The following is a 144,179-nucleotide window of genomic DNA, read 5'->3' on the forward strand; positions in this document are numbered from 1 at the left end:
TACTACCACGTTCCACGTTTGACCCGCAATCATTTAATGCCAGCATTAAGACATTTATGCGACTCATGGAAGCAGATGTACAGGCAACGGTTAATACCCTGCCACCCATGAGACATAACTTGAGTAAACAAGAACATGTAGCACTGAAAAAGTTATCCCAAAATCAACAATTGGTCTTCCGTCCTGCGGATAAGGGCGGCGCCCTGGTAATACAGGATGTACACAATTACAAGGCTGATATCCAAGCACAGCTTGAAGATTACCATACATATCAACCATTATCTGGTGATCCTACAATTAAAGTTAAAAGAGAATTACAAATGATTCTGAAAACTGCTGTGGATAAGGAACTGATAACACAAGATATAGCCACAGCACTTGTTCCTGAATTCCCCATGGTGCCTCTTTTATATACAACTCCGAAAATACATAAATCCATGACAAAGCCCCCCGGGCGCCCTATTATATCTGCAAGAGGATCATTGCTGCAGAACACATCAATATATCTGGATTCTTTGTTCCAACCGGCAATACGAGCCCATCCGCGATATCTGTTGGATACCCCATCCCTTCTCCTTAAATTAAAGGATCTACCTGCGCTGCAAGGAGAAATATGGCTATGCAGTATTGACGTAAAGAGCTTATACACTAATACCGCACGATATGGGGTTGCAATTCACATATAGATTTTTGAAAGATAATGTGGATTACACGGGCCCGGACTTGGGACTAGTGATGGATTTACTTCAACTCATACTTACATCAATTTTTTTTATCTATGATAAAAGATTTTATTTGCAGCGTATTGGCTGTGCGATGGGGTCGAACGTGGCCCCATCGTACGCCAATATGTTCATGTTTAGCATTGAGCAGGATGCATTTTTTTCGTGTACACAGATTGCTAGTCAGATTGTCTTCTATACACGCTTTATAGATGACTTGTTGATAATCTGGAGGGGGAAAAAGCAGGAGTTGATCAATTTGTTAGATAACTATAACTCAGGCGATGGTCCGGTCAAATTTACTTATAACATCTCAGAAGAGTGTGTAAATTTCTTGGATGTAGCCATCAGAATCAGTGAGGGCAATATTTATACTAGTTTATATGCCAAGGAAACCGATAGAAACAACTTACTGCATTACAATAGTGCCCACCCCAGAGCGTTGGTGAGAGGTTTACCCTACTCACAGATGTTGAGAATTAAACGCATCACAACAGATAGCAAATTAGCAGAACAACAGATCAATGCGTTGATCGATAAATTTCTTGCAAGGGGATACCATATTGGTGAACTATTAGAAGCAAAGCAGAAAGTGTCACAATATTCGGAACAGAACACAGTAAAAAAATCGGGAAGCAGACAAGATACTTCCCTGGGTAAACCGATATAACCAAGCTAGTCCCATCATCACTAAAAAAGTGAAAAAATTATGGCCAATCATACAGTCAGACCCTGAGTTACCCTTGGCTAATACTAGAATTATGCCTTGTCACACTAGGGGTAGAAACCTCCGTGATATACTAGTTAAAGCGGACATATCAACCACACAGGGAGCTGGTGTGCCCAGTGGGGCCCGATTAAAACTAGGATGTATACGTTGTACGTGTACCACCTGCCAATTTATGTTGGCAGGTGAGACATTTAACCACCCATTATCTGGTAAAAAATACTACATTCGCCACCAGCTCACATGCAATACTAAATACACTGTCTATCAGATCATTTGCCCGTGTGGGAAATCCTACAATCGGCAAAACTGAACGCAGTTTTAAGGAGAGGATGACAGCACATAGATCTGCCATCAGGAAGGCACTTGCTACGGGTGGTAGTGAACAACCCGTGGCAAGACACTTCTTGGAAGCAAGGCACAATTTAACATCCATCCGATATAGGATGATCGACCATGTACCCCTTAATATACGTGGAGGTAATAGAGGCCTTAAACTGCTGCAGATGGAATCCCGATGGATCCATCGAATGGGAACTCTAACACCCAGAGGTCTTAATGAGCACTTGGGCCTCAACAATTTTTTGTAGCAGTGGATATGTAGCATAATATAAATTGAAACTAAACCAAGGGGCATCAGTGGTCTGGTCTAATTAGTATAATTAGCACATGTAAACCCACAATGGGTAGATCTTATTGGTAAAAGACTAAGGGCCAGGGAATTTAGCTATATAACAGATACATATGTATTTTTTATACCTTTACTCATATTAATTGCACTGATCAATCCTAAGGAATATCTTAAGGTTAATACTCACACGTTGAGCAACCACTATATTTAGGTGCTTTTTATTTATGATGAATAATGTATTAATACTATTTGCTCCTATGTGGTATTATATCTCTAACACTGATATAGGTCAGATTTTAATGTCTAGATACAATATTTGGTCTAATCTAACACGTAGTTATAGTATGGTATTTATCTGTATATGTTTTCACAGTTACTATGGGAACAGAGTGGTGAGTCACCGGCTGCGCCCTAGAGCGTGAGACGTGATGATATCATCATTGGGAGCCGCCGGGTCGGGTGCGTGGTCCCGTTACCCGAATGGCGCCATTCACTGACGGGTGGGGATATAAGGTAAGAGTCTATGTTTATATTTGTAATAAGCCTGATGAAAATGCCGCAATAAAGGCATTGAAACGTTGCAATTTATTTTGCTTACATGAGTAATTTTTCTGACTGGAGTGCCGCACCATCCGACAATATATATAAATATATAAATATATATATATATATATATATAATATATATATATATAAATTATATATATATATATATAAATTATATATATATATATAAAAAGCAGCTATAGGGAAAACACTCATTGATAGTGGGATCCCAGTGTTATATAGCGCTCTGGTGTGTGCTGGCATACTCTCTCTCTCTGTCTCCCCAAAGGGCTTTGTGGGGTCCTGTCCTCTGTCAGAGCATTCCCTGTGTGTTTGCAGTGTGTCGGTACGGCTGTGTCGACATGTTTGATGAGGAGGCTTATGTGGAGGCGGAGCAGATGCCTGTAAATGTGATGTCACCCCCTGCGGGGTCGACACCTGAGTGGATGGTGCTGTGGAAGGAATTACGTGATAGTGTCGACTCCTTACATAAAAGGTTTGACGACATACCTAATGTGGGACAGCCGGCTTCTCAGCCTGTGCCTGCCCAGGCGTCTCAGAAACCATCAGGGGCTCTAAAACGCCCGCTACCTCAGATGGTTGACACAGATGTCGACACGGATACTGACTCCAGTGTCGACGACGAGGAGACTAATGTAACTTCCAGTAGGGCCACACGTTACATGATTGAGGCAATGAAAAATGATGTTACCCCCGGTACCACAAAAAAGGGTATAATGTTTGGAGAGAAAAAACTACCAGTAACTTTTCCTCCATCTGAAGAGTTAAATGAAGTGTGTGAAGAAGCGTGGGCTTCCCCTGATAAAAAAAGATGGTCATTTCTAAGAGGTTACTAATGGCGTACCCTTTCCCGCCAGAGGATAGGTCACGCTGGGAAACATCCCCTAGGGTGGATAAAGCGCTCACACGCTTGTCAAAGAAGGTGGCACTACCGTCTCCGGCTACGGCCGCCCTGAAGGAATCTGCTGATAGAAAGCAGGAGGCTATCCTGAAATCTATATATACACACACACAGGTGTGATACTGAGACCGGCTATAGCTTCAGCCTGGATGTGCAGCGCTGCTGCTGCGTGGTCAGATTCCCTGTCAGAGAATGTAGATACCCTAGACAGGGACACTATTTTGCTGAACGTAGAGCATATAAAAGACGCACTTTTATACATGAGGGATGCACAGAGGGATATTTGCCGGCTGGCATCCAAAATTAGTGCAATGTCCATTTCTGCCAGGAGAGGGTTATGGACTCGGCAGTGGACAGGTGATGCAGATTCCAAACGACACATGGAAGTTCTGCCTTATAAGGGTGAGGAATTGTTCGGGGATGGTCTCTCGGACCTCGTTTCCACAGCAACAGCTGGGAAGTCTACATTTTTGCCCCATGTTCCTTCACAACCAAAGAAAGCACCGTATTATCAGGTACAGTCCTTTCGGCCCAATAGGGGCAAGCGGGTTAAAGGCGCGTCCTTTCTGCCCAGAGGCAGAGGTAGAGGGAAAAAGCTGCAACATACAGCCAGTTCCCAGGAGCAAAAGTCCTCCCCGCTTCCTCAAAGTCCACAGCATGACGCTGGGGCTCCACAGGCAGAGCCAGGTACGGTGGGGGCCCATCAAGCATTTCAGCAAGCAGTGGGCTCGCTCACGGGTGGATCCCTGGATCCTTCAAATAGTATCTCAGGGGTACAAACTGGAATTCGAGACGTCTCCCCCCCGCCGTTTCCTCAAATCTGCCTTGCCAACCACTCCGTCGGGCAGGGAGGCAGTGTTACAGGCAATTCAAAAGCTGTATTCACAACAAGTGATAGTAAAGGTGCCCCTACTTCAACAAGGAAGGGGTTACTATTCCACAATGTTTGTGGTACCGAAACCGGACAGTTCGGTGAGACCCATTTGAAATTTGAAATCCTTGAACACATATCAAAAAATTCAAGTTCAAGATGGAATCGCTCAGGGCGGTTATTGCGAGCCTGGACGAGGGAGATTACATGGTATCGCTGGACATCTGGGATGCTTACCTACATGTCCCCATTTACCATCCTCACCAGGAGTACCTCCGGTTTGTGGTACAAGATTGTCATTACCAATTCCAGACGTTGCCGTTCGGTCTCTCCACGGCTCCGAGGGTCTTTACCAAGGTAATGGCGGAAATGATGATACTCCTTCGAAGGAAGGGAGTTTTAATTATCCCGTACTTGGACGATCTCCTGATAAAGGCGAGGTCCATAGAACAGTTATTGGTAGGGGTAGCACTATCTCGGGAAGTGCTGCAACAGCACGGCTGGATTCTAAACATTCCAAAGTCACAGCTGGTCCCTACGACACGCCTGCTGTTCCTAGGGATGGTTCTGGACACAGAACAGAGAAAAAAGTGTTTCTCCCGGAGGAGAAGGCCAAGGAGATGCCATCTCTAATCAGAGGCCTCCTGAAACCAAAACAGGTGTCGGTGCATCACTGCACGCGGATCCTGGGGAAAATGGTAGCTTCCTACGAAGATATTCCATTCGGCAGGTTTCATGCAAGAACCTTTCAGTGGGACCTGTTGGACAAGTGGTCCGGATCGCATCTTCAGATGCATCGTCTGATAACCCTGTCTCCAAGGACAAGGGTGTCTCTGCTGTGGTGGCTGCAGAGTGCTCATCTTCAAGAGGGCCGCAGATTCGGCATACATGACTGGGTCCTGGTGACCACGGATGCCAGCCTTCGAGGCTGGGGAGCAGTCACACAGGGAAAAAACTTCCAAGGACTATGGTCAAGTCAGGAGACTTCCCTGCACATAAATATTCTGGAATTAAGGGCCATTTACAATGCCCTAAGTCAGGCAAAACCCCTGCTTCAAAACCAGCCGGTACTGATCCAGTCAGACAACATCACGGCAGTCGCCCATGTGAATCGACAGGGCGGCACGAGAAGCAGGACGGCGATGGCAGAAGCCACAAGGATTCTCCGATGGGCGGAAAATCACGTGTTAGCACTGTCAGCAGTGTTCATTCCGGGAGTGGACAACTGGGAAGCAGACTTCCTCAGCAGGCACGACCTCCACCCGGGAGAGTGGGGACTTCATCCAGAAGTCTTTCAAATGATTGTAAACCAGTGGGAAAAACCACAGGTGGACATGATGGCGTCCCGCCTAAACAAAAAGCTAGAAAAATATTGCGCCAGGTCAAGAGACCCGCAGGCGATAGCTGTGGACGCTCTGGTAACACCGTGGGTGTACCGATCAGTTTATGTGTTCCCTCCTCTTCCTCTCATACCAAAGGTACTGAGGATAATAAGGAGAAGAGGAGTAAGAACTATACTCATTGTTCCGGATTGGCCAAGAAGAGCGTGATATCCGGAACTTCAAGAAATGATGCCAGAGGACCCATGGCCTCTACCGCTCAGACAGGACCTGCTGCAGCAGGGGCCCTGTCTGTTCCAAGACTTACCGCGGCTGCGTTTGACGGCATGGCGGTTGAACACCGGATCCTGAAGGAAAAGGGCATTCCGGAGGAAGTCATTCCTACGCTGATAAAAGCTAGGCAAGAAGTAACCGCGAACCATTATCACCGCATATGGCGAAAATATGTTGCTTGGTGTGAGGCCAGGAAGGCCCCAACGGAAGAATTTCAGCTGGGCCGGTTCCTGCACTTCCTACAGTCAGGGGTGACTATGGGCCTTAAATTGGGTTCCATTAAGGTCCAGATTTCGGCTGTCGATTTTCTTCCAGAGAGAATTGGCTTCACTACCTGAAGTTCAGACTTTTGTTAAGGGAGTGCTGCATATTCAGCCCCCTTTTGTGCCTCCAGTGGCACCTTGGGATCTCAACGTGGTGTTGGCTTTCCTAAAGTCACATTGGTTTGAGCCACTGAAAACCGTGGATTTAAAATATCTCACGTGGAAAGTGGTCATGTTGTTGGCCTTGGCTTCGGCCAGGCGTGTTTCAGAATTGGCGGCTTTGTCTTGTAAAAGCCCTTATCTGATTTTCCATATGGATAGGGCAGAATTGAGGACTCGTCCCAGTTTCTCCCCAAAGTGGTATCAGCTTTTCATCTGAACCAACCTATCGTGGTGCCTGCGGCTACAAATGACTTGGAGGCTTCCAAGTTGTTGGATGTAGTCAGGGCCCTAAAAATTTATGTTTCCAGGACAGCTGGAGTCAGAAAGACTGACTCGCTCTTTATCCTGTATGCGCCCAACAAGTTGGGTGCACCTGCTTCTAAGCAGACTATTGCTCGCTGGATCTGTAGTACGATTCAGCTTGCACATTCTGCGGCTGGACTGCCGCATCCTAAATCAGTAAAAGCCCATTCCACGAGGAAAGTGGGCTCTTCTTGGGCGGCTGCCTGAGGGGTCTCGGCTCTTCAACTTTGCCGAGCTGCTACTTGGTCAGGGGCAAACACGTTTGCTAAATTATACAAATTTGATACCCTGGCTGAGGAGGACCTTGAGTTCTCTCATTCGGTGCTGCAGAGTCATCCGCACTCTCCCGCCCGTTTGGGAGCTTTGGTATAATCCCCATGGTCCTTACGGAGTCCCCAGCATCCACTTAGGACGTTAGAGAAAATAAGAATTTACTCACCGGTAATTCTATTTCTCATAGTCCGTAGTGGATGCTGGGCGCCCATCCCAAGTGCGGATTGTCTGCAATACTTGTATATAGTTATTGCTTAACTAAAGGGTTATTGTTGAGCTATCTGTTGAGAGGCTCAGTTGTTATCATGCTGTTAACTGGGTATTGTATCACGAGTTACACGGTGTGATTGGTGTGGCTGGTATGAGTCTTACCCGGGATTCAAAATCCTTCCTAATTGTGTCAGCTCTTCCGGGCACAGTATCCTGAGGTCTGGAGGAGGGTCTTAGTGGGAGGAGCCAGTGCACACCAGTAGTCTAAAGCTTTCTTTGTAGTTGTGCCCAGTCTCCTGCGGAGCCGTTAATCCCCATGGTCCTTACGGAGTCCCCAGCATCCACTTAGGACGTTAGAGAAATTGTATTTTTTTGTCAATACTTCCGTATGCTTTCTTCAAAACTGGTCACCCAAGGTCACTAACAAAGAAATGTAACAGCATCTATAACTAACGCCCAGTAGCAAGCGGGACTAACTACTGGCAACGGAGCCTAGTCCTGGCAATGATAACTCTTACAACTAGTGGGCAGTGTGTGTCTTGTGGCTAAAATAACACCAGTAAGTATTGGCAGGGTAAAAGGAAACCTTAAGTCAGTGCTGGCCAATAGAATTACCGGTGAGTAAATTCTTATTATTTATTTACTTACAAAGTCTGCACATCCAGAAATACTGCTTCAAAAAACTTTTATAAAAATCTCAGCTAAAAGAAATTCACATAACTCCACATGAAGTGCATAAATCCAGAATCGGGACAATCATTTCAATATACAAGCCTGCCAGGGTGGTCAGAAATCAAGTCGGGTCCCGCAAATTCCAGTAAACTTCAGCATGGTGTCAACAGCTGTTTTGGTGCCCTATGAGCACCTTCATGCAGGACTACTGATGCTAGTGCGAGAGCTCCCTATATAGGACCCAAACGAGTGTGAATGAACTCACCTGTGTAGCACCATTCCCACCACGTCTGTCACTCCAGGAACTCTCCGTCCGGAAGGAACGTCGCATAACCAAGGGAACCGCTTTGCCGTTACCAGCGCAACCACTACTCCCGCATGTAAACAAACAGAAGTGACGTGGCGCAACCTAGGCAACAGGTGGTTGCGCTGGTAACGGCAAAGCGGTTCCCTTGGTTACGCGACGTCACTTCTGGACAGAGACTTCCTGGAGTGACAGACGCGGCGGGAATGGTGCTACACAGGTGAGTTCATTCCACTTGTTTGGGACCTATATAGGGGGCTCTCACGCTGGCATCAGTAGTCTTGGATGAAAAAGCTCATAGGGCACCAAAACAGCTGTTGACACCATGCTGATGTTTACTGGAATTTGCGGGACTTGGCTTGATTTCTGACCACGCTGGCAGGCTTGTATATTGAAATGATTGTCCCGATTCCAGATTGATGCACTTTATGTGGAGTTATGTGAACTTCTTATTGAAGCAGGATTTCTGGATGCGCGGGCTCCTTGTTATCTACAACATTTACCTTATTATGTGCTGGCACTCCGATCTCTATCTGATGTGTGTGCGACCAGTTCATATACACAAACTTTTTTTTAGGGCGAATGGGGTTTCGCCCTATTCAATAGCAAAAAACATGGCTCGCCAAACCCACGTGTTTTTGAACCTTCGGCTGTGAAAACAAGACGTTTTCACAGATTGAGCCATTTTTCACCAATGCCTTTTCACCAAAAAAAAAAAAAAAAGTGAAAAAGGTATTAGCAAAAACAGCCCACAATTGAATATGCAGATGAAGTGAATTAGATAGTTCCTAAATTATTGGAGCTAATTGAATACGCCACTTTGCCAGCCATTTCAGACTACCTTAGACTGTCAAAGTACAAGGCAATTATGAGCTTATGCATCTCAATTTTCCCCTGATCAATCATAACCGCAGATCTTGCAGGATGCATCCAACCATTGGGCGGGCTTGCTGCCCCATGGGGTCGAGTATGCCATCAGTCGCAGAAGCCAGGAAATCTCTGTCCAACGGCAGATATTCTGGTCTCTTACCTCCCCCAAATGGCATCACACGGTCAGTCAATGACTGTGATGCTGAACTGCATCCTGCATCACTCAACTGATCCTGTGCATACTACCGCACAGCCTTAATTTGCGTGCCAGGGCCCTATGATAATGGGACCTGAATGAGATCCCGTATGCTGCCTCTAATCAAAACAATATAATTTATAAACGCACACTGCAAATAGAATAAGTTGAAAAAAGTTATTGCTTTACTTTTTCCAAGTGAGCAGGTGAATCCAGCCCAATGGGGATCGTGGGTGCAGAGCTCACATTTGATTTTAGCAGATTGTCTCATGTTATACAAATACAATATGCAAGAAGGTTTCTTGTTGTGTTGACCAGCAACAACTCAAATAAAAGTATGACACTTAAGGACTGTATAAAAGGGAGGTAAGGACCCAGTGGTAAGGTCAGGAAAGTGTTTCCCATATAAGGTTTGCAACCTCATCTGCACACGACTATGGTACTTTGCAAATCAAAAGTTTATGCCGTGTCCCAAAGACTTTAATACACGTAACTTCTTGGTTCCAGTTTTACATTAGGACTTTATTCTAACTTAGGCCATAAAATCAGATTTTAAACTGGAAGGCTTCATTCACTAACACAAACCGCAAAGCTTCTGGAAGTAGCTCCACTCAAGCTGTGTGCAGAATCAGCATGTGATGCCGGCAGTCATGAGACGGACGCCAGGAACCCGCTAGCCCGAATCCCGGCAGCGAGCGGAGCATGTCCCTTCGCAGGTTCGCTGCGCTTGCCACGCTTCGGGCTCAGTGGCAAGCTTTGCTCGCCACAAGGTTATATTCCCCCTCCAGGGGTGACGTGGACCACCACCTGAGGGGGAATACACTGGGTGTCTGGATCCTGATTGCAAAGATCCCAATAGCCGGGATGGTGATTGCATCCCCTGTGTACATACCAAAAACCGGCCAGGACTTTTACAGTAAACTTGAGCCAAAAAAAAAAAAAAAAGTTTAAATTTAAAGATGCTATGTGAAATACATGGTCCATTACTAGTTAGAACAAGGCAGTTTTTCGGTTAATCAAAAATAAAGTTTTTCAACCTAGGATGTTCTGCTTTATAGGAATAGCGGCTTCAGGTTACTGAAGTATAAACCATTAAAACTTATTTTCATCCCAACACAGAAACAGAAGATGGTGAAAGTAAGAACTATTTATTTTCTTGCAGTTTTTTTGGGATGCAAGCAACATTATACATGTAATAAACACCCAATTTGTCAGTGCAGAAATACTTAATACTTTATATGCAAAAAAAAAAAAAAAAAAATGTAAAGAAAAAAAAAATTCTACATTGGGACAATACTTCCCAATTCTTTACAGCAGGAAAAACAAAAACCACTGAGACAGCACATTATGATTCCCATGTTTGCAGCATTCTTTGACTATTAAAAGTAAAAATAAGATTTTACTTACCAATAAATCTATTTCTCGTAGTCCGTAGTGTATGCTGGGACTCCGTCAGGACCATGGGGAATAGCGGCTTCGCAGGAGACAGGGCACAAAATTTAAAAAAGTTTGACCACTAGGTGGTGTGTACTGGCTCCTCCCCCTATGACCCTCCTCCAAGCCTCAGTTAGGATACTGTGCCTGGACGAGCGTACACAATAAGGAAGGATTTTGAATCCCGGTTAAGACTCATACCAGCCACACCAATCACACCGTACAACTTGTGATCTGAACCCAGTTAACAGTATGACAAACGTAGGAGCCTCTGAACAGACGGCTCACAACAATAACAACCCGATTTTTTTGTAACAATAACTATGTACAAGTATTGCAGACAATCCGCACTTGGGATGGGCGCCCAGCATCCACTACGGACTACGAGAAATAGATTTATCGGTAAGTAAAATCTTATTTTCTCTGACGTCCTAGTGGATGCTGGGACTCCGTCAGGACCATGGGGATTATACCAAAGCTCCCAAACGGGCGGGAGAGTGCGGATGACTCTGCAGCACCGAATGAGAGAACTCCAGGTCCTCCTTAGCCAGGGTATCAAATTTGTAGAATTTTACAAACGTGTTCTCCCCTGACCACGTAGCTGCTCGGCAGAGTTGTAATGCCGAGACACCTCGGGCAGCCGCCCAAGATGAGCCCACCTTCCTTGTGGAATGGGCCTTGACAGATTTAGGCTGTGGCAGGCCTGCCACAGAATGTGCAAGTTGAATTGTGCTACAAATCCAACGAGCAATCGTCTGCTTAGAAGCAGGAGCACCCAGCTTGTTGGGTGCATACAGTATAAACAGCGAGTCAGATTTTCTGACTCCAGCCGTCCTTGAAATATATATTTTCAATGCTCTGACAACGTCCAACAACTTGGAATCCTCCAAACCGCTAGTAGCCGCAGGCACCACAATAGGCTGGTTCAGGTGAAACGCTGAAACCACCTTAGGCAGAAAGTGAGGACGCGTCCGCAGTTCTGCCCTGTCCAAATGGAAAATCAGATATGGGCTTTTATACGATAAAGCCGCCAATTCTGACACTCTCCTGGCTGAAGCCAGGGCCAGTAGCATGGTTACTTTCCATGTAAGATATTTCAAATCCACCGATTTGAGTGGCTCAAACCAATGGGATTTGAGAAAATCCCAAACTACATTAAGATCCCACGGTGCCACTGGGGGCACAACCGGGGGCTGTATATGTAGTACTCCTTTTACAAAAGTCTGGACTTCAGGAACTGAAGCCAATTCTTTCTGGAAGAAAATCGACAGGGCCGAAATTTGAACCTTAATGGACCCTAATTTGAGGCCCATAGACAATCCTGTTTGCAGGAAATGTAGGAATCGACCCAGTTGAAATTCCTCCGTCGGGGCCTTCCTGGCCTCACACCACGCAACATATTTTCTCCAAATGCGGTGATAATGTTGTGCAGTCACCTCCTTCCTGGCTTTTACCAGGGTAGGGATGACCTCTTCCGGAATGCCTTTTTCCCTTAGGATTCGGCGTTCAACCGCCATGCCGTCAAACGCAGCCGCGGTAAGTCTTGGAATAGACACGGTCCCTGCTGAAGCAGGTCCCGTCTTAGAGGTAGAGGCCACGGATCTTCCGTGAGCATCTCCTGAAGTTCCGGGTACCAAGTTCTTCTTGGCCAATCCGGAGCCACGAGTATCGTTCTTACTCCCCTTTGCCGTATAATTCTCAGTACTTTTGGTATGAGAGGCAGAGGAGGAAACACATACACTGACTGGTACACCCATGGTGTTACCAGAGAGTCTACAGCTATTGCCTGAGGGTCTCTTGACCTAGCGCAATACCTGTCCAGTTTTTTGTTGAGGCGGGACGCCATCATGTCCACCATTGGTCTTTCCCAATGGACCACAATCATGTGGAAGACCTCTGGATGAAGTCCCCACTCTCCCGGGTGCAGATCGTGTCTGCTGAGCAAGTCTGCTTCCCAGTTGTCCACTCCCGGGATGAACACAGCTGACAGTGCTAACACATGATTTTCTGCCCAGCGGAGAATCCTTGCAGCTTCTGCCATTGCCCTCCTGCTTCTTGTGCCGCCCTGTCTGTTTACGTGGGCGACTGCCGTGATGTTGTCCGACTGAATCAACACCGGCTGACCCTGAAGCAGAGGTTTTGCCAGGCTTAGAGCATTGTAGATTGCTCTTAGCTCCAGTATATTTATGTGAAGAGACGTCTCCAGGCTTGACCACACGCCCTGGAAGTTTCTTCCCTGTGTGACCGCTCGCCAGCCTCTCAGGCTGGCATCCGTGGTCACTAGGACCCAGTTCTGTATGCCGAATCTGCGGCCCTCTAACAGATGAGCACTCTGCAACCACCATAGCAGAGACACTCTTGTCCTTGTGGACAATTTTATCCGCTGATGCATCTGCAGATGCGATCCGGACCATTTGTCCAGCAGATCCCACTGAAAAGTTCGTGCATGGAATCTGCCGAATGGAATCGCTTCGTAAGAAGCTACCATTTTTCCCAGGACTCTTGTGCATTGATGCACAGATACTTTTCCTGGTTTTAGGAGGTTCCTGACTAGATCGGATAACTCCCTGGCTTTCTCCTCCGGAAGAAATACCTTTTTCTGAACAGTGTCCAGAATCATCCCTAGGAACAACAGACGTGTCGTCGGGATCAGTTGGGATTTTGGAAAATTCAGAATCCACCCGTGTTGTTGGAGCACTACTTGGGTTACTGCTACTCCGACCTCCAGCTGTTCTCTGGATCTTGCCCTTATCAGGAGATCGTCCAAGTAAGGGATAATTAAGACGCCTTCTCTTCGAAGAAGGATCATCATTTCGGCCATTACCTTGGTAAAGACCCGGGGTGCCGTGGACAATTCAAACGGCAGCGTCTGAAACTGATAATGACAGTTTTGGACCACGAACCTGAGGTACCCTTGGTGTGAAGGACAAATTGGAACATGAAGGTAAGCATCCTTGATGTCCAAGGACACCATAAAATCCCCTTCTTCCAGATTCGCTATCACTGCTCTGAGTGACTCCATCTTGAACTTGAATTTTTGTATGTACAGGTTCAGAGATTTTAGATTTAGAATCGGTCTTACCGAGCCGTCCGGCTTCGGTACCACAAATAGCGTGGAGTAATACCCCTGTCCCTGTTGTAGGAGGGGTACCTTGACTATCACCTGCTGAGAATACAGCTTGAGAATGGCCTCCAATACCGTCGCCCTGTCGGAGGGAGACGTTGGCAAAGCAGACTTTAGGAAACGGCGAGGAGGGGACTTCTCGAATTCCAACCTGTAACCCTGAGATACTACCTGCAGGATCCAGGGGTCCACCTGCGAGTGAGCCCACTGTGCGCTGAAATGTTTGAGGCGACCCCCCACCGCCCCCGAGTCTGCTTGTAAGGTCCCAGCGTCATGCTGACGCCTTTGTAGAAGCCAGGGAGGGCTTCTGCTCCTGGGAAGGAGCTGCTTGTTGCAGTCTCTTACCCTTTCCATTGCCTCGGGGCAAATAGGAATGTCCTTTTGCTCGTTTGTTCTTATAGGAACGAAAGGACTGCGGCTGAAAAGCCTGCGGCTTTTTCTGCTGGGAGGTGACCTGGGGTAAAAAGGTGGATTTTCCGGCCGTTGCCGTGGCCACCAGATCCGATAGACCGACCCCAAATAATTCCTCCCCCTTATACGGCAATACTTCCATATGTCGTTTGGAATCCGCATCACCTGACCACTGGCGCGTCCATAAACTTCTTCTGGCAGATATGGACATCGCACTTACTCTTGATGCCAGAGTGCAAATATCTCTCTGTGCATCTCGCATATAAAGAAATGCATCCTTTAACTGCTCTATAGTCAGTAAAATACTGTCCCTATCAAGGGTATCAATATTTTCAGACAGTGACTCCGACCAAGCCACGCCAGCACTGCACATCCAGGCTGAGGCGATTGCTGGTCTCAGTACAACACCCGTATGTGTGTATATACTTTTTAATGTATTCTCCAGCCTCCTATCAGCTGGATCCTTGAGGGCGGCCGTATCAGGAGACGGTAACGCCACTTGCTTTGATAAGCGTGTGAGCGCCTTATCCACCCTAGGAGGTGTTTCCCAGCGCGCCCTAACCTCTGGCGGGAAAGGGTATAATGCCAATAACTTCTTTGAAATTAGCAGTTTTCTATCTGGGGTAACCCACGCTTCATCACACACTTCATTCAGTTCCTCTGATTCAGGAAAAACTATCGGTAGTTTTTTCACACCCCACATAATACCCCTTTTTGTGGTACTTGCAGTATCAGAGATATGCAAAGCCTCCTTCATTGCCGTGATCATATAACGTGTGGCCCTACTGGAAAATACGTTTGTTTCTTCACCGTCGACACTGGATTCAGTGTCAGTGTCTGGGTCTGTGTCGACCGACTGAGGTAAAGGGCGTTTTACAGCCCCTGACTGTCTGAGACGCCTGGACAGGTACTAACTGGTTTGCCGGCTGTCTCATGTCGTCAACCGACTTCTGTAGCGTGCTGACACTATCCCGTAATTCCATAAACAAAGCCATCCATTCTGGTGTCGACTCCCTAGGGGGTGACATCACCATTACAGGCAATTGCTCCACCTCCACGCCAACATCGTCCTCATACATGTCGACACACACGTACCGACACACAGCAGACACACAGGGAATGCTCTGATAGAAGACAGGACCCCACTAGCCCTTTGGGGAGACAGAGGGAGAGTTTGCCAGCACACACCCAAGCGCTATAAATATATATATAGGGACAACCTTAATAAGTGTGTTCCCTTTATAGCAGCTCAAATATTATAAATATCGCCAATAAGTGCCCCCCCTCTCTGTTTTTACCCTGTTTCTGTAGTGCAGTGCAGGGGAGAGTCCTGGGAGCCTTCCTCGCAGCGGAGCTGGGCAGGAAAATGGCGCTGTGTGCTGAGGAGAATAGGCCCCGCCCCCTTTTCGGCGGGCTTCTTCTCCCGGTTTTTTTTGGAACCTGGCAGGGGTTAAATACATCCATATAGCCCCAGGGGCTATATGTGATATATTTTAGCCAGAATAGGTATATTACATTGCTGCCCAGGGCGCCCCCCCCAGCGCCCTGTACCCTCAGTGACCGCTGGTGTGAAGTGTGCGGAGAGCAATGGCGCACAACTGCAGTGCTGTGCGCTACCTCATGAAGACTGAGACGTCTTTTGCCGCCGGTTTCTGGACCTCTTCTCTATTCGGCATCTGCAAGGGGGTCGGCGGCGCGGCTCCGGTGACCCATCCAGGCTGTACCTGTGATCGTCCCTCTGGAGCTAGTGTCCAGTAGCCTAAGAAGCAAATCCATCCTGCACGCAGGTGAGTTCACTTCTTCTCCCCTAAGTCCCTCGTTGCAGTGAGCCTGTTGCCAGCAGGACTCACTGAAAATAAAAAACCTAACAAACTTTTTCTAAGCAGCTCTTTAGGAGAGCCACCTAGATTGCACCCTGCTCGGACGGGCACAAAAACCTAACTGAGGCTTGGAGGAGGGTCATAGGGGGAGGAGCCAGTACACACCACCTAGTGGTCAAACTTTTAAATTTTGTGCCCTGTCTCCTGCGGAGCCGCTATTCCCCATGGTCCTGACGGAGTCCCAGCATCCACTAGGACGTCAGAGAAACATACTATACAGAGGTTACATTGATGCAAGGGAAGGTAGTCCCATATTACCAATATAACAATGTAGCTAGATTACTGTGGCCCATTTTTCTAATTAAACATATGGTTTTCCTAAAAGCTCTGGTAACCTATAGGGACCCAAACTATACTTTTAACCAAGGTTGGTGTAAAATATTACTAATGTATCGGAGTTACCAAGATTCAAAGGATGATAAAAAGGGACAAGTAAAAAATATAGGTTACACTGGTTTAATGAATAAGAAATATGTGGTAGGGCTAGCGTACAGCACCATTGTGACAGCATGCCTCAGGGACCATGGGCCCGATTCGGATTTGGAAGTAAAGCAAAAAAAAAAAAAAAAGGCAAGTAACTTTGTATCTGAAATAGACCATGTTGCCATGCAAGGGGAGCAAATACATGCTGAGCCCAGTAAATATTGGCTGCTTTTGCATGTAGTCCACAAATGTTAGACCACTTTTTATTTTTGCAATGCAATTTTGATTTCAGTTTGGAAACACCCAACCAAATCTCTCGTTTTGCCCTAGTAGACCGTTATACCCCCTTACAGACCGCCAGCTTGTAACCCAGGTTGCTGTGCGGTCTGAAAGGGTCCAGGGAAATTATACCGGGTCAAGCGACCCAGTATTGCAACCCTGGTAGAGACCAGGGTTGAACACTGTTTCAACCCTGACCGCTGTGCAGTGTGAACGGGTTGCCAGGTCAATGCGACCAGTTACCCGTTCACAATGAATGGATGGGCGGTGCTTACCTTTTTTATTTTTTATTTTTAAATCGCTTGCTCTTGTATTGGACATGGCTACCCAGCTGAAAAGCCAATATGGCTGAATGCTTTCACCCAATCTACCAACAGAACATTGTTCAAACAGGAAGAAAAAAATCATTTTGGTATAAAAAGCACTTGGCCAGTAGCTTTAGGGATGATTTTCACTTCAATATTAAGATGAATGAGTGCATCCTCTCTAGGACGCAGCGGTTCACAGATAAGGAACCCTTAACATCCCAAACCACCCATGTTACCCCGGAATCTATGGAAAAGGTGGATTGTTCATCAGGTAAAGAATGAAAGGTTAAGTTCCAAAACAGGAAAGACCACAGACAAGATTTGTTCTAGCTTTCCAAGTAAATTATGTTCCGCAATGCCCAAAGTACCCGTGATCCGCTATTAAGACCTTATAAGCCCCACATGAGGTGCAATTGTCTGCTACACGCAGTGTTCAGAAAGTCAGAGCACAGACATGGGTACTGTCCAGGAGCATGCACTTTTATGGTTAAAAGATCCAGTTAGTGAACCATTTGCTCATTCAAACTAAAAGATTCTCCTATTTAATACAATAAACTGAACATGCACAAGAGGCTCAGTTCAAATAGTCCTGAATAACTTGCATCTCACATTAAAAATACAGCCACTTGCAACCGGGCAGTTTAATGAAACACTAAAAAGTAATTGAATTATTGACGAGTATAAAGTACATTGAACTTTAAAAATAGGATTAGCTCACAGCAAGAGGCTTTCAGAACATGCCTGCCAATATATAATCACAGAACAGTGTCATAGACTTAACTACATCAATAGGTAAAGTGTAATTAACATCACAAAATGCATCAGTTGCCAACTAGAACATAAACGGAGATAAGATTGTCACTGTTGCTGGAAAATGAAGGTAGGTTATCACAATGTGCACAACACAGTCAGTAAGTGCATTGGTAGAACATTACTGCACATGCACAGATCACTGAGCAATTGTGCACACGACTGGAACATTTACATAAACTGGTGAACTGTGGAAGCGTCAGAACGTAGGGAGGTTTGGGGAGTGTAGTGGGCATAACCATAGCACCTAGTCATTGGCTTTCATCTTGCAAACTATAGAAAAATACACGTACGGTGTGCTATGAGTTTTAGCCCTTTTCTTATGCACCAGTTTGCATAACCCATTACCTCTACCTTTGAACAAATTTGTGTGCCGTCTGAGGTCACACAGCCGCAGTGACTGCATCATGTCACCAATGCACCAGCACACTGCAATGCGCCATAAAGAACCTTTGCAGATTTGCTGCCCACTAAAAAACAAAAGTAGATACAGATTAGCCCTTTATTTACTGCATTAAGTTTTTTTGTTTTGCTTTTTTTTATTTTATTTTTTTAAATCCAAAAAACAGAATATATAGCCCTTTACAACATGTAAAGTGTCGAGATATAAACAAAACAAAAAAACAACAAAAAGAAGTCATGTAATAAATATCTAGGCAAATAGCATAATTTGACTACAAAGCCATGCTCATTTGAGGCATGGCAATTTAACAGCAGCCCAAAAGTAGTATGTAGCAGTTTGATTCCATCTTAAAAGTATGAGGTGTGGCAACAGTTCCAGAGTCACATTATAATGTATTCATTACTGCATTTGAGAATATCTAGGTTTAGCCTTTGAAATCCATCTCTGGATGAGAACTGAAGTTATTAAGGGATAAATTGACTAAACTCTGGTTTCTTAAAGTAGATTTGGTGGCATTGACAAATAGATTTAAAACACTAGAAATAAGTGCTAAACCACCCTGGTTTAGGATTTATTATAGTTGCCACTTTAAGAGATGTGCGTGACATCTTATTGGCTCTCAGATGTCACGTGTTTTGGTTAGCCAATAAGAAAAATCTGGATCCGAACTCACGTTAATTCTGGTGTTAAGAACCAAATAAATCCGAACCTGCACATCTCTACTTTAAATCCATCAATCAGCTTTGATAAACTATGGTTTAGCAAATCTACCAAAGGATCTATTACAAACTGCTTTAACCATATTCATGCACCAAACATATTTAACCCGAGTCTTCACAGACTAGGAGTCTGAACTACAAATCCCAGCATGTTCTACAATAATGCACCATGCAGAGACTTCATTCCACTTCTGGAAATCCACAGGAATCCTACCTTTGGTACACGTGTCTCGTTATATACTTGTTCACTGCACAGCCTTGAAATATATCTGGCAACGTTAATTAAATCCTGGTAACAGTGCATAGAAATATTCCTTTAACCCTTTATAGGCTGTGCGAAGTGCCAGGCAGTGTACAGATTGCAAGTGCAATTCCAGAAGAAATTATTCTAAAACCATTAGCATGGGAACCAATGTACATACTTGTGAGCCACAGAAGTGTATTAAGAACACATCTAGTGCACAAGTGCTATAGCTAAAGGTCCTTTTTAATACTGCCAATTTACCATATAATTTCTGCTTAGAAAATCCACTTTACAGACATCTGCGGGATATGCAGAAATGTAACATCTAGTCTGAAATAGGGACGGTCAGCCTTTTAAAGGTTTTTAATTTCCAAGTTAGTTTTAGTTTACACATATAGTAACCACCAGCTAAAGTTAGCAACTCGGAAGTTTGTTGTCCAATACATTTATTTAGACAAAGCTATGCTGAAATCTGGTTCGCCTGTGGACCACAGTTGTTGGATGTGCTGTCATCAACCAGACCTTAACATAATCATGTTTAAAGAGCAGACATCAGATAGACAGGAACGGGGGAAAGTATCAAAATACAGTATTGTAATGGGATAGATAAAATATATTTACCATTTAAATGTGTATTCACAAAGGAACCCTATATATACACACACAGCAGAGGTAGGGGAGCCCCCGCTTTAGGAGGCTCTACGTTTTCAAAAGGTAAATCGCTCTGGGTGCAGAAACAAAACATGAACTTAGGAGCTTTTCCTATACAGGAAACGATTTATGGACAGCTTTTATAATTCGTACAAACCATCTGCACTGTTAATTCATTCTTACTTTAGGCTATTTTATAACCCACAGATGGCAGTGTTGTCAATTGTAATCAGGAAGAGCTTCAACCTGGGAGTCGTTACTTAAAGATTTCCTCTAACATGAGAAACCATCTGAACAGTAAATCAAAATAGTCCAGACGTTACAAGCTCCTGTTCTAAAAGACATTATGATGGTTTAAAAACATAATAAATTGAGTACAGTGACCCTTTAAAAGCTTCAGTACAGCTGCTGTTGAATTCCTACAAACCCCATGAGTCGCACTCAGCACGTGGAAGACAGCACCCCAGTCAGAAGAATTAACTCAGTTAGCAATTAATGCGGTTACATTTTTTTTTTTTTTTAGAAAAATCAATTTCTCAGAGAATAAAGGTCAAGAAACAAAACTGTTAGTGTGACATAATGGATAATATGAATTTCACATCTTCCATACCGAAACACCTTTATAAAGGGGTTTTAATTTTGACGGTTTAGGATAATCAATTCAATTATGAAATGGTGACACATGGGAACAGTGTACACAACTGCCACACAGAAATAACGTTGTTTTTTTTTTTTTTTTTTTTAAGGGGCTGGTTGTCTACGGGGGAAATGTAATGAACAATAATCTGCTAATAAATCTGATTTTCAGCTATATATTTTAGGTGCCAATATAAAAAAAATGTTTTTTTTAAAAATGGCTTGCTTTGCCTTAAAAAATGCTTTATATCATGTGGCAAAATTTGCAGAAAATAGCAGATCTTTACAAACTTGCTGTTCCTTACATTTTCTTCTGTGCATCTCAGTAGGAATCAATGTTCCAAAGAATACTCCAGCAACAGATGACCTTATTAGTTAATGGGGAGCAGATATTAGGAACACAATAGGCCTGGAAGAAGAAGAATAAAATACATGTCCCAAGATATACAAATAGCTCTGCAATCAAATTCCTATTTGATTCAGTGACATTATGGGCACAGGTCACGTTCGGTTGCTGTGCAGCATATGAAGTTTCTATCTGTCCAGATGAACTGCACAGTAATAGTCTGAAAGGCGTGACGCGGCCACAGAGAGAATGTAAGCATCTCTGAAAATGACACTATTAGGAAACATTTTATAATTTATTTCCTCACTGTACATGCAATATGACAAGTCTATCTGCTAGGTAGATAAGATGGACATTAAAAAAAAAGATTGTTAAAAAATATGTATGATACGTATCTATTTTTTTTTTATGTTTGCCAAGGAAGAATCATTTCTCTGGAAGAAACCGTTTACATACAAAACAGTTTACATATAACCTGCTCAATGTTCCCTTTGCTGATACATGAGGAGTGATCCTGATTGGCCCGCTTTAGTGTAAACTGCTTCAGCACTGCTTAGTAGGAAGTAGCTGCCCCAAATACACGATACGGCTGTACAAGAGTGTGGGACGATTGTGGGTCATGTGTAGTGTCGAAGTAGGGATAGTACAATGGGATTTACAGAATGTGTCAGTGTAACCCTTCTGTAACGCCAACTGCTGTACAAAAGGCTATATTGTAGAGAAGAGGAAGGGGTAGGAGAAAAATAAGATGGACCCAGTCAGCTAAAGTTCCTGTTTTATACCCAATTCACATTAATGAATCACTGAAGCATCCACCAAATATGCATCTTTTTGAAAAGGGTCAATAATGTACTCCAAAAGCAGTCGTCTTGTGGTGGCTTTCACGTGGAAATTCTCCGCTTGGAATAAAATCTAATTAAAAAGAAAAAATAATCTTTAAAAAAAAAAAACACAACTTCACATTCGGGAGCCTCTCTCCTGCAAGATCTGAAAAACATAAGAAAATGAGTTAGCAAGGTGGGATCTGCGTATGAGAAGGGGGGGGGGGGGGGGGGTTGAAACACCACAATAGTCTACCACAAGAAAAAAAAAAAACTGAGCCAGAGAGGCAGTTTACATAATCAGAGCTGCTAAGCTTCTTATAATGTATTGTTCTCTGTAATCCGTATTTGCGACATTCATCTTGGAACAATAAAGTAAATGGGTATACTTTCACAGTGCATCCACTTGTGCTTTTAAAATACACATCCATCCCCCCCTCCACACGCACGGATACAGGCATAAGCTCACTAATAGCGATAGGTATTACTACTTCCGCACCTTGCTGCATTATTTTGCCTTTTTAGAAAGCAATTTAAGCTAAAGGTAGTAGTGCAAAAGCTTTCCTTCTGAAACACACCTGGGCCAGAGGAGATATTTGTGGGCTAGCATTTTGTTGTACTGTAATGTGTGTTGCAAACTAACACCAAAAAAGATCTGAGGAATCCGCTGCTTCCTTATTAAAAGGGTGTAGAGCTCTCCAAATACTGATCAGGAGCAGTGTGTAAACACAGAAGCCCCAGACAGCTTGGGAGATTACAGGGATAACCTTTTGCAGGTGTCAGCAGAAAGGATCATCTGGTTCTGCAAGAGGCATAAAGATAACAATCAATGCACAAACAGGAGGTAGATCCTATGGAGGCGCGAGAAGAACCTGCCTACTGTAACTGTCAGACTTGTGGGTCATTATGTGATGCTTCACCCGATTTCTCAAAGGGTACATAAATACATCTAATTTGCCAGCAGACGGGCTGCAGACTGTCACCATACAGACAGCAGCAAACAGTCTGTCGGAATCCCGCAGCGAGTCTGCTCGCCATGCTTCGGGACTGGTGGCTCATGTCACTCACCACAGGTTATATTCCCACTTGGTTGGTTGCATGGAACCACCAACGGAGTGGGAATATCCCACATTTGTGGGGATTCTGGCTGGTGGCATTTGACCGGCTGTCCCGATTCCAGTGTCTGTCTCCTGACAGCCGGTATATTAACTGCATCCCCATTATACAACAAGAATTATATCTCCACTGACCAACAGGAGAAGCATCTGCCAAGCAACCTGTTGTAGATAAAAGGTCTCTGGCCATTCTTCAGGAGAAGCAAACTGTAAGCGCAGTAAGTGTTTCTTGCTGTATAGAGTAATGGCTTCATATAAAAAGGAGGTCTCTGGCCACTTAGAACTTTTCACCATGCCAAACACAGAGCCAAATGGTTTAATCGCATGCCCCCCATACAAAATGACAGGGCTCTGCCCGTACTTGTATAAAGCAGGTTCCTTGTCCTGATGGATGCAATGAGCATTTAGGGCTAGCTGCAGACCTCATGCAAGGACAGCGCTATACAGAAGCACCTATCCCACTTACATTAAGAAAAAGAAAAAAACACTTGCTGAAAAAACAAACCACACATACTTGGATACTAATCCGCACTATTCTAGAAGCAAAACACAAATATTGAAGCGCTTTATTCTCTAGACATTTTTCTATGAGTGGAAGAATGCATATTTTCATAACTACATAATTCATTAGCGTTTGCGGTTATTACACTACAACTCCCAGCAAACACTATTTGCTCATATGTATTTTCTACAGTCAGTGCTTTACACAGGAATAATGAGCAGATTTGTTTAAGAACCAAAACCTGTTACTCTTAACAAATCTGTGCGAATACTGTAGAGGAAAAACATGGGGGCTCATTTATCAAGCCTTGGAGAGTGAGGAATAGCATGGTGATAAGGTACCAGCCAACCAGCTCCCAACTGCCATGTTATAGCCCGATTTGAAAATGACAGGAGCTGATTGGTTGGTACTTTATCACTGTGCTATTTATCGCTCTCCAAGTCTTGATAAATCTGGGCAACAGTACTGTACTTCTTCGCTTTCATGCAGCATTTCCTTCTAAATGAAAGGCTTTGGGCCAAAAGCTACATTTAGATGGTGAATAATTCAGAGAGATTGTATACTTTTATAGATTTATATAAAATGGAGGTTAAAAGTTTGAGATGTGCGCTGAATCCTTGGGACAAAGGTTGAAAAACCAGTTGTGAAATTCTGGCTTACTAATACCCCTTTCACACAGCCCAAAATTTCCCGGGTTATTGCACATGAACGCGCACCAACCCGGGAAATTTCTGGGTGTGAAAGGGTACAGGGTCAAAATCCCAGGATTCCTGCCCCGGCATTTCAACCCTGCAATCGACCATGGTTGGTCCCGGGATCCTCCCGGGAACCTGGTCTGTGTGAACGGGAGCCGGGTCAATGCGCCCCGGCTCCCGTTCACTTTCTATGTAGCAGGCGGCGCTTTGAGATCATGTGATCTCTTGCGCCGCCCCCGCCGCGTCACCACTGACGTCAGCAACCCGGCAATATGCCGGGCTACTGACTGCGGTATGCAAGGGGTCTTACCCGGGAATGTCCCTGCATGATCCAGGGACCGTATTCCCGGGTAAGACCCCTGCATATCTGGTGTGAAAGGGGTATAAGTGACAGGGACTACAGCAGCCCAGCTGTCCTGAAGGGCTGGATGGCTAAGAATCTGCAATTTAGGGCACAAGACCTTGTCCTGTGGGATTAAGGCTTTGGGAGAATCACAGATTTGTATGATGTAGCGTGTATCCAGACTCCATACAAGTCACTAACGAGAACAGGTAGAATAATTGGAAAGTTGGGGAAGGGTCAGGAGCAGATTTGGGGGTCAGTGGGAGTTTCAGGAAAGCTAGCGCTCACCAGTGTATTACAACTTAATCTGAGTCATTCATATCGTAATCCGTCTCTTCGTCCTCACTCTGTACCAGCATGCAGCATGCATGTGTAAGGAAAGGGAGCGGAAACAAAAGAACTAGTGAGTGAAAAAAAAAAGAAAGACATGCAAGCAAGAATACACAGGAGCAGAAAACGTAGCATGTAAAAAAGAAAAAGGAAAGAAAGAGCGAGAGAGAAAAATGCAAAACACAAAATCAGCCAGTCTCCCATTATTCATGGAAACGCATCAGAACTCACAATCCAGAGACTTCACTCCGCAGCAGATACTGTGCTATACAGTGCCCAGTTTTCAATTCTAATTATTGGGCTCTACTTTACAAATTTGCAAACTGCAGGTCAAACGCTGATATTGATACTCAACCACCATTATAGTATTAAGGACACTTACAGCAATGAGCAAAAAACAAAACCACCAAGCAGAGAGCAGGAGATAACACTATGGCGGTGACAAATTCACACGTTTCTAGTGTAAGCTACACTCCCCCCTACTTGTGGTTTATATAATCTCTGGAAATAGTTTTGGAGGTATTTTGTTGCTTAGATCAATCCCATTTATAGGTTACTGTAGGTTACAGTGACTAGCATCAATAATATTATAGATATGCCCTGCAACATCTACCAAAAAGAACCAAAAGCCATTGTTAAATAAAAAAAAAAAAAAGATATTAAACTAAGACATGCACTATAGCAAATCTATTACTATTGTGTATTGTTCATGCTTTGACATTTTCATTTCTTGAAGCACGAGACTGAATCTTGCGACTCCAAACGGCAGCACAGTGGTAAGTTGTGTAGAGACAGAGCGGCCAGTTTAATACACACCTCACTAACTTCCTATGTAAATCAAAATGTCCATTGGTATCGCACTACTTAGAAGGTACCAATAGTATATGTGCAAAACTCTAAAAGGAGAGATATTCAAACTTAAAGATTAGTGTAATATAAAAGCAATGTATAATAAATGACTATTAAAAGTTCTTGGAAGAGCTGTAACAAAAAGGTAACTAAAATATTGTTCTAGGACTCCATTATAATGGTGGCAAGCATGTGATCATGCATTTTCAAGTGTCTCCGTTTTGCGACTTCTTCCCCAGAAACAATTTTCTCAAACTCGCTCAGGTTTGCATCTTTTTCATTCACGATCCCAGGAGTGTAGTGTGAAGACATGGAATGCCCATCATCAGTGGGGCATTAAATCAGTGTGACATGGCTAGGTCCAGACAGTATTGGAGACAGCAGATGTAGCAGAGGATTGCCAGCTAGTCAAGTCCTGCAAGGTTTTCCAGTAGCAAGATGTCACCCAACTGCACACATAAGGCATGATCCTGTACAATTACGGGATGTAGTTATGTGACCGGCGGTCACATTACAGGCACCTACATCCGGCACCCTTCCCTAATCCCGACAGTCTGCGTGTCAACTAGCAGGGACTATTCCCACACGTGATCGTCCGACACACAGAGTGGGAATAGGACCTGTGGCAAGCCCGCAGTGTGGCGAGCCTGCAAGGGGACTCGTTGTGCTCGCTCGCCCCCCTCCCTCGTCCGGGATCCCGACTGCTGGTAACCCATACCCAACCCCAATTTACAGTACAGACTAATCAGCAGTGCAACTATGGCAAGTGTGGGACACACTTGTCTAAATAGGTTAGCATCCCTCACTGTTCCCATGCCTTCATTCAGGCTATTGTGAGGGTAAATAGCGAGCTACCCTCTATGACACTATTTTATACATGAATTCAGAATGTCTTCAGTCTAGTTTTGCAGTTATTATTACTGCCCTTTTAAATCGAAGTCAGAACAGCTGAAGAGCGGGGGCTTCGTAAAGAAACAGAATGTCCGAAAATAAATACTGTAAAGCTTCTTAACACAATAAAAAAAAAATACCTATGGAAAAAGTGTTACAATATCCTACTTAAAGGAAAAAAAAAAAAACCTCAAACACGCAAATGTAGGTGGAGTCATTAAAACACAGGTCATTTGTAGATTATAGTAGATTGCCAACATAGATCTTTTAAAGGGAAAAAAAAAAAAGCTACTTTTCACCATCTTCTAGATTTAAAAATAAGAATTTACTTACCGATAATTCTATTTCTCGGAGTCCGTAGTGGATGCTGGGGTTCCTGAAAGGACCATGGGGAATAGCGGCTCCGCAGGAGACAGGGCACAAAAAGTAAAGCTTTAGGATCAGGTGGTGTGCACTGGCTCCTCCCCCTATGACCCTCCTCCAAGCCAGTTAGGTACTGTGCCCGGACGAGCGTACACAATAAGGGAGGAATTTTGAATCCCGGGTAAGACTCATACCAGCCACACCAATCACACCGTACAACTTGTGATCTAAACCCAGTTAACAGTATGATAACAGCGGAGCCTCTGAAAAGATGGCTCACAACAATAATAACCCGATTTTTGTAACTATGTACAAGTATTGCAGATAATCCGCACTTGGGATGGGCGCCCAGCATCCACTACGGACTCCGAGAAATAGAATTATCGGTAAGTAAATTCTTATTTTCTCTATCGTCCTAGTGGATGCTGGGGTTCCTGAAAGGACCATGGGGATTATACCAAAGCTCCCAAACGGGCGGGAGAGTGCGGATGACTCTGCAGCACCGAATGAGAGAACTCCAGGTCCTCTTTTGCCAGGATATCAAATTTGTAGAATTTTACAAACGTGTTCTCCCCTGACCACGTAGCTGCTCGGCAGAGTTGTAATGCCGAGACCTCTCGGGCAGCCGCCCAAGATGAGCCCACCTTCCTTGTGGAATGGGCCTTAACCGATTTAGACTGTGGCAGGCCTGCCTCAGAATGTGCAAGTTGAATTGTGTTACAAATCCAACGAGCAATCGCCTGCTTAGAAGCAGGCGCACCCAACTTGTTGGGTGCATACAGTATAAACAGCGAGTCAGATTTTCTGACTCCAGCTGTCCTGGACCATATTTTCAGGGCCCTGACAACTCCTAGCAACTTGGAGTCCTCCAAGTCCCTAGTAGGTGCAAGGCACCACAATAAGCTGGTTCAGGTGAAACACTGACACCACCTTAGGGAGAGAACTGGGGACGAGTCCGCAGCTCTGCCCTGTCCGAATGGACAAACAGATATGGGCTTTTTTGAGAAAAAAACACCAATTTGACACTCGCCTGGTCCAGGCCAGGGCCAAGAGCATGGTCACTTTTTATGTGAGATGCTTCAAATCCACATATTTGACTGGTTTTAAACCAATGTGATTTGAGGAATCCCAGAACTACGTTGAGATCCCACAGTGCCACTGGAGGCACAAAAAAGGGGTTTGTATATGCAATACTCCCTTGACAAACTTCTGGACTTCAGGAACTGAAGCCAATTCTTTCTGGAAGAAAATTTACAGGGCCGAATTTGAACCTTAATGGACCCCAATTTGAGGCCCATAGACACTCCCTGTTTGCAGGAAATGCAGGAAACGACCGAGTTGAAATTTCTTTGTGGGGCCTTCCTGGCCTCACACCACGCAACATATTTTCGCCACACGTGGTGATAATGTTGTGCGGTCACCTCCTTTCTGGCTTTGACCAGGGTAGGAATGACCTCTTCCGGAATGCCTTTTTTCCCTTAGGATCCGGCTTTCCATCGCCATGCCGACAAACACAGCTGCGGTAAGTCTTGGAACAGACATGGTACTTGCTGAAGCAAGTCCCTTCTTAGCGGCAGAGGCCATAAGACCTCTGTAAGCATCTCTTGAAGTTCCGGGTACCAAGTCCTTCTTGGCCAATCCGGAGCCATGAGTATAGTTCTTACTCCTCTACGTCTTATAATTCTCAGCACCTTAGGTATGAGAAGCAGAGGAGGGAACACATACACCGACTGGTACACCCACGGTGTTACCAGAACGTCCACATCTATTGCCTGAGGGTCTCTTGACCTGGCGCAATACCTGTCCCGTTTTTTGTTCAGACGGGACGCCATCATGTCCACCTTTGGTATTTCCCAACGGTTTACAATCATGTGGAAAAAACTTCTCAATGAAGTTTCCACTCTCCCGGGTGGAGGTCGTGCTGAGGAAGTCTGCTTCCCAGTTTCCATTCCCGGGATGAAAAACTGCTGACAGTGTTATCACATGATTTTCCGCCCAGCGAAAAGTCCTTGCAGTTTCTGCCATTGCCCTCCTGCTTCTTGTGTCGCCCTGTCTGTTTACGTGGGCGACTGCCGTGATGTTTTTCCCACTGGATCAATACCGGCTGACCTTGAAGCAGAGGTCTTGCTAAGCTTAGAGCATTATAAATTTACCCTTAGCTCCAGTATATTTATGTGGAGAAAAGTCTCCATACTTGATCACACTCCCTGGAAATTTTTTCCTTGTGTGACTGCTCCCCAGCCTCTCAGGCTGGGCTCCGTGGTTACCAGCATCCAATCCTGAATGCCGAATCTGCTGCCCTCTAGAAGATGAGCACTCTATAACCACCACAGGAGAGACACCCTTGTCCTTGGATATTGGGTTATCCGCTGATGCATCTGAAGATGCGATCCGGACCATTTGTCCAGCAGATCCCACTGAAAAGTTCTTACGTGAAATCTGCCGAATGGAATTGCTTCGTAGGAAGCCACCATTTTTACCAGGACCCTTGTGCAATGATGCACTGTTTTTAGGAGGTTCCTGACTTGCTCGGATAACTCCCTGGCTTTCTCTTCCGGGAGAAACACCTTTTTCTGGACTGTGTCCAGAATCATCCCTAGGCACAGCAGACGTGTCGTCGGGATCAGCTGCGATTTTGGAATATTTAGAATCCACCCGTGCTGATTGTAGCAGTATCCGAGATAGTGCTACTCCGACCTCCAACTGTTCCCTGGACTATGCCCCTATCAGGAGATCGTCCAAGTAAGGGATAATTAAGACGCCTTTTCTTCGAAGAAGAATCATCAATTCGGCCATTACCTTGGTAAAGACCCCAGGGTGCCGTGGACAATCCAAACGGCAGCGTCTGAAACTGATAGTGACAGTTCTGCACCACGAACCTGAGGTACCCTTAGTGAGAAGGGCAAATTTGGGACATAGAGGTAAGCATCCCTGATGTCCCGGGACACTATATAGTCCCCTTATTCCTGGTTCGTTATCACTGCTCTGAGTGACTTCATCTTAATTTGAACCTTTGTAAGTTGTTCAAAAAAAAAAAAATTTTTAGAATAAGTCTCACCTAGCCTTCTGGCTTCAGTACCACAATATAGTGTGGAATAATACCCCTTTTCTGTAGTAGGAGGGGTAATTTAATTATCACCTGCTGGGAATACAGCTTGTGAATTTTTTCCCATACTACCTCCTTGTCGGAGGGAGACTTGGTAAAGCAGACTTCAGGAGCCTGCGAAGGGGAAACGTCTCGACATTCCCATCTGTACCCCCGGGATACTACTTGTAGGATCCAGGGGTCCTGTACGGTCTCAGCGCCATGCTGAGAACTTGTCAGACGCGGTGGAACGCTTCTGTTCCTGGGAATGGGCTGCCTGCTGCAGTCTTCTTCCCTTTCCTCTATCCCTGGGCAGATATGATCTTATAGGGACGAGAGGACTGAGGCTGAAAAGACGGTGTCTTTTTCTGCAGAGATGTGACTTAGGGTAAAAAACGGTGGATTTTCCAGCAGTTGCCGTGACCACCAGGTCCGATGGACCGACCCCAAACAAGTCCTCTTCCTGTATACGGCCATACTGTGCCGTTTGGAATCTGCATCACCTGACCACTGTCGTGTCCATAACATCTTCTGGCAGTTATGGACATCGCGTTTATTCATGATGGCAGAGTGCAAATATCCCTCTGTGCATCTCGCATATATAGAAATGCTCTATAGTCAATAAAATACTGTCCCTGTCAAGGGTATCAATATTTTTAGTCAGGGAATCCGACCAAGCCACCCTAGCTCTGCACATCCAGGCTGAGGCGATCGCTGGCCGCAGTATAACACCAGTATGTGTGTATATACTTTTTATTATATTTTCCAGCCTTGTCAGCTGGTCCTTGAGGACGGCCCTATCTATAGACGGTACCGCCACTTGTTTTGATAAGCGTGTGAGCGCCTTATCCACCTTAAAGGGTGTTTCCCAACGCGCCCTAACTGCTGGCGGGAAAGGGTATACCGCCCATAATTTTCTATCGGGGGGAACCCACGCATCATCACACACTTTATTTAATTTATCTGATTCAGGAAAAACTATGGTAGTTTTTTCACATCCCACATAATACCCTCTTTTGTGGTACTTGTAGTATCAGAAATACGTAACACCTCCTTCATTGCCTTTAACGTGTGGCCCTAATAAGGAATACGTTTGTTTATTCACCGTCGACACTGGATTCAGTGTCCCTGTCTGTGTCTGTGTCGACCGACTAAAGTAAACGGGCGTTTTAAAACCCTTGACGGTGTTTTTGAGACGTCTGGACCGTACTAATTGTTTGTCGGCCGTCTCATGTCGTCAACCGACCTTGCAGCGTGTTGACATTATCACGTAATTTCCTAAATAAGCCATCCATTCCGGTGTCGACTCCCTAGAGAGTGACATCACCATTACAGGCAATTGCTCCGCCTCCTCACCAACATCGTCCTCCTACCTGTCGACACACACGTACCGACACACAGCACACACACAGGGAATGCTCTGATAGAGGACAGGACCCACTAGCCCTTTGGAGAGACAGAGGGAGAGTTTGCCAGCACACACCAAAAACGCTATAATTATATAGGGACAACCTTATATCAGTGTTTTCCCTTATAGCATCTTAATATATATATAAGCATATCGCCAAATTAGTGCCCCCCCTCTCTGTTTTAACCCTGTTTCTGTAGTGCAGTGCAGGGGAGAGCCTGGGAGCCTTCCCTCCAGCCTTTCTGTGAGGGAAAATGGCGCTGTGTGCTGAGGAGATAGGCCCCGCCCCTTTTTCGGCGGCCTCGTCTCCCGCTCTTAACGGATTCTGGCAGGGGTTAAATATCTCCATATAGCCTCCGGAGGCTATATGTGAGGTATTTTTAGCCAAAATAGGTATTCATTTGCCTCCCAGGGCGCCCCCCTCCCAGCGCCCTGCACCCTCAGTGACTGCCGTGTGAAGTGTGCTGAGAGGAAAATGGCGCACAGCTGCAGTGCTGTGCGCTACCTTTAGAAGACTGAGGAGTCTTCTGCCGCCGATTCTGGACCTCTTCTTACTTCAGCATCTGCAAGGGGGCCGGCGGCAAGGCTCCGGTGACCATCCAGGCTGTACCTGTGATCGTCCCTCTGGAGCTGATGTCCAGTAGCCAAGAAGCCAATCCATCCTGCATGCAGGTGAGTTCACTTCTTCTCCCCTAAGTCCCTCGTTGCAGTGATCCTGTTGCCAGCAGGACTCACTGTAAAATAAAAAACCTAAGCTAAACTTTCCTAAGCAGCTCTTTAGGAGAGCCACCTAGATTGCACCCTTCTCGGCCGGGCACAAAAATCTAACTGGCTTGGAGGAGGGTCATAGGGGGAGGAGCCAGTGCACACCACCTGATCCTAAAGCTTTACTTTTTGTGCCCTGTCTCCTGCGGAGCCGCTATTCCCCATGGTCCTTTCAGGAACCCCAGCATCCACTAGGACGATAGAGAAATCGTCTTTACAAGCTGCTCCCAATAAAGTCTAAACATGTAACCTTTTCTAAAACTAGGGGTACCCTGCACAGGGGCTCACGTGCGCAGTAAGCGAAGAAACTGTACCCTTACTGTGTGCATGAGCCGGCCACAGCAGCAGGCTATGTTGACGTGTTTGGTATGGTATCCCGGCGGTCAGCATACTGACGCCGGGATCCTGGACACCAGAATACCGGCAGGGGGGTGAGCGCAACTACGCTCTCCACAGGTTCTATTCCAACTCTGTGTATGTCGTGGACTCCCACGAGTTGGAATAGCCCGTTAGCCGGGATTTCGGCAGTCGGCATCGTCAGTGGTCGGGATTCCGGCGTCTGTATCCTAATGTAACTGCATCCCACGTTGACTGTGCTTTTGTCATGGAGCTACATCCGACTGCAGCAACAGTAGCTCAGACGTCCTGTCAACAGGCGCTGGAAAGGGATCACTGGGCTGACCGTGATCTGCTGCAGCAGCTTACTCCAAATTAAGCCTTACGTTGCAGCAGCGCAGAGTAAGGGGGGGTCCCAGTGGTGGAACTTTTCACAAAACCCACAACTGAAAATGATGATCTTTTATTAGAAATATGGTCACCAAGAATTTGCTCTGAGCAACAAATCTTACTGGAAAGAAAAGAAAACAAACCACTCACCTTTGCCTTTTCACTTGGTTCACTAGTTGTGCCATATGGGGTATTGTGCAACTCTTTAGATACCACACACAAGAACTCTGCCTGATCTTCATTTCCATAGTTGTAGGAAGAACCAATGCTGACCAGCTTAAAAAAAAATTAAAAAATTAAAATGTAATGGAGGACAACACTCAGCAACGCTGTATGAAGTTTAACAGGGAGGGGGGAGGGCTTCCATAAGCATTACATACGCAGAGAGGTAAAGAGCACACCAACAAAATATTCAAACAAAAGTGAAACCACAATACAGCATTACACATTTAACTTGATTATTGTTTAAATTCCTAATTTCAGAACTAGCAGAAGAAGTAGCTTTTCAGAGAGCTTTACATATAATTTTACATATACTAAGTCGCCAGTACCCCAGAACACTTGCGAAAAAAACACAGACACTGTCGTCAATATGCAGTATCTTTGGATTCACGCAGGAAGGTTTCTTTAAATGTTAGAGCTATGGTATAGTACGAGCACTCCTTTTTACAGTCATTCGCTAATGCAGAACCTTTATTAGTATATAGGACATGAAAGAGGGGGCAAGCAGGATACGGCCAGTGGCGCACATAAGTATAAATATCTTTATTTTCTAAAGCAAAGCCACAAAGTACATTAAACAGATTTAGAATCTCCAGCAATTTCCCAGCTAAATAACGGCACCTATGGACTATGGCTTCCAAGGCAAAAATATTGGCCAGCTCTGGACATCCGCATTAACATGATCAGCAGGGATGAAAACTTGCAGTTTTAAAGTGATGTGGCTTTAAAACTTGGAAACGTACCGTTGGGGTTAGGCTTGTCTAGACTTTCAGGAGGTCTTATGGGTGATTAAGAAGATCTGTAGTTGTATTGTCCACACTGCCATTTTGCGTTGTGTCATGTGTAATTTAGAACTCTGCCCCTAGAGTTAGTAAAAGGCACTACAAGCAGGACCTGATGGCACTACAATTATCCATAATTACAACTGAAACTATAATATATATATATATATATATATATATATATATATATATATATATATATATATATATATATATATATTCCACCCCAAATCATGGGCAGAAAAAAGGTCTGAAGACTCCACATCACAAAATCTTCTGTTGTAAACCATCCTTCAGCTTATACAATATATAAAAAATAAAAATAGCGCCATGTACGCAAGGTACTAGCCTCCAGAACACAAGGATATGATAGGGCGTTCTTACCTTCATTACATATCAAACGTCCTTTAAGGGGTAAGAGCATTCTAAAAAGCCTGTCTTTTACATGGAGACAGAAAAATACATGATCGTGCACACAGATCATAGAGTAGGCTCCTCAGGTTTTGCTGCATCTGATCATAAACACAAGCAGGTGCTAGCAATTCCCCTGAGGTAAGGAAGGACAGAAGATCTCTGTTTATGGCTCGATTATCTGCCTGTCACCAGATAGGACTCAGCTTTCTATATCCATCACCGGAATGGGAAGGCTACATCTATTGACTAGACTGGTCAGCAGGAAAGTGTCCGCTTGGCTTAACAGTCACTGGGAATGGCTATTTGTAAACTTGCCTTCGGAATAGTCTTTGCCTTGTTTGTATTGCCATACAGACCCTCCAGCTATAGTTTCCAAAGATCATGGACAATGAAAATATAATTTGAGCTTTGTTTAGAGATATAAGATGGCAATTTATGGACATATGACATTAACGTATCCAATCCTAAACACTGTACAAACTCATGTTAAGAGCACTTAGCAAGAGCCAATGTCTAAAGCATGACCCCCCTCCAACATTACACCATTCAGATTACATGCACCACAGGGGGTTAACAGGAACATAAGGAACTTCTGAGAAGCAGAAATGGAGCAAATGGAAAACAGAAAAACATTGCTATGGGACCACTTCAAGCCAATCAAAACACTGCCTATAGTTTAGCCAGTTTCACAAGCATTAGGTGGTGTTCTCTACAGTAGTTCATCCAAGAGATTAAACATTATATTATTTACAGACTTGCGTTTTGCCCCCAACCTAAAAGTTTGCTAACAGGAACCCACCTCAGTTAATTTACTGGTGCAGGTAACACTACAAGCTACACTTTCAGGCTGCACCACTCTCCCTCTGGCAGGACAATCACGGCATAGAACCATTGATGGTCAAGAATAGCTGGTTGAGACTTCGAGTTACAGGTATTGATAGCTAGGAGTGTTTATTGGTGAGAAATGGGAAATAAAAAGCCTGGTAAATCATGGAGGTAGAAATGATTGAGAATATAACCTAAATTTCAGAGAAAAGGATTCACTATCAAAAACTACAAATTCATGGGGATCTAGAGTTTAATGTCACTCATGGGGTTTGGAGAAGTCCTGGCTTAAACAAAATAACCAAGTAAAAAGGAATGCATGTCAGAATGTGATTTTCATAAACATAAAAAGACAAAAACGAAACAGGCAAAACACTGAATGAGAAGGAAGAGCCATAACCAAGCTGAATGAGACCATTGTCAGTGGGCGTAGCAACACACAAAGGAAGGATGGCCCCATTGGCAGCCTGCCCTCAGGTAAGAGCACTTTATGTAAGGCCATGCAATGTGTACACACATGAAGGAGCAGAAAGGAAGAGTGGGAAGAGCAGGGTGAGAATGGGACACACCTCGCCGCTGCGTTTCTGTAGGTTGGTCTCCTCCCCTTTCACTTCCCTTGAAACAATGAGCAGAAACTCTGTCTGATGATCCCGCCCGCATCCATACATGGAACCTATGCTGACAAACTGCAACCAGAGTAAATACATAGTGACCACACTGGACAATGCATACCTGACATGTGCAACCAAAGCAAAACACGCCCCTGCACTTCTATGCTGCGGCAATTTGGGGGGACTGGGCTGGGGGAAGACATAGCTTATTATATTGCTACCATGGCCATTACAATAAGCCAAGTGAACAGCAGTTGTGGATGATATGCCCAATATATGCAGATATTCCTCCTAACCAAACGTATGTAGGTTAAATCGGCCATTTACAGAGGTTGGCAAAGGTGTAGTACAGCAAGGGAGGACATCTGGTTGGTCAAAGTTGCCCATTCTGTTCTGATATTAGTGTTTGGGCCCAAGCCATTCTGCCAGATCACTTTAATCTGAACCTTTTGGCCTTTGACCTGTCGAGACAGAAAAGTAAGTCTCAAATAGCCCTCAGATATAGCTGTTCAGCTTACTGCCTGAGGGAAATTGTGCACCAATAAGAGTAATTTATGCATCACTTGGCCACTAATGTTTGTTATTTTGGCAATCAGGCCCTAGCACAAACGTCAGTCAGTTCGTTGTTTGCAGCTCTACCCCACAAAACGCCATCTACTGTATAAATACACACCGAAACAGACTTGTTAGCAGATCAATGGAATTGTGTAATCAGTGAGGCTCCAACAAATGTCAGAGCAGCAGGCTGGGTGTGTCACAGGAGCATATGACTAATGAATGCATACTCTTCATCAACATGGATATGCAGGCTACAGCACATAAATAAGCTCAACATTTCATGTATTCCCACAGGTGAGAAACTGGGATTTCTGAGCAATGGAAAAAATGTTACCATGTAAAATTGGGTCATTTTAAGTGTTTTCATTCAACAAAATGTTTCCCCCGATTTATCTGTAGGTCAAGTTAAGAGTCACAGTGCATCCACACTAAATGACGTCACTGAGCGACATCATCTAGTGTTTCCCCTCCCGGGTCTGGCGGTCGGCTGTCCACACTAAGCGATAGGACCGTCCATATCGCTCAGTGATATAACGGAACGGCCGTGCAGGCAGCTCCTGGACGTCAGTCCAGATCGCGCATGCATGAACCACCGACACTGAGGATCGTTAACGATCCAGGTGCCGCGCATCGGTAATCGTTGCCGGCATACACAATTGCCGAGAAAGTGTACGTCGTCACTCAAGAAGGGTGAAAATGAGCGACGTCGTTCATTTTATCGCAAGTGTGTATGCACCTTAAGAATGCTAAAGACAACTCCACAAAACAATAAACAGCTAATGTTAAAAAAATAAAAATAAAATAAGGTTGTGTTTTAGCATGAATGTGATCTGAGAGCAAGATGAGATGACGTGGTGTTGTGTGCCAATGTTACAGCACTTCATCAATTCCTGTTTGCCACGCAAGAGCCTAACTGCTAAAGGACCAGAGATTGCATACCACCACCAATCTGATAGAAAGCTATTGCCAGAGAACTTCGCAGCAGACGACTGATGCCAGTCTGTGAAATAGAGTCTGTCGACCACTGAGAGGTCCAAATTCTGACTTCATAACCAATGTGGCCAGTGGCAACGTATGCGGTCAATATGGGCCAATAATGGGCAAATGAATCCAAAAACACTTGTCCAGCAAAAAATAATATTTTTTTTTTCTTTATCGCCACTTTAAATGGCAATAAAAATCTCTGCTAGATATGCACATCGGTAGTGAACCTATTAAATAGTACGCTTTATAAAAATAAAAATTTAAAAACCTTTAGGACATTTAAAATCATAATTTGTTCAAAGAAAAAACAAGTCTTTCCACCATCATGAGAGAATAGGTATTGCTAGGACACAAGAACCGCCTCTGAAATTGGCTTCGCGAGCAGCCGCCATCACATCATTCTGTCGGCAAGGGTTACCTCCAGCCATAATCACTAACTTTTGCAAAAGGAGAAAGTGCCCAATTGCCGTTGAAAAACACCCATATGTTGCCAGCAACAGGAATTTTCACACTTTAGTAGATCAAATCTTTTGTTACATTTCTTACCTGTTCGAATTTCCAGCCATCAGACATTGTGGAGACCATTTGGGTGAGTTCCTCTTCTTGACACTGAAGCACTCTGTAAACATGTTTGACGGGCACCTTGTAACAGAAAGAAAAACGCATTCTGAAAATAAACCAAAATGATAAAGTACTAGAACTCCCTTATATAGACCAAGTCACACCAGTAAGCGTTCTCCCCAGGTTTTACCTCTATAGTTTAGTAAATTAAATACTTTCTCAGAGCTTTTCACTTAAGAGGGAATGCTATCCCTAGCAATGAATTCAGTATTGCAGACTCACAGAATTTTGTCATCTGCCTCATGGGGGCTGCAAAAAATGTGCAACTCAAACACTAGAAGGGGCCACGAGCGGTGCGAGCTCGGGCACCATTGCTGGCGTTAACATGCGACTGCAATGGCCACATGCACCCTTAGCGAGGAATAGATTTAACAACGGAGCAAGTGTATCAAGTGAAAAAGATAAAGCCCTTTTTTGGCATTTTTATTGGGGGGGGCTTATTACAGCTTCTCCAGCCTTTGGTTTCGGTTAGCGCAGACGTCATAGCTGGAGTCAGACGTCACTTACTAAATGGTGAAAAGCTGAGCTTTTTGTCACTGGCCTAATAACACATAGCGCCCACTGCCGTCTTATTGCACATGCACTGTTCATCCCGGTTGTGTTAAATCTCACACATATGCAACAGAGCCGTCCAGGGGCAGCTGCGGTACAGGAGGTGCTGGGATCACCAGGAAGTGTGGATTATTATTTTTTTTATCCCCTACTCTGTCAGATTTGTAAATTCTGACACTAAAACCACCTGCTCCACAGCAATAAGTAGTAAAGCAGGATCTGTGACAGATCCAAGATAAGAATTCTTCATACATTTGCCAGTAAGCAAGATTAAATAAATCAAGTTAACATTACCATTTAAATAGGACATTAAAAAAACAACATTTGGAGGTTTTATACTCTGGAACCTGCGTGTGTATTAATGTATTACAGAATAAAAATTGTATTTTTGTTATTGTATTGGTTAACAAATCACTTTGTCAATGGAAGCAATGCATGAATACTGGGACTATTTGTCCAGTTTTAATGCAACTGCCATGTGAAGAGGATCCCTACTTCCACCCATCTATGTACCCAACACGATGGCCAGAACAGTCATTCTGAGCAGCAACTCATCTGGGAATCAAATGTTGATCAGAATTGCCGAAAAGTGTGTTTGGCAAATGGTCGCCATCTGCCAGTGTGAGTCCCAATCATCTCACTTCCCCACACAATCCAGCTGCTGTTTCAGTAAACTGAATGCAGAAGCGCATCAGTAAATGGGAACAACCCAACCCAACCCAACCCCCCCCCTCCCCCCCACCACCATATCACCAAGAATCACTTGCATTTAGTGATGTTCAGCAGCCCTCTAGCTTGGTTAGCAATCACAGATCCTCTACAGGAGACAAATATATTGCATAATAAAATGTATGCTGGCCTTACTGAAATGTGTGATGTCGCCCTCCCCAACCTCTACCCCTGGATTATGGTCTCGTAGCGCTAATTAGTTTATGAGATTCTCTGACTAGGAATTCCCCAGCTTACTTTCCAGATGACACTTATCTGTTGCTGCTAATATCCCCCTGTATAACTCCTTCCACTAAAATGAAGCTAGAGAGAGTCCCCCCTGTGTAATGATGTTCTGCATTGTGTGTGTCCGGGGAGGCACAGATGCTGTCAGTGTAACGGCCACAGCTCAAGTTGAGAATCATTATCTGGGTGACGTCAATCTCAGTTCATCGAGTGTTTTGTCTGTTCTTGTCAAGATAAAATATATACGGAGGGCACTTTGTTAACGTTGTCCAGTATCTGCTAGAGGGGACTTCCTTTTAAGGAACATTTTGTGCATTTTAACTCCCTCCGTTTACTAGAATGCCAGCAGTCAGAACAAATTGTTGATGCTAGAAATCAGAGCAGTAAAACAGTGACTCTCCGAGGCACACACTGAAAAGTCAGAGAAGAAGGGAACACATTGCAGTTTCACTTTCCAACTGAATCTTTTTGTTTTTCCATCTTTCTAAAAGACCATCTATACAAGATTTTCTTACGGAAAAGCATGTTCCTGTAGAGATTACAATAAAACTGCATTTGCCAATGTTTTATACCTTTGCTTCTGAAGAAAGAAATGACAGGGGTGGCAGGCAATAAAGAACTAATACGAGAAAAAGGACGGTCAAGCAACGAGCACTAGTACAAGGAGCGCTCAGAAACCGCCACGTCTTTAATAGGCCACGCACAAAAGTGGCCACTTGCAGAGTTTGACGTTAAACACTCAGCAGTCACCACTGAATTGCTCTGCTGACCACTTATTTGTTCCTGCATCTACTAGCCAAAAGGGTGTCAAAACAAAGATCTACAGCCAGACAAAACATGCTGTGGCCATACTGTATATACAGATGTAGCCACGCTCACCAATCCATGCGCGCTGATCCTAGTCGCGGGTGCGACTTCGTACACCGCCCATGTATCCCTATGGGCATGCGTACTTAAGACGCATGAACACTTGCCGGGCCTGGATTGCTGTGAATACACCAAGCTGCAGGCTGGATGAGCATGGCTATCTCTGTATATGCCAAGGAGCCTCTATGGAGGGTCACATAATAAAGAGGATGGAGTAATGGATAGGGTGCAGCAATATTCTGAAAGCTACTTCAAGGTTAAGAAAATAGAAGGAAATGTATTTCATTTTGGAGGTCTAAGCACTCCAGTGTGAGGGAAGGAAAGAAAAAAAAAAGACCTGGTACTTGATAATAGGGAATTAAAGAAAAACAAATCACTGTGAAACTAAATTCTGATTACCTATGCTTCCAGCAGCAGTATACTGTATTTCTACATAATGCACGTTCTGCCACCATTTTCAATAAAGCTGGTTGCGGCCCTCACATGCAAGCCTACTGATCTGCTGGGTTCAAGCTGTGTGCCGCTGCTGTAAGTAGTAACACTCTTGCTTCAGGCTCTGACACATATCCCAATCTGACCTTACACGTAGACACCAACGACACTGGTACAGCTAAAAATAAACACCAATGCAATGTACTTATTGCAGGCTGATCCTAAGTCCCAAAGTAACAATTAGTCAAGGGTAAAGAATTTGTCATTACTGTCCAAGACTGGAATACAGTCTGATTTACAGACACCCTGAAACAGAGGCTCCCCTGCTCATGGGACTCAAACATTGGAATGTGAATTCTCTTGAGCGTCAGAAGCAGAATGAAGTCATAGAATGCCTCACCTGTGACGTTTTACTGTCCCTCTCTCTTATTCTGTCTTTTACAAGTTTAATTAATGATGTGATATTGTAGAACTCTGCTTCCTCCAGAACACCTGTTGGAAAGATGGAGACAAAACGTTATAACAAACCATCAAACAGGTTCATTTTAAACCACTCTCATACACATACTTAGGAGAAAATAGAAGAAAGTGCTTCCCAATCTCCGGCCTTTAGACACATGTACATTTACAGATTTTTAAGGCTTTCCATGATTAACATAGAAACATAGAATTTGGTGGCAGATCAGAACTTTTTGGCCCATCTAGTCTGCACTTAACAAATCGTTACATCAAAAATTAACTAAGTTGCTTGTGCTCAGACATGGATATCCCTATAAACCGGACTGTTAGTGGGTCTTGAAGAACAAGCTTGAGAAGTACTGCTCTAAGATCAAGCAGAACAAATCAAGTGAAATACATCTTCTAACACCTTCGTCGTTCCCATTCTTAACCTCCAATAAAGGGGCTGTGAATATCCAGAGATGATTGGTTTGTACATGTCCAGCCACAACATTGAATAATTGCTTTGTCTATTATTGTGTCTATTATTGCGAGCAAGGCCTTCCTACCTCTATGTCTGTCCTGTTTCCAATTGCAAAGCGCAAAAGAATATGCTGCACTATATAAGAAACTGTAAATGAATATTGCGGATTTTAGATGCATGCAGGTATCGGAGCTACTCTTTTCAGGACCAGGCCTTGGCAAAAACTATGCTGCAATACCCAAGGGTGGCACTAACCCTGCATAAGGGGAGCTCCTTACTATATACACTGCTCAAAAAAATAAAGGGAACACTAAAATAACACATCCTAGATCTGAATGAATGAAATATTCTTATTAAATACTTTGTTCTTTACATAGTTGAATGTGCAGACAACAAAATCACACAAAAATTATCAATGGAAATCAAATTTATTAACCCATGGAGGTCTGGATTTGGAGTCACCCTCAAAATTAAAGTGGAAAAATAAGAATTTACTTACCGATAATTCTATTTCTCGTAGTCCGTAGTGGATGCTGGGAACTCCGTAAGGACCATGGGGAATAGACTGGGCACAAAAAGAAAGCTTTAGGACTACCTGGTGTGCACTGGTTCCTCCCCCTATGACCCTCCTCCAAGCCTCAGTTAGGATACTGTGCCCGGACGAGCGTACACAATAAGGAAGGATTTTGAATCCCGGGTAAGACTCATACCAGCCACACCGTACAACTTGTGATATGAAACCCAGTTAACAGCATGATAACAGAGGAGCCTCTGAATAGATGGCTCACAACAAGAACCCGATTAGTTAACAATAACTATGTACAAGTATTGCAGACAATCCGCACTTGGGATGGGCGCCCAGCATCCACTACGGACTACGAGAAACAGAATTATCGGTAAGTAAATTCTTATTTTCTGACGTCCTAGTGGATGCTGGGAACTCCGTAAGGACCATGGGGATTATACCAAAGCTCCCAAACGGGCGGGAGAGTGCGGATGACTCTGCAGCACCGAATGAGAGAACTCCAGGTCCTCCTCAGCCAGGGTATCAAATTCATAGAATTTTGCAAACGTGTTTGCCCCTGACCAAGTAGCTGCTCGGCAAGATTGTAAAGCCGAGACCCCTCGGGCAGCCGCCCAAGATGAGCCCACCTTCCTTGTGGAATGGGCTTTTATTGATTTAGGCTGCGGTCATCCTACCGCAGAATGCGCCAGCTGAATAGTGCTACAAATCCAGCGCGCAATAGACTGCTTAGAAGCAGGAGCACCCAGCTTGTTGGGTGCCATCAGGATAAACAGCGAGTCAGTTTTCCCGACTCCAGCCGTCCTGAAAAAATAAAATCCTCCAAGTCCCTAGTAGCCGCAGGCACCACAATAGGTTGGTTCAAGTGAAAACCTGAGACCACCTTTGGGAGAAACTGAGGACGAGTCCTCAACTCTGCCCTATCCATATAGAAAATCAGATAAGGCTTTTACATGACAAAGCCGCCAATTCTGACACACGCCTGGCCAAGGCCAAGGCCAACAGCATGACCACTTTCCACGCGAGATACTTTAGCTCCATGGTTTTAAGTGGCTCAACCAATGCGACTTTAGGAAATCCAACACCACGTTGAGATCCAAAAAGTGCCACAGGAGGCACAAAAGGAGGCTGAATATGTAGTACTCCTATAACCAAAGTCTGAACTTCAGGCAGTGAAGCCAGTTCTTTCTGGAAGAAAATCGACAGAGCCGAAATCTGGACCTTGATGGACCCCAATTTGAGGCCCAAACGTCACCCCTGCTTGCAGGAATCGACATAGTTGAAATTCCTCCGTCGGGGCCTTCATGGCCTCCCACCAAGCAATAAATTTTCGCCAAACGTGGCGATAATGTCTTGCGGTGACATCCTTCCTGGCTATGATCAGGGTAGGGATGACTTCCTTCGGAATACCCTTTTCCTTTAGGATCCGGTGTTCTACCGCCATGCCGTCAAACGCAGCCGCGGTAGGTCTTGGAACAGACAGGGTCCCTGCTGCAGCAGGTCTTGTCTAAGCGGCAGAGGCCAAGGGTCCTCTGCCAGCATCTCTTGAAGTTCCGGGTACCAAGCTCTTCATGGCCAATCCGGAACCCCGAGTATGGTTTTCACTCCTCGCCTTCTTATTATTCTCAGTACCTTGGGTATGAGAGGTAGAGGAGGAGACACATAAACCGACTGGTACACCCACGGTGTCACTAGAGCGTCTCCAGCGATCGCCTGAGGGTCCCTTGACCTGGCGCAATATCTTTTCAACTTCTTGTTGAGGCGGGACGCCATCATGTCCACCCGTGGTCATTCCCAACGGTTTACCCGCATTTGGAAAACTTCTGAATGAAGTCCCCATTCTCCTGGGTGTAGGTCGCCCATCGGAGAATCCTTGTGGCTTCTGCCATCGCCATCCTGCTTCTAGTGCCGCCCTGTCTGTTTACATGGGCGACCGCCGTGATGGCGTCTGATTGGATCAGTACCGGCTGGTTCTGAAGCAGGGGCCTTGCTTGGCTTAGGGCATTGTAAATGGCCCTTCGCTGCAGAATATTTATGTGAAGCGAAATCTCCTTGGAAATTTCTTCCCTGTGTGACTGCACCCCAGCCCCGAAGGCTGGCATCCGTGGTCACCAGGACCCAGTCCTGTATTCCGAATCTGCGGCCCTCTAGTAGATGAGCCCTCTGTAGCCACCACAGCAGCGACACCCTGTTTCTTGCGGACAGGGTTATCCGCTGTTGTATCTGTAGATGGGACCCGGACCATTAGTCCCACAGGTCCCACTGGAACGTCCTTGCGTGGAGTCTTCCGAATGGAAATATGCTTCGTACGAAGCTACCATTTTTCCCAGGACTCGTGTGCATTGATGTACCGACACCTGTCCTGGTTATAGGATGTCTCTGACTAGAGATGACAACTCCTCGGCTTTTTCCACTGGAAGAAACACTCTTTTCTGGTCTGCGTTCAGAAACATTTCCAGGAACAGAAGACGTGTCGTCGGGACCAGCTGTGACTTTGGAATATTGAGAATCCAGTCGTGCTGTTGTAGCACTTCCCGAGAGAGTGCTACCCCCACTACCAACTGTTCTTTGGACCTCGCCTTTATCAGGAGATCGTCCAAGTACGGGATAATAAAAACTTCCTTCTTGCGAAGGAGTATCATCACTACTGCCATTACCTAGGTAAAGACCTTCGGTGTCGTGGACAACTCCACCGGCCGCATCTGGAACTGATAGTGACAGTCCTGTACCACATATCTGAGGTACTCCTGGTGAGGAGGGTAAATGGGGACATGCAGGTACGCATCCTTGATGTCCAGGGAGACCCTGTAATCCCCCTCGTCCAGGCTCGTAATATCCGCCCTGAGCGATTCCATCTTGAACTTGAATCTTCTGATATAAAAGTTCAAGTATTTTAATTTCAAGATGGGTCTCACCGAAACGTTTCGGTACCACAACCACTGTGGAATAGTAACCCCTTCCTTGCTGAAGGAGGGGCACCTTGACAATCACTTGTTGTGATTATAGTGTTTAATATCCACCAACACAGTCTCCCTGGCAGAGGGAGGTGCCGGTAAGGCAGATTTTAGGAAACGGCGGGGGGAAGAACGTCTCGAACTCCAGCCTGTACCCCTGAGATACTACTTGAAGGACCCAGGGATCCATGTGAGAGAGCCCACTGTCCGCTGAAATTTCTGAGACGGGCCCCCACCGTACCCGGGTCCGCCTGAGCAGCCCCCGCACCATGCTGTGGATCTACCGGACGCAGGGAGGATTTCTGCTCTTGGGAACTAGCTGTGTGTTGCAGCTTTTTCCTCTACCTTTGCCTCTCGGCAGAAAGGATGAGCCTCTAGCCCTCTTGCTTTTCTGGGGCCGAAAGGACTGTACTTGATGATACGGTGCTTTCTTTTGTTGTGGGGTAGCCTGTGGCAAAAAAATCGATTTCCCAACAGTAGCTGTGGAAACGAAGTCTGAAAAACCAACCCCAAACAGTTTTACCCCCTTATAGGGCAACTTCCATGTGCCGATTCGAGTCGGCATCGCCTGACCATTGCCAAGTCCATAACCCCCGTCTGGCGGCAATGGACCTAGCGCTTATTTTTGATGCCAGCCGGCAAATATCCCTCTGTGCATCACGTATGTATAAGACCACGTCTTTTATATGCTCTATTTTCAGCAAAATATTGTCCCTATCCATAGTTATTTTCCGACAGGGAATCTGACCACGCAGCGGGAGCACTGCACATCCATGCCGAAGCAACGGCTGGTCGCAATATAATGCCCTAGTGTGTGACTATATCTTATAGGGTAACCTCCTGCTTTCTATCAGCAGGTCCCTTCAGGGCGGCCGTATCCGGAGACGGTAGTGCCACCTTTTCTGATTAGCGTGTAAGCGCTGTATCTACCCTATGGGGTGTTTCCCCGCGTGACCTATCCTCTGGCGGTAATGGGTACGCTGCCAATAACCGTTTTAGAAAATATCAATTTCTTACCGGGGGAAGACCACTCTTCCTCACACACCTCATTTAATTTCTCAGATGCAGGAAAAAATAAGAATTTACTTACCGATAATTCTATTTCTCGGAGTCCGTAGTGGATGCTGGGGTTCCTGAAAGGACCATGGGGAATAGCGGCTCCGCAGGAGACAGGGCACAAAAAAGTAAAGCTTTACTAGGTCAGGTGGTGTGCACTGGCTCCTCCCCCTATGACCCTCCTCCAGACTCCAGTTAGGTACTGTGCCCGGACGAGCATACACAATAAGGGAGGCATTTTGAATCCCGGGTAAGACTCATACCAGCCACACCAATCACACCGTACAACTTGTGATCTAAACCCAGTTAACAGTATGACAACAGAAAGGGCCTCTTAAAGATGGCTCCTTAACAATAACCCGAATTAGTTAACAATAACTATGTACAAGTATTGCAGATAATCCGCACTTGGGATGGGCGCCCAGCATCCACTACGGACTCCGAGAAATAGAATTATCGGTAAGTAAATTCTTATTTTCTCTATCGTCCTAAGTGGATGCTGGGGTTCCTGAAAGGACCATGGGGATTATACCAAAGCTCCCAAACGGGCGGGAGAGTGCGGATGACTCTGCAGCACCGAATGAGAGAACTCCAGGTCCTCCTTTGCCAGGGTATCAAATTTGTAAAATTTTACAAACGTGTTCTCCCCCGACCACGTAGCTGCTCGGCAGAGTTGTAATGCCGAGACCCCTCGGGCAGCCGCCCAAGATGAGCCCACCTTCCTTGTGGAGTAGGCTTTTACAGTTTTAGGCTGTGGCAGGCCTGCCACAGAATGTGCAAGTTGAATTGTGTTACAAATCCAACGAGCAATCGACTGCTTAGAAGCAGGTGCGCCCAACTTGTTGGGTGCATACAATATAAACAGCGAGTCAGATTTTCTGACTCCAGCCGTCCTTGCAATGTATATTTTTAAGGCTCTGACAACGTCCAACAACTTGGAGTCCTCCAAGTCGCTAGTGGCCGCAGGCACCACAATAGGTTGGTTCAGATGAAATGCTGATACCACTTTAGGGAGAAAATGCGGACGAGTCCGCAGTTCTGCCCTATCCGAATGGAAGATTAGATAAGGACTTTTATAAGATAAAGCCGCCAATTCAGATACTCTCCTGGCAGAGGCCAGGGCTAGTAACATAGTCACTTTCAATGTGAGATATTTCAAATCCACCTTTTTCAATGGTTCAAACCAATGGGATTTGAGGAAATCTAAAACTACATTTAGATCCCACGGTGCCACCGGAGGCACCACAGGAGGCTGTATATGCAGTACTCCCTTGACAAAAGTCTGGACCTCAGGGACAGAGGCCAATTCTTTTTGGAAGAATATTGACAGGGCCGAAATTTGAACCTTAATGGATCCCAATTTGAGACCCATAGATAATCCTGATTGCAGGAAATGTAGGAAACGACCCAGTTGGAATTCCTCCGTCGGAACCCTCCGATCCTCGCACCACGCTACATATTTTCGCCAAATGCGGTGATAATGTTTCACGGTGACTTCCTTCCGTGCCTTAATCAAGGTAGGAATGACTTCTTCTGGAATGCCTTTCCCTTTTAGGATCTGGCGTTCAACCGCCATGCCGTCAAACGCAGCCGCGGTAAGTCTTGAAAAAGACAGGGACCCTGCTGTAGCAGGTCCCTTCTCAGAGGTAGAGGCCACGGTTCGTCCGTGAGCATCTCTTGAAGTTCCGGATACCAAGTCCTTCTCGGCCAATCCGGAACCACTAGTATTGTTCTTACTCTTCTTTGCCGTATGATCTTCAATACCTTTGGTATGAGCGGCAGAGGAGGAAACACATACACTGACTGGTACACCCAAGGAGTTACCAGTGCGTCCACAGCTATTGCCTGTGGATCTCTTGACCTGGCGCAATATTTGTCCAGTTTCTTGTTGAGGCGAGACGCCATCATGTCTACAATTGGTCTTTCCCAACGGTCTATTAACATGTTGAAGACTTCTGGATGTAGACCCCACTCTCCCGGATGAAGATCGTGTCTGCTGAGGAAGTCTGCTTCCCAGTTGTCCACGCCCGGGATGAACACTGCTGACAGTGCTATCACGTGATTCTCCGCCCAGCGAAGAATCTTGGCAGCTTCTGCCATTGCACTCCTGCTTCTTGTGCCGCCCTGCCTGTTTACATGGGCGACCGCCGTGATGTTGTCCGACTGAATCAACACCGGCTTTCCTTGCAGGAGAAGTTCCGCCTGGCTTAGAGCATTGTAGATTGCTCTTAGTTCCAGAATGTTTATGTGAAGAGACTTTTCCAGACTCGTCCATACTCCCTGGAAGTTTCTTCCTTGTGTGACTGCTCCCCAGCCTCTCAGGCTGGCGTCCGTGGTCACCAGGATCCAATCCTGAATGCCGAATCTGCGGCCTTCTAATAGGTGAGCCTTCTGCAACCACCACAGAAGTGACACCCTTGTCTTTGGTGACAGGGTTATTCGCAGGTGCATCTGCAGATGCGACCCTGACCATTTGTCCAACAGATCCCTTTGGAATATTCTTGCATGGAATCTGCCGAATGGAATTGCTTCGTAAGAAGCCACCATTTTTCCCAGGACTCTTGTGCATTGATGTACTGACACTTTTCCTGGTTTTAGGAGGTTCCTGACCAGATCGGATAACTCCTTGGCTTTTTCCTCTGGAAGGAAAACCTTTTTCTGAACCGTGTCCAGAATCATTCCTAGGAACAGCAGACGAGTTGTCGGGATTAAATGGGATTTTGGAATATTCAGAATCCACCCGTGTTGTCTTAGCACCTCTTGAGATAGTGCTAAAGCTGTCTCCAGCTGTTCTCTGGACCTTGCCCTTATTAGGAGATCGTCCAAGTATGGGATAACTAATACGCCTTTTCTTCGAAGAAGAATCATCATCTCGGCCATTACCTTGGTAAAGACCCGAGGCGCCGTGGACAATCCGAACGGCAGCGTCTGAAACTGATAGTGACAGTTTTGAACAATGAACCTGAGGTACCCCTGGTGTGCGGGGTAAATCGGAACGTGTAGATACGCATCCTTGATGTCCAAGGATACCATAAAGTCCCCTTCTTCCAGGTTCGCTATCACTGCTCTGAGTGACTCCATCTTGAACTTGAACTTTTTTATGTAGAGGTTCAAGGACTTCAGATTTAGAATAGGCCTTACCGAGCCATCCGGCTTCGGTACCACAAATAGAGTGGAATAATACCCCTTTCCTTGTTGTAATAGGGGTACTTTGACTATCACCTGCTGAGCGTACAGCTTGTGAATGGCTTCCAACACCCTCTCCCTTTCGGAAGAGACGGTTGGTAAGGCAGACTTCAGGAAACGATGAGGAGGATCCGTCTCTAATTCCAACCTGTACCCCTGAGATATTATCTGCAGGATCCAGGGGTCTACCTGCGAGTGAGCCCACTGCGCGCTGTAATTTTTGAGACGGCCCCCCACTGTCCCCGAGTCCGCTTGAGAGGCCCCAGCGTCATGCTGAGGTTTTTGCAGGAGCCGGGGAGGGCTTCTGTTCCTGGGAAGGAGCTGCCTGTTGGTGTCTCTTCCCTCTTCCTCTGCCTCGTGGCAGGTACGACAAGCCCTTTGCTCTCTTATTTTTGTAGGAGCGAAAAGGCTGCGGTTGAAAGGTCGGTGCCTTTCTCTGTTGGGGAGTGACTTGAGGTAAAAAAGTGGATTTCCCGGCAGTAGCCGTGGCCACCAAGTCTGATAGACCAACTCCAAATAACTCCTCCCCTTTATACGGCAAAACCTCCATGTGACGTTTTGAATCCGCATCGCCTGTCCACTGTCGTGTCCATAAGGCTCTTCTGGCTGAAATGGACATAGCACTCACCCGAGATGCCAGTGTGCAAATATCCCTCTGTGCATCACGCATATAGATAAATGCATCCTTTATTTGTTCTAACGACAGTAAAACATTGTCCCTATCTAGGGTATCAATATTTTCAATCAGGGATTCTGACCAAACTACTCCAGCACTGCACATCCAGGCAGTTGCTATAGCTGGTCGTAGTATAACACCTGCATGTGTGTATATATTCTTTTGAATAACTTCCATCTTTCTATCTGATGGATCCTTAAGTGCGGCCGTCTCAGGAGAGGGTAACGCCACTTGTTTGGATAAGCGTGTGAGCGCCTTGTCCACCTTAGGGGGTGTTTCCCAGCGCGCCCTAACCTCTGGCGGGAAAGGGTATAATGCCAATAACTTTTTTGAAATTATCAACTTTTTATCAGGAGCAACCCACGCTTCATCACACACGTCATTTAATTCTTCTGATTCAGGAAAAACTGTTTGTAGTTTTTTCACACCATACATAATACCCTGTTTTACGGTATCTGTAGTATCAGCTAAATGTAACGTCTCCTTCATTGCCAAAATCATATAACGTGTGGCCCTACTGGAAAATACGTTTGAATTTCTACCGTCGTCACTGGAATCAGTGCCCGTGTCTGGGTCTGTGTCGACCGACTGAGGCAAAGGGCGTTTTACAGCCCCTGACGGTGTTTGAGGCGCCTGGACAGGCATTAATTGATTGTCCGGCCGCCTCATGTCCTCAACTGACTGTTTAAGGGAAGATAAACCATCACGTAATTCCACAAATAAAGGCATCCATTCTGGTGTCGACCCCCTGGGGGGTGACATCTGCATATTTGGCAATTGCTCCGCCTCCACACCAATATCGTCCTCATACATGTCGACACCACGTACCGACACACACCGCAAACTCACAGGGAATGCTCTAATGAAGACAGGACCCACTAGCCCTTTTGGGGAGACAGAGGGAGAGTCTGCCAGCACACACCACAAAGCGCTATATATACAAGGGATATCCTTATATTAAGTGCTCCCTTATAGCTGCTTTAATATATATATATATATAGCCATTAATGTGCCCCCCCTCTCTGTTTTACCCTGTTTCTGTAGTGCAGTGCAGGGGAGAGACCTGGGAGCCGTTCTGACCAGCGGAGCTGTGACAGAAAATGGCGCCGTGTGCTGAGGAGATAGGCCCCGCCCCTTTTTCGGCGGGTTCTTCTCCCGCTATTTTTCCAGTCAGGCAGGGGTTAAATATCTCCATATAGCCCCTATGGGCTATATGTGAGGTATTTTTAGCCTTGTATAAGGTTTATATTTGCCTCTCAGAGCGCCCCCCCCCAGCGCTCTGCACCCTCAGTGACTGCCCAGTGAAGTGTGCTGAGAGGAAAATGGCGCACAGCTGCAGTGCTGTGCGCTACCTTATGAAGACTGAGGAGTCTTCAGCCGCCGGTTTCCGGACCTCTTCACGCTTCAGCATCTGCAAGGGGGTCGGCGGCGCGGCTCCGGGACCGGACTCCACGGCTGGGCCTGTGTTCGATCCCTCTGGAGCTAATGGTGTCCAGTAGCCAAGCAGCAAATCCACTCTGCATGCAGGTGAGTTTACTACTTTCCCCCTAAGTCCCACGTTGCAGTGATCCTGTTGCCAGCAGGACTCACTGTAAAGAAAAAAACCTAAACTAAACTTTCTCTAAGCAGCTCTTTAGGAGAGCCACCTAGATTGCACCCTTCTCGTTCGGGCACAAAATCTAACTGGAGGAGGGTCATAGGGGGAGGAGCCAGTGCACACCACCTGACCTAGTAAAGCTTTACTTTTTTGTGCCCTGTCTCCTGCGGAGCCGCTATTCCCCATGGTCCTTTCAGGAACCCCAGCATCCACTTAGGACGATAGAGAAACTACTAATAGTTTTCTCTCACCAAACACAATACCCTTTTATGTGGTACCTGGGGTATAATCATAAATGTGTAATACATTTTTCATTGTCTCAATCCTGTAACGGGTGGACCTATTTGCAGGGTACACCAGTCTCATCGACGTCGACACTGGAGTCAGTATCCGCGTCGACACCTGTGTCTGTTATCTGAGGTAGCGGGCGATTTTAGAGCCCCCCATGACATTTGAGACGCTGGAACAGGCACAAGCGCCCCCCCCTAGCGCCCTGCACCCATCAGTGACCGCAGTGTGAGGTGTGCATGAGGAGCAATGGCGCACAGCTGCAGTGCTGTGCGCTACCTTGATGAAGACTGATGTCTTCTGCCGCCGATTTTCCGGACCTCTTCTTGCTTCTGGCTCTGTAAGGGGGCCGGCGGCGCGGCTCTGGGACCGGACTCCGAGGCTGGGCCTGTGTTCGATCCCTCTGGAGCTAATGGTGTCCAGTAGCCTAAGAAGCCCAAGCTGGCAGCAAGCAGGCAGGTTCGCTTCTTCTCCCCTTAGTCCCTCGATGCAGTGAGCCTATTGCCAGCAGGTCTCACTGAAAATAAAAAACCTAAAACTAACTTTTATCTAAGAAGCTCAGGAGAGCCCCCTAGATTGCACCCTGCTCGGTCGGGCACAAAAATCTAACTGAGGCTTGGAGGAGGGTCATATGGGGAGGAGCCAGTGCACACCAGGTAGTCCTAAAGCTTTCTTTTTGTGCCCAGTCTCCTGCGGAGCCGCTATTCCCCATGGTCCTTACGGAGTTCCCAGCATCCACTAGGACGTCAGAGAAAACACACTACATGCTGAACCAACTTTGATGTAATGTCCTTAAAACAAGTCAAAATGAGGCTCAGTAGTGTGTGTGGCCTCCACGTGCCTGTATGACCTCCCTACAACCCACACAAGTGGCTCGGGTAGTGCAGCTCATCCAGGATGGCACATCAATGCGAGCTGTGGCAAGAAGGTTTGCTGTGTCTGTCAGCGTAGTGTCCAGAGCATGGAGGCGCTACCAGGAGACAGGCCAGTACATCAGGAGACGTAGAGGAGGCCGTAGGAGGGCAACAACCCAGCAGCAGGACCGCTACCTCCACCTTTGTGCAAGGAGGAACAGGAGGAGCACTGCCAGAGCCCTGCAAAATGACCTGCAACAAGCCACCAATGTGCATGTGTCTAGTCAAATGATCAGAAACAGACTCCATGAGGGTGGTATGAGGGCCTGACGTCCACAGGTGGGGGTTGTGCTTACAGCCCAACACCGTGCAGGACATTTGGCATTTGCCAGAGAACACCAAGATTGGCAAATTCGCCACTGGCGCCCTGTGCTCTTCCCAGATGAAAGCAGGTTCTCACTGAGCACGTGACAGAGTCTGGAGACGCCAAGGAGAATGTTCTGCTGCCTGCAACATCCTCCAGCATGACCATTTGGCAGTGGGTCAATAATGGTGTGGGGTGGCATTTCTTTGGGGGGCAGCACAGCCCTCCATGTGCTCGCCAAAGGTAGCCTGACTGCCATTAGGTACCGAGAGGAGATCCTCAGACCCCTTGTGAGACCATATGCTGGTGCGGTTGGCCCTGGGTTCCTCCTAATGCAAGACAATGCTAGACCTCATGTGGCTGGAGTGTGACAGCAGTTCCTGCAAGACGAAGGCATTGATGCTATGGACTGGCCCGCCCGTTCCCCAGACCTGAATCCAATTGAGCACATCTGGGACATCATGTCTCGCTCCATCCACCAACGCTACGTTGCACCACAGACTGTCCAGGAGTTGGCAGATGCTTTAGTCCAGGTCTGGGAGGAGATCCCTCAGGAGACCATCCGCCACCTCATCAGGAGCATGCACAGGCGTTGTAGGGAGGTCATACAGGCACGTGGAGGCCACACACACTACTGAGCCTCATTTTGACTTGTTTTAAGGACATTACATCAAAGTTGGATCAGCCTGTAGTGTGTTTTTCCACTTTAATTTTGAGAGTGACTCCAAATCCAGACCTCCATGGGTTAATAAATTTGATTTCCATTGATAATTTTTGTGTGATTTTGTAGTCAGCACATTCAACTATGTAAAGAACAAAATATTTAATAAGAATATTTCATTCATTCAGATCTAGGATGTGTTATTTTAGTGTTCCCTTTATTTTTTTGAGCAGTGTATATTTTACTCAGGTGTCCCATCCGATTTAGGCAGGGATAGTAAGAATCAGGGTTCAACGCAGAAATCTTACATTTATTATTGCTTACATGAGCAGAACACTCTCGTTCACCAGTCTCTGAACATGTATTTATAATGGAAAATAATAAGAATTTACTTACCGATAATTCTATTTCTCGTAGTCCGTAGTGGATGCTGGGGACTCCGTCAGGACCATGGGGATTAGCGGCTCCGCAGGAGACAGGGCACAAAAATAAAGCTTTAGGATCAGGTGGTGTGCACTGGCTCCTCCCCCTATGACCCTCCTCCAAGCCTCAGTTAGGATACTGTGCCCGGACGAGCGTACACAATAAGGAAGGATCTTGAATCCCGGGTAAGACTCATACCAGCCACACCAATCACACCGTACAACTTGTGATCTGAACCCAGTTAACAGTATGACAAAACGTAGGAGCCTCTGAACAGACGGCTCACAACAATAACAACCCGATTTTTTTGTAACAATAACTATGTACAAGTATTGCAGACAATCCGCACTTGGGATGGGCGCCCAGCATCCACTACGGACTACGAGAAATAGAATTATCGGTAAGTAAATTCTTATTTTCTCTAACGTCCTAAGTGGATGCTGGGGACTCCGTCAGGACCATGGGTATTATACCAAAGCTCCCAAACGGGCGGGAGAGTGCGGATGACCCTGCAGCACCGAATGAGAGACTCCATGTCCTCCTCAGCCAGGGTATCAAATTTGTAGAATTTAGCAAACGTGTTTGCCCCTGACCAAGTAAATGCTCAGCAAAGTTGTAAAGCCGAGACCCCTCAGGCAGTCGCCCAAGATGAGCCCACTTCCTTGTGGAATGGGCTTTTTCTGATTTTGTCTGTGGCAAGCCTGCCACAGAATGAGCAAGCTGAATTGTACTACAAATCCAGCGAGCAATCGTCTGTTTAGAAGCAGGAGCACCCATCTTGTTGGGTGCATACAGACTAAACAGCGAGTCAGATTTTCTGACTCCAGTCGTCCTGGAAACATATATTTTCAGGGCCCTGACAACGTCAAGTAACTTGGAGTCCTCCAAGTCCCTAGTAGCCGCAGGTACCACAATAGGTTGGTTCATGTGAAAAACAGAAAACACCTTAAGGAGAAATTGAGGACGAGTCCTCAATTCTGCCCTGTCAGAATGAAAAATTAAGTAAGGGCTTTTATATGATAAAGCCGGCCATTCTGACACACGCCTGGCTGAAGCCAGGGCTAATAGAATCTTCACCTTCCATGTGAAATATTTTAAGTCCACAGTGGTGAGTGGATCAAACCAATGTGACTTTAGGAAACTCAAAACAACATTGAGATCCCAAGGTGCCACTGGGGGCACAAAAGGAGGCTGTATATGCAGTACCCCTTTTACAAACGTCTGAACTTCAGGCACTGAAGCCAGTTCTTTCTGGAATAAATTTGACAGGGTCGAAATTTGAACCTTAATGGACCCTAATTTTAGGCCCATAGACAGTCCTGTTTTCAGGAAATGTAGGAAACGACCCAGTTGGAATTCCTCTGTAGGGACCTTCTTGGCCTCACACCACGCAACATATTTTCGCCAATTGCGGTGAAAATGTTTTGCGGTTACATCCTTCCTGGCTTCGACCAGGGTAGGGATGACTTCATCTGGAATGCCCTTTCAGGATCCGGCGTTCAACTGCCATGCCGTCAAACGCAGCCGCGGTAAGTCTTGGAACAGACAAGGCCCCTGCTGGAGCAGGTCCTTTCTTAAAGGTAGAGGCCACGGTTCTTCCGTGAGAATCTCTTGAAATTCCGGGTACCAAGTCCTTCTTGACCCACCCGGAACCACGAGTATCGTTCTTACTCATCTCCTTGATTCTCAGTACTTTTGGTATGAGATGCATAGGAGGGAACACATACCATGACTGGTACACCCACAGTGTTACCAGAGCGTCCACCGCTATTGCCTGAGGGTCCCTTGACCTGGCGCAATATCTGTCTAGTTTTTTGTTCAGGCGGGACGCCATCATGTCCACCTTTGGTTTTTCCCAACGGTTTACAATCATGTGGAAGACTTCCCGCTGAAGTCCCCACTCTCCCGGGTGGAGGTTATGCTGAGGAAGTCTGCTTCCCAGTTTTCCACTCCCGGAATTAACACTGCTGAGAGTGTTATCACATGATTTTTCGCCCAGCGAAGAATCCTTGCAGTTTCTGCCATTTCCCTCCTGCTTCTTGTGCCGCCCTGTTTTCGTGGGCGACTGCCGTGATGTTGTCCCACTGGATCAATACCGGCTGACCTTGAAGCAGAGGTCTTGCTAAGCTTAGAGCCTTGTAAATTGGCCTTAGCTCCAGTATATTTATGTGGAGAGAAGTCTCCAGACTTGATCACACTCCCTGGAAATTTTTTCCTTGTGTGACTGCTCCCCAGCCACTCAGGCTGGCATCCGTGGTCACCAGGACCCAGTCCTGAATGCCGAATCTGCGGCCCTTTCATAGATGAGCACTCTGCAGCCACCGCAGAAGAAACACCCTTGTCCTTGGAGACAGGGTTATCCGCTGATGCATCTGAAGATGCGATCCGGACCATTTTCCCAGCAGATCCCACTGAAAGGTTCTTGCGTGAAATCTACCGAATGGGATCGCTTTGTAAGAAACCACCATTTTTCACAGGACCCTTTGTGCAATGATGCACTGATACTTTTCCTGGTTTTAGGAGGTTCCTGACTAGCTCGGATAACTCCCTGGCTTTCTTCTCCGGGAGAAAACATCCTTTTCTGGACTGTGTCCAGAATCATCCCTAGGAACATTAGACGTGTCGTCGGAAAAAGCTGCGATTTTGGAATATTTAGAATCCACTCGTGCTGTCGTTGAACTACTTGAGATAGTGCTACTCCGACCGCCAACTGTTCTCTGGACCTTGCCCTTATCAGGAAAGCGTCCATATTTCTTTTAGGAAGAATCATCATTTCGGCCATTACCTTGGTAAAGACCCGGGGTGCCGTGGACAATCCAAACGGCAGCGTCTGAACTGATAGTGACAGTTCTGTACCACGAACCTGAGATACCCTTGGTGAGAAAGGCAAAATTTGGACTTGTAGGTAAGCGTCCCTGATATCCAGTGACACCATATCGTCCTGGTTCGCTATCACTGCTCTGAGTGACTCCATCTTGATTTGAACCCTTGTATGTAATTGTTCAAATCTTTTAGATCTCACCGAGCCGTTTGGCTTCAGTACCACAATATATTGTGGAATAATACCCCTTCCCTTGTTGTAGGAGGGGTACTTTGATTATCACGTGCTGGGAATACAGCCTGTGAATTTTTTTTTCCAATACTGCCTCCCTGTCGGAGGGAGACGTTGGTAAAGCAGACTTCAGGAACTTGTGAGGGGAAGACGTCTCGAATTTCCAATGTACACCTGGGATACTACGTGTAGGATCCAGGAGTCCACTTGCGAGTGAGCCCACTGCGTGCTGAAACTCTTGAGATGACCCCCCACCGCACCTGAGTCCGCTTGTATGGCCCCAGCGTCATGCTGCGGACTTGGCAGAAGCTGTGGAGGACTTCTGTTCCTGGGAATGGGCTGCCTGCTGCAGTCTTCTTCCCTTTCCTCTAACCCTGGGCAGATATGACTGGCCTTTTGCCCGCCTGCCTTTATGGGTACGAAAGGACTGAGACTGAAAAGACTGTGTCCTTTTCTGCTGAGATGTGACTTGGGGTAACAAAAGTGGATTTTCCAGCTGTTGCCATGGCCACCAGGTCCGATGGACCGCCCCTTTATACGGCAATACTTCCATGTGCCGTCTGGAATCTGCATCACCTGACCACTGTCGTGTCTATAAACATCGTCTGGCAGATATGGACATCACATCTACTCTTGATGCCAGAATGCAAATATCCCTCTGCGCATCTCGCATATATAGAAATGCATCCTTAAAATGCTCTATAGTCAATAAAATATTGTTCCTGTCAAGGGTATCAATATTTTCAGTCAGGAAATCCGACCAAGCCCCCCCAGCGCTGCACATCCAGGCTGAGGCGATTGCTGGTCGTAGTATAACACCAGTATGTGTGTATATACTTCTTAGGATATTTTTCAGCTTCGTATCAGCTGGCTCCTTGAGGGCGGCCGTATCTGGAGACGGTAACGCCACTTGTTTTTATAAGCGTGTGAGCGCCTTATCCACCCTAAGGTGTGTTTCCCAACTCGTCCTCACTTCTGGCGGGAAAAGGTATACCTCCAATAATTTTCCATCGGAGGAAACCCACGTATCATCACACACTTTAATTTATCGGATTCAGGAAAAACTACAAGTAGATTATTCCCACCCTACATAATACCCTTATTTGTGGTACTTGTAGTATCAGAAATATGTAACACCTCCTTCATTGCCCTTAACATGTAACGTGTGGCCCTAAAGGAAAATACGTTTGTTTCTTCACCGTCGACACTGAAGTCAGTGTCCGTGTCTGTGTCTGTGTCGACCAATTGAGGTAAATGGGCGTTTTTACAAGCCCCTGACGGTGTCTGAGACGCCTGGACAGGTACTAATTTGTTTGCCGGCCGTCTCATGTCGTCAACCGACCTTGCATCGTGTTGACATTATCACGTAATTCCTAAATAAGCCATCCATTCCGGTGTCGACTCCCTAGAGAGTGACATCACCCATACAGGCAATTTGCTCCGCCTCCTCACCAACATCGTCCTCCTACATGTCGACACACACGTACCGACACACAGCACACACACAGGGAATGCTCTGATAGAGGACAGGACCCCACTAGCCCTTTGGGGAGACAGAGGGAGAGTTTGCCAGCACACACCAAAAACGCTATAATTATACAGGGACAACCCCTTATAAAAGTGTTTTCCCTTATAGCATTTTCACATATGTAATCATATCGCCAAATAAGTGCCCCCCCTCTCTGTTTTAACCCTGTTTCTGTAGTGCAGTGCAGGGGAGAGCCTGGGAGCCTTCCTCTCAGCAGAGCTGAGCAGGAAAATGGCGCCGTGTGCTGAGAATAGGCCCCGCCCCCTAAAACAGCGGGTTCTTCTCCCGGAGTTTGTGAGATCTGGCAGGGGTTAAATACATCCATATAGCCTCAAGGGCTATATGTGATGTAATTTAGCCATACAAAAGGTATAATACATTGCTGCCCAGAGCGCCCCCCCCAGCGCCCTGCACCCTCAGTGACCGCTGGTATGAAGTGTGCTGACAACAATGGCGCACAGCTGCAGTGCTGTGCGCTACCTTATGAAGACTGAAAGTCTTCTGCCGCCTGTTTCTGGACCTCTGGACCTCTTCAACTTCGGCATCTGCAAGGGGGGTCGGCGGCGCGGCTCCGGGACGAACCCCAGGGTGAGACCTGTGTTCCGACTCCCTCTGGAGCTAATGGTGTCCAGTAGCCTAAGAATCCAATCCATCCTGCACGCAGGTGAGTTGAAATTCTCTCCCCTAAGTCCCTCGATGCAGTGAGCCTGTTGCCAGCAGGACTCACTGAAAATAAAAAACCTAAAAAACTTTTTCTAAGCAGCTCTTTAGGAGAGCCACCTAGATTGCACCCTGCTCGGACGGGCACAAAAACCTAACTGAGGCTTGGAGGAGGGTCATAGGGGGAGGAGCCAGTGCACACCACCTGATCCTAAAGCTTTATTTTTGTGCCCTGTCTCCAGCGGAGCCGCTAATCCCCATGGTCCTGACGGAGTCCCCAGCATCCACTTAGGACGTTAGAGAAATACAATTGCCAGTATTCAGTGAAAATATGTGACGGCGTGAGGGAAAACAGAGAAACAAACAAGCTACATTTTTATGACAGCTGCAAAGTGAAGATTAAACTACAGCAGGCGGAAATGCTGCATGATGGGGCCTTGCAACAATATTTTGCTCATAGTACCAGATTATAGCAGGAAGTAACAAACGATCAACACAACAGCTCTGTACGTCATGAGGTGAATTATCAGGCTGAAACGGTCACACCTTGAAACCCTCAGAACAGGTAATTCTACTTCACAGGTGTTATGGACCACATCACAAAGACAGTGCATGGAGAATTATGCATGGGAGAAACACAGCCTGGCGGAGGGCCACCAGACACTACCAACTCTAAAAATAAGAATTTACTTACCGATAATTCTATTTCTCATAGTCCGTAGTGGATGCTGGGACTCCGTCAGGACCATGGGGAATAGCGGGCTCCGCAGGAGACAGGGCACATCTAAAAAAGCTTTTAGGTCACATGGTGCGTACTGGCTCCTCCCCCTATGACCCTCCTCCAAGCCTCAGTTAGGTACTGTGCCCGGACGAGCGTACACAATAAGGAAGGATCTTGAATCCCGGGTAAGACTCATACCAGCCACACCAATCACACCGTACAACTTGTGATCTGAACCCAGTTAACAGTATGATAACACAAACGAAGTAGCCTCTGAACAGATGGCTCACAACAACAGTAATAACCCGATTTTTGTAACAATAACTATGTACAAGCATTGCAGACAATCCGCACTTGGGATGGGCGCCCAGCATCCACTACGGACTATGAGAAATAGAATTATCGGTAAGTAAATTCTTATTTTCTCTAACGTCCTAGTGGATGCTGGGACTCCGTCAGGACCATGGGGATTATACCAAAGCTCCCAAACGGGCGGGAGAGTGCGGATGACTCTGCAGCACCGAATGAGAGAACTCCAGGTCCTCTTTAGCCAGAGTATCAAATTTGTAAAATTTTACAAACGTGTTCTCCCCTGACCACGTAGCTGCTCGGCAAAGTTGTAATGCCGAGACTCCTCGGGCAGCCGCCCAGGATGAGCCCACTTTCCTTGTGGAATGGGCCTTTACAGATTTAGGCTGTGGCAGGCCTGCCACAGAATGTGCAAGTTGGATTGTACTACATATCCAACGTGCAATCGTCTGTTTAGACGCAGGAGCACCCAACTTGTTGGGTGCATACAATGTAAACAACGAGTCAGATTTTCTGACTCCAGCTGTCCTTGAAATATATATTTTTAATGCTCTGACAACGTCCAGTAACTTGGAGTCCTCCAAGTCGCTAGTAGCCGCAGGCACCACAATAGGCTGGTTCAAGTGAAATGCCGAAATCACCTTAGGGAGAAATTGAGGACGTGTCCTCAATTCTGCCCTGTCCGAATGGAATATCAGATATGGGCATTTGTATGACAAAGCTGCCAACTCCAAAACTCTCCTGGCTGAAGCCAGGGCCAACAGCATGGTTACCTTTCATGTAAGGTATTTTAAATCTACCGATTTTAAAGGCTCAAACCAATGAGATTTGAGAAAATTTAGAACCACGTTCAAATCCCACGGTGCCACTGGAGGCACTATTGGGGGTTGTATATGTAGTACACCTTTGACAAAAGTTTGTACTTCAGGCACTGACGCCAATTCCTTCTGGAAGAAAATTGATAAGGCCGAAATTTGAACTTTAATGGACCCCAATTTGAGGCCCATAGACAATCCTGCTTGCAGGAAATGTAAGAATCGACCCAATTGAAATTCTTCCGTTGGAGCCTTCTTGGCCTCACACCACGCAACATATTTTCTCCAAATGCGGTGATAATGTTGTGCGGTCACTTCTTTCCTGGCTTTAATTAAAGTAGGAATAACTTCCTCAGGAATGCCCTTCTCTTTTAGAATCCGGCGTTCAACCGCCATGCCGTCAAACGCAGCCGCGGTAAGTCTTGGAACATACAAGGTCCCTGCTGAAGCAGATCCCTTCTTAGAGGTAGAGGCCACGGATCCTCCGTGAGCATCTCTTGAAGTTCCGGATACCAAGTTCTTCTTGGCCAGTCCGGAGCTACCAGTATTGTTCTTACTCCTCTTTTCCGTATAATTCTCAGTACCTTTGGTATGAGAGGCAGAGGAGGGAACACATACACTGACTGGTACACCCACGGTGTTACCAGAGCGTCCACAGCTATTGCCTGAGGGTCTCTTGACCTGGCGCAATACCTGTCCAATTTTTTGTTGAGGCGAGACGCCATCATGTCCACCTTTGGTTTTTCCCAACGGTTCACAATCATGTGGAAAACTTCTGGATGAAGTCCCCACTCTCCCGGGTGAAGGTCGTGTCTGCTGAGGAAATCTGCTTCCCAGTTGTCCACTCCCGGGATGAACACTGCTGACAGTGCTACGACATGATTCTCCGCCCAGCGCAGAATCCTTGCAGCTTCTGCCATTGCACTCCTGCTTCTCGTGCCGCCTTGTCGGTTTACGTGGGCGACTGCCGTGATGTTGTCGGACTGGATCAACACCGGCTGACCCTGAAGCAGCGATTTTGCCAGGCTTAGAGCATTGTAGATCGCTCTTAGCTCCAGTATATTTATGTGAAGAGACGTCTCCAGGTTTGACCACACGCCCTGGAAGTTTCTTCCCTTTGTGACTGCTCCCCAACCTCGTAGGCTGGCATCCGTAGTCACCAGGACCCAGTCCTGTATGCCGAATCTGCGGCCCACTAACAGATGGGCAGTCTGCAACCACCACAGGAGAGACAACCTTGTTCTCGGTGACAGTGTTATCCGCTGATGCATGTGCAGATGCGATCCGGACCATTTGTCCAGCAGATCCCACTGAAATGTTCGTGCATGGAATCTGCCGAATGGAATCGCTTCGTACGAAGCCACCATCTTTCCCAGGACTCTTGTGCATTGATGTACTGACACAGTTCCTGGTTTTAGGAGGTTCTTGACAAGTTCGGATAACTCCCTTGCTTTCTCTTCCGGGAGAAATCCCTTTTTCTGAACCGTGTCCAGAATCATGCCCAGGAACAGCAGATGTGTTGTCGGGGTCAATTGAGATTTTGGAAGATTTAGAATCCACCCGTGTTGCTGAAGCACTACTTGTGTTAGCGCTACACCGACTTCCAGCTGTTCTCTGGACTTTGCCCTTATCAGGAGATCGTCCAAGTAAGGGATAATTAATACGCCTTTTCTTCGTAGAAGAACCATCATTTCGGTCATTACCTTGGTAAAGACCCGAGGGGCCGTGGACAACCCAAATGGCAGCGTTTGAAACTGATAATGACAGTCTTGTATCACGAACCTGAGATACCCTTGGTGTGAGGGGTAAATCGGGACATGTAGATAAGCATCTTTTATGTCCAAGGACACCATGAAGTCTCCTTCTTCCAGATTCGCTATCACTGCTCTGAGTGACTCCATCTTGAACTTGAATTTCTTTATGTACAGGTTCAAGGATTTCAGATTTAGAATAGGCCTTACCGAACCGTCCGGTTTCGGTACCACAAATAGTGTGGAATACTACCCCTTTCCCTGTTGTAGGAGGGGTACCTTGACTATCACCTGCTGAGAATACAGCTTGTGAATGGCTTCCAAAACCGACGTCCTTTCTGAGGGAGACGTTGGTAAAGCAGACTTTAGGAACCGGCGAGGGGGAGACCTTTCGAACTCCAGCATGTAACCCTGAGATACTATCTGCAGGACCCACGGGTCCACTTGTGAGTGAACCCATTGATTGCTGAAAATCTTGAGTCGACCCCCCACCGTTCCTGAGTCCGCTTGTAAAGCCCCAGCGTCATGCTGATGGCTTTGTAGAAGCCGGGGCGGGCTTCTGTTCCTGGGCAGGGGCTGCTTGCTGCCCTTTCTTACCCTTTCCTCTGCCTCGCGGCAGATAAGACTGTCCTTTTGGTCGCTTTTTATAGGAGCGAAAGGACTGCGGCTGAAAAGACGGTGTCTTTTTCTGTTGGGAGGGGGTCTGAGGTAAAAAAGTGGATTTGCCGGCAGTTGCCGTGGCCACCAGGTCCGAAAGACCGACCCCAAACAATTCCTCTCCTTTATATGGCAATACTTCCATATGCCTCTTGGAATCCGCATCACCTGACCACTTGCGCGTCCATAAACTTCTTCTGGCAGATATGGACATCGCGCTTACTCTTGATGCTAGAGTACAAACATCCCTCTGAGCATCTCGCATATAAAGGAAAGCATCCTTTAATTGCTCTAGAGTCAATAAAATACTGTCCCTATCCAGGGTAACAATATTTTCAGTCAGAGAATCCAACCACACTACCCCAGCACTGCACATCCAGGCTGAGGCTATTGCCGGTCGCAGTATAACACCAGTATGTGTGTATATACTCTTCAGTGTAGTTTCCAGCCTCCTATCTGCTGGATCCTTGAGGGCGGCCGTATCAGGAGACGGCAACGCCACTTGCTTTGATAAACGTGTGAGCGCCTTATCCACCCTAGGGGGTGTTTCCCAGCGCGCCCTAACCTCTGGTGGGAAAGGGTATAATGCCAATAACTTCTTGGAAATTAGCAGTTTTCTATCGGGGTTAACCCACGCTTCATCACACACGTCATTCAATTCCTCTGATTCTGGAAAAAATACAGGTAGTTTTTTCACCCCCCACATAATACCCCTTTTTGAGGTACCAGCAGTATCAGAGATCTGCAAAGCCTCCTTCATTGCCGTGATCATATAACGTGTGGCCCTATTGGAAAATACGTTTGTTTCTTCACCGTCGACACTAGATTCATCTGTGTCGGTACCCGTGTCGACTGACTGAGGTAAAGGACGTTTTACAGCCCCTGACGGTGTCTGAGACGCCTGAACCGGTACTAACTGGTTTGCAGGGCGTCTTATTTCGTCAACTGACTTTTGTAATGTGCTGACATTATCACGTAATTCCATAACTAAAGCCATCCATTCCGGTGTCGACTCCCTAGGGGGTGACATTACCATCATCGGCAATTGCTCTGCCTCCACACCAACATCGTCCTCATACATGTCGACACACACGTACCGACACACAGCAGCCACACAGGGAATGCTCTAATCGAAGACAGGACCCCCTAGCCCTTTGGGGAGACAGAGGGAGAGTTTGCCAGCACACACCAAAAGCGCTATAAATGTATATAAACAACCCTAGAAGGTGTTGTTTACTATATATGCGCTCTTAATATATAAATATCGCCAATTTATGCCCCCCTTCTCTTTGTTACCCTGTTTCTGTAGTGCAGTGCAGGGGAGAGACCTGGGAGCCTTCCTCACCAGCGGAGCTGAGCAGGAAAATGGCGCTGAGTGCTGAGGAGAATAAGCTCCGCCCCTTTTTCGGCGGGCTTTTCCCCGGTTTTTAAGAAACTGGCCTGGGTTAAAATACATACATATAGCCTTAATGGCTATATGTGATGTATTTATTTTGCCACTAAAGGTAATTATATTGCTGCCCAGGGCGCCCCCAGCAGCGCCCTGCACCCTCCGTGACTGAGTCAGTGAGCCGTGTGACAACAATGGCGCACAGCTGCCGTGCTGTGCGCTACCTTCATGAAGACTGAGGAGTCTTCTGCCGCCTGCTTTCCGGACCTCCGTTCTGCCGTCTCTTCAGCGTCTGTAAGGGGGATCGGCGGCGCGGCTCCGGGACGAACCCCAGGCTGACCTGTGTTCCGACTCCCTCTGGAGCTAAGTGTCCAGTAGCCTAAGACTCCAATCCATCCTGCACGCAGGTGAGTTGGAAATCTCTCCCCTAAGTCCCTCGATGCAGTGATCCTGTTGCCAGCAGGAATCACTGAGATTGAAACCTAAAAAAAAACTTTTCTAAACAGCTCTTTAGGAGAGCCACCTAGATTGCACCCTCTCGGACGGGCACAAAAACCTAACTGAGGCTTGGAGGAGGGTCATAGGGGGAGGAGCCAGTACGCACCATGTGACCTAAAAGCTTTTTTAGATGTGCCCTGTCTCCTGCGGAGCCCGCTATTCCCCATGGTCCTGACGGAGTCCCAGCATCCACTAGGACGTTAGAGAAAAAGTGCTTATATCTGATCAGATGTTCGAGATGTGAAGAGGAATTAGATAAACACAATATAACAGTAACGTGACAAACGGCTGTCAGAATATGGTCGTACTAAATCATTTGACTGCTTAGACTAGATATCACACGGCTGCCAGGACATGTGACAGTACCCAAACTGCCATTCTCCAATCAGCCATTCCAAGTCAGACAAAAGAAAATAAAAGCCAAATGCCTTAAATACCAGATTTGGTTTAACTGATATAACCCAGAACCTGTTCTTTCAGCAGAGTATATAAAACTGATAAGACCAATAGCTGAATAGGGTTCCTGTACTGCGTCGTATGTAGGTTCACATTGTGAATAAACTAGAAAATGTCTTGATTTGCCGAGTAAACACTAGACTGATAGTACCCAATAGCAGACTGCAGAGAACCAATGGTTGGGCCAAGTGGTTCTTATCTGCCATCAAATTCTATGTTTCTAGGTTACTAGTATTTCCATATACATGCATTTAAATAACTGCAAAGTACTTACCTTCTTCTGCTAGGTCTTTATTGATCACCAGTTTCCCATGTCTCAAATAGTTCAATACTGGGCCAAAGTATGTGGGATCTCGGTCTATTAAATAGGCACCCGTTTCATCCTGAAAACACAAGACCACATTAATAAGACAGGGGACCTAGACAGGACGCACCATTTTGTAGACTGAACCACTATACACAAGTACACGTCACATGACTTGCACTAAGCTACTTCTTGGCTCAGGGAGGTCTAGTCCTTACTGAAAGGACACATTTCATACTCATGAATACTAACACTACAAAATGGTTGCCTCCATGGCATATACATTACATGTTCACTTTAATTTTTACCATATGGAATTTACAACTCCTAGGACATGCAATCGGGAGACGAGAAGCTACACAAACTCCCTTTTATGGCAATATGGTTAATAATTGGAGTACAAAAACAAATATTTACATGTAGTAAAATATCCGCAGACATGCAAATCAAGTAGTTTCAGAGTCTTTTGAATATGGTATACAAGGAAGATCACCATTAGTAAAAGGACAATACAATTTACATGATGGAAGTAGTTTCATGTCATTTCCTTACCCTGTCAGCAGTGATACATGCTCATTAAACAGTTTCCTACACTGCTGAAGTCACTGCTAGGCGTACAATGAGCAAGCTAATCACAGACTAATCGCTGCCACAAGTGCAGTTTTCAATGAAAGGTTAATAGGAAAGAAATGTAAGCTGCATTTAGGTCTGTCCAGTGCATCATACAATTAGCAATTAGTCATAGGTGACTATTCTGTAATCACACTTTATTTTGCCAGTACACTAAGCAAATATTAATCAGGCCAATGAACATATACAGAGAACTTGTATCACCTGAATGCAAGAAAACGCAAAATATATGCAGAGGGGAGAAGAAGGGATTTGGATGAGAAAGGATTTGTTGGGAAAACGTTTTCATTCATTTTAACTAACTTTGCCATGCTGACTTGAGTATAGAAATGCATTCCTTTAAAGCCATGTTACAGCCTTACTAGAGGAAAATATATGTTACACTGAACACTTCTCCTAATTGCACGAAGCAGCACAACAGGACATCATTTGTAAGGAGCAGAGCGATAGCATGAATAATGCAAAATGGCATTAATGGAAACAAGGAGAGTTTTGTCCTGGATAATAATGAAACGTAATAAACCTTTGATAAATAGGGCAAGAAGACTACTGAACCAAGCCCAGAGCGAGGCGTTCCAGCAATCGCTAGATGGCTGCAGTAATACAGCTAGATTCATAGGACATCAAGGAGTCTCTGTATTAAGCCCTGCAGAGTGATAAAGTACCAGCCAATCAGCTCCTAACTGCCATGTTACAGGATGTGTTTGAAAAACGACATTTAGAAACTGGTTGGTTAGTGCTTTATCTCTCGCCAAGGCTTTGCACATAGACCCCCAAGTGTCTACTGAACTTTATTTTGGGTATTAAGCAGAAAATAATAATAATTAAGTGTAATAATGTGGAAACCAGCTTAGTATTGTCACTAAATGCACAACTTCTATAAGATGCTGGACAAGACTCCTAGTAAACCATTTCTAATACATAATACAGGAAAAGGGCACTCCCTGTTTGTAACAATATTCCTTCAGAACCCTGCTGGACACATCCCAGTAAACAGATTACCATGGCAACCTAGAAATAAAACACTTTAGGGCCATAAGAGGGTGTGTTTTTAAAGCATGACAGGAAGCCAGTAGATGTCAGAATTAACTTCACTACACCTGGTCAGAACTAACAGAACTGTACTCGGGTGCACCAGTCCTGCGCCATTATACCACAGCTGGGCTGCACACAGTATAAAGGAACCAATGACACCTATATAGTATTTGCCTGTGTCCACCGTGTACAGGCACCAATACAGCCCGCAGGCAACCAGTGATACTAGCTGAACACCAGTGTTTCGCTACGGAATTCTAAGTATAATCACAAAGATGAAAAGAGTTGGTATTTAAGCAAATTTAGTAGTGCTTTTAAAATAGGCTCATTTGTGGTAGGATGGTATTGAGACCTGGTAGCAATAAAGTGTCCCTTCATGAAATCACCCAAGAAAACACCAAAACAATAAACTGATTTATTATATGGGAATCTGTAGTCTGTCTTATTTTCTGTACAATGGGATATACCTAAAGTTAACTGGTTAGTTTATCACAGAAGATCAGCAATTAGACTTACAACAGGACATGTCCGCCCACCGCTGCCAATCTTTGTCCATCTCTCCTTTCCTCCTATTGCTCTGAGGGGTTCGGCAATGTTTACTTCAAGTGACAGGTTAACCTCTGATAATTGTGACACTATCCTCTCCTGACTGGAAATAGATTGGTTAAGTACTTATATCTGATCTCTCTCTTTATTATATATAGAGATAAAGATGGCGGCACTCTGGAGACTTTGTTACAGTGAATCAAGTTGCTTCTTTATTTAATAAAAAAGCCACTTGATTCACTGAGTAACAAAGTCTCCAGAGTACAGCCTTCTTTCTATCTAATACACATGGGTCTAGTACCTAAGGAGGGCACCGGAGCATGCTAATTTCATTGAGTGCTGGGTCACTACTGAAGTACATATACATACATAAATCTCTATCTAATCTCTAGATATACAAGACAAATAGCACTGACGCCTCACAATCTCTTGAGCCATAAGGCTGGACTTCCTTGCCAATGGCAGTTGCAGAGTAGTCCATTATTCAAATAGGGAAGCCACACCCAGCAATGTTTGACGGCGTTTAGGGGTGGCAGTTGATGTGGCTACCCTATTTGAATAATTGACTGCTCTGCAATTGCCACTGGCAAGGAAGTCCAGGAGCAGAGCATTGTGTCCTACCCCATCCACGACTTGGTATCACCGACACAATGTGTTCTTTATAGCCCCGGCTGGGTGGGCTGTCTTAACTGTCCTATGTGAGGTGAAAATTCCAATAATTATATCACCCCTTTTGTGTGGATTTTTGAAAAATTCCTTCTTAGTGGATGCTTACATCATAAAAGCAAGCTACCGCTCAAATTTTAAGTTCCTAGCTCTTATGGTTCAAGAGATTTTGTGATGAGCCAGTGGCATTTGCTAAATAGTGTATTGCAAAACTGGTGACAGGCCAACGTTTCAGGGCCTGTAGCCCCTATGTCAAGGCATGTACGGGCCTCAAAACATTGGCCTGATGTGACCAGTTTTGCAATACACTACTGCTTATTTTTTACCTAATCCTGGAGTGCCGCTGTATTCTTGTTCCTATTCATCATTAGCTACCGCAGAGGGCACCTAGGTCTCTGAATTGTCAGCAGAGTGTGTCGGGCATTCAGACACCAATAAAATATTAAATAATGTACTTTACTTCCATGATTCATAAATGTACACTTCAGTTTCGAAGGTCTAGCTATCGTCTCTTTTCTAAGCAAGCATATTGCCAGGAAAGTCTTGCAGAAGCTTTTCATGTAATTATATTAATTTAGCCAACGAACATCTTGCTAAGGGGATTTTAACAAATTAAGAATTCCCAAGATACACCATTTCCCCTGTGTGATTTCTAGAATCTTGCAAGCAAGCATAATGAGTGTTATGAATGTGGTGGCCTGATAAACAGAAGTGATATCATCCAGCATCCACCAGCTGAGTCCTGGAAGCTGGTGGTGATACTGGTTAGGAAATACAGTTCTATCCATCCACCACACGATGAAGTCCTGGGCAGAATACCAAATTGCTAGCTTAAGCTGGCCATACACCTACAGATTAATGGTCAGATCTGGCTGGTTGGAATGAATCTGGTAATGGATGAGGGCAAATGACAATTGACCATGCGAAAGTACTTTTCAGAGAAACGCACAAAAAAATTATAAAAAAAAAAAAAAAAAAAAAAGGAGTTAAGCATTAGCACTGGATATGTCACTGGCATTAAACATTTTGAATAAAACCACTAGTTTAGATGCCTTTTCAGTTCCCAGTCTGTTTCGAAGCTTCGAATTAACTAAACCAAAAGAAGAAAAAATTCTTTCTACACTAGCTGAAGATAATTGAGCAGTCAGAAGTTGTTCAATAATGGGAAATACATTAGGTTTTGAGTTGAAGTAAACATGAAGATTAAACCATGAGGTTTTTTTCTGTGTATTGCCCATTTAATGTGTTGGTGTTTACTCTTTAAGACTAAGTGTTAACTGTGATTTTTTCCTGTCCTATGGGAATGTTGGGGCAGAAGCTTGATGCTAGGCAGAATTAGCACCTCTTATCTGATTCACCTCCCTATATCTTTGTTGTGTGTGATTTACTGCATTGGTTCAGCTTACTTAGATGAAGACCACAAGCATCAATAATGTGTAATAATACCAGGGATACCCTTACAATAGGCTATTTGGTTTTTTTTTTTAAATTACCCATTTGGTTTAAACTAAGGTGGTTTAAACCAGCCAAACCTGATGGGCAGCATTAGATAGGTTTAAGTGTAGTAGTATTAAACAGCTCTCACTGAAAAGGCCAGAAGGGAATCAGTATAATTTACTTACAGACAGGATGCTGGCTGTCCATATCCCGACAGCGGCACCACTGTTGCACCGGGATATCTCAGCTATCTGCCAAGACAACCGGCAGATTGACTGCATCCACACAGGAGACCATGTGTTGACTTAGTAGTTAATGTAATTTTGTGTGGCTCTCAGTGCCAGGCCTTTACTATATATGGTCAGACGATGACCATAACATTATATATATATATATATATATATATATATATATATATATATATATATATATATATATATATATATATATATATATATATATATATATATATATATATATATATATATATAGTTCCAATACGATCCGGCACTCACTATAAAAATCTTTCTGTCCCCGTTGCCCTCCGGAAAAGTACAGCCAGGCTGCCAACACATATACCGATGTCCGGCGGCACTCAGGTAAATAAGACACACAGACGCAGCCACTTAAGCCAACGTTTCAATGCTGTCGCATTTTCGTCAGGGCATTTACTGCCCTGACGAAAATGCGACAGCATTGAAACGTTGGCTTAAGTGGCTGCGTCTGTGTGTCTTATTTACCCGAGTGCCGCCGGACATCGGTATATATATATATATATATATATATATATACATATACATACATATATCTATATATCTATATAAATACATATATCTATATATATATATCTATCTATATATAAATACATACATATATCTATATATATCTATATATATATATATAAATACATACTTATATCTATATATATATATAAATACACATATATTAGTGATGAGATACATATATCTATATATATATAAATACACATATACATACATATATCTATATATAAATACACATATACATACATATATACATACAGTTTTTCAGCCACTGGCCAGCCTATAATGGTGCAAGTGACGCAGACATTCCGCACAAAAGGGAGGCAGCTCATTCAGTGTGGCCACCTGTTAAAGATCCCGTTCCCAGGTGTCAGGCAATGCTGCTGGTTAGAGTATAGCTAGCTTTTATTTCACTTCGCTCCATATAGCCCACTCCTGTGCTGGTGTTGGGCCCTAAATGCAGAGACGATCAAGGTGCGATTTGGCCACATACATAAAACGGCATGACATTACATGGTTTAACAATGTACAGCTGTTTAGAGCTACAATAACTATATTAATGAACATGCAGACTGGATGGGATGGACTCCCTTGTTTTAGAAGTGGCGGCGGTGCAGAGATGCAGTGTGATATGGTAGGAGAATGGACAACTGATGTACAAGTCCCTCTAATACCCCTTTCAGACTGACAAGAGCCGGGTCGCACACGGGAATGTGTACACAGGTGCTTCCCAGGTGCGACCCGGCTTGAGACCCCTTCAAAATGCACCGTCACATTATGGATCAAACCAGGGTCTACAGCAGATGACAGCAAAACATCTGCGTTAGGAAGAAAGGGGTGCCTGGTTTACAGTACTATGCCTGTAACTATGTACTAGCCATTGGCCTCTAGTTATTGACATACATGAATGTTACTAGATGCTTTACAATATTTTACCTTTAGTCCCAACAGGGTAAGCATTTGCCCATTATGTAGTAGTTTGTCCACTGGCATGTGAGATGTGATCACATTACAAAGAACATGCTCAGGCAATGACAGAAACAATCACTTAGATTTAGCAGAAATTAGAGGAAGATTCTGGGCTGCCAGCCAGATTGCAATGAAAGACAAATCACTCCTTCCCATTTGCCTTTACACAAAAGAGAGCGATCCAAATATACACTTCAATCAAAGCAGCTCATAACAAATATATCCGCTCGTCAGACACATGCAAAACCAAAAACCTCATTTCCATATCTAAACTAGTAGTTTACCACACAGTTTTCCATTTCACATATGGAAGACTCAAACGGCTTCACTGTAAGGATACATGTGTCTGACACACGATATATTGCTTTATTACAGGTCCACTGTTATACTACAAGTACCAGCATAACCTGTTTAACAGGTGTGAGACTGCCTACTTGTTTTAGAGCTGAAACACACCTAGTACATGGAGCCCAGCAACAGGCAATGCACAAAGTGATCTGATCTGTACACTAGCTGACCCCTTACTACTAGGGAGGCCAATCCCGGGCCTTTTTTTAAATCCAGGGTAGCAGGATTGAAAAAAGGTAAATCCCGGGATTTGGTTGAAGACCCACCCACCCCACACAAATACTCACCATCGTAGGTGGGAACTGGGCTTGCAGGCGGCGATGTGCAGTCCGGGCAGCTAGCTTCAGATTCATCATTGTGAGCAGCATGGTGCTGGTGGCGTGGGCTTCACACAGCGCGTGACCTCCGACATGTCATCACGCTGCACAGTATGCACTACGGGGGGAGGTGGGAGCCTGGCAGCGTCTGAGCAGGGGCTTGGCTATGTAAATAAGGACAAGGCTCTAAAACGTTATTAAAGTGGGCAGTGCAGCCCCCGCAGACATCACTGTTGGGGGCGTGGGCGGTCGGCGGCATCACTGTTGGGGACGTGCCCAGCAGCTTCCCCCAAGCGCTCTTCCGTAGTGTGAATGGATGCCACGGCACGGCATCTATACACGCTGGGAGAGCAGGAAGCGGGCAGGCTGTTTTAGCAGGGTGCCGCATAGAAAAATCGGGCAGGTCGCAGCACCTTGCTAAACCAGCCTAGCATGAACACTAACTATGGGGGGAGGGGGGGGGGGGGGAGAACATACTGAACTCATTTGTTAAGCTCCGAGTTATTCAATTGCCCATGCTGTAAAAACCATGGCTAGAGGATTTCTCCTGACAGTGCAAGCAGAAATCTGATGTAACCAGTGTCTAGGGCTAGTCGCAGTGCTATCATGTGTGCCAACAGCATTGCATCCACCACTTTTATAAAGGCTACCACAACTAAGCCCCAGTCAATAGACATGGTAAACCGCATTTCCCAATTTGCAGGGCGCTATGCAGACAACTGTACGGCTCATCCCTGGAGCTTTCCAAACTCGCTTTCGATTGAGTCCCCCCCACTTATAACATTTATCAATTACATTCTATAAAATGATAGGTAGAAGCTGGTAGGTTGCTATGGGCTACTTCTCCCTCTTTGTTTGATACTCCTGTATATAACAGTGTGATACAGTGGAGAAATTACCCAAAGTAACCAATCAGCTCCTGTCATTTATCTAGCACTGTTTTTGAAATGAAGTCCATTGGCTGCTTTGGGAAATTATCTCTCGCCAAGGTTTGATACATCTCCCCCTATATCAGCAGTTGAAGAAAAACGTAGGAAAAAGAAAGCTAAGGATAGCAGTGTTAAAGAAATAACTTCACTCCACAGGTATGAGCGCAAATTTTCTACTCCACAAGGGAGACTCCTAGAATACATACTGTTAAACAGCAGATTATTCTGTACTGTTCTTTGTTCGCTAAATGGCTATGATAAAAATCCTCCACACTGTAGCAACTCATTAAATGTAAAAGCAAAGTAGTACTACTGCCCTGAATTACACAAAAGCACCTCAACAAAAGTAATCCTCTACAGCTTATCCAGCATCCCATCTAGCTGGTTTCATGCACACTGAAGTAAAAAAATAAAACTAAAATAAATTATGTATATGCACTTTCAAAAGTGCCATTAGCCTCAAGAAAATAATGAATGCAAGCAATATGCAATTTTATAATGTATCCTGTTCTCAAGACAGACATATGGAAACATCACGTCATCCATGTTTTAAACAGACAGGTCTGAATTGTGGCGCTCCCACCTATCTTACATCTTTGCTCATTTAATGCAACTTTACAGCGCACTTTTTTCTATAGTTGAAGGCAGGCTTATTCCACAGGTGCTCTGGGAGGCCAAGAGCAGAATGTAGTCTGGTGTCAGGTGTTATTTGAAGCCAGTAAAAAGGTTATGAGGTCACATGCAGCATGTTTCCCATGGAAAACGCGGTAACACTACAGGCACACCAACACCGGTTATCAAGCATTTGCGGAAAAATAAAGTCACACCAGAATCACACAGTGACCGAGCAACATTATGTAGCAGCAAAGTTATACAGCCCCCTAATCTCATTTAATTGGACACCGTGCAAAGCCTGTAAAATAACAGAAGCTGCTTGGTTGGTAATTTCTCTTTCTCCAGGGTGGGCCTTCAACTGTTTTTCAGCATGCGTAAAAAGTGGGTGCCTGGCAGGAGCTATTCAATTGTTTTGCCATCGACGACCCCTTATTTCTGCTCCCAACTTCCTGAGGTGACTAGCAGAAATCTGCAAAAAATATGGCTTTTGGGCACTTAAACTGCCGTTTCGGCAGCGCCCCAAAAAATTTCGCTGGTTTACGCGTCTATCTGGTGCATTTGGATGTGATAAGTAGCAGTACTCACAGACTAGTTGAATATCACCAGTCAAGTGCCCAATACTTAGACATGCCCAAAAACAAATGCAATTCCCCCCAAGATTTGATATATCACCACCACATTTCAGTTAAGATTGGTTGCCTATTAGAAGATGGTTGATGACTTGCTATGCCTCCCATTTGATCAGGGTGAACAAGTGAGGGGGACTAAGCCATTTCCAGGATTTTAGGAGTGTACCGAGTACTGCCCCCCCCCCCCCCCCCCCCCCCCCCGTAGCAATTTGCTATAGATCACACCTTATATGAAGTGTTAAAGCTATAACAAAGAAGGGGAGAATGGCTTGCTCAGGAAGACTTCACCGTAAAGCTGCCCAGTCATGATGCCTTTATCAGATTCCTTACACCTCTTATACACTATGCATGCACACATACTGTACAGACACATTACTACAGGTATTTTTGTTTTACTCCTGTTGCAGTACAGCCATTTCATGTAACTGAGAAATAGTCAGCTGGAAATACACAACAGTGGTTACATTGCATTACTAAGGACTAAGCTCCCAGTATTTTCATTTGTTAGCATCAAAACCAAGGCAATTATCTAAGAGTGGCCTTGAGATAGTGGTACTGACAGTTGTCTTGGAGAACCTTTTCCCACACTCATGCAATCAACAGCAGTTTCTCCTTTTATGTAGAGATACTCCTACTCCTGGTCCCATAGTTCTGTTACGCTCACAGCCGCTGCGTCTGAACGCGCCGCCAACTATCTCTCTCATCCTAATGTGGGGATGTTTTCTGTGTTGCCATCTAATAGGCGTTATCGTTCTATTCTTTGTCGGGATAACCGGTTAAGGGGTAGCTTTTTCACAACAGCAGTAAACATGTTAAACCGGACAAAACCGAGATAAATTGATAATTGAGAATGTCTTGGTTTCAGGAGTGCTCTTTCTGTTCTCATGGTCTCTGTATATGCTTGCTTTTAGTTTCGTTGATTGTTCATGTATTTTTTTTCTTGAACTATTGATGACAATAAAGTATTATTATTATATTTCACTTTCTGCACTGTTTGTTCATCCTGATGAAGGGGATTTGTTCCCCGAAACGTTGATGTGATGTGATGATTTGAACACACACCTGTTTGCTTATGTATAAATAACTACAAATCCTGCAAAACCTTCTTGGAATCACTCTGTTTTGCTGAAACTAGACAATTGTTGATACTCTATCGCACTAATTTTACATTTTAAACAGACCAGAAAGTCACAATAGGAAACCTTAGCTACTACAATAAGGCCTTATACCCTTCGCCATCAATGTTAAGGGCCTTACACATTTAACGACCCGCCGCCGAGCTGCCCGATGGCGGATACGGCCGACCCAGCGGGGGGGGGGGGGGGGCAGTGAAGGGGGGAATGAAGGTCCTTTACTCCCCACCCCCAGCTCTATAGAAGTGCAGGCAAATATGGACAAGATCGTCCATATTGGCCTGCATTCACAACCGACGGGGCACCAGCGATGAACGAGCGCGGGGCCACGCATCGTTCATCACTGGTGCCTCCACACTGAAAGATATGAACGGTATCTAGTTCATTAATGAACAAGATCGTTCATATCTTTCAGTCAGATCGACCAGCGTGTAGGGCCTATTACACTTTTTTGTAATCTTTTAATGCTGATTGGGTGTTTGCTATTGAAGGTCACAAAGCATCAGCCTGTATTCCTGCCAGCCACAAAGGCTACCCGAAACAGGAGAGCGGCAATCCAGTAGTACATAAAAATTTATACATTTTGTGTATCCTGACAGTTATATCAGGCAGGCTTATGGTGCCCATACACTTATGAGATAATCGGTGCTATCCTTCGATTTCGACCACATCTGTGAGAGAAATCGAAGGATTGTATGCACATTTTAGGTACCTTGAGTTGCGATGCGCAGGCACGCTGGTCGAATATCACGTCTCAAGATATTATGTGCTGCACATATTTCTCGCATCGCAGTGCGATCGCATGTGGTTTCAAACCCACATGAGATATTGCACTGCAATGTGCGATGGGCACCCGCCAGGAGTTTCCAGAGGCCGCTCCCACTCGGCGGTGACGTGCCCATCACGCGATTACCATGCGATCTATCGCATGATCACATGGTAACAACATTGGCAGTTCAGGTGCGATTTGATCGCACCTGAACTGCCGGTGCGATGCCCCGCGATGTTACGTCGCACCGCACAAGTGTACGGCCAGCATTAGTGTCACATGACAGCAGCAGGTGAGGGAAACCATGATCCTTCCTTTAGCAACCTCAAGCTGTTGAATCATTACACAAAACATACTCTTATAGTAACACCGACAGAACAGAGTAGTGACCCAACTTATCAAAGTCTAACCAATCAGCATTGGGGAGAGCTCCCTCAAAATGCAGGGGGTCCTTACATGGGACCCATAGTGCTGTAAGCAGTTGACGACATCACATCAACACAAAGGGCCAGATTCAAATATCCCTCCCGCACTCCCTCCCACAGTTATTCTAATGTTGTTGCAGACGGGCACAACAAGTACATTTCAGCTCGCTACCCCCAGGGGCAGAGAGCTGAAATGCATGTGAAGAGACCCGTTTGGGTGCCCAAACAGGTCTTTTCATGATCACGTCCATTACTTTAGTTGGGTTTAGGTGCTTTGGACACCTAAACCAGACTAATGGGCGCGGTCAGTGGGGGCATTTGAATATCACCCTGCAATCTCCCCTCACTCTAGACGGTAGATCAGGGGTGCAATAAGACTTGAGTCCCCCATAAGTTTTATTACTCGGATGTTACATAGATAGTTCTCCACTAAACAGAGTATGATAGCTCTCTGATTATATACATTAGTAACTGGACTATTTGAGAAGCTACTGTCACTGGATTGTGAATAGATTCTTATGAGCAGTGACAAGCTCTCAACATAACTACCAGGTTACTACTGTTGCACCAAGATTGTTAATTTGCCAGCGGTTCTCTATTATTCAAATAAAGATAACAACTTGGCTGTCCAAATATCATGTAAGCTATTACTAGACCACTCTAGTTATGAGATATAGATAGAGAATATATATATGAATATATATATATACATACACACACACACACACACACACACACACACACACACACACACACACACACAGGTTGAGTATCCCCTATCCAAAATGCTTGGGACCAGAGGTATTTTGGATATGGGATTTTTCCGTATTTTGGAATAATTGCATACCATAATGAGATATCATGGTGAAGGGACCTAAATCTAAGCACAGAATGCATTTATGTTACATATACACCTTATACACACAGCCTGAAGGTCATTTTAGACAATATTTTTTATAACTTTGTGCATTAAACAAAGTGTGTCTACATTCACACAATTCATTTATGTTTCATATACACCTTATACACACAGCCTAAAGGTCATTTAATACAATATTTTTAATAACTTTGTGTATTAAACAAAGCTTGTGTACATTGAGCCATCAAAAAACAAAGGTTTCACTATCTCAGTCTCACTCAAAAAATGTATGTATGTATGTATGTATGTATGTATGTATGTATGTATATATAGAGAGATAGAGAGAGATAGAGAGATATCATTTGCTGGCATGAGGGGACAACTATACACAAATACTTCTATAATACACGCAGCCATAAAATATGCCTGAAAAACAGATTTTTATATCTGCTGTATCTTTAGGCAGTTTTGCAACTAGTCCCTAATACCCCTTTCACATCGCACAAATAACCCGGTATCGACACGGAAACGGGTTAGTGTGCGATGTGAAAGCTCCTTTGCTGAATTAGCGGGTCGCCTGACCCGGTAATTCAACCCGGTAAAAATAAGAATTTACTCACCGGTAATTCTATATCTCGTAGTCCGCAGTGGATGCTGGGTACTCCGTAAGGACCATGGGGAATAGACGGGCTCCGCAGGAGACTGGGCACTCTTAAAAGAAAGATTAGGTACTATATCTGGTGTGCACTGGCTCCTCCCTCTATGCCCCTCCTCCAGACCTCAGTTAAGGAAACTGTGCCCGGAAGAGCTGACATTACTAGGAAAGGATTTGGAATCCAGGGTAAGACTCATACCAGCCACACTGTACAACTTGTGATAACCATACCCAGTTAACAGTATGAACAACTGAGCCTCAGTCAACAGATGGCTCAAAACAATAACCCTTTAGGTAAGCAATAACTATATACATGTATTGCAGAGAGTCCGCACTTTGGGACGGGCTCCCAGCATCCACTACGGACTACGAGAAATAGAATTACCGGTGAGTAAATTCTTATTTTCTCTGACGTCCTAGTGGATGCTGGGTACTCCGTAAGGACCATGGGGATTATACCAAAGCTCCCAAACGGGCGGGAGAGTGCGGACGACTCTGCAGCACCGAATGAGCAAAGGCAAAGTCCTCCTCAGCCAGGGTATCAAACTTGTAGAATTTAGCAAATGTGTTTGAACCCGACCAAGTAGCAGCTCGGCAAAGTTGTAAAGCAGAGACCCCTCGGGCAGCCGCCCAAGAAGAGTCCACCTTCCTCGTGGAATGGGCTTTTACGGATTTAGGATGCGGCAATACTGCCGCAGAATGAGCTTGCTGAATCGTGTTACAGATCCAGCGCGCAATAGTTTGCTTTGAAGCAGGAGCACCCAGCTTGTTGGGCGCATGCAGGATAAACAGCGAGTCAAGTCTTCCTGACTCCAGCCGTCCTGGCTACATAGATTTTCAAAGCCCTGACTACATCTAGTAACTTGGAATCCTCCAAGTCCCGAGTAGCCGCAGGCACCACAATAGGTTGGTTCAAATTAAACGCTGATGCCACCTTAGGGAGAAATTGGGGACGAGTCCTCAATTCTGCCCTGTCCATTTGGAAGATCAGATAAGGGCTTTTACACGACAAAGCCGCCAATTCTGACACACGCCTAGCCGAAGCTAAGGCCAATAGCTTGACCACTTTCCACGTGAGATATTTTAGTTCCACGGTCTTAAGTGGCTCAAACCAGTGGGATTTCAGGAAATTCAACACAACGTTAAGATCCCAAGGTGCCACTGGAGGCACAAAAGGGGGGCTGAATATGCAGCACTCCCTTAACAAACGTCTGAACTTCAGGTAGTGAAGCCAGTTCTTTTTGAAAGAAAATAGATAGGGCCGAAATCTGGACCTTTATGGATCCTAATGTTAGGCCCATACTCACTCCGGACTGTAGGAAGTGCAGGAATCGACCCAGCTGGAATTCCTCTGTAGGGGCCTTCCTGGCCTCACACCAAGCAACATATTTTCACCATATACGGTGATAATGTTGTGCTGTCACATCTTTCCTAGCCTTTATCAGCGTAGGAATCACTTCATCTGGAATGCCCTTTTCCGTTAGGATCCGGCGTTCAACCGCCATGCCGTCAAACGCAGCCGCGGTAAGTCTTGGAACAGACAGGGCCCCTGCTGTAACAGGTCCTGTCTGAGAGGCAGAGGCCATGGTTCCTCTGAGATCATTTCTTGTAGTTCTGGGTACCAAGTTCTTCTTGGCCAATCCGGAACGATGAGTATAGTTCTTACTCCTCTCTTTCTTACTATCCTCAGTACCTTGGGTATGAGAGGAAGAGGAGGGAACACAGAAACCGACTGGTACACCCACGGTGTCACTAGTGCGTCCACAGCTATCGTCTGAGGGTCTCTTGACCTGGCGCAATATTTTTGTAGCTTTTTGTTGAGGCGGGATGCCAACATGTCCACCTGTGGCCGTTCCCAACGGTTTACAATCTGCGTGAAGACTTCTGGATGAAGTCCCCACTCTCCCGGGTGGAGGTCGTGCCTGCTGAGGAAGTCTGCTTCCCAGTTGTCCACTCCCGGAATGAACACTGCTGACAGTGCTAGCACGTGATTTTCCGCCCATCGGAGAATCCTTGTGGCTTCTGCCATCGCCATCCTGCTTCTTGTGCCGCCCTGGCGGTTTACATGGGCGACCGCCATGATGTTGTCTGATTGAATCAGCACTGGTTGGTTTTGAAGCAGGGGCTCTGCTTGACTCAGGGCGTTGTAAATGGCCCTTAGTTCCAGTATATTTATGTGTAGTGAAGTCTCCTGACTTGACCACTGTCCCTGGAAGTTCCTTCCCTGAGTGACTGCCACCCATCCTCTGAGGCTTGCGTCCGTGGTCACCAGGATCCAGTCCTGTATGCCGAATCTGCGGCCCTCGAGAAGATGAGCACTCTGCAGCCACCACAGCAGAGACACCCTGGCCCTTGGGGACAGGGTGATCAACCGATGCATCTGAAGATGCGATCCGGACCATTTGTCTAACAGATCCCGCTGAAAGATCCTTGCTTGGAACCTGCCGAAGGGAATTGCTTCGTAAGAAGCCACCATCTTTCCCAGGACTCACGTGCAGTGATGCACCGACACCTGTTTTGGTTTCAGGAGGTCCCTGACCAGCGATGACAATTCCTGGGCCTTCTCCACCGGGAGAAACACCTTCTTTTGTTCTGTGTCCAGAATCATGCCCAGGAAGAGCAGACGCGTCGCAGGAATCAGCTGCGACTTTGGGATATTCAGAATCCAGCCGTGCTGTTGCAACACTTCCCGAGAAAGTGCCACGCTGACTAACAACTGCTCTCTGGACCTTGCCTTTATAAGGAGATCGTCCAAGTACGGGATAATTATAACTCCCTTCTTCCGAAGGAGTATCATAATTTCGGCCATTACCTTGGTAAATACCCTCGGTGCCGTGGACAGACCAAACGGCAACGTCTGGAATTGGTAATGACAGTCCTGTACCATAAACCTGAGGTACTCCTGGTGAGTTGGGTAAATGGGGACATGCAGATAAGCGTCCTTGATGTCCAGTGACACCATAAAATCCCCCTCTTCCAGGCTCGCAATAACCGCACTGAGCGATTCCATTTTGAACTTGAACTTCCTTACATAAGTGTTCATGGATTTCAAATTTAGAATGGGTCTCACCGAACAGTCTGGTTTCGGTACCACAAACATTGTGGAATAGTAACCCCGTCCCTGTTGAAGGAGGGGAACCTTGATTATCACCTGCTGAAGGTACAGCTTGTGAATAGCCGCCAGCACTACCTCCCTTTCCCTGGGAGCCGCTGGCAAGGCTGATTTGAGTTAACGGCGAGGAGGAGTCGCCTCGAACTCCAGCATGTATCCCTGAGATACCACTTGTAGAACCCAGAGATCCACCTGTGAGCGAACCCACTGGTCGCTGAAGTCCGGAGACACGCCCCCACCGCACCTGGCTCCACCTGTGGTGCCCCAGCGTCATGCGGTGGACTTAGTGGAAGCAGGGGAGGAATTTTGTTCCTGGGAACTGGCTGTCTGGTGCAGCTTTTTCCCTCTACCCCTGCCTCTGGGCAGAAAGGATGCGCCTCTGACCCGCTTGCCTTTCTGAGGCCGAAAGGACTGTACTTGATAATACGGTGCTTTCTTAGGCTGTGAGGAAACCTGAGGTAAAAAAGTCGACTTCCCAGCTGTTGCTGTGGATACGAGGTCCGAGAGACCGTCCCCAAACCATTCCTCACCCTTATAAGGCAAAACCTCCATGTGCCTTTTAGAATCAGCATCACCTGTCCATTGCCGAGTCCATAATACTCTCCTGGCAGAAATGGACATTGCATTAATTCTAGATGCCAGCCGGCAAATGTCCCTCTGTGCATCCCTCATATACAAGACAACGTCCTTTATATGCTCTATGGTTAGCAAAATAGCATCCCTGTCGAGGGTATCAATGTTGTCTGACAGGGTATCAGACCATGCTGCTGCAGCACTACACATCCATGCTGAAGCAATAGCAGGTCTCAGTATAGTACCTGAGTGTGTATTTACAGACTTCAGGATAGCCTCCTGCTTTCTATCTGCAGGCTCCTTTAGGGCGGCCGTATCCTGAGACGGCAGTGCCGCCCTTTTAGATAATCGTGTGAGCGCCTTGTCCACCCTAGGGGGATGTCTCCCAGCGTAACCTATCCGTTGGCAGGAAAGGGTACGCCATCAGTAACCTCTTAGAAATCACTAGTTTCTTATCAGGGGAACACCACGCTTCTTCACACAATTCATTTAATTCATCAGATGGGGGAAAAGTCACTGGCTGCTTTTTCTCCCCAAACATAATACCCTTTTTAGTGGTAACCGGGTTAATGTCAGAAATGTGCAATACATTTTTCATATAACGTAATCATGCATCGATTGGCCCTTGTGGACTGTACATTTGTCTCATCCTCGTCTACACTGGAGTCAGACTCCGTGTCGACATCTGTGTCTGCCATCTGAGCTAGCGGGCGTTTTTGAGCCCCTGATGGCCTCTGAGACGCCTGGGCAGGCGCGGGCTGAGATGCCGGCTGTCCCAAGGCTGTTACGTCATCGAACCTTTTATGTAAAGAGTTGACACTGTCTGTTAATACCTTCCACATATCCATCCACTCTGGTGTCGGCCCCGTAGGGGGCGACATCACACTTATCGGCTCCTGCTCCGCCTCCACGTAGCCCTCATCAAACATGTCGACACAGCCGTACCGACACACCGTACACACACAGGGAATGCTCTGACTGAGGACAGGACCCCACAAAGTCCTTTGGGGAGACAGAGAGAGAGTATGCCAGCACACACCACAGCGCTATATAACACAGGGATTTCTACTATACTGTGATTTTTCCCAATAGCTGCTAATACACAAATTGCGCCTAAATTTATGTGCCCCCACTCTCTTTTTTACCCTTGTCGTACTGGGTACTGCAGAGGAGAGCCTGGGGAGCGTCCTTCCAGCGGAGCTGTGAAGAGAAAATGGCGCTGGCTGTGCTGAGGAAGATAGCCCTGCCCCCTCAGCGGCGGACTTCTCCCGCTTTTTATAATGTTAATGGCGGGGGGTTTTGCACATATACAGTGTTATACACTGTATTATGTGCTAATTTATGCCAAAAGGTAAACTAATTGCTGCCCAGGGCGCCCCCCCAGCGCCCTGCACCCAACAGTGACCGGAGTGTGTGGTGTGCTATGGGAGCAATGGCGCACAGCTGCAGTGCTGTGCGCTACCTTAATGAAGACAGGAGTCTTCAGCCGCCGTTTTTCATCTTTATCTTCCGTCTTCTGGCTCTGCAAGGGGGACGGCGGCGCGGCTCCGGGAACGGACGATCGAGGTCGGGCCCTGTGTTTGATCCCTCTGGAGCTAATGGTGTCCAGTAGCCTTAGAAGCACAAGCTAGCTGCAAGCAGGAAGGTTTGCTTCTCTCCCCTCAGTCCCTCGTAGCAGTGAGTCTGTTGCCAGCAGATCTCACTGAAAATAAAAAACCTAACAAACTTTTTCTAGTGAACTCAGGAGAGCCCACTAGGTGCATCCAGCTCTGGCCGGGCACAGATTCTAACTGAGGTCTGGAGGAGGGGCATAGAGGGAGGAGCCAGTGCACACCAGATATAGTACCTAATCTTTCTTTTAAGAGTGCCCAGTCTCCTGCAGAGCCCGTCTATTCCCCATGGTCCTTACGGAGTACCCAGCATCCACTAGGACGTCAGAGAAAAAGGGTTATTACCGGGTTGAATACCGGGTCAGGTGCAGTGTGAATGGGAGCCGTTCCGATGCGACACAGCTCCCATTCACAGCATAGGGAGAGGCGGCGCAGGAGATGAGCTCATCTCCCAGCGCCGCCTCCACCCCCGCCCCTGCTGCTTCGCCCCCCGCTGCTATGGCAACCGACCCGGTATATTGCCAGGTCGGAAAGCCAGCAAAGGAGCGCAAATGCCGGATCCCACCCGGTAAGGACACGTTTCTCTTACCGGGTGGGATCCGGCATTTGCCATCTGAAAGCAGCATAAGTAACTGCGTGCCACCGAGTGATCAGGATCGTTTTAGGACTGTGCTGGAAGGTAATTTAGGAAAACAAAATATAGGAGAGTCTTCCACATTTCTAAGTATGCCCCCACATCCGGATATGGAACTGCCCTTGAACTTCGATATGTCTTTATTTTTGCAGACCACCACCAGTGCAGAGGACTGTCACTAAGAGCTGTGCTATGTCCACCTAGATGTCACCACCCTACTGCTTAGACAAGTTGTTCTCAAACTGTGTGCCTAGGCACCCTGGGGTGCCCGGGACACTTTCAGGGGAGCCTCAGGTTGGTTGTCCAAGTCCAACCTACGTTTTTTATGGTCAATATAATAAAGTAAAACTAGGGCTGGTAGCTGCCAATAATAAAATATGTGGACACACAAACAAATCTTGTCCCTCACCACATAACTGAACCTAAGGATGATATATAAACACAAGTAATTTAAATTTATATTTTGTTCTAAATAACGCAATAAGAAATCTAGACTAGGGGTGCCCTGAAAAATATTCAGATACTAGGGCACCATGTTTGGGAACCACTTGGGTTTGTCACAACCACCTCCATTCCAGTGCTCTTCTAGAACACCATGGCAAAAAACAGTGCTCCGCGGAGGAGGATGTGAACATGCGGACAATCTAGAAGGTGTCCATACTCAAACCTCCATTCTCCTCTACAATGGGAAAATACAAAAAACATTAGTCAAAGTAAACCTGGGAATACCAGCTGCATAAAGTGGGCGAATAATCTAGGATTATAGAACCCTAATCCACCCGAGAGAATCAAGCTTGTGTAACACAGATGTCACTGTCCCAGCTGGTGCGATTGCTGGAAGAACAGGCATATGACAGAACAGAATTTGTGGTGGACTACTTTCAATTAGTTACTGATTAGCCTCATTAGTAGTCTGGGGTAATATGCATATTGGGGGGGGGGGGGGGGGGGGGGGGTTAGCTGTACACACGATAACTCCATGTCACGCGTGTAGAAACCAGTTAGACACAATCTAATCTACACAAGTCACATTCCTGCCAGAGGGGTTACATGACTGCTATTGCTGCATTTAAACATAAACACCGCCAAATCTCCACCAATTACTGACCACAAACTCCGCACCCTCCTACCCTCATCACAAGTGGCACAACAATTGTAAGTTTATAGTACAAAGTATTATACTCTAAAATGCACAGATCTTATGCCAAGGGCAGACATCCACTGCAGTCTCAGGAGAAAAAATATAAATAAACTCAAATTCTGCCTTCATACACCAGTTACAAAAACTCACTTTCCCCTACCCAGGCTTTATATACTAAGCAGCGTCCCAGTAAACTAGCAGTACTGGCACAAAACAGCCCCTAATATTACCCCAGGTGACATTCATATGCCACCAAGCCCACACTGCCCTCCTCCCGATGGGGAACTACAAGTCTCAGCACACCACCCTGCAATCTCTGGAGCCACAGCGGCGGCAGAGCCCCAGGCTGCCCATCTCTACACCATATTGGCCCTCACTGATCCCTACCCCAGGAAACACCCACCGATCCCTACGCCTGTGTACACCCACCGATCCCTACGCCTGTGTACACCCACCGATCCCTACGCCTGGGTACACCCACCGATCCCTACGGCATGTAACACTCCCTGATCCCTACGCCGGAGGCCAGCAGCAGCCTCACCCCTCCCCGCCCGGGCCGTACCTTGTCCGAGTCCAGGTCGGGGTCCGCCTGGCACAGCCGGTACAGGAAGGATTTCGGGTCCCTGCACAGAGTTTGCCGCGTTGTCAGGAAACACGTCCCGCCGACATTCAGCCGGACCCACTTGGACACACTGCCCGGCGTGCTCCCCCTCTCCCCCGGGGCAGCGCACCGCCTGCACACGGCCGGCCCGGAGCCGTTCAGCTCGCAGCTATTCTCCGCCATGTCCGTCACCGCTCTCGCTCTGCAGCTGACAGCAGCCCCGGAAGCGTCCGTGCTTTATTAGCTTCCCCCCTCCTGCTGCCTCGGCGCTGGTGACGCCTCACCGGAAGCGGCAGTGCCCTGACTGCAGTGGGATGTAGAAGTTACCGCACCGTGCACTGCTCTCTCTGCACTGTCACCAGCAGGGGAGACTGGTATACACACACTATGTAATACTGAGACACACCGACCCCTTCTCTCTCAACGAGGTTGAAGTTAGCTTCTTATTCGGCCAGCTTCTTATTCACTTCTTATTCAAACTCCAGCTTCTTATTCAGATCATTCAGTTTTGCAAGGGTTAATGAGTCTTCGGCAACAAATTTGACACCTGAAATCAACAGAGGAGGGTCCCTTGCATATGACCGACATGTACTTTGCCTTGCCCAATGCTGTTTTGGGTATGATATACACTGGCAAAGTGGGCACATACACCATATTTTGCCATTTTGAATAAGTAGCTGTAGTTTTGCAAGGGTTAACTAGTCTTTGGCCACAAATTTGACACCTGAACTTGCATAAGGCCCACTTTTATTTTGCCTGGCCCAACGCTGGTTTGGGCATGAAATACACTGGCAAAGAGGGCACACACACACCATATTATAATTTACCATTATGAATAAGTAGCTGTAGTTTCTCTTACGTCCTAGAGGATGCTGGGGACTCTGTATGGACCATGGGGATAGACGGGCTCCGCAGGAGACATGGGCACTGATAAAGCTAAATATTTATCGTATATAAAACACTTTAAGAGGTCTAAGAACACTGTACGCTATCTACGTAAGAAGTACCGTAAGGGTACGCAAGTTGTGTAGCGATCGCTCAACCGTAGTCGAGACGCTCAAGCGTCACGTTCGCTTACGGCCCAGTGATCACAGGCAGGCACGCTATTGGCTGCCGACTAACGTAATGATTCGCTATAGAGTAGCGTACGCTCGGGACCACGAGGAGATCACCAGCGGTGCAGACGCTTACAACGTTTAAACCTTTATATCTATACCTTTAACAATGAGATACACAGTATACCTTAGTGTAGAGACAGAGTGTAAGTGCAACCTGGTGTAACCTGATTAACTACAAAGCTGCTTGAGCGTCACCGATGCTCAGAGAATACTTAACACTATAAAGAATACACAGATACCTGGGCTTAGGGTCCAAAACCTATTATATGTATTTTAACTATTATACTTGCAAAAGGAATCAGAGTACAAATGATACACTACAATATAACATAAACCAACTAACCAGATAACTACACTGGAAATACAATACAATACAATTAAAGGAAAATACGAGAGAAAGAGTAGAGAGAGAGAGAGATGGCTCACAGTAAGACAATATGATTACGGAGAAAACTTACGCACAAGGGGAACGATCGCATGCGCCTCGATATCCAGCTCCCGATTATCAGCAATGAGAACCGTTGATGAGAGTGAATCTGGATATGGTCGGCCTGCCTATTTATGCCCCTCACACAATACAATTCAATGGTCCCTACAATCTCATTGTCCATTGGACACAGGAATTCGGCTTCGCATTATAACAAAAGGTCATAGGTTGATTCATACAGGTGGGCTGTGACTGTTTCCAACTGTTCAGGTGGGTGGGATACTGGGTTTCCCGCCGCATGACTAAGTAAGAACAAATAATAGTAAATGGACATAAACTTCTTATGTCCATAACTATTCGCACGAGCGATTAATCCGCTCCAAACCAACACCGGAATATTGCTATTTAAATACTCTTCCGATGGGTACCAAACACTACTGTATGACCCCTGTTAGACCCTTCGTACAATACAAAGAGGAATCTCTCCGTTCAGGAACATGCTATGTTAACCAAACTTTCAGAATCTATCAAAGGGACCATGATCTATAAAATACCTTATTAGTGAAAATATGTAACGATTGAGTCGCACGCTACGACTACACAAACTTTACCGTAAATACGCATACCGAGCACCAGCGGGTGCACGCAACAGCGGGTATGCGCACTCACGGGAGAGCGCACGCATGCGCAGCGCGGACCTGAATGAGGTGCAAATATGGCAGTGTGCATAGAGATATTTTTCTGACTTTGACAGTCCACCCTTTGGCAGTCAATAATAACTGCCACCTTCTAAAACATTTCAAAAGGAGAAAAATATATGTCAGGGGTTAATTCATTTCCATGGTTGGGTAAGGGAGGAGAGAGGAGTAGGTGTGAAGAGGGTATGACCTAGTGAGATAGCAGAAGCATGTGTGTATGAGTCCATGTTTGGGGGGGTCATGTATCATCGTGCCGTACGTGTTGTAAATCAAGCTTCGAGGTATTGCGAAGTATACATTTGAATTCCTTCTTATCCCGTGGTACGGGTCTGTGGATGGGCTGTCAAACTTTACCGAGCTCTTTTCGGATTTTGAACAAAATGGGGAGCACATTTTAGTTGATGATACATGAATGGGGGAATATGTGATTGCTGATATCTGTGCCTGTATTCCCTATACTATGTGTGTCATTACCTGAGGGTTGTAGAAATGAAGAAAAGACATAATTACGGTAAATGCGGTGGTATTCTATGTCAGGTTAATGTACATCTGTCGGTTGAAGTTTTGTTCGGTATCAGTTGAAAGTCGTTTTCTTTGCGCTGTGTTGCCCATTAGGTGTGAGCAAAAAGCTTTGTCAATGCCATTAGATTTACAAAAAAATGTTGGGCTAGCGTAAGTTTAAGAATTCTAGGGAAACTGGGGATCCATGGCAAAGTTCATCAAATGTCCGTATCTCAAGTGGTCAAAACTTCTTCTTTGGTCAATCCGTTGTCTGTATAGCGTCTCGTCAACTTCCTCGTCCAAGGGGGTCTTTTTATCTTGGAGAAAAGCAGAAAAACAGGTGAAAGAAACGGACCGTATAATCGCATTTTCATTACATCATTGTTTCTATCATTGGGTCATAAATCAAATCCAGGTTAATTACAGTTTCCTCACTCCTCAAACTCATTACCCTGGTACGATGTTTGCACTTCATTAAAGCCTGACCGCATCTAAATATCAATCCAATCGATATGACAACACCTAAGATACATAGGAGAAACTTCCCAACATCCATTATGACTCCTTGAGCCCAGTCTCCCAAACCGGAGAACCAATTTCGCGGGTTCAACCATGACACCCAACCAGTCAGCTCATTACCTACAGCAGCAAGAGTGAGATTGTGTTTTCGGCGAAATTCCCACTTCAATTGGAGAATATCGTCCATCTTTTGGTCTATGACCTCGACCGGATCCTCGGTGCTATTCGTGATATACGTGCAACACTTCACGCCGTACTGTGTTGCTAATGTAACACAATATCCGCCTGTCACTGCTGTGAGGTAATTAAGAACCATTCTATGCTGCACCAGTTCTGTTTTATAAGCTTGAAGTTCCCTTCCAGTATATCTAAACGTGTCATCATACATTTCAGTGATATTATCTAACAAATTTGCGAGCGCCGATATGTATTTATAATTTAGCACTCCTCTAGCGGTGCGGGTGAAATCTAACGCGATTAAGAATTGAATCCCGGTGGATTCACTTATCAGATCAGAGGCCGGATGCTCTGTCTTCTCTATCAGGTGCCTTTTAACAACGTGCTCGTAATGGGTGTGAGTATAAGGAGCTTGGGCACCACGATGTATGTCTTTCATTTTATCATGTGTTACAGTCATTACTTCAGGCAATACTTTTCCAATATAACACAATCCTTCAGAGTTTGGGGCAAGCCACTTGTACGCCTTTCTCCCGCATATGAAATATGCATCATCGGGGAGAACATATGGGACGGAGAAGGACATAACCATATTACACACCTTCCAGGTGAACTCTCCTAACCCTAATTCTTCCATCTGCTTAATACACGTATCAGGTTGTATGATATGTGCACAGTATCCTGGTGATACTTCTCCAACTCTCGTAATCCTATTTCCTAAGGTGTACCTATACCGGAAAGATTTTCCTCTACTGGCTATGTGGCGTACAAGCTCTGTATCTGTAGGCATTCTATCTGCTCTATGCGAAAAGGTCATGGTGTGGTTACTGCATGACACTTCCCAATTTCCCGGCTTTCTGGGATTGGAGATGTTGAAACATAATAGGGACCTATCCACATGGTATTGGTGGAGCTTCAAACTAGGAGGGCTGGAGATATTAAACCTCCTGTCCACCGGTCTCCCACCATTTAACTCAAGTACCTCCTCTATCGTTAAAGGAAATGGCACTAGCCCTGATTTGCTATGACCTTGAGGTACTTGAGAGCATACCCAACAATCTGTTTTGTTTAACACATTACCCACTAAGGAGTGATAGTCACTCAATGGATGCCGATCCATATGGATATTAAAACTGGATTGGCATTTCTTAATGCACCCATCTTCAATGACATTGTTACAGAGCCTACAGATACAGTTTTCCTCAGCTAACAATCCGTCACAATTCCTTCTATGGTCAATGCTATCGGATCGTTTTCTGATACTCGCCTTTGCTTGTTGGTTAGGTTGATCTTGGAAAACTACGCCTCCATCTTTATCATCAGAACCCATTCCAGAACCTCTATCGACCTCCATGGTACTCTCGCCGGAACAGACTGCTCTGGTCAACATCATGGTCAACAGGAAAATCCGGATCACAGTCTCTTGGGGCAAGTCCATCTTATAGGAGGAAACGGAGAAGAATGAGAAGGAGGAAAAAGAAATTTGAGGGAGAGGGGATGGGAAGTGGAGGAAAATAATAAAAGGGAGTGGGGAGTCGACAACAGCTCTCGGTCTTCAAGGCTCAGGTGCCGCCTCAGTCCTCCTGGAACAGACACTCCAGTGATACAACCTCTACCGTCTGTTCCTTATCACGGGACTTCTCTGGATCAGCAACCTTCTTGCAGTGGGATGAATGGACCCAAGTCTCTCTCTCAGCAACCTTCAATGCTGTAGTGCTAGTCAATAAGACCTGGTATGGTCCTTCCCATCTGTCAATAAGGCAACCTGAGCGTAGAAAATTCCGTATCATTACATAATCCCCAGGTTCAATGTCATGACAATTACTATCAGGTAGATCAGGAATCACCAACTTCAGATTATCATTTTGATTCCTTAACTGTTTACTCATGTTAATCAAGTACTTTACAGTTACTTCATTGTTACATTTCAAATCATCCTGAGGGTTAATCATGACATGCGGTTGTCGACCAAACAAGATTTCAAAGGGAGACAGATTAAGGGGGGACCTGGGAGTGGTTCTGATACTGTACAATACAATGGGTAAAGCTTCTGGCCATGTCAATCCTGTCTCTGCCATCACTTTACTCAATTTATTTTTAATAGTGCTGTTCACTCTTTCGACCTTCGCACTCGCCTGTGGACGGTACGGAGTGTGCAGCTTGCTATCAATTCCCATCAACTTACACATTCCTTGAAAGACATCACCTGTAAAATGGGTACCCCTATCACTTTCGATTATTCTAGGGATACCATATCTACATACAAATTCCTGCACAATTTTCTTAGCAGTAAACATAGCGGTATTTGTAGCCGCAGGAAATGCTTCGACCCAATTTGAGAAAACATCTATACAAACAAGTACATATTTCAAATTCCGACAAGGGGGTAATTGTATAAAGTCAATTTGTATTACCTGGAAAGGGCCGCCGGCAGGTGGGATATGGGATGGTTCTGTAGGTATTGCCTTTCCAATATTCTTTCTCAAACAGGTAAGGCATGACATTGCTCTTTTACTCGCATGAGAGGAGAATCCTGGGGCGCACCAATATGCTCTCACCAATTTGCACATCCCCTCCTTGCCTAGATGAGTCAGCCCGTGAGCTGCTTCAGCCAGACATGGAAGATATGCTCTGGGGGCCACTGGTTTACCATGTCCATCCGTCCAGAGTCCTGAGGACTCCTGGCCACATCCCTTTGTCTTCCAGACTGCCTTTTCCTGTGTGGAACACAAATTTTGCATTTCACACAACTTCTGTGTGTTAATGGTATTAAATACCATCAATTGTGTGGTGTCTGTCTGTATGGGGGTAGCAGCTGCTAACTTAGCAGCTTCGTCTGCTCGGCTGTTACCAAGTGATACCGGGTCTTGGCTATATGTGTGTGCTTTACATTTGATAACAGCCACTCTGTCGGGTTCCTGTATCGCTGTTAGAAGCCTTTTTATGTGAGTTGCATGCGCTACCGGTGTACCAGCGGCCGTCATGAAATTTCTGAGACGCCATAGGGCTCCGAAATCATGGACTACCCCGAATGCGTATCTAGAATCGGTGTAGATATTGGCTGACTTACCCTTAGCCAATTCACATGCTCTGGTTAGGGCGACCAGTTCAGCAACCTGGGCTGAGTGAGGTGGGCCTAGCGGTTCCGCTTCTATGGTGTCTTGGTCATCTACGACTGCGTATCCAGTACACAAGTCTCCCGAGTCTGACTGTCTATGACAACTACCGTCCGTGTAGAACGTGAGTTCTGCATCTTCCAGTGGGTTGTCACTGATGTCAGGCCTTGCGGTAAAATTTTGGGTCAAATATTCCATACAATCATGTGTATCTTCCTTTATATTAAATCTTCCTTCCCCATCACTCTCACCTTCCACCCTTTGTGCCTGACCAGGCACACCTGGGAGATACGTTGCAGGATTTAATGCACTGCATCTCCTTATGGTGATGTTTACGGGGGCCATTAGTGCCAATTCCCATCTTGTAAACCTCGCTGATGAGACGTGTCTGGTTTGGGCAGAATTCAATAAGGCTGATACTGCATGTGGCGTATGGATTGTGAGGTTGTGGCCTAGCACGACATCTTCGCTTTTTGTCACTAGCAATGCTATCGCAGCAACGCTTCGCAAGCATGTGGGGAGGGATCGCGCTACCGTGTCTAGCTGAGCGCTGTAGTATGCAACTGGCCTACTGGCATCACCGTGTTTTTGGGTTAGTACACCTGCCGCGCAACCAGCACTTTCTGTTCCGTATAGTTCAAAGGGTTTCCCATAGTCTGGCATACCTAGTGCTGGTGCCTGCGTTAGGCACTGTTTGAGTCTCTCAAATGCTGTTTCGGACTCGTCTGTATGCGAAATCCTATCAGGTTTGTTTGAGGAGACCATTTCCTGCAAAGGTAACGCCAAAATGGAAAACCCTGGGATCCAATTACGGCAATACCCACACATTCCTAAAAACGTTCTGATCTGTTGCTGGGTTTGTGGCAGAGTCATGTCTCTAATTGCTTGGATTCTATCAGCGGTCAGGTGTCTCAGTCCTTGTGTTAGACAGTGTCCCAAATATTTTACCTTAGTTTGACATAATTGTAACTTGTCTTTGGACACCTTGTGTCCTGTGTCTGAAAGATGAAACAGGAGCTGTTTCGTATCCTTCAGAGATGCTTCCAGTGAATCTGAACACAGCAGTAAATCGTCCACATACTGTATCAATACTGATCCACTGTCTGGTTGGAAAGACTGTAAACAATCATGCAAAGCCTGAGAAAATATACTTGGACTATCTATGAAACCTTGGGGTAATCGAGTCCACGTGTATTGGACTCCTCTGTATGTAAATGCAAACAAATATTGGCTGTCAGGGTGCAGAGGTACCGAAAAGAAAGCGGAGCAGAGGTCAATAACAGTGAAAAATTTGGCAGTGGGAGGGATTTGCATTAGGATGACAGCTGGATTTGGCACTACGGGGAACTGACTCTCAACTATTTTGTTAATCCCCCTTAGATCCTGCACTAGTCTGTAACCCCTCCCCCCACTCTTTTTAACAGGGAAGATGGGACTATTGGCAGTGCTGGACGTTCTTACCAGAATGCCCTGTTGTAGCAAGCGCTCTATTACTGGGTAAACTCCTAACTCCACCTCTGGCTTCAGAGGGTACTGTGGGATTTTTGGAGCTATCTTACCATCTTTTACTTGTACAACTACTGGAGCTACGTTTGCCATTAATCCAGTGTCTTGTCCGTCTTTTGTCCAAAGTGACTCTGGTATCTGAGATGTCATCTCTTCTATTTGGGATGGATTCCTATTTGTCATAATGGTATGTGACATTAATTTTGATGGGGAGTCTAACATGTCTCGCACTTCCTGAGCGTGTTTCTCAGGTATGTCCAAGAATACACCTTCAGGAGTACAATAAATGACGCACCCCATTTTACACAGTAAGTCTCTTCCCAGGAGATTGGTTGGTGCCGATGCAGCCAGCAAAAAGGAATGCTTGGTATGCAAAGGCCCTATTGTAATCTCGGCTGGTTTGCTAACAGGGTAGTGCTGGACTACTCCTGTTACTCCCATGGCTGGAATTGTCCTACCAGTGGTTCTCATGCCCACTGTCGAATTTATCACTGACTTGGCCGCCCCTGTGTCTACAAGAAAGTTTAAAGTTTTACCGGCTACATTAATTGCGATCTCGGGTTCACTTCCAAGGTTGGCAATTAATTTTACTGGCTGCAGATTACAGGTATGGCCACACCCCTATTGGGTATGGTGACCTTCCTGAATCCCGCTGGCAGCAACTACTTGTGAGGGAGTTAGCTGGGAACTACCAGAGGCATGCCAGTCTCTGTTCGGGGGATATCTTTTTGTTTCCCCTGTATGTGGCTCATAACTCCGTTTCTGTGGACCCCGATCCCAATGTCGTGTGTCGTGTCGTTGTCTAGGGGGTTGGTATGAGTTTCGTGGATTCTTTACTCTACAATCTCGTGCCATGTGTCCCTGTTTGTGACAAGAATAACAAGTAACCATACTTGACTTACCCACAGGATTTGGTGATACAAACAAAGGCTGCCTTGTGGTCAGAGCCTGTATACTTACTGACATTAATTTATCACCTTGTTGTTCCCTGTGTCTGGTGATGTTTCTATCGTGATCAATAGCAGCCTCTCTCAAAGTAGCCACAGACAGACCTCGCCAACATGGTTGTGTGGTCTGTACCCTAGTCTTCAATGACTCTTTTAAACCATCCATCAGTACCGATACTGCTACTTCCCGATGGTTTGTGTCTGTTTTAATGTCCTCTATGCCTGTGTATTTTGCCATTTCTAATAATGCTCTGTGAAAATACTCTGCAGCTGTCTCTGACTCCTTCTGTTTAATGGAGAATATCTTATTCCAATTAGCTACTGCTGGGAAATACTCTTTTAGCTGCAAGTTTATTCTTTTCACATTATCTTGGTTGTACACATCTGTAAGAGGTACATCATGATCTAGTCCGCAATCAGCTAAAAATTGAGTTGCGTCGACATTTGAGGGTAAACATGCTCTCAGCAATATCTGCCAGTCTTTATTGTTGGGCTCTACAGTGTTACCTAAGTCTCTGATGTATTTTTGACTGGCAACTAAATCTTTTCTAGGGTCAGGAAATTCAGACACTATGGTCCTTAATTCCATTCGGGAAAATGGGGTGTACATGGCAATGTTCCTAATGGGAGTGGCTCCTGATGTGTCTGTTTTCCCATTTGGCACTGCTATTACTCTAACAGGTGTAATTCTAACAACCTCATTCTGTGTAGATTCTACAGGCTGTGGTGAAATAGTCTCAGCATAATGCATGGTGCCGTACTTACCAGTTGATACGACCTCACCTATCCCTCCGCTAGGGGCCTTTACTAATCTCGTGGGTGGAGCTGTGCCTACTGTGGTCTCTGCTATGGTGGCTGCTAGAGAGAGCGCTGAAATCGTTGCCGATTCGTCCTCTTGATCACACTCCTGAGGAAAGTTCAAAACAGGGTACAACTTGCACGGGTTAATACTTGCATGGGTTAATGGGTTAACATTATCATTAACATTTACACAGTTACTAAGTGATTTTGTGTTACACCTTAGTGCGTCTTTCTCCGCAATCAACTTCTCTCCTGATATATATGGTGGCGGTGGGGCCGTGGCAATCAGTTTTCTGTTAGAGCCAGATCCCGCCGCCTGAGCCAAACCTCTCTGTATCTCACCTTCCTGTTGCCACAACTGTAAATAATCATAATGCTGGATTCGTCTCTTTGTTGATTTTATGAGACATATCCTCCTCCTTAAATTTTGTAACACTTCTGAGCTGAAGCTCCCTACTCTTGGGAATTTCTCCCCGTCATGTACAGTCATTCTCTCCCATTCATCACATAAAGTTTCTGTGTGACTTCCGTATTTCTCACACATTATATACCTGGCCGACCCAATTGGTCGGACCACTGAATCAACCCGAACCGAGGTTGATCGCCCCCTACCTGAACAAGTGGCACCCATAGTTCGAAAGTGTTGCTTTATTTAGCCAACCCTTACGCAAAACCAAATGTCCACAATAGGCTGACGGTGGCGGTTTACCGAGTACCCCACTCACTCGCCCACGCCGACCAATACGACCTGATCACACCGATATGGTGCTGGCGTACTCGACCTAGGGCCCCTGCGACCTGAACCTCTATTTACTGGAACCTGCGAGGGTTATCCGAAGAACACTTACTCTTTCCAGTAACTATTGGTTGCTGGATAGTTCCTGAGTGAGCAGCAAACTTCCCTTAAAATAAAAAAATTACACAAATCACGTTAGAGTGTACAAATAGCGTTTGTGACCCCTTTACTCTAATGGTATTAGGTCAGATTACTAACTAGTGTACACAATTACGTGCAGTCCAATCGTTCAGTACACAAACAACTAAGCTTATGTACGGAAAGACCAATGGAATCGAAAATTACGGCTGCGAATTCCTTCAGCCAGAGCTTATATGGCCTATATGGGTGTTGCACCAACCCTTTTCGGTGTTGTGCCTGTGAACTGTATAGCGGACTTCCTTGTCGGCTGTACCTGGACCTCCTGGTCTGCTATGACCTCCTGGTCTTGTTACAGTATGACCTCCTGGTCTTGTTACAGTATGACCTCCTGGTCTGCTATACTCTAATGCTCAAAATTGTATATTTAACCAGGGATGCCTCCCTAGCCACCGTGCACGTCACTTACACGCATGTACCTCACGAGTACTCGACTTTTCTTGTGGTTCAACCTTTAAAAATTGTAAAAACACTCACTCATCACATGTACACTTTTGTTTCTATTTCTATTTCTGCGCAGAAATTTTTCTTTAGATCAGGTGTGTTACCAATTAGGAGCAGGATCTGTTAATTAAATTTCGGACACCCAAAAATAGACTTGCGTTATTTCTCGCCTCGCGTTATTTATCGCTTTGCGTTAAAAAATCAACTTATCGTGACTTGAGCTACGTGGGCGTAACCGGACGCTCCGTTGCGTAATAGACGCTGCGTGCGTCGGCCTTTGGATTGCGTACGCAAGTCTTTGTTATAGACACGTATACGCAAAGCAAAGATCCACCGTAACACAATTTATACTTTTATCAATGTAGATGATCCTTGATCATCTACCACACAACACACTGACTTCGCCTTATCTCCCAGGCAAAACTGTGTGTTTGTCTATCCTTTAACTATGTTATCTATTCTTAAACTATGAAATAACGGCAACTCTCTTTTAGCACTTTTATCAACTATAAAACTGGCAGACAGGAGAGTGATATACGAAAATGAAAAAGAAAAAGAAATGCAGATATATATATGTGTGCGTGCGTGTGTACGCAAGACAGAAAAATAAACAGTTTTAAAAGGCACTAGCGTTTTGTTCTTACCTCCAGTTCCCGGATTCCTTCAGCACTCTTTACTTAAGCGAAGCAGACGCTTATCCTGTCAGCACTACGAGGGATACAACCTCCCGCCCTTTGCTGAGGGATAATGTCTGCTGATCTACCTAGTGCAGATATGTGAAGGACGGGCGAGCCGCCAATTGATAAAGCTAAATATTTATCGTATATAAAACACTTTAAGAGGTCTAAGAACACTGTACGCTATCTACGTAAGAAGTACCGTAAGGGTACGCAAGTTGTGTAGCGATCGCTCAACCGTAGTCGAGACGCTCAAGCGTCACGTTCGCTTACGGCCCAGTGATCACAGGCAGGCACGCTATTGGCTGCCGACTAACGTAATGATTCGCTATAGAGTAGCGTACGCTCGGGACCACGAGGAGATCACCAGCGGTGCAGACGCTTACAACGTTTAAACCTTTATATCTATACCTTTAACAATGAGATACACAGTATACCTTAGTGTAGAGACAGAGTGTAAGTGCAACCTGGTGTAACCTGATTAACTACAAAGCTGCTTGAGCGTCACCGATGCTCAGAGAATACTTAACACTATAAAGAATACACAGATACCTGGGCTTAGGGTCCAAAACCTATTATATGTATTTTAACTATTATACTTGCAAAAGGAATCACAGTACAAATGATACACTACAATATAACATAAACCAACTAACCAGATAACTACACTGGAAATACAATACAATACAATTAAAGGAAAATACGAGAGAAAGAGTAGAGAGAGAGAGAGATGGCTCACAGTAAGACAATATGATTACGGAGAAAACTTACGCACAAGGGGAACGATCGCATGCGCCTCGATATCCAGCTCCCGATTATCAGCAATGAGAACCGTTGATGAGAGTGAATCTGGATATGGTCGGCCTGCCTATTTATGCCCCTCACACAATACAATTCAATGGTCCCTACAATCTCATTGTCCATTGGACACATGAATTCGGCTTCGCATTATAACAAAAGGTCATAGGTTGATTCATACAGGTGGGCTGTGACTGTTTCCAACTGTTCAGGTGGGTGGGATACTGGGTTTCCCGCCGCATGACTAAGTAAGAACAAATAATAGTAAATGGACATAAACTTCTTATGTCCATAACTATTCGCACGAGCGATTAATCCGCTCCAAACCAACACCGGAATATTGCTATTTAAATACTCTTCCGATGGGTACCAAACACTACTGTATGACCCCTGTTAGACCCTTCGTACAATACAAAGAGGAATCTCTCCGTTCAGGAACATGCTATGTTAACCAAACTTTCAGAATCTATCAAAGGGACCATGATCTATAAAATACCTTATTAGTGAAAATATGTAACGATTGAGTCGCACGCTACGACTACACAAACTTAACCGTAAATACGCATACCGAGCACCAGCGGGTGCACGCAACAGCGGGTATGCGCACTCACGGGAGAGCGCACACATGCGCAGCGCGGACCTGAATGAGGTGCAAATATGGCAGTGTGCATAGAGATATTTTTCTGACTTTGACAGCACTAAAAAAGAACTTTAGGTATGGGTGTGCACTGGCTCCTCTCTCTATGCCCCCCCCCCCTCCAGACCTCAGTTTATTATTACTGTGCCCAGAGGAGACTGGGTGCATTACAGGGAACTCTCCTGAGTTTTCCTGAAAAAGAAAGTATTTGTTAGGTTTTTTATTTTCAGGGAGCCTGCTGGCAACAGACTCCCTGCAGCGAGGGACTGAGGGGAGAGAAACAGACCTACTTTAATGTTAGGCTCTGTTTCTTAGGCTACTGGACACCATTAGCTCCAGAGGGAACGGAACGCAGGTCTCACCCCGCAGTTCGTCCCAGAGCCGCGCCGCCGTCCTCTTTGCAGAGCCGGAAGATAGAAGCCGGGTGAGTATGTGAAGAAAGAAGACTTCAGAGGCGGCAGAAGACTTCAGATCTTCACTGAGGTAACGCACAGCGGTAGCGCTGTGCGCCATTGCTCCCACACTGCACACACAAACGGCAGTCACTGTAAGGGTGCAGGGCGCAGGGCGGGCGCCCTGGACAGCAATATGGATCTCCAAAGGTGGCAATAAACTTATATACAGGCTGGGCACTGTATATAAGAGAGATCCCCCGCCATATTTTGAAATTTTAAGCGGGACCGAAGCCTGCCGATGAGGGGGCGGTGCTTGTTCCTCAGCACTCACCAGCGCCATTTTCTCCACAGCACACCGCTGAGAGGAAGCTCCCCGGACTCTCCCCTGCTTAACCACTGTGAAAGAGGGTTTTAAAGAAAAGGGGGGGGGGGGGGGCACATAATTTGTCGAAAAATAGATATTACAGCGCTATCTGGGTAAAACATATAGTGTGTGTTTTTTCCTGGGTCATTAGCGCTGGGTGTGTGCTGGCATTCTCTCTCTCTCTCCAAAGGGCCTTTGTGGGGGAACTGTCTTCAGATAAGAGGTTTCCCTGAGTGTGTGGTGTGTCGGTACGCGTGCGTCGGCATGTCTGAGGTAGAAGGCTTTCCTAGTGAGGAGGTGGAGCAAATGAATGTGGTGTCTCCGTCGGCAAAACACTGACACCTGACTGGGTGGATATGTGGAATGTTTTAAGTGCTAATGTGAATTTATTGCACAAAAGGTTGGACAAAGCTGAAGCCAGGGAACAGGCAGGGAGTCAACCCCTGCCTGCCCCTATGTCGCAGGGACCTTCGGGGTCTCAAAAGCGCCCACTATCCCAAATAGTAGACACTGATACCGACACGGATTCTGACTCCAGTGTCGACTACGATAATGCAAAGTTACAGCCAAAATTGGCTAAAAATATTCAATATATGATTATTGCAATAAAGGATGTACTGCATATCACTGATGAGCCTTCTGTCCCTGACACGAGGGTACACATGTTTAAGGGGAAGAAAGCTGAGGTAACCTTTCCCCGCTCTCATGAGCTTAACGAGTTATGTGAAAAAGCTTGGGAATCTCCAGACAAGAAACTGCAGATTCACAAAAGGGTTCTTATGGCGTATCCTTACCCTAGTCTGTATGCAAGTGATTCCCCTCTGTTGATTTTAGGACTCAAATTTGTTGCCCAAGACTCGTTAACCCTTGCAAAACTGCAGCTACTTATTCATAATAGAAAATTATGGTGTTAAGGTGCCCACTTTGCCAGCGTACTTCATGCCCAAACCAGTGTTAGACAAGGCAAAATACATGTGGGTCATATGCAATTGACTCCCCTGTGTTCATTTCAGGTGTCAAATTTGTTGCCCGAGACTCGTTAACCCTTGCAAAACTACAGCTACTTATTCAAAATAGTAAATCATAATATGGTGTTTGTAACCACTTTGCCAGCGTATTTCATGCCCAAACCAGCATTGGGCAAGGCAAAATACATGTGGGTCATATGCAAGTAACCCCACTCTGTTGACTTCACGTGTCAAATGTGTTGCCTGAGACTCGTTAACCATTGCAAAACTGAATGATCTGAATAAGAAGTTGGAGCTTGAATAAGAAGTGAATAAGAAGCTGGCCGAATAAGAAGCTAACTTCAGCCTCGTTCTCTCTCATGTGTGTCCATCTATCCGTACAGATTTAATAGATATGTATTTATTTATTTAGTTATCTATCTGTGTATCTGTCTATCTAACTATTTTTATATTTATATATATTTAGCTATTTTTCTTATATAATAAAAGGCTAATGCTGCTTCTCACCTGCAAAATCACGCTGCCGGTTCCAGTAAAAATACATCCAAGTACACAGCCACTGGCTTTGGAATACCCAGGAAACAAGGCAAACACTCCCCCATTTTCTGGTATGCGCCCAGTCGCCGCCCCAACATCAGCAGCATGACAAAACATCATACATTTATCTAAATATTGGATTTATGTAAATCTCTGAATTAGGTCCATATACTGATCATTTCAGTGGGATACCTGTACATGTATTTAGGTTCATCCATGTCTACACTCACACATATATATTTTTCTTGGTCATGTTTGCCAACATGGAACATAAACTTTTTAATTTCAGAATGTGTATTCGGAAAAAGAACTCATATTACATAGGGGCATGTCCATGTCATGTTCATTAGGGCCATAGAATGGTTACCAGTGATGGTACCATCAGTGCTTAACACTGATGGCGTGAAACCCCCGACGGAGAGAAATTGAGGGTTTGCATCATCCATGGACAGCTCTGCTGTGGGGCACGAAGGGCCACAGGCCAATCATCTTTGGAGGCAGGATTTACTACTGCAGGTGGAGGGGCTAAGCCCAGTTAGGAAAGAAAACCCCTAAACCATCACTGAAATGCTGCCATCAATGTTTAACCAACAGATCTCCACCAACAATGGCAAAAACATTGACCACTGGTGGCAAAACATCAATGGCCATCCCTACCCAAGTAGAGTATCCAGTCTTTAGGTCGACAGTACTTAGGTCAACACTCATTAGGTCCACCACTATTGGTCAAAATGCATTAGGTCGACATAGTCTTTAGGTTGACACCTGGGTGGAGTAATAAAATGCGAGATAGTCATTAGCATGTTGGTTTTGCCTTTTAAATCATTGCCACGTTAAATAATCGGGCAGCCTCATTAAAAATGCCCCGATGTCTGCACCTTGCAGGCTATTACATTTCACCTCTGGTCTGTCTAAAAATGATTGAGAACTCCTTTTCCTATCACACAATTACTAATTTCATCACCACCATTAATATTTAATTCAAGGGTTCTCTAGTTCTCCCTTGACTTCACCATATACTGTCACAATTTACTTAAACCAGAGAAAATGAGGCTGAATCAGAGGTGCATGCAATGTCAGACACAGTCAAGCCATTTTTTGCCAAAAAAGCCACTCTGCGCGCACACAGCGATTGGATAGCGATAGCGCACGCACAGAGGATTTATTTGCAAAGTGAATGACAGGTAGTCAGCGTTTGGGGGGAGGTAACAGGGCAGCCGCTTTATGGGCGTTCCCTAGTCAGCTGCTGTGAATTTGTTCGCAGCTGGAGAAGCCCAGAGTCTTAGGAGAGCCATTCTTTCTGAGATGGTGTGACCGATGTGCATCCGATGTTCCTGTGACCGGACGGTTCCGTACGAAAGCCCTCACCGCCTCGCCTAGCCCTGCAGGTCACAAGATGAAGCTGTCGTCTTTAGGCAGAAGATGTTTTATTCGCCCAAACAGTTCTGAAAAGAACTTCAGCAATACAGCAAGATGTTTACAGCAGAGTGAAAGCTCACAGGCCTCCTCTTTTTATCTCAAACCAACATACAGTGCCACAGGGGGGTAGGCCCTCCCTGTCTTCTCCAACCAATCAGGTTATTGCACAAAATATAAATAACAGTACCACAGGGGGGTAAGCCCTCCCTGTCTTCTCCAACCAATCAGGTTATCGCACAAAATATAAATAAATACAGGTTACATTTCAAAAGAGTTAAGAATCGGATAAAGCACAGTTCTGCTCTTTTTCATTTATGAACCAAACCAGTCTGCTTTCCCAAACACAATCTGATTACCATGAACTTGAATTTCAATTGCATTCATCCTCTCACCCCAAAGTTCTTGTCATAAATCTGCATCCTACATAATGCAGCCTGGGAAATCTTAGATCAAACTGTTGTTACACGAAACTCACTAGTTTGCATTCGTAAAACACAATCTGATTTACAGTAGCATCCACTTTTGTCTTTCACATCTCCATGTAAAACCAGCATGGCTTATCACACAATGGGGGTCATTCCGAGTTGTTCGCTCATTGCCGATTTTCGCTATGCTGCGATTTGTTGCTAAATGCGCATGCGCAAGGCACGCAGGGCGCATGCGCTTAGTTATCTAACTAAAAACTTAGTAGATTTGCTGTGGATTCTGCGGCGCTTTTCAGTCGCACTGCTGATCGGTGAATGATTGACAGGAAAGGGGCGATTCTGGGTGGTAACTGAGCGTTTTCCGGGAATGTGCTAAAAAACGCAGGCGTGTCAGGGAAAAACGCGGGAGTGGCTGGAGAAACGGGGGAGTGGCTGGCCGAACGCAGGGCGTGTTTGTGACGTCAAACCAGGAACTAAACGGACTGAGCTGATCGCAATCTGTGAGTAGGTCTGGAGCTACTCAGAAACGGCAAAGAATTATTTAGTAGCACTTCTGCTAATCTTTCGTTCGCAATTCTGCTATGCTAAGATACACTCCCAGAGGGCGGCGGCCTAGTGTATGCAATGCTGCTAAAAGCAGCTAGCGAGCGAACAACTCGGAATGAGGGCCTATAAGAGATGCTAAAAGCACAAACAGTCTTCTTTCCAAACCTTAGTTTGTATCATACATGCCTACCTTGCTGCACCCTCCTCCGGGAGATGATAGTGTGGTAAGCTAATGGGGGCGTGGCCGGCAGCAATGGAGGCAGTCTGGGGGGTGTGACTGGTGGGGAAAGTGGGCAGTCCACGGGCGTGGCAGCACGAACACGTCATTGTGGCCCCGCACCCCGCTAGACAGTGCCGAGAAAACTGGCACTAAATAGCAGGGGGCGGAGCTTTGATGACATGATTCAGCGCGAATCACGTCATCATATCCCCCTCGGACCGCTCACTTGTTCTCTGTTGTGGGCGGCCGAGGGGGGATGCAGGGTGCGGAAGGCGTCCGAGAGGGGGAGCAGGAGTCTGCCTGGGAAAGTGGTAGTCTTGCCCACCTTTCCGGGGGGCTGGGAGGAACACCCAATTTTCGTGAGCCTCCCGGTCATTCTGGGAGGGTAGGCAAGTATGGTTTGTATCTCAAAGAAAATGTTTGCCCACCAAAAGCCTGCCAATTGACACCTATCCCCTGCTGGAGCTAGGACAATTAACATATGACTTTATACAAAAGTGCTTGAAGAACAATTGTCATGGCCTTTTAGATGCAAAATACCTCATACTTTTCTCATAAGTGCTTTGTCCATGCAGTTCTATAACTGTGCAGTCCATAATTCTCCAACTGTGCACTGCGCAGTGATATAACATATAACACATTATTAAACATGCATTTACAGAACATGGCGCCAAGCGCCAATTCATCCATTTAAAAATAGCACCGGGGACGGAGGGTTACCCCTTACGTGTCATGCCTGCCATTGTCCATGTGGCTGACGGGGTCTCCGGCCACAGTTTAAAATGTTTCCGCTTATGTATGTTAGAGGCGGGTGTGAGACCCCTGCAGTGGGCGTCTCTGTGCACAATACAGTGGCTGAGTCATTAGCATATTTTTGCAAGTACACTGCAGACAAAACCATAACTGCACATACAACTGCATGCCCCTCTGAATCAGGCCCAATGTTACCCACTTAACCCTATCGTAGCTATGTAGTGTTCAAAGATACCAATCTAGAATTTGACACGAGCTGAAAGAACACGGACTCAGTACTTGTACTTATTAAATACTAGCTGGAGTACCCGGCGTTGCCCGTGATTTTAAGAATTTCTTTTGACAAAAATACATTTAAATATTAAACACACAGTATAAATAACATTGTAGATAGCTGAGTACCCGGATAGAGGATGAGGATGGTAAATTAGAATGATAGTTGTTCGTTAATTTACGTTGGTTGGAGATCTAGTATATAGGCATATCTTGCTTCCCTGACGCACTTTGTGTAGTGGCCGGACCCCTTTTTGTTCCCCCAAGGGACCCTGCTCTTCCCACTATACAACTCTCAGTCGGTGGCTTCCTGCTGCCTCCATTTCCCTCCTCACATCATGTCAGTGCCCCTGTGAAATTATAAAAATTTTTACAGTTCCTTATATAGCGCAGCACATTATGTATCTCCTGATATACTCTGTGCTGCTGGGGGACCGTGCTACTTCCACTATATAACTCTCAGTGTGTGGTTTTGTGCTACCAGCATTCCCCTCCTCATATCATGTCACTGGCCCTTTCACATACAGATTCAAATGGATTTGGAGAGATGACTAGCCAGGCGCAATGCAGCTAAGGTGTTAAAGGCTTAAATAAATGTCACCACATTTAAAACAAAAAATACAATACAAGAATGTTAAGCCTTTCCTACACACTCAGCGCAATAACCAAATATATATATATATATATATATATATATATACATATATATATACGTCCCTTTGTTCTCTTTCTTGGACGTTGATGTCTCCTTCTTTCAAATCTTCTAACGGCTTGATGTCTATTCCGTGAACTCCAAAATGTGAAAACAAAAATAACAACCACCAATGTGTAGTATTCTCTTGTTTACAAATAGTCTCTATATCAATTGTCTTTATATTGTAGTCTTTAACTCCAGCGTACCAAGACTCACACAAAATAAAGATAATATGTGCTCATAAAGGTATCTTTATCCTTTTTACTTTCAGTCATCCAGTGTCCAATTCATCATAAAATGTGACGATAATATGAAATCTTAAAGTGAAGAATAGTCTGATTGGGAGCGTACCCTCAGACTCACATAAAAAGTGCAAACTGCACACACATCTAGGTTTCTTTGGGGTGTAGCGCACTGCGTACCCGAACTCACACTGCACGAAGTAGGATGACTCTCATAAAGGTATCTTTCAGAAGTTATGATCCGTCAGTCCTTTCTTCTCCCAGAAGTCTTGTGTATTCAGTGTTCGCGTGAAAAAAATATATATATACAATAATGTGTAGTACGTTCTTGTAGAACAGTATAAATTCAACAAGAACAATACGGGCCTATTCGTGCCTAAACACTAAACATAACATGTGCCAAAAAAAAGATTTAATTGGTGCCCTTCCTCTTAACTTCTCTGTGTATTGAGGCTACACCACAACGTGTAGAAAACGACAGTGGAAGAGAGATTTGTAGAAAAAGAGAGTCATATGGGATGCGTACCCCAAAACTCACAGAGAGAATATAGCTGGTAAGTACATCTAGGTATCTTTGAGGTGATTTGTGCAGCGTACCAGAACTCACACAATAGGGTGTACGGTGACTCCTATAAAGGTTTCTTTCAAACACTGTTTCCTCCCGTCCATACGTCTCCGCCCCTTATGGTTTTACGTAGGCTCAGAAGAACAAGGAAAAGAGGAAAAATATAGAACAAAAATTGTGTAGTAGGTTCTGGAATACGCTGATAAATTTACCAAGAATAATTCAATTGAAGCGTACCCCCACTCACACAAACAAAGAATGGTATGCACACATCAAGGTATCTTTAGGTGTTCTTTATCCCAGCAGATCAAATTATATATATATATAGAAGCCCCCAGAAGAAAACTGATCACTTAGAGGATGCGTACCACAACACTCACAGAGGCAAAGCAGGAATCAAACACATCATGGTATCTTTAGTATGTATGATATCCCAAAAAAGTTCCGTACCCAAACTCACACTCTGAAGTGGAATGCAGCTCCTATCAAGGTATCTTTACTGTGTACTCAGTGGAGTATATTTCTTTCCAGCTTATATCCACCCAAATGGCATATATTCACAGGTTTTTTTTCCATAAAAACACATTTATTGGTACAAAACAATGAAAGCAGGTTTTTTTTCCATAAAAACACATTTATTGGTACAAAACAATGAAAGTCCATAAAATGGAAAACCATCCACATAAGAAAAAAATTAAAAAATAAAATTTAAAAAGAGGAAAATGTCCCAAGAAAAATAGAAGTTGGCTACTCACACTCCTGATGGCAGTATCAACGCGTTTCGGTCATGTGACCTTTATCAAGATAGTGTGGAGTGTGCAGGAGCCAAATATTTAAAGGAAGAGTAGCCAATGGAATTACAACAGGAAATGACATCATACAATTAATAAAAAAAATTCAGATATCCCCATTCGGGGGCATGAGCAAACTTATTATAAAGTCCAATATGTTGGATACAGGGTGTTGAACATTCTCATATGAATGATGTTTTCTTTCACAGCTTACAATGCTTAAACTACAGTCTGATTAACGGAATCGCGCTGACCGGAAGTACCCGACCACCGGGACATCTGGGAAATGTAGTTTGTGTCTGTGACTTCAATGTAGTTTCACACATGCGGTGCCCGGAAGTGACATCATATGGATGAATGGTAATGTCCGACTTCCGGAACTGCTGGGAAATGTAGTTTAGTCTTCATGTTCCTCCCGTGTAGCTCCACAGTGCCCGGAAGCTCAGCCGCGGGTGTCAGCGGAAATGACGCTCGTCGGAATTCTGGGAAATGTAGTGCGGGCCATCCGAATGATGTAGTTCAGACAGTCCGAAACAAAACTGACCCTTTCCGATAACGTAGCGTTTCAGTAAGCTTGAACCAAGGGCATCATGGGATATGTAGTTTTATTGGAATTTCTAGGATGAAATACATTATCAGTGTCATGCTAGACTTCTACAGAGCATCACACTTCCTATTGGTTGAATGCCCTTAATTATTGCAAAGAAACTAATAAAAATACTATCTCTAATAGTATACAATAGAAAAAAGGTGAACCTCCTATAGGTTACCTGATGTCATTATAAACATATTAATGTAAACAATTTATACAAATAATATTCATCTTGAAACATTTTATAGAGGATTTCTAATGCTAAATCCAAATTTGTATAGAGACAGGTCAAAAAAAGTATGTGTATAGATATAAATGACTATACAAGATCCACATCTGAACATGCAGAACTAGATAAATCTTACAGGAACCATTTTAGTTCAAAGTCACAATTCAGTCCATTAGGACTCAGAGTATTATAATTATATATACAGTTCATTTCCATTTTTGCTAGACTGCTTACTGTGTCCCTATTCCTCAAAGTACTTTAAACATGTCTTATACCATAGAACCCAGTGATACCCGAAACTAATGAATCATGTTTGTTTTTAAAGTGGAGAGACAGGGAGTGAGTCTCTAGCCCTTTCTTCACATTCCTGATGTGTTCTCCCATTCGTACCTTAAGGGGACGAGACGTCCTCCCGATATAAAAAAGGTTACAATTGCAGCGAATGGCATATATGATATTTTTAGTGTCGCATGTGATAAAATTTTTAATATCTACATCTATATTATTGATGGAATTTTTTTTGATATTACTAACACCATCCCCTTTCACGTTCCTACACCCGATACAACACCCACATCTAAAAAAACCTTGTGAGGTAATTCTTGTCAATGGGAGAGAAGGTTGAAAAGCACTAGAGACTAACTTATTTTTTAGATTGGGAGCTTTACGATAAATATGGACCGGGCTATTGGGTATCAAGGTGCCAATCACTGGATCCTTTTTCAAAAGTTCCCAATGTTTTTTTAGGACCCGTTCAATTGATTTATGCTGTACATTATATTCCATGATAAAGGCCCATTCGAATTTTACATCTTTCTTTTTGTGTTGTTTAGTTTTTGATAATAGATCTTTGCGTTCTAATGTGCTACTATTTTCCATAGCCTGATTCACTCTGTCTATATTGTAACCACATAGCTCAAATTTCTTAGACATGTCTACCGCCTGAGTGCGGAAAGTGTCATCTTTGCTACAGTTCCTTTTAAGCCTGGTAAATTGGCTCACCGGAATTGAGTTCAACCAATTGTCATGGTGACAACTCGTGGCCATGATGTAAGTGCCACAGTCCGTAGGTTTGGAGAAAGTTTTGGTGTTAATTTTCTGATCCTCTATATATACTGTGATGTCCAAAAAATCAATGGTTTGTTTGTCCTGGACAAAGGTAAGTTTTATGTTTCTATTGTTGGTGTTCAAGAGTGTACAGAAACTATCCAATGAGTCTTCGTCACCTCTCCAAATAAAAAAGATATCATCTATATAACGGGCATATGACACCAGGCTCGTCCCGAGCTCATCATTGGACCAGATGGTTTCGGCCTCCCACAACCCCATGAAGAGATTTGCGTAGCTCGGGGCGAACCTGGTGCCCATCGCTGTGCCCGTTTTTTGTACAAAAAATTGTTCTTTGAACAGGAAAAAATTATTTTCAAGGATAAATTGTATCCCGTCAATAACCAGATCTTTCATATCTCCCGTCATTCCTGATTGGTTAAGAAAATGTTGAATGGCATCTAGCCCTTGTTTATGGTCAATTATTGTGTACAGCGAGCTCACATCAGCAGTTACTAACCAATCCCCCTCCTCCCATTTAGCTGTCTCTAGTATCTGGAGAAATTCTTTTGTATCCTTTAAATGTGATCTATTTGTTGATACCATGGGTTGTAGAATAAAATCTATGAATTGTGAAAGGTTGGCTGTAATAGAGCCCACTCCCGATATTATCGGTCTCCCGGGGGGATCAGTGAGACTCTTATGTACTTTAGGAAGTTCATAAATGACCGGAACGGTCGGATTTTCAGAAATAATGAATTTGGCCTCCTTTTCACTAATCGTCCCCTTTTTCTCGTATTTCTCTATCAAACTTTTCAATTTAGACAGAGTAGATTCTGTGGGATTGTTCCTCAATTTTCTATATATTGCAGGGTCATTTAATTGTCGCATTACTTCCCTTTCATATTTGTCCTGATCCATTACCACTACTCCCCCACCTTTATCCGCTGGTTTGATTATAATGGTGTTATTCTTTTTTAATTCTCCCAAAGCCTTCCTTTCTTTTGATGTCATATTAAACTTCCTCTTCGTATTTGATTGTAATAGTTTTAAATCATCAAGTACCAATGTTGAGAAAGATTCAATGAAGGGGCCTTGTATATGTTTGGGGAAAAAAATCGATTTGGGTTTAAATGGAGTTATAGACTCACATTCTAATTGTTCATGTTCAATTTGATTAGCAAAAAATTTCTTTATGGTCAGTTTTCTTGTGAATCTTTGTACATCTAAATACAACTGGAAAGGATTAATGAAATTCGTGGGCGCATATTTTAAGCCCTTTTGTAGTACCGAAATTTCACTTATGGACAGGTTATGGGAGCTAAGATTGAATATTTTCACTCCTCCCGGTGGATTTTTATCTACCTCTTTTTGTGGGTCTTGGGGTTTGATGTTTCCATCTTCCCCTATAGCTGCCTTGAGATTTCTCCTGATGGCCTTTCTTGTTTTTTTAGTTGTTGATTTCTTTGAAGATCTTTTTCTAATTTTAAGTCTGCCTCCCCTCTTCCCTCTTTTAGTCTTATATACCTCTATCTGTAATTTGTCCGGTGTGTGTGATTGTCCAAAAAACGTGGTGTTCTCTCTACATTCCTAAATGGAGAGAATCTATTTGTAGTAGTCAGAGGATCCCTCCTTGTTTGGTACCGTGTTGATCTATTTTGTCTCGGGGGGACTTCTCTCCATTCTGGGGTCCTATCCCTATAGTTATCATTTCCGACATACTTTCTACCTGGAGTTCTCTGGTTAAATCTTGGAGTAAAAGGTGTCAATGATCTTCGAGAGGGGCTATTTCTGTGGTATTTTCTATCGTTATAGCCCCAGTGACCCTGTGTTCTCAAATAACCTGACTCCTGGGGTTTCCTTTTGTATGTACGGGTTTTATTTTCATGTCTCCCCTTCATATTCTCATCACTTACAACTTCTGGGGGACTCTCTAAGTCTGCTTTGTCCCTATTAAACTTCTTTAGTTTCTTTTCCATTAGTTGTCTCTGTGTTCTTTTTAGTCTTACCTCAATATCTTTTTCTAAATCCTTGTACTCCTCCGAATTTGCATATGGAGATACTAAGGATTTATACACTGCTATCTCCTCATCTAATTTAGTCAATTCCCTTTTCCTTTCTTTAATAATCAGACGCATTAGGGAAAATGAACAGGCATCTATAATAGTCGCCCATTCTTTTTTGAAGTCTTCCCTTGATGTTTCAAATGTAGAAGTCTTTACGATTTTTAAACCTCGTGGGATCATCTCATGAATGAGGTACCGTTCCAGAGTTGTGACCTCCCACCATAACTTATTCTCTTTGGTGAGTGTGGTTTCTAGTTTATCCATCATCCCCTGTAGATCTCCATCTAATAATTCTATCTGGTCAATGTCCCCTTTAAAATGTTTTTCAAACATAGAGTGTCTCTGTTCCCGGTAAGTAAACATTTTAGTACAAATTGCTGCCTTACTGGTCCTCTCTCCACTGGTGAGGAAATATAAATAGAGATTCAAATGGATTTGGAGAGATGACTAGCCAGGCGCAATGCAGCTAAGGTGTTAAAGGCTTAAATAAATGTCACCACATTTAAAACAAAAAATACAATACAAGAATGTTAAGCCTTTCCTACACACTCAGCGCAATAACCAAATATATATATATATATATATATATATATATATATATACGTCCCTTTGTTCTCTTTCTTGGACGTTGATGTCTCCTTCTTTCAAATCTTCTAACGGCTTGATCTCTATTCCGTGAACTCCAAAATGTGAAAACAAAAATAACAACCACCAATGTGTAGTATTCTCTTGTTTACAAATAGTCTCTATATCAATTGTCTTTATATTGTAGTCTTTAACTCCAGCGTACCAAGACTCACACAAAATAAAGATAATATGTGCTCATAAAGGTATCTTTATCCTTTTTACTTTCAGTCATCCAGTGTCCAATTCATCATAAAATGTGACGATAATATGAAATCTTAAAGTGAAGAATAGTCTGATTGGGAGCGTACCCTCAGACTCACATAAAAAGTGCAAACTGCACACACATCTAGGTTTCTTTGGGGTGTAGCGCACTGCGTACCCGAACTCACACTGCACGAAGTAGGATGACTCTCATAAAGGTATCTTTCAGAAGTTATGATCCGTCAGTCCTTTCTCCTCCCAGAAGTCTTGTGTATTCAGTGTTCGCGTGAAAAAAATATATATATACAATAATGTGTAGTACGTTCTTGTAGAACAGTATAAATTCAACAAGAACAATACGGGCCTATTCGTGCCTAAACACTAAACATAACATGTGCCAAAAAAAAGATTTAATTGGTGCCCTTCCTCTTAACTCCTCTGTGTATTGAGGCTACACCACAACGTGTAGAAAACGACAGTGGAAGAGAGATTTGTAGAAAAAGAGAGTCATATGGGATGCGTACCCCAAAACTCACAGAGAGAATATAGCTGGTAAGTACATCTAGGTATCTTTGAGGTGATTTGTGCAGCGTACCAGAACTCACACAATAGGGTGTACGGTGACTCCTATAAAGGTTTCTTTCAAACACTGTTTCCTCCCGTCCATACGTCTCCGCCCCTTATGGTTTTACGTAGGCTCAGAAGAACAAGGAAAAGAGGAAAAATATAGAACAAAAATTGTGTAGTAGGTTCTGGAATACGCTGATAAATTTACCAAGAATAATTCAATTGAAGCGTACCCCCACTCACACAAACAAAGAATGGTATGCACACATCAAGGTATCTTTAGGTGTTCTTTATCCCAGCAGATCAAATTATATATATATATAGAAGCCCCCAGAAGAAAACTGATCACTTAGAGGATGCGTACCACAACACTCACAGAGGCAAAGCAGGAATCAAACACATCATGGTATCTTTAGTATGTATGATATCCCAAAAAAGTTCCGTACCCAAACTCACACTCTGAAGTGGAATGCAGCTCCTATCAAGGTATCTTTACTGTGTACTCAGTGGAGTATATTTCTTTCCAGCTTATATCCACCCAAATGGCATATATCCACAGGTTTTTTTTCCATAAAAACAAATTTATTGGTACAAAACAATGAAAGTCCATAAAATGGAAAACCATCCACATAAGAAAAAAATTAAAAAATTAAATTTAAAAAGAGGAAAATGTCCCAAGAAAAATAGAAGTTGGCTACTCACACTCCTGATGGCAGTATCAACGCGTTTCGGTCATGTGACCTTTATCAAGATAGTGTGGAGTGTGCAGGAGCCAAATATTTAAAGGAAGAGTAGCCAAAGGAATTACAACAGGAAATGACATCATACAATTAATAAAAAAAATTCAGATATCCCCATTCGGGGGCATGAGCAAACTTATTATAAAGTCCAATATGTTGGATACAGGGTGTTGAACATTCTCATATGAATGATGTTTTCTTTCACAGCTTACAATGCTTAAACTACAGTCTGATTAACGGAATCGCGCTGACCGGAAGTACCCGACCACCGGGACATCTGGGAAATGTAGTTTGTGTCTGTGACTTCAATGTAGTTTCACACATGCGGTGCCCGGAAGTGACATCATATGGATGAATGGTAATGTCCGACTTCCGGAACTGCTGGGAAATGTAGTTTAGTCTTCATGTTCCTCCCGTGTAGCTCCACAGTGCCCGGAAGCTCAGCCGCGGGTGTCAGCGGAAATGACGCTCGTCGGAATTCTGGGAAATGTAGTGCGGGCCATCCGAATGATGTAGTTCAGACAGTCCGAAACAAAACTGACCCTTTCCGATAACGTAGCGTTTCAGTAAGCTTGAACCGAGGGCATCATGGGATATGTAGTTTTATTGGAATTTCTAGGATGAAATACATTATCAGTGTCATGCTAGACTTCTACAGAGCATCACACTTCCTATTGGTTGTATGCCCTTAATTATTGCAAAGAAATTAATAAAAATACTATCTCTAATAGTATACAATAGGAAAAAGGTGAACCTCCTATAGGTTACCTGATGTCATTATAAATATATTAATGTAAACAATTTATACAAATAATATTCATCTTGAAACATTTTATAGAGGATTTCTAATGCTAAATCCAAATTTGTATAGAGACAGGTCAAAAAAAGTATGTGTATAGATATAAATGACTATACAAGATCCACATCTGAACATGCAGAACTAGATAAATCTTACAGGAACCATTTTAGTTCAAAGTCACAATTCAGTCCATTAGGACTCAGAGTATTATAATTATATATACAGTTCATTTCCATTTTTGCTAGACTGCTTACTGTGTCCCTATTCCTCAAAGTACTTTGAACATGTCTTATACCATAGAACCCAGTGATACCCGAAACTAATGAATCATGTTTGTTTTTAAAGTGGAGAGACAGGGAGTGAGTCTCTAGCCCTTTCTTCACATTCCTGATGTGTTCTCCCATTCGTACCTTAAGGGGACGAGACGTCCTCCCGATATAAAAAAGGTTACAATTGCAGCGAATGGCATATATGATATTTTTAGTGTCGCATGTGATAAAATTTTTAATATCTACATCTATATTATTGATGGAAATTTTTTTGATATTACTAACACCATCCCCTTTCACGTTCCTACACCCGATACAACACCCACATCTAAAAAAAACCTTGTGAGGTAATTCTTGTCAATGGGAGAGAAGGTTGAAAAGCACTAGAGACTAACTTATTTTTTAGATTGGGAGCTTTACGATAAATATGGACCGGGCTATTGGGTATCAAGGTGCCAATCACTGGATCCTTTTTCAAAAGTTCCCAATGTTTTTTTAGGACCCGTTCAATTGATTTATGCTGTACATTATATTCCGTGATAAAGGCCCATTCGAATTTTACATCTTTCTTTTTGTGTTGTTTAGCTTTTGATAATAGATCTTTGCGTTCTAATGTGCTACTATTTTCCATAGCCTGATTCACTCTGTCTATATTGTAACCACATAGCTCAAATTTCTTAGACATGTCTACCGCCTGAGTGCGGAAAGTGTCATCTTTGCTACAGTTCCTTTTAAGCCTGGTAAATTGGCTCACCGGAATTGAGTTCAACCAATTGTCATGGTGACAACTCGTGGCCATGATGTAAGTGCCACAGTCCGTAGGTTTGGAGAAAGTTTTGGTGTTAATTTTCTGATCCTCTATATATACTGTGATGTCCAAAAAATCAATGGTTTGTTTGTCCTGGACAAAGGTAAGTTTTATGTTTCTATTGTTGGTGTTCAAGAGTGTACAGAAACTATCCAATGAGTCTTCGTCACCTCTCCAAATAAAAAAGATATCATCTATATAACAGGCATATGACACCAGGCTCGTCCCGAGCTCATCATTGGACCAGATGGTTTCGGCCTCCCACAACCCCATGAAGAGATTTGCGTAGCTCGGGGCGAACCTGGTGCCCATCGCTGTGCCCGTTTTTTGTACAAAAAAATGTTCTTTGAACAGGAAAAAATTATTTTCAAGGATAAATTGTATCCCGTCAATAACCAGATCTTTCATATCTCCCGTCATTCCTGATTGGTTAAGAAAATGTCGAATGGCATCTAGCCCTTGTTTATGGTCAATTATTGTGTACAGCGAGCTCACATCAGCAGTTACTAACCAATCCCCCTCCTCCCATTTAGCTGTCTCTAGTATCTGGAGAAATTCTTTTGCATCCTTTAAATGTGATCTATTTGTTGATACCATGGGTTGTAGAATAAAATCTATGAATTGTGAAAGGTTGGCTGTAATAGAGCCCACTCCTGATATTATCGGTCTCCCGGGGGGATCAGTGAGACTCTTATGTACTTTAGGAAGTTCATAAATGACCGGAACGGTCGGATTTTCAGAAATAATGAATTTGGCCTCCTTTTCACTAATCGTCCCCTTTTTCTCGTATTTCTCTATCAAACTTTTCAATTTAGACAGAGTAGATTCTGTGGGATTGTTCCTCAATTTTCTATATATTGCAGGGTCATTTAATTGTCGCATTACTTCCCTTTCATATTTGTCCTGATCCATTACCACTACTCCCCCACCTTTATCCGCTGGTTTGATTATAATGGTGTTATTCTTTTTTAATTCTCCCAAAGCCTTCCTTTCTTTTGATGTCATATTAAACTTCCTCTTCGTATTTGATTGTAATAGTTTTAAATCATCAAGTACCAATGTTGAGAAAGATTCAATGAAGGGGCCTTGTATATGTTTGGGGAAAAAAATCGATTTGGGTTTAAATGGAGTTATAGACTCACATTCTAATTGTTCATGTTCAATTTGATTAGCAAAAAATTTCTTTATGGTCAGTTTTCTTGTGAATCTTTGTACATCTAAATACAACTGGAAAGGATTAATGAAATTCGTGGGCGCATATTTTAAGCCCTTTTGTAGTACCGAAATTTCACTTATGGACAGGTTATGGGAGCTAAGATTGAATATTTTCACTCCTCCCGGTGGATTTTTATCTACCTCTTTTTGTGGGTCTTGGGGTTTGATGTTTCCATCTTCCCCTATAGCTGCCTTGAGATTTCTCCTGATGGCCTTTCTTGTTTTTTTAGTTGTTGATTTCTTTGAAGATCTTTTTCTAATTTTAAGTCTGCCTCCCCTCTTCCCTCTTTTAGTCTTATATACCTCTATCTGTAATTTGTCCGGTGTGTGTGATTGTCCAAAAAACGTGGTGTTCTCTCTACATTCTTAAATGGAGAGAATCTATTTGTAGTAGTCAGAGGATCCCTCCTTGTTTGGTACCGTGTTGATCTATTTTGTCTCGGGGGGACTTCTCTCCATTCTGGGGTCCTATCCCTATAGTTATCATTTCCGACATACCTTCTACCTGGAGTTCTCTGGTTAAATCTTGGAGTAAAAGGTGTCAATGATCTTCGAGAGGGGCTATTTCTGTGGTATTTTCTATCGTTATAGCCCCAGTGACCCTGTGTTCTCAAATAACCTGACTCCTGGGGTTTCCTTTTGTATGTACGGGTTTTATTTTCATGTCTCCCCTTCATATTCTCATCACTTACAACTTCTGGGGGACTCTCTAAGTCTGCTTTGTCCCTATTAAACTTCTTTAGTTTCTTTTCCATTAGTTGTCTCTGTGTTCTTTTTAGTCTTACCTCAATATCTTTTTCTAAATCCTTGTACTCCTCCGAATTTGCATATGGAGATACTAAGGATTTATACACTGCTATCTCCTCATCTAATTTAGTCAATTCCCTTTTCCTTTCTTTAATAATCAGACGCATTAGGGAAAATGAACAGGCATCTATAATAGTCACCCATTCTTTTTTGAAGTCTTCCCTTGATGTTTCAAATGTAGAAGTCTTTACGATTTTTAAACCTCGTGGGATCATCTCATGAATGAGGTACCGTTCCAGAGTTGTGACCTCCCACCATAACTTATTCTCTTTAGTGAGTGTGGTTTCTAGTTTATCCATCATCCCCTGTAGATCTCCATCTAATAATTCTATCTGGTCAGTGTCCCCTTTAAAATGTTTTTCAAACATAGAGTGTCTCTGTTCCCGGTAAGTAAACATTTTAGTACAAATTGCTGCCTTACTGGTCCTCTCTCCACTGGTGAGGAAATATAAATAGAGATTCAAATGGATTTGGAGAGATGACTAGCCAGGCGCAATGCAGCTAAGGTGTTAAAGGCTTAAATAAATGTCACCACATTTAAAACAAAAAATACAATACAAGAATGTTAAGCCTTTCCTACACACTCAGCGCAATAACCAAATATATATATATATATATATATATATATATATATGTATACGTCCCTTTGTTCTCTTTCTTGGACGTTGATGTCTCCTTCTTTCAAATCTTCTAACGGCTTGATCTCTATTCCGTGAACTCCAAAATGTGAAAACAAAAATAACAACCACCAATGTGTAGTATTCTCTTGTTTACAAATAGTCTCTATATCAATTGTCTTTATATTGTAGTCTTTAACTCCAGCGTACCAAGACTCACACAAAATAAAGATAATATGTGCTCATAAAGGTATCTTTATCTTTTTTACTTTCAGTCATCCAGTGTCCAATTCATCATAAAATGTGACGATAATATGAAATCTTAAAGTGAAGAATAGTCTGATTGGGAGCGTACCCTCAGACTCACATAAAAAGTGCAAACTGCACACACATCTAGGTTTCTTTGGGGTGTAGCGCACTGCGTACCCGAACTCACACTGCACGAAGTAGGATGACTCTCATAAAGGTATCTTTCAGAAGTTATGATCCGTCAGTCCTTTCTCCTCCCAGAAGTCTTGTGTATTCAGTGTTCGCGTGAAAAAAATATATATATACAATAATGTGTAGTACGTTCTTGTAGAACAGTATAAATTCAACAAGAACAATACGGGCCTATTCGTGCCTAAACACTAAACATAACATGTGCCAAAAAAAAGATTTAATTGGTGCCCTTCCTCTTAACTCCTCTGTGTATTGAGGCTACACCACAACGTGTAGAAAACGACAGTGGAAGAGAGATTTGTAGAAAAAGAGAGTCATATGGGATGCGTACCCCAAAACTCACAGAGAGAATATAGCTGGTAAGTACATCTAGGTATCTTTGAGGTGATTTGTGCAGCGTACCAGAACTCACACAATAGGGTGTACGGTGACTCCTATAAAGGTTTCTTTCAAACACTGTTTCCTCCCGTCCATACGTCTCCGCCCCTTATGGTTTTACGTAGGCTCAGAAGAACAAGGAAAAGAGGAAAAATATAGAACAAAAATTGTGTAGTAGGTTCTGGAATACGCTGATAAATTTACCAAGAATAATTCAATTGAAGCGTACCCCCACTCACACAAACAAAGAATGGTATGCACACATCAAGGTATCTTTAGGTGTTCTTTATCCCAGCAGATCAAATTATATATATATATATATAGAAGCCCCCAGAAGAAAACTGATCACTTAGAGGATGCGTACCACAACACTCACAGAGGCAAAGCAGGAATCAAACACATCATGGTATCTTTAGTATGTATGATATCCCAAAAAAGTTCCGTACCCAAACTCACACTCTGAAGTGGAATGCAGCTCCTATCAAGGTATCTTTACTGTGTACTCAGTGGAGTATATTTCTTTCCAGCTTATATCCACCCAAATGGCATATATCCACAGGTTTTTTTTCCATAAAAACAAATTTATTGGTACAAAACAATGAAAGTCCATAAAATGGAAAACCATCCACATAAGAAAAAAATTAAAAAATAAAATTTAAAAAGAGGAAAATGTCCCAAGAAAAATAGAAGTTGGCTACTCACACTCCTGATGGCAGTATCAACGCGTTTCGGTCATGTGACCTTTATCAAGATAGTGTGGAGTGTGCAGGAGCCAAATATTTAAAGGAAGAGTAGCCAATGGAATTACAACAGGAAATGACATCATACAATTAATAAAAAATGTACAAATATCCCCATTCGGGGGCATGAGCAAACTTATTATAAAGTCCAATATGTTGGATACAGGGTGTTGAACATTCTCATATGAATGATGTTTTCTTTCACAGCTTACAATGCTTAAACTACAGTCTGATTAACGGAATCGCGCTGACCGGAAGTACCCGACCACCGGGACATCTGGGAAATGTAGTTTGTGTCTGTGACTTCAATGTAGTTTCACACATGCGGTGCCCGGAAGTGACATCATATGGATGAATGGTAATGTCCGACTTCCGGAACTGCTGGGAAATGTAGTTTAGTCTTCATGTTCCTCCCGTGTAGCTCCACAGTGCCCGGAAGCTCAGCCGCGGGTGTCAGCGGAAATGACGCTCGTCGGAATTCTGGGAAATGTGGTGCGGGCCATCCGAATGATGTAGTTCAGACAGTCCGAAACAAAACTGACCCTTTCCGATAATGTAGCGTTTCAGTAAGCTTGAACCGAGTGCATCATGGGATATGTGGTTTTATTGGAATTTCTAGGATGAAATGCATTATCAGTGTCATGCTAGACTTCTACAGAGTATCACACTTCCTATTGGTTGTATGCCCTTAATTATTGCAAAGAAATTAATAAAAATACTATCTCTAATAGAATACAATAGAAAAAAGGTGAACCTCCTATAGGTTACCTGATGTCATTATAAACATTAATGTAAACAATTTATACAAATAATATTCATCTTGAAACATTTTATAGAGGATTTCTAATGCTAAATCCAAATTTGTATAGAGACAGGTCAAAAAAAGTATGTGTATAGATATAAATGACTATACAAGATCCACATCTGAACATGCAGAACTAGATAAATCTTACAGGAACCATTTTAGTTAAAAGTCACAATTCAGTCCATTAGGACTCAGAGTATTATAATTATATATACAGTTAATTTCCATTTTTGCTAGACTGCTTACTGTGTCCCTATTCCTCAAAGTACTTTGAACATGTCTTATACCATAGAACCCAGTGATACCCGAAACTAATGAATCATGTTTGTTTTTAAAGTGGAGAGACAGGGAGTGAGTCTCTAGCCCTTTCTTCACATTCCTGATGTGTTCTCCCATTCGTACCTTAAGGGGACGAGACGTCCTCCCGATATAAAAAAGGTTACATTTGCAGCGAATGGCATATATGATATTTTTAGTGTCGCATGTGATAAAATTTTTAATATCTACATCTATATTATTGATGGAAATTTTATGATATTACTAACACCATCCCCTTTCACGTTCCTACACCCGATACAACACCCACATCTAAATAAACCTTGTGAGGTAATTCTTGTCAATGGGAGAGAAGGTTGAAAAGTACTAGAGACTAACTTATTTTTTAGATTGGGAGCTTTACGATAAATATGGACCGGGCTATTGGGTATCAAGGTGCCAATCACTGGATCCTTTTTCAAAAGTTCCCAATGTTTTTTTAGGACCCGTTCAATTGATTTATGCTGTACATTATATTCCGTGATAAAGGCATATTCGAATTTTACATCTTTCTTTTTGTGTTGTTTAGTTTTTGATAATAGATCTTTGCGTTCTAATGTGCTACTATTTTCCATAGCCTGATTCACTCTGTCTATATTGTAACCACATATCTCAAATTTCTTAGACATGTCTACCGCCTGAGTCATCTTTGCTACAGTTCCTTTTAAGCCTGGTAAATTGGCTCACTGGAATTGAGTTCAACCAATTGTCATGGTGACAACTCGTGGCCATGATGTAAGTGCCACAGTCCGTAGGTTTGGAGAAAGTTTTGGTGTTAATTTTCTGATCCTCTATATATACTGTGATGTCCAAAAAATAAATGGTTTGTTTGTCCTGGACAAAGGTAAGTTTTATGTTTCTATTGTTGGTGTTCAAGAGTGTACAGAAACTATCCAATGAGTCTTCGTCACCTCTCCAAATAAAAAAGATATCATCTATATAACGGGCATATGACACCAGGCTCGTCCCGAGCTCATCATTGGACCTGATGGTTTCGGCCTCCCACAACCCCATGAAGAGATTTGCGTAGCTCGGGGCGAACCTGGTGCCCATCGCTGTGCCCGTTTTTTGTACAAAAAATTGTTCTTTGAACAGGAAAAAATTATTTTCAAGGATACTCTGTAGAAGTCTAGCATGACACTGATAATGTATTTCATCCTAGAAATTCCAATAAAACTACATATCCCATGATGCCCTCGGTTCAAGCTTACTGAAACGCTATGTTATCGGAAAGGGTCAGTTTTGTTTCGGACTGTCTGAACTACATCATTCGGATGGCCCGCACTACATTTCCCAGAATTCCGACGAGCGTCATTTCCGCTGACACCCGCGGCTGAGGTTCCGGGCACTGTGGAGCTACACGGGAGGAACATGAAGACTAAACTACATTTCCCAGCAGTTCCGGAAGTCGGACATTACCATTCATCCATATGATGTCACTTCCAGGCACCGCATGTGTGAAACTACATTGAAGTCACAGACACAAACTACATTTCCCAGATGTCCCGGTGGTCGGGTACTTCCGGTCAGCGCGATTCCGTTAATCAGACTGTAGTTTAAGCATTGTAAGCTGTGAAAGAAAACATCATTCATATGAGAATGTTCAACACCCTGTATTCAACATATTGGACTTTATAATAAGTTTGCTCATGCCCCCGAATGGGGATATCTGAATTTTTTTTATTAATTGTATGATGTCATTTCCTGTTGTAATTCCATTGGCTACTCTTCCTTTAAATATTTGGCTCCTGCACACTCCACACTATCTTGATAAAGGTCACATGACCGAAACGCGTTGATACTGCCATCAGGAGTGTGAGTAGCCAACTTCTATTTTTCTTGGGACATTTTCCTCTTTTTAAATTTTATTTTTTAATTTTTTTCTTATGTGGATGGTTTTCCATTTTATGGACTTTCATTGTTTTGTACCAATAAATTTGTTTTTATGGAAAAAAAACCTGTGGATATATGCCATTTGGGTGGATATAAGCTGGAAAGAAATATACTCCACTGAGTACACAGTAAAGATACCTTGATAGGAGCTGCATTCCACTTCAGAGTGTGAGTTTGGGTACGGAACTTTTTTGGGATATCATACATACTAAAGATACCATGATGTGTTTGATTCCTGCTTTGCCTCTGTGAGTGTTGTGGTACGCATCCTCTAAGTGATCAGTTTTCTTCTGGGGGCTTCTATATATATATATAATTTGATCTGCTGGGATAAAGAACACCTAAAGATACCTTGATGTGTGCATACCACTCTTTGTTTGTGTGAGTGGGGGTACGCTTCAATTGAATTATTCTTGGTAAATTTATCAGCGTATTCCAGAACCTACTACACAATTTTTGTTCTATATTTTTCCTCTTTTCCTTGTTCTTCTGAGCCTACGTAAAACCATAAGGGGCGGAGACGTATGGACGGGAGGAAACAGTGTTTGAAAGAAACCTTTATAGGAGTCACCGTACACCCTATTGTGTGAGTTCTGGTACGCTGCACAAATCACCTCAAAGATACCTAGATGTACTTACCAGCTATATTCTCTCTGTGAGTTTTGGGGTACGCATCCCATATGACTCTCTTTTTCTACAAATCTCTCTTCCACTGTCGTTTTCTACACGTTGTGGTGTAGCCTCAATACACAGAGGAGTTAAGAGGAAGGGCACCAATTAAATCTTTTTTTTGGCACATGTTATGTTTAGTGTTTAGGCACGAATAGGCCCGTATTGTTCTTGTTGAATTTATACTGTTCTACAAGAACGTACTACACATTATTGTATATATATATATTTTTTTCACGCGAACACTGAATACACAAGACTTCTGGGAGGAGAAAGGACTGACGGATCATAACTTCTGAAAGATACCTTTATGAGAGTCATCCTACTTCGTGCAGTGTGAGTTCGGGTACGCAGTGCGCTACACCCCAAAGAAACCTAGATGTGTGTGCAGTTTGCACTTTTTATGTGAGTCTGAGGGTACGCTCCCAATCAGACTATTCTTCACTTTAAGATTTCATATTATCGTCACATTTTATGATGAATTGGACACTGGATGACTGAAAGTAAAAAGGATAAAGATACCTTTATGAGCACATATTATCTTTATTTTGTGTGAGTCTTGGTACGCTGGAGTTAAAGACTACAATATAAAGACAATTGATATAGAGACTATTTGTAAACAAGAGAATACTACACATTGGTGGTTGTTATTTTTCCTTTCACATACAGCCCTGTCATCACTGACATATCATGCATGTCCTGATATAGTCTGTGATGCTTGCCCACCCCTAGGGGTGCTAGTGGTGTGTTGCCCCCACAGTGTTTGTTCCCAGAGTGTAAGTCATATGTGTAGCAAGTTTGGTGTAAATTGCTCCAGGCATTCCAGAGTTATGCTGTCTGCTGACATACTCTGTGCTGCTTCCTCACCCCTAGGGGTGCTAGGGGTGTCTAACCCAGTGGCGGATCTAGACTTAACTTTTAGGGGGGGGCGGTTTAAGAATTATGACTCCTCCCCCTAATCATAGCCCCTCCCACTTAGTAATGCCCTTCCCGTTCGCTTCTAAAATTTCCTATTGTTGCCATTACTAATAAAATGTTGCCAGTTAGTGGAGAGAACCCTGCGCACTGGTGATACAGACTGGCGAATCACCATTCCTTCCATCAGAGGTGGTAGAGGCTAAGACAGTAGGGTAATTTAAACATGCATGGGATAGACATAAGGATATTCTTACAAAGAAATAAGGATCAGATAAGGTTAGAGATAAAAATAATGTAAAAAAAAAAAAAAAAGGGGGCAGACTAGATGGGCCAAGTGGTTCTTATCTGCCGACAAATTCTGTTTCTACAGCACACAGAATGAGCCGAAATTCACATTTTAGCACACTGTATGAGCTGAAATTCACAATGTAGCACACAGTATGATCCGAAATTCACATTATAGCACGCAGAATGAGCCGAAATTCACATCATAGCACGCAGAATGATCCGAAATGCACATCATAGCACACAGAATGATCCGAAATGCACATCATAGCACACTGAATGATCCGAAATGCACATCATAGCACACTGAATGATCCGAAATGCACATAGCACGCAGAATGATCCTAAATGCACATCATAGCACGCAGAATGATCCGAAATGCACATCATAGCACGCAGAATGATCCGAAATGCACATCATAGCACGCAGAATGATCCGAAATGCACATCATAGCACGCAGAATGATCCTAAATGCACATCATAGCACGCAGAATGATCCTAAATGCACATCATAGCACGCAGAATGATCCTAAATGCACATCATAGCACGCAGAATGATCCTAAATGCACATTATAGCACACTGAATGATCCTAAATGCACATTATAGCACACTGAATGATCCTAAATGCACATTATAGCACACTGAATGATCCTAAATGCACATTATAGCACGCAGAATGATCCTAAATGCACATTATAGCACGCAGAATGATCCTAAATGCACATTATAGCACGCAGAATGATCCTAAATGCACATTATAGCACACTGAATGATCCTAAATGCACATTATAGCACACTGAATGATCCTAAATGCACATTATAGCACGCAGAATGATCCTAAATGCACATTATAGCACGCAGAATGATCCTAAATGCACATTATAGCACGCAGAATGATCCTAAATGCACACTATAGCACACTGAATGATCCTAAATGCACATTATAGCACACTGAATGATCCTAAATGCACATTATAGCACGCAGAATGATCCTAAATGCACATTATATTACACTGAATGATCCTAAATGCACATCATAGCACGCAGAATGATCCGAAATTCACATCATAGCACACTGAATGATCCGAAATGCACATTATAGCACACTGAATGATCCTAAATGCACATTATAGCACGCAGAATGATCCTAAATGCACATTATAGCACGCAGAATGATCCTAAATGCACATTATAGCACGCAGAATGATCCTAAATGCACACTATAGCACACTGAATGATCCGAAATTCACATCATAGCACACTGAATGATCCGAAATGCACATTATAGCACGCAGAATGATCCTAAATGCACATTATAGCACACTGAATGATCCTAAATGCACATTATAGCACACTGAATGATCCTAAATGCACATCATAGCACACTGAATGATCCTAAATGCACATCATAGCACACTGAATGATCCTAAATGCACATTATAGCACACTGAATGATCCTAAATGCACATTATAGCACACTGAATGATCCTAAATGCACATCATAGCACAATGAATGATCCTAAATGCACATCATAGCACACTGAATGATCCTAAATGCACATTATAGCACACTGAATGATCCTAAATGCACATCATAGCACAGTGAATGATCCTAAATGCACATCATAGCACGTAGAATGATCCGAAATGCACATCATAGCATGCAGAATGATCCGAAATGCACATCATAGCACGCAGAATGATCCGAAATGCACATCATAGCACGCAGAATGATCCTAAATGCACATCATAGCACGCAAAATGATCCTAAATGCACATTATAGCACGCAGAATGATCCTAAATGCACATTATAGCACACAGAATGATCCTAAATGCACATTATAGCACACTGAATGATACTAAATTCACATTATAGCACACTGAATGATCCTAAATGCACATTATAGCACACTGAATGATCCTAAATGCACATTATAGCACACTGAATGATCCTAAATGCACATTATAGCACGCAGAATGATCCTAAATGCACATTATAGCACACTGAATGATCCTAAATGCACATTATAGCACGCACAATGATCCTAAATGCACATTATAGCACACTGAATGATCCTAAATGCACATTATAGCACACTGAATGGTCCGAAATGCACATTATAGCACGCAGAATGATCCTAAATGCACATTATAGCACACTGAATGATCCGAAATGCACATTATAGCACGCAGAATGATCCTAAATGCACATTATAGCACACTGAATGATCCTAAATGCACATCATAGCACACTGAATGATCCTAAATGCACATCAGAGCACACTGAATGATCCTAAATGCACATTATAGCACACTGAATGATCCTAAAGGCACATCATAGCACACTGAATGATCCTAAATGCACATCATAGCACACTGAATGATCCTAAATGCACATTATAGCACACTGAATGATCCTAAATGCACATTATAGCACACTGAATGATCCTAAATGCACATTATAGCACAATGTATGAGGCGAAATTCACACACACACACACACACACACACACACACCTGACAGACACACACACACACACACACACACACACCTGACAGCGAATGGAGGCCGGGTCCCGGCGCGGTATTGGGAACGGGGCGGAGAGCGGTGCAGCGCGGCGGCGGACGAGGAGAAAGAGAGAGCGTCCTGACGCGCGTACAGGGAGGAGGGGGCGTGGTAAAAACAGGCCGCTGTATGCGTGTCAGGACGCTCTCTCTCTCTCCCCTTCCCCCGCCGCGCTGCACCACTATCCACCCCGTTCCCACCACCGCAGCGGGACCCGTCCTCCATCCCGGTGCCGGTACATGTAGGGGGGGGCATTCGCCCTAATCGCCCCCCGCTAAATCCGCCACTGGTCTAACCCCCACAGTGTCTGTTTCCAGAGTGTAAGTCATATGTGTACCAAGTTTGTTGTAAATTGCTGCAGGCATTCCAGAGTTATGCTGTCTACTGAAATACTCAGTGCTGCTGGCTCACCCCGATGGGTGCTAAGGGTGTCTTTCCCCCACAGTGTTTGTTGCCAGATTATAAGGCATATGTGTACCAATTTTTGAGTACATTGCGCCAGCAATTCCAGAGTTATGCTGTCTACTGAAATACTCAGTGCTGCTGGCTCACCCCTAGGGGTGCTAGGGGTGTCTTCCCCCCACAGTGTTTGTTGCCAGATTATAAGGCATATGTGTACCAATTTTTGAGTACATTGGCCCTCATTCCGAGTTGTTCGCTCGGTATTTTTCATCGCATCGCAGTGAAAATCCGCTTAGTACGCATGCGCAATGTTCGCACTGCGACTGCGCCAAGTAACTTTACTATGAAGAAAGTAATTTTACTCACGGCTTTTTCTTCGCTCCGGCGATCGTAATGTGATTGACAGGAAATGGGTGTTACTGGGCGGAAACACGGCGTTTCAGGGGCGTGTGGCTGAAAACGCTACCGTTTCCGGAAAAAACGCAGGAGTGGCCGGGGAAACGGTGGGAGTGCCTGGGCGAACGCTGGGTGTGTTTGTGACGTCAACCAGGAACGACAAGCACTGAAATGATCGCACAGGCAGAGTAAGTCTGGAGCTACTCAGAAACTGCTAAGTAGTTAGTAATCGCAATATTGCGAATACATCGGTCGCAATTTTAAGAAGCTAAGATTCACTCCCAGTAGGCGGCGGCTTAGCGTGTGTAACTCTGCTAAATTCGCAATGCGACCGATCAACTCGGAATGAGGGCCATTGCTCCAGCAATTCCAGAGTTATGCTGTCTCCTGATATAATCTGTGCTGCTGTCTGTCCCCCCTAGGGTTGCTAGGGATTTAAAATTGTTTTAGTTGCCTCCGCCGTGTTTTAATACGCTTGTATGTAAAATTTCACGATCTTCGCTTGTAAACAGTGGATTTGTATAGAAAGACAGAAGGACAAGTTTTCATTTTTATATATTAGATTATAGAAAGTAAAATGTTCTGTATTTATGGAAAGGGCATCTTGTGATTATGTTTCTCCATTATTAATGAGTTTAAATTCTAACATCATTATTTACCATTTTTTTTTAATTGTGTGAGGATACCAAAGTAACTGTTGGAAACACACATACAAACTCTAAACATATACAGCTATGATTGGTAAAATCAACTGTTGCTGTGAGGTAGCAAGGATGGAATGCAGTCAATTTACCGACAATCAAAATCCCGACAGCAATTGACCGACGGTCAAAATCCTGACAAGGTCAAATTACCGACATGGACAAAATACCGACATTTAAAATACCGACAAGGTCAAAATACCGACATTTAAAATGTCGACAGGTCAAAATGCCGACATATCCCGCAAGGATATCCACTGTCTGTACCATAGTGCTGCCCTTATATTCTGTGTATGTCAATTTGGTTATCACTGTTTTTTGTAGTTAAGCCTTATGAGTATATTTCCACTAGGTGATTCATTGCGCCCTTAACCCTTGCACGCCCTTGTGGCGTGAAATATTTGTATTATATGGAGTATTACCTCCAATCATAATTGTGTGAGTGGTTAAATATTGCACGGTCAAAGGGCGTCCGATGGTTAAGGGGTTGTAGCCCCTTGCAACAGCGCATGCAGGGCCTGATGAATCACCTAGTAGATGCTGTGGTTAGGGTGGGGGAGGGGAGGGTGCGTGGGTGCCGCGGGTGGGGGTCCAGAGCCACCGCGGGTGGGGGAGAAGTGGTTGCGGGGGGTGCCGCAGGTGGGGAAAGGGTGGGAGCGGTGGTGCCGCGGGTGAGGGAGTGGCGGGTGCGGGGGAGACTTGGATGGGGGAGGGGGGTGTCGTGGGTGAAGGAGGGGCGGTGTCGTGGGTGCCGCGGGTGGGGGAGGGTCTGGTGCAGTGGTAACGTGGGTGGAGGAGGGAAGGGTGCGTGGGTGCCGCGGGTGGGGTCCGGAGCCATTGCGAGTGGGGGAGGAGTGGTTGCGGGGGTGCTTCAGGTGGGTGTGGTGGTGCCGATGGGTGGGGGAAAGGTGGGTGCGGGGGTGCTGCGGGTGGGGGAGGGGGTCTGGAGACACCGCGGGTGATGGAGGGGGGTGGGGGTGCCGCGGATGGGGCCCGTAGGTACTGCGAGTGGGGGAGGGGCGGTTAATGCTTCTCCTGCCTCTCCTCCTGGGAGCAGCTAGGCTGCTGTCCTCTCTTTGGCAGTGGCTCCCCCTGGAGACTCGCACAGCAGCCAAGCAGCCAGTCACTAAAGTTAGCGCCGGTGTCCCAACGCGCCGCATTTCAGGAAAGAAGATGCACTCAACAAACTACAGCTTCCAGCAGGCCTTAGCGGCGGAATGCTTCGGCACTAAGGGCTGCTGGGAGCTGTAGTTTATTTAGTGCGTCTACTTCCCTGTAATGCGGCACATTAGGACACCAGCGCTAACAATAGTGACTGGCTGGCAGAACTGACTGACTCGCTGAATGCACAGCACTCTCACCTTTTACATTGATTTAGCGAGTCAGTTCTGCCAGGGCCTCTGGGGAACTGGGCGCGGCTGTGGCGGGGAGGCACTTCTGTGACATCACGCGCAGAGGAGGCTTCGGGGCTCAGAGAGTATGCGGCGCAGGGAGGGCTATGAAAGCCTTCCGCTGCGCCGCTTTTATACACATCTATGCCGGTGGCCACAGCAGCTTTTGTTCAACCTGCGCCGCGGCTAGGGAGTGGGGATTGTTGATGCCGGATGGGGCAGGCGGACTGGCAGCAGGACATTGTTCGCTGCAGTAAAAGGTTTTTGTTTTTTTCCCTATCTACAGCGCAGAGACTTGCTGCAGATGCAGTGGCATACCCTCCATACCTTTTTGGCAGGTACAGTACCTTTTTTTTATGGTATGTACCGATTTTTGGCTCTCCAAACTTCCATTGAAAGTATAGGAAAGGGGGCCTAGCCACGCCTCTTTACCCGTGGCCACGCCCCCTTTTAGCATTTGTATTGATTTTTATGTGTGTAAATTGTTGGAGGATATGTTGCTGCAGATGCAGTGGGCCTATTTTGGGGTGTGGACCTGGAGCTGCAGCTCTATCAACCCCATTGTTAATCCAGCTCTGGGAACACACATCAGCCAAAGGGCAGAGCCTCCCATTGGATGAAAGCTGTGTGGGAGGGCGTTTCTCGCCCAATCAGCTGTGGACTGGGTGTGATAGACCTGCTGCTAACCCAATGAGAGCTCCTAGCCACGCCCAGCATTAGCCACACAGTCACAGAGTGACAGATCTGGGCTATTATATAGGAGATATTAAATCTAGAGATGAGCGCCTGAAATTTTTCGGGTTTTGTGTTTTGGTTTTGGGTTCGGTTCCGCGGCCGTGTTTTGGGTTCGACCGCGTTTTGGCAAAACCTCACCGAATTTTTTTTTGTCGGATTCGGGTGTGTTTTGGATTCGGGTGTTTTTTTCAAAAAACCCTAAAAAGCAGCTTAAATCATAGAATTTGGGGGTCATTTTGATCCCATATTATTATTAACCTCAAAAACCATAATTTCCACTCATTTTCAGTCTATTCTGAATACCTCACACCTCACAATATTATTTTTAGTCCTAAAATTTGCACCGAGGTCGCTGGATGACTAAGCTAAGCGACCCTAGTGGCCGCCACAAACACCTGGCCCATCTAGGAGTGGCACTGCAGTGTCACGCAGGATGGCCCTTCCAAAAAACACTCCCCAAACAGCACATGACGCAAAGAAAAAAAGAGGTGCAATGAGGTAGCTGTGTGACTAAGCTCAGCGACCCAAGTGCCCGACACAAACACCTGGCCCATCTAGGAGTGGCACTGCAGTGTCACGCAGGATGTCCCTTCCAAAAAACCCTCCCCAAACAGCACATGACGCAAAGAAAAAAAGAGGCGCAATGAGGTAGCTGTGTGAGTAAGATTAGCGACCCTAGTGGCCGACACAAACACCGGGCCCATCTAGGAGTGGCACTGCAGTGTCACGCAGGATGTCCCTTCCAAAAAACCCTCCCCAAACAGCACATGACGCAAAGAAAAATAAAAGAAAAAAGAGGTGCAAGATGGAATTGTCCTTGGGCCCTCCCACCCACCCTTATGTTGTATAAACAGGACATGCACACTTTAACCAACCCATCATTTCAGTGACAGGGTCTGCCACACGACTGTGACTGATATGACGGGTTGGTTTGGACCCCCACCAAAAAAGAAGCAATTAATCTCTCCTTGCACAAACTGGCTCTACAGAGGCAAGATGTCCACCTCATCATCATCCTCCGATATATCACCGTGTACATCCCCCTCCTCACAGATTATCAATTCGTCCCCACTGGAATCCACCATCTCAGCTCCCTGTGTACTTTGTGGAGGCAATTGCTGCTGGTCAATGTCTCCGCGGAGGAATTGATTATAATTCATTTTAATGAACATCATCTTCTCCACATTTTCTGGATGCAACCTCATACGCCGATTGCTGACAAGGTGAGCGGCGGCACTAAACACTCTTTCGGAGTACACACTTGTGGGAGGGCAACTTAGGTAGAATAAAGCCAGTTTGTGCAAGGGCCTCCAAATTGCCTCTTTTTCCTGCCAGTATAAGTACGGACTGTGTGACGTGCCTACTTGGATGCGGTCACTCATATAATCCTCCACCATTCTTTCAATGTTGAGAGAATCATATGCAGTGACAGTAGACGACATGTCCGTAATCGTTGTCAGGTCCTTCAGTCCGGACCAGATGTCAGCATCAGCAGTCGCTCCAGACTGCCCTGCATCACCGCCAGCGGGTGGGCTCGGAATTCTGAGCCTTTTCCTCGCACCCCCAGTTGCGGGAGAATGTGAAGGAGGAGATGTTGACAGGTCGCGTTCCGCTTGACTTGACAATTTTGTCACCAGCAGGTCTTTGCACCCCAGCAGACTTGTGTCTGCCGGAAAGAGAGATCCAAGGTAGGTTTTAAATCTAGGATCGAGCACGGTGGCCAAAATGTAGTGCTCTGATTTCAACAGATTGACCACCCGTGAATCCTTGTTAAGCGAATTAAGGGCTGCATCCACAAGTCCCACATGCCTAGCGGAATCGCTCCCTTTTAGCTCCTTCTTCAATGCCTCCAGCTTCTTCTGCAAAAGCCTGATGAGGGGAATGACCTGACTCAGGCTGGCAGTGTCTGAACTGACTTCACGTGTGGCAAGTTCAAAGGGCATCAGAACCTTGCACAACGTTGAAATCATTCTCCACTGCGCTTGAGACAGGTGCATTCCACCTCCTATATCGTGCTCAATTGTATAGGCTTGAATGGCCTTTTGCTGCTCCTCCAACCTCTGAAGCATATAGAGGGTTGAATTCCACCTCGTTACCACTTCTTGCTTCAGATGATGGCAGGGCAGGTTCAGTAGTTTTTGGTGGTGCTCCAGTCTTCTGTACGTGGTGCCTGTACGCCGAAAGTGTCCCGCAATTCTTCTGGCCACCGACAGCATCTCTTGCACGCCCCTGTCGTTTTTTAAAAAATTCTGCACCACCAAATTCAAGGTATGTGCAAAACATGGGACGTGCTGGAATTTGCCCATATTTAATGCACACACAATATTGCTGGCGTTGTCCGATGCCACAAATCCACAGGAGAGTCCAATTGGGGTAAGCCATTCTGCGATGATCTTCCTCAGTTGCCGTAAGAGGTTTTTAGCTGTGTGCGTATTCTGGAAAGCGGTGATACAAAGCGTAGCCTGCCTAGGAAAGAGTTGGCGTTTGCGAGATGCTGCTACTGGTGCCGCCGCTGCTGTTCTTGCGGCGGGAGTCCATACATCTACCCAGTGGGCTGTCACAGTCATATAGTCCTGACCCTGCCCTGCTCCACTTGTCCACATGTCCGTGGTTAAGTGGACATTGGGTACAACTGCATTTTTTAGGACACTGGTGAGTCTTTTTCTGACGTCCGTGTACATTCTCGGTATCGCCTGCCTACAGAAGTGGAACCTAGATGGTATTTGGTAACGGGGGCACACTGCCTCAATAAATTGTCTAGTTCCCTGTGAACTAACGGCAGATACCGGACGCACGTCTAACACCAACATAGTTGTCAAGGACTCAGTTATCCGCTTTGCAACAGGATGACTGCTGTGATATTTCATCTTCCTCGCAAAGGACTGTTGGACAGTCAATTGCTTACTGGAAGTAGTACAAGTGGGCTTACGACTTCCCCTCTGGGATGACCATCGACTCCCAGCAGCAACAACAGCAGCGCCAGCAGCAGTAGGCGTTACACGCAAGGATGCATCGGAGGAATCCCAGGCAGGAGAGGACTCGTCAGAATTGCCAGTGACATGGCCTGCAGGACTATTGGCATTCCTGGGGAAGGAGGAAATTGACACTGAGGGAGTTGGTGGGGTGGTTTGCGTGAGCTTGGTTACAAGAGGAAGGGATTTACTGGTCAGTGGACTGCTTCCGCTGTCGGCCCAAGTTTTTGAACTTGTCACTGACTTATTATGAATGCGCTGCAGGTGACGTATAAGGGAGGATGTTCCGAGGTGGTTAACGTCCTTACCCCTACTTATTACAGCTTGACAAAGGGAACACACGGCTTGACACCTGTTGTCCGCATTTCTGGTGAAATACTTCCACACCGAAGAGCTGATTTTTTTGGTATTTTCACCAGGCATGTCAACGGCCCTATTCCTCCCACGGACAACAGGTGTCTCCCCGGGTGCCTGACTTAAACAAACCACCTCACCATCAGAATCCTCCTGGTCAATTTCCTCCCCAGCGCCAGCAACACCCATATCCTCCTCATCCTGGTGTACTTCAACACTGACATCTTCAATCTGACTATCAGGAACTGGACTGCGGGTGCTCCTTCCAGCACTTGCAGGGGGCGTGCAAATGGTGGAAGGCGCATGCTCTTCACGTCCAGTGTTGGGAAGGTCAGGCATCGCAACCGACACAATTGGACTCTCCTTGTGGATTTGGGATTTCGAAGAACGCACAGTTCTTTGCGGTGCTACTGCTTTTGCCAGCTTGAGTCTTTTCATTTTTCTAGCGAGAGGCTGAGTGCCTCCATCCTCATGTGAAGCTGAACCACTAGCCATGAACATAGGCCAGGGCCTCAGCCGTTCCTTGCCACTCCGTGTGGTAAATGGCATATTGGCAAGTTTACGCTTCTCCTCCGACAATTTTATTTTAGGTTTTGGAGTCCTTTTTTTACTGATATTTGGTGTTTTGGATTTGACATGCTCTGTACTATGACATTGGGCATCGGCCTTGGCAGACGACATTGCTGGCATTTCATCGTCTCGGCCATGACTAGTGGCAGCAGCTTCAGCACGAGGTGGAAGTGGATCTTGATCTTTCCCTAATTTTGGAACCTCAACATTTTTGTTCTCCATATTTTAATAGGCACAACTAAAAGGCACCTCAGGTAAACAATGGAGATGGATGGATACTAGTATACAATTATGGATGGACTGCCGAGTGCCGACACAGAGGTAGCTACAGCCGTGGACTACCGTACTGTACTGTGTCTGCTGCTAATATAGACTGGTTGATAAAGAGATGTAGTAGTAGTATGTATGTATAAAGAAGAAAGAAAAAAAAACCACGGGTAGGTGGTATACAATTATGGACGGACTGCCGAGTGCCGACACAGAGGTAGCTACAGCCGTGGACTACCGTACTGTACTGTGTCTGCTGCTAATATAGACTGGTTGATAAAGAGATGTAGTAGTAGTATGTATGTATAAAGAAGAAAGAAAAAAAACCACGGGTAGGTGGTATACAATTATGGACGGACTGCCCAGTGCCGACACAGAGGTAGCTACAGCCGTGGACTACCGTACTGTACTGTGTCTGCTGCTAATATAGACTGGTTGATAAAGAGATGTAGTAGTAGTATGTATGTATAAAGAAGAAAGAAAAAAAAACCACGGGTAGGTGGTATACAATTATGGACGGACTGCCGAGTGCCGACACAGAGGTAGCTACAGCCGTGGACTACCGTACTGTACTGTGTCTGCTGCTAATATAGACTGGTTGATAAAGAGATGTAGTAGTAGTATGTATGTATAAAGAAGAAAGAAAAAAAAACCACGGGTAGGTGGTATACAATTATGGACGGACTGCCCAGTGCCGACACAGAGGTAGCTACAGCCGTGGACTACCGTACTGTACTGTGTCTGCTGCTAATATAGACTGGTTGATAAAGAGATGTAGTAGTAGTATGTATGTATAAAGAAGAAAGAAAAAAAAACCACGGGTAGGTGGTATACAATTATGGACGGACTGCCCAGTGCCGACACAGAGGTAGCTACAGCCGTGGACTACCGTACTGTACTGTGTCTGCTGCTAATATAGACTGGTTGATAAAGAGATGTAGTAGTAGTATGTATGTATAAAGAAGAAAGAAAAAAAAACCACGGGTAGGTGGTATACAATTATGGACGGACTGCCGAGTGCCGACACAGAGGTAGCTACAGCCGTGAACTACCGTACTGTGTCTGCTGCGACTGGATGATAAATAATGATATAAAAAATATATATATATCACTACTGCAGCCGGACAGGTATATATTATATAATGACGGACCTGCTGGACACTGTCTGTCAGCAGAATGAGTTTTTTATAGAATAAAAAAAACACACCACACAAGTGAAGTCACACGACGAGTGTTTAACTTTTTCAGGCAATCACAATATAGTATACTATACTACTAACTATACTGGTGGTCAGTGTGGTCAGGTCACTGGTCAGTCACACTGGCAGTGGCACTCCTGCAGCAAAAGTGTGCACTGTTTAATTTTAATAATAATATGTACTCCTGGCTCCTGCTATAACCTATAACTGGCACTGCAGTGCTCCCCAGTCTCCCCCACAATTATAAGATGTGTGAGCTGAGCACAGTCAGATACGAGTGTTTAACTTTTTCAGGCAATCACAATATAGTATACTATACTACTAACTATACTGGTGGTCAGTGTGGTCAGGTCACTGGTCAGTCACACTGGCAGTGGCACTCCTGCAGCAAAAGTGTGCACTGTTTAATTTTAATAATAATATGTACTCCTGGCTCCTGCTATAACCTATAACTGGCACTGCAGTGCTCCCCAGTCTCCCCCACAATTATAAGATGTGTGAGCTGAGCACAGTCAGATATATACATAGATGATGCAGCACACTGGGCTGAGCAGTGCACACAGATATGGTATGTGACTGAGTCACTGTGTATCGTTTTTTTCAGGCAGAGAACGGATATATTAAATAAAACTGCACTGTCTGGTGGTCACTGTGGTCAGTCACTAGTAAACTCTGCACTCTCTACAGTTCTACAGTACTCCTAAGCTCCAGTAAATCAGGTCAATCTCTCTCTCTCTCTCTTCTAATCTAAATGGAGAGGACGCCAGCCACGTCCTCTCCCTATCAATCTCAATGCACGTGTGAAAATGGCGGCGACGCGCGGCTCCTTATATAGAATCCGAGTCTCGCGAGAATCCGACAGCGTCATGATGACGTTCGGGCGCGCTCGGGTTAACCGAGCAAGGCGGGAAGATCCGAGTCGCTCGGACCCGTGAAAAAAAACATGAAGTTCGTGCGGGTTCGGATTCAGAGAAACCGAACCCGCTCATCTCTAATTAAATCATAGCATTTAATAATTCTACAGCAATATCTTTATTTCAGTTATTCAAATATACATAATTACAATTTCTGAGTTAATGCCTTTCTCATAGTTTTGAAGAGACAAGTCATATTCCAGCAAATAGATATATATTGATGTATATTAAATTTATCAAGGGGCCCAGACCATGCACTTCCTAATGGTTAGCCAGACACCCTCACTGGAGACTTGTCACGCCCATAAACATTGTCCCCTACCACTTCATTCCTTCGGTGAGCTCTTCATGCCCCAGTCCAACACTGTGGCCCTGTACCCCTTTCTTGTGACATCATGATGTCATGTGCGTGGTGGTGGTGGGTAGATAGCAGGGGGTGTTTAAGGTAGCCCAGGGCGCATTATTGCCCTGCTCTGCTACAAACTTGGGTAGGTTAATTGGCTTCTGACCAATAAATCACCCTAGTGTGTATATGTGTACACTTTGCGGGCCCCATAGCAACATTTTGAAGGGGCCCCCATCCCAATGCTTCTAGAGAGACACTTCTCTGCAGCAGTTGTTAATTTTATGCCCTATAATAGTGTCCTAGTTCATTTTCTGAACCAAAGTAGAGTCTTATTTAATGTTATGGCCCATAGTAGGGCCTTTTATGAATCGTAGTAGTGCTTAAGTTCACCCTATGTCACATTTCAGAGCTGCCAGTACACATTATGCCGCACAGTACCCCCAATTCACATCATGATATATAGTGCTCCCCGTTCATATTGTGCCTCATTACAGTGCCCCGGTTCATATTATATAACATTAAAATGCCCCCCAGTTCATTTTATACCACACTACAATGAACAGGTCCAGGGGCATACCTAGATATATTGCAGGCCCCAAGGAAAAAGTTTGAAAGGACCCCTACGTACCACCCAGTGGCAAAAAATGTATATAACACATGTAACTTTGACTGGGAAGGTGGGCCTCTCTCAGCTCTGGGCCCCATAGCAGCTGCACTCCCTGCTCCTATGGTAGCTACATCCTTGTATATAACACATGTAACTATGACAGGGAAGGTGGCTCCTCTCAGCTCTGCGTCCCATAGCAGCTGTACTGGCTGCACCTATGGTAGCTACACCCTTGTATATAACGCATGTAACTGTGAAAGGGAAGGTGGCCCCTCTCAGCTCTGGGCCCCGTAGCAGCTGCACTCCCTGCACCTATGATAGCTATGCCATTATATATAACTCCTGTAACTGTGACAGGGAAGGTGGCACCGCTCAGCTCTGGGCCCCATAGCAGCTGCACTGGCTGCACCTATGGTAGCTACGTCCTTGTGTGTGCATGTGTTAGGCAGCATCAATTGTATGCTCCACTGTGGCAGGGACTGATGTTAAATATCCTCTCTAATATATGTACGCTATATAAATAACTGTTAATAAATACAATAAATACATTTTAAATGATACTAGAATTTCATCTTGACCCTTATAAAGTTTTCTTTGCGTAATGCGCGTCAGGAGGGGCATACACACTATCGGCTCGATTCAGTTAGCTGCAAAAGACCAATCACAGCATGAGTAGGTGCGGCACATAAAGTACTATTGGACTTGCAGATATCTTTTTGCAGATCAATATGGATGCATACAAAAAAGTACGAGCCCAGGCGAGAGTGGCCTGTGAGGGGGGCAAGTTCAGTGCTGTCATGGATAATAGAATTGAGGTTTAGGCTGTGGGGGGAGGGTTAGGGTTAGGCTGCAGGAAGGGGGGGTTAGATTTAGGCTGCATGGAAGGGGGCAAGGATTAGGCGCTACTGGGGAGGGTTAGAGTTAGGTTGGGGGCGGGTGGTAAGATGCAGTAAGGGAGGGTTAGGGGGTGAGGGGTAGCTTCCTTCTAACAACCGGCATTCTAAGCAGTCGGATGCCGTTGTCGGTAATGTAAATACAAAAAGAATGAAGTATCAACTTAACCAGTGCTTTTCCAATTCGTTTTTCATGAACCGTCCCGTTTTTCAATGGGAATATAAAACAGAAAAATGTGCATATAGTGTAACACAATTTTAATGCACATAAATGAATAAATGAATAAACAATTGATATAAAAGTTCAGCAGTGAACATAAAGTGCAGTGCAAGGCAATTCCTTCTTTTATGAAGAGGCTTTCCAGTCAAATGATACAGTAAATAATTACCACATGGATTGGAACTGTGGGTTAGACAGTTCAAATGCGTTCTTAATAATGCAGCTGACGATCCCGGGTAATCCGTCAGCGCTTGTGGCAAGATTTCTGTGTCCTTAAAAACCGTATCGCCTCCTGGAGGATACTTCATTCTTTTTGTATTTGCACTATTGGTGAGGGGTTGAGGATACCTCTAGAAGTGATATACTGACTAGCTGCTTTATGCGCACGGGATAATTCCCTCAATAATTTTCTTTTTGTTGTCGGTAATGTGACCGCCGGTATTCCGCCGCTAGCATTTCTGCCCCACCCCATGCAAAGATTAGGGATAAAATCACAATACATTGTGGGTGTTAGTTATTATTTTTAGCTAGTCAGACAAAATAGGATATAATCTGTGTGACACTCTGAATCAGCCATAGGTGTCGGAACGGAGGGGGTGCAAGGGGTGGCTCGTCCCCTCCCCAAAATATTTGAGACGCACCAGTCAATTGAGTGGGTCAGAGGGTGCCATCTAGGTTTACCACAGGCAGTGTCAAGATGGAGCTATTGTCCAGCTGCACCATCTCTTTCCTTCCTCAGACCTTCTCCGCCTGCCTCCAGGGCTGCCCGGCACCCAACTCTAGCCCCTACAGTGTGTGGCTATTTTTTGTGGGCTGGCCCCTCCTCTAGGACCAGCCCTGCTCTCTTCTATATTCCCACTTCATATGTTCCTCCCCTCTTCCTCCTCAGCTCCCCTTTTATCCTATCCCCCAAGCAGCACCCCACACCAGAGACAGATAGAAAGACATATCTATATAAATATAGAGATGTATATCTATCTCTGTCAGGTAGGTGGTGTGGTGGGTAAGTCCAGCTGCCACTGAGGGCAACATTCAGCAGTTTAGGGGCACAAAAATGAAATTATACATTGGTCCCTCTCCACCTAAAAACGTTAGGGATAGGCTGTGAGAGTAGTGGGTTAGGGTTAGGCAGCAAGAGTAATGGATTGGTGTTAGGCTGTGGGAGTGGTGGGTTAGGCTGTGGGAAGGGTATGTTAAGGTTAGGCTGCCGGTGTGATGGGTTAGGGTTAAATCGCGAGAGTGGATTAGGTTTAGGCTGCAGGAGTGGTGGGTTAGGGTTAGGCTGTGAGAGTAGTAGGTTAGGGTTAGGCCGCAAGAGTGGTGGATAGGGTTAGGTTGTGGGAGTGGAGGGTTGGGGTTAGGCTGTGGGAGTGGTGGGTTTGGGTGGAGCAGCAAGAGTGGTGGATTGGGGTTAGAATGCGAGAGTGGTGGGTTAGGCTGCGATAGTGGTGGATTAGGGTTAGGCTGTGGGAGTGGCTTGTTAGGGTTATGGATATATGGTTTTACCCTGACTGCGCTCATCCCCTACAGTTCTGAATGCTTATGAATGAATTCTAAACAAAAACTAGATACTTATTAAAAGGGTATGTTTTACTTTCACATATAACAGTAATAACACTCAATACAGTGAATACAATATGACCAACACTAATCCAAACTAATAATGAATTGTAGGTAAAGATGATACAAATACAGTAATCACAATGTGCGCTCCAAGGGGAGCACTTGTCATAAACTCAGTCCTTTTGCCACTGAAAGTAGTGATCAATTCCTTGTAGTATTTGGCGTGTGTGTTCTGACACACAGGCCAATTGGCTGGAAGGAATTGTAAGGTCTGGCAGTGTTTCCTTGCGAGTCTAATCAAGATTATCGAGTAAAATGTCTCTAGTCCTGACCGGACTGTGAGGGTTTCTTTCAAAGTCTGTCTTAAATAAATTACAGAGGACGGCGTCCCGTACCTCTGTGTGTGAAGGCAGGTATTCGTGCACTCTCGTTGCGGCCGTGTTGATAAGGTGTACAGGTGCGGGGGCAGCGGGAACCTCTTGGCGGCTCCGGACAGACTTGCCCTTTGGCTCGTGTGCCCGCTCTGCCGGTTCGTCCTGCTAAGGATCTCCCCGTGAGCCTGCAGCACTCGCCGGGCTAGTCGTGGTCGCGTGGGGGGGAACTTAGCCGCAGGATCTTAGCAGAGCCTGTGGCAGTATTGCACCTCCCCACAACGGAGTACTCACCTGTGTGGTCCTCTTGCTGCCCGTCCGTCTGTACGGCTTACAGATGTCTGCGCCGTGGGTCAGAAGGTCTCACAGCACTCTCCTGCTCTCCGATGGTGTGTGTGATGTTCCTCGTTCGTCTCCTCCAACGCGTTTCAACCGGATTGGACTCCCAGAGGAAGACCAATCCGGTTGAAACGCGTTGGTTATTCTTATGTATAACCAAAGCATGTATTAAATTGCTCTACTGTAATAGCCTCTGCCCCCTCTTATAAGAGGCTATTCCATTTGTCCACTACCCATTCTGCGAATTAATTTTTCCTCAAATTTCCCATGAACCTACCTCCCTCCAGTCTCAGCATGTGTCCTCATGTTCTAATTCCTCTCTTCCTTTAAAGAATGTTTCTCTCCTGTACCCTGTTAAAACCTGTGATATATGTGAAACATACTTGCCTACTTCTGAGAAAACATTTCAGGGAGATTGTGAAAGTAACACCTATCAGCGTGGACGTGTACTGCTACATCTGAGAGGCATGTCATGAAAATTACTTACATCCAAATGTAAATGAGCGCCAAAGTTTGTAAGATGTACTTGTTGAAGAAAAGACACTGATATTTTTCAGGAATTGATTGTGTATTGTGTTTTACAAGAGCTTCCATATACTGTAAGTGGCCACGAGAAACCTTATTTAAAATGCATGTAGCCATAGGGATCATTGTGCCTTATAACCAATGCAGGGAAATGGCACTGATGAGCCCATTTGAATGTGTCACGGTCCGGCGGGAGACTGTGCAGGGGAGCCGGCTCTTACCTGTCCGGTCCCTTTGGATAGGTCCAGCTGGTGGAGGTGCAGGCTACTGGCACCGGGCAGGGTGCGCTGGGAGGACAGGCAGGAGCACTGGTTGGCAGCTCAGCAGACTGGCAGCATGTCCCTCCGGCAGGGGTTAGCAGTGCTGCTGTGGAGCCAGGGTTTCTGTGAACAGGCTGGGCTGTGTTCCCGGTGGCCATCTTGGATGTGGGCAAAAAGCCTGTCTTGCCCACACTTCGCCAATTTATCACTTCCCTGTGGCCAATTAGCTCCGAGCAGCTGCTATAAGACAGGAAGGCCTGGAGGAGGGAATTTGCCAGTGCAACATCTTTCACAGTATCTGTGAAGCTAGTTCTCTGTGCTCCCGCAGCGTCTCCAGTGTCAGGTTCTTGTTACAGCAAAGTACTCAAGCCTCCTGAAATAGCCTTACGCAGACTGCCGACTCTGTTCCCGTGTCCTACCTAGCTACCTGAACCGGATGCCGCAGTATCCAGCCTTCGGAAATCCTCCTTTAAAGTACTGGGTCACGGTTCCGGTATACTCAGCCACCCGCTAACCTACAGTCGTATCTCTATTCAACTGTCTTTGGCGAACCCTGTTAAACTACTCCAAGTAATAAATGTGCAAGACCTTCATCCGTCCCGCTCGTTTGTTATTCAGAGATCCAAGTGCACCAGACTCATCTTCCCCAAATCCGGATACACAAGAATCGTCAGACGTGACAGAATGTATGTATCTCTAATTTATTTTTTTTCCCCCCAAGAATGTAACAGCTGCATAATGGGGTTAAGGTGCAATGAGGGAGATTGCTACTATTTCAGGGAGTCTCCTGCAGAATGAGGGAGGGTAGGCAACTATGATTTGAAAGTTTCTATCATGTGCCTCCGTTTCCCTTCTCTGGTCCAAACTATACATATTGAAATCTTTTAGTTTTAGGGTTAGGGTGAGGAAGTGAAGGGTTAGGGGTAGCCAGGGTTGGTGCTAGGGTGTTCGGCGCCCCCCTGCAAACTATAAATTTGCGCCCTCCCACACTTTACAAAGGGAAAGCGCACATAATGCTTTTACACGTAATGCTCCCTGTAGTAGTGCCGCTTACACACGTAATGCCCCCTGCAGCAGTGCCGCTTACACACGCAACGCCCCCCGTACCAGTGCCGTTTACACACGCAACACCCCCTGTACCAGTGCCGCTTACACACGTAACGCCCCCTGTACCAGTGACACTTACATGTAACGCCCCCTGTGCCAGTGCCGCTTACACATGTAATGCCCCCTGTACCAGTGCCGCTTACACACGTAACGCCCCCTGTACCAGTGCCACTTACACACGTAACGCCCCCTGTACCAGTGACGCTTACACATGTAACGCCCCCCTGTAC

At 44.9% G+C, this 144,179-nt stretch overlaps 1 protein-coding gene across 3 annotated transcripts; it reads right to left on the reverse strand.

The window, feature by feature from the left end:
• Positions 1 to 19,667: 19,667 nt before the first annotated feature.
• On the reverse strand, positions 19,668 to 86,960 carry LOC134945358 (BTB/POZ domain-containing protein KCTD5-like). 3 transcript variants are annotated; one of them, XM_063934572.1, is made up of 8 exons: positions 86,689 to 86,960; positions 66,283 to 66,391; positions 41,068 to 41,159; positions 37,788 to 37,883; positions 35,658 to 35,774; positions 32,996 to 33,121; positions 24,717 to 24,775; positions 19,668 to 21,939 (listed from the first exon to the last, which is right to left on the reverse strand). In XM_063934572.1, exons 1-7 carry the CDS (start codon positions 86,908 to 86,910, stop codon positions 24,731 to 24,733), a joined length of 807 nt encoding a protein of 268 aa, XP_063790642.1. In that variant the 5' UTR covers positions 86,911 to 86,960; the 3' UTR covers positions 19,668 to 21,939; positions 24,717 to 24,730. The 3 variants fall into 3 exon arrangements, with proteins under 3 accessions (XP_063790642.1, XP_063790644.1, XP_063790643.1); XM_063934574.1 differs by lacking the exon at positions 35,658 to 35,774 and having other exon boundaries at positions 86,689 to 86,957; XM_063934573.1 differs by lacking the exon at positions 24,717 to 24,775 and having other exon boundaries at positions 86,689 to 86,956.
• Positions 86,961 to 144,179: the final 57,219 nt, after the last annotated feature.

The sequence above is a fragment of the Pseudophryne corroboree genome, chromosome 7 (assembly GCF_028390025.1).
Source record: "Pseudophryne corroboree isolate aPseCor3 chromosome 7, aPseCor3.hap2, whole genome shotgun sequence".
NCBI classification, from domain to species: domain Eukaryota; kingdom Metazoa; phylum Chordata; class Amphibia; order Anura; family Myobatrachidae; genus Pseudophryne; species Pseudophryne corroboree.

Excerpts from the sequence above, each read along its gene's own strand:
- LOC134945358 (XM_063934572.1), bottom strand. The coding sequence starts at position 86,910 with ATGGCGGAGAATAGCTGCGAGCTGAACGGCTCCGGGCCGGCCGTGTGC. Across the intron at positions 33,122-35,657 it reads TACAGAAACGCAGCGGCGAG|CTGGTCAGCATTGGTTCTTC; the intron begins GTGTGTCCCATT and ends TTTTTTTTTAAG. Across the intron at positions 24,776-32,995 it reads AACCAAGTGAAAAGGCAAAG|AGTGAGGACGAAGAGACGGA; the intron begins GTGAGTGGTTTG and ends ATGCTGGTACAG.